General features: G+C 44.9%; 7 protein-coding genes and 1 long non-coding RNA gene across 13 annotated transcripts; 4 read left to right on the plus strand and 4 right to left on the minus strand.

Annotated features, from left to right (window-relative positions):
• Positions 1 to 5795: 5795 nt before the first annotated feature.
• Positions 5796 to 7939, minus strand: LOC127332115 (inactive beta-amylase 9-like). The gene is made up of 2 exons (XM_051358373.2): positions 6988 to 7939; positions 5796 to 6881 (listed from the first exon to the last, which is right to left on the minus strand). The coding sequence occupies exons 1-2, from the start codon at positions 7810 to 7812 to the stop codon at positions 6027 to 6029; spliced, it is 1680 nt and encodes a 559-aa protein (XP_051214333.1). The 5' UTR covers positions 7813 to 7939; the 3' UTR covers positions 5796 to 6026.
• Positions 7940 to 12617: 4678 nt separating this feature from the next.
• Positions 12618 to 14229, plus strand: LOC127332113 (divinyl chlorophyllide a 8-vinyl-reductase, chloroplastic). Its single transcript, XM_051358371.2, has one exon. It carries the CDS (start codon positions 12705 to 12707, stop codon positions 13920 to 13922), a length of 1218 nt encoding a protein of 405 aa, XP_051214331.1. The 5' UTR covers positions 12618 to 12704; the 3' UTR covers positions 13923 to 14229.
• A 2995-nt stretch (positions 14230 to 17224) lies between these two features.
• Positions 17225 to 19908, minus strand: LOC127332114 (zinc finger protein CONSTANS-LIKE 13). Its single transcript, XM_051358372.2, has 4 exons — positions 19242 to 19908; positions 18913 to 19137; positions 17714 to 18009; positions 17225 to 17603 (listed from the first exon to the last, which is right to left on the minus strand). The coding sequence occupies exons 1-4, from the start codon at positions 19770 to 19772 to the stop codon at positions 17510 to 17512; spliced, it is 1146 nt and encodes a 381-aa protein (XP_051214332.1). The 5' UTR covers positions 19773 to 19908; the 3' UTR covers positions 17225 to 17509.
• A 24381-nt stretch (positions 19909 to 44289) lies between these two features.
• LOC127332111 (uncharacterized) lies at positions 44290 to 60036 on the minus strand. Of its 6 annotated transcripts, none has more exons than XR_011743582.1 (6): positions 59433 to 60033; positions 59276 to 59342; positions 59108 to 59145; positions 58782 to 58893; positions 45131 to 45471; positions 44291 to 44883 (listed from the first exon to the last, which is right to left on the minus strand). It is a non-coding gene; the product is annotated as an uncharacterized lncRNA (long non-coding RNA). The 6 variants fall into 6 exon arrangements; XR_011743581.1 differs by having other exon boundaries at positions 58782 to 58897; XR_011743580.1 differs by having other exon boundaries at positions 44290 to 44883; positions 45131 to 45286; positions 58782 to 59145; positions 59433 to 60036.
• Positions 60037 to 72693: 12657 nt separating this feature from the next.
• LOC127332110 (probable nucleolar protein 5-1) lies at positions 72694 to 76766 on the plus strand. The gene is made up of 10 exons (XM_051358369.2): positions 72694 to 72841; positions 72936 to 73057; positions 73175 to 73216; positions 73821 to 74000; positions 74075 to 74239; positions 74606 to 74806; positions 74893 to 75192; positions 75515 to 75715; positions 75798 to 75929; positions 76224 to 76766. The coding sequence occupies exons 2-10, from the start codon at positions 72980 to 72982 to the stop codon at positions 76611 to 76613; spliced, it is 1689 nt and encodes a 562-aa protein (XP_051214329.1). The 5' UTR covers positions 72694 to 72841; positions 72936 to 72979; the 3' UTR covers positions 76614 to 76766.
• A 575-nt stretch (positions 76767 to 77341) lies between these two features.
• LOC127328440 (protein unc-13 homolog) lies at positions 77342 to 80202 on the plus strand. The gene is made up of 3 exons (XM_051355038.2): positions 77342 to 77884; positions 77958 to 78770; positions 78858 to 80202. Exons 1-3 carry the CDS (start codon positions 77468 to 77470, stop codon positions 80154 to 80156), a joined length of 2529 nt encoding a protein of 842 aa, XP_051210998.2. The 5' UTR covers positions 77342 to 77467; the 3' UTR covers positions 80157 to 80202.
• A 2378-nt stretch (positions 80203 to 82580) lies between these two features.
• Positions 82581 to 83208, plus strand: LOC139839029 (protein unc-13 homolog). The gene has a single exon (XM_071829076.1). The coding sequence runs from the start codon at positions 82693 to 82695 to the stop codon at positions 83152 to 83154; it is 462 nt and encodes a 153-aa protein (XP_071685177.1). The 5' UTR covers positions 82581 to 82692; the 3' UTR covers positions 83155 to 83208.
• Positions 83209 to 84223: 1015 nt separating this feature from the next.
• LOC127328439 (uncharacterized) lies at positions 84224 to 86024 on the minus strand. The gene is made up of 6 exons (XM_071829389.1): positions 85901 to 86024; positions 85637 to 85832; positions 85335 to 85538; positions 85072 to 85249; positions 84902 to 84996; positions 84224 to 84343 (listed from the first exon to the last, which is right to left on the minus strand). The coding sequence occupies exons 1-6, from the start codon at positions 86005 to 86007 to the stop codon at positions 84224 to 84226; spliced, it is 900 nt and encodes a 299-aa protein (XP_071685490.1). The 5' UTR covers positions 86008 to 86024.
• Between the last annotated feature and the right edge of the window lie 58155 nt (positions 86025 to 144179).

Consider the following 144179-nt stretch of genomic DNA (forward strand, 5'->3'; position numbering starts at 1 on the left):
TTGTCTTGACCAATAGAATCTTTGGTTTCCTCTACATTGTTATACACACAACAACTAGAGGAAATAGAATCATTTTTATCATGGCCACAAGACAATGCAAGCATATCATCATTAGATTTTTTCAAGCAACTTACACATGATATGCAAGGACTATCAACACAAGCATGTAGATGATTTAAGTTCTAGATGTGTTTATGTCCATAGATGAAGCATTGCAATGAGATAGAGATGATGAATCATCAATAGTAAGCTCAATATCAACATTGCAATTTTCATCACCACTCACCATATCATTACCTTGTGTCTTGCCACACTTTGGTGAAGTGGATGAAGATGAGAACTCATCACGGCCGGAAGTGGAAGCAATACAATCATCCTCAATAATATTGGACACATCATATTTGTCTTGAAGCTTTGTCCATAATTCATGAGCGCTCCCAAAAGGCATGATTGAAGAAGTAACTACATTGCTCACAACAATGGAAAACACATGAGAAGCAAGAGCATCGAGGCAAGAGTTTTTCTCCTCCTCAAGAGATAAATTTTGAGGATCCTTAGGAGAAGAAAAACCCATGTCAAGAATTCGCTCCATGTCCGGGGAAGTACCCCGCAAAATATTAAGCACATAAATTTTCCATAGATCATAATTTGGGCCATCAAATATAAACAAGTTATTGTGCACTAATCCCCTAACCGACATCTTTATTCTCAAGGCGGTGAAGCCTAAGAATGAGAGACCTTGCTCTGATACCAATTGAAAGGACACGGATGTCGCCTAGAGGGGGGGGGTGAATAGGCGATTTAAAACTTTTACGAGATGGGCTTAACAAATGCGGAATAAAACTAGCGTTTACTTTGTCAAGCCCAAAGCCTATATACTATTGTTCACCTATGTGCACCAACAACTTATTCTAAGCAATGGTTCACCTATGTGCACCAACAACTTATGCTAAGCAATACAAGCAAGTATGTGATAGCAAGATATATATAACTTCAAGCACGATGGCTATCACAAGGTAAAGTGCATAAGTAAAGAGCTCGGGTATAGAGATAACCGAGGCACGCGGGAGACGATGATTTATCCCGGAGTTCACACTCTTGCGAGTGCTAATCTCCGGTGGAGAGGTGCGGTTGCTTAGTGCTTCCGAACGCCACAAGAGGCTCACCTTGAGGTGTGGTTGCTCGATGCACACCAACGCCACAAAGGCCTCACCCCAAGATGTGGTACTCACACCACACACCGAACGGAACAAAGGCGCCTCACCTAAATCTCCGGTGACCCTCGCCACAAAGGCCTAGGTCACAGTTCCACTAAGGGATTTCCTTCGAGGCGGAAACCGGGCCTTACACAAAGATTGGGGCACACATCCACAACTTAATTGGAGGCTCCCAACAAATCGCCACAAAGGCGTAGAATACGTCTAGGGTTCCAAGAACCCAAGAGTAACAACCTTCTTGCTTTCACTACCATGAATCACCGTGGAGAACTCAAACCGATGCACCAAATGCAATGGCAAGAACACCACAAAGATGCTCAAGTCCTTCTCTCTCAAATTCCAACAAAGCTACAAAAGCTATTGGGGGAATAAGAGAGGAAGAACAAATAAGAGGAGGAACACCAAATTTCTCCAAGATCTAGATCTAGTGAATTCCTCTCACAAAGAGAGGGATTTGATTGGTAGAAATGTAGATCTAGATCTCCTCTTCCCTTTCCCTCAAAAAGATTCAAGAAGTATAGGAGGAGTAGAGGGATATGGTAAGCTCTCAAGGTCAACAATGGTGGAGAGCACAAAGGGGAAGAGGTAGCTGCCCAAGGAGGAAGAAGGGGGGCTTAAATACCCCCTCCCATCGAAATATGACCGTTTGGGTGTGCTCAGGCCGGATTTTCCGGGCCGGATATTTGCAAAATATCCGGGCCCCCAAAAAACGGCTAAGGACATGAGAAAACTGCTCGCAGTAAGGGGGCCGGATATTTGGCCGGATTTTCCCAAAAACCGGATTTTTCGGGGGGGGGGGGGGGTGGGGGCGGATTATCCGCTCCAAACTTGGGCCGGAATATCCGCCCCCTGAAAACTGGCAGAAACATCAAACTGAAACGGACATAACTTTAGCATCCGGACTCCGATTTTGATGATCTTGGGCTTGTTTTAAAGCTAGGAACAAGCTCTACAAGATCATGCAGGGAACCATCATAATCCAACAATGTAGGATAGAAACAAATGATGAAAGGTTTGACCTATCTAAAAAAGACATACCGGTAAAACCTCCAATCTTGAAAATGCAACAAGTTGCCCATGCAAAAACCATTTTCGATGAACTAGAGCTTGTCATGAGAATAAGCACAAGCTCTAAAACATAACATGGATAATATCCAAATAAAACCAAGAAAGATGATGAACCAAACTCGAAAACGCAACAAGTGATCTATGCGAAATCCGTTTTCGATGAACTAGAGCTTGTCATGAGAGTAAGCACAAGCTCTAAAACATCACATGGATAAGGTCCAAATAACAACCAAGAAAGAATGCAAGGATGCAAAGGTTTGAGCTCTCTCCGAACGATACGATCGAGTTACTCACTCGAGAGCCCTCTTGATAGTACGACAACTAAACTATAAACCGGTCTCCAACTACACTATGAGACCGGTGAGAAAGAAACCCTATCAAGAGCAAACCTTATACTTGCGCATTCCACTTGAGCTCGATGACGATGATCTTGACCTCAACAAGATGAAACGCCTTTCTTGCTTGTGCTTGCTTGACGAAGTCTTGTGGATTGCTCCCCCATAATCCACCATGGGAGAGCTTCTTCTTCGGTGCATCTTCACATAACCATGACCACCATGTGGATTGCTCCCCCATAATCCACCATGGGAGAGCTTCTTCTTCGGCGCATCTTCACATATCCATGATCACCATATGGATGGCAAGACTCAAGCAAAGGATCTCTTCGAGATGGCTCATCTTGAACTTGCACTTCATTTCTCCATGGCAAGCTTCAAGCTTATGAACTCTTCGAGTTGGCTCATCTTGAACTTGCACTTCATTTCTTCATTCTTCATCATGTTGATGTCTTGAAGTAACTTGAGGGCTCACTTCATCTTCATCTTCAAGACATACTTGACACTTGATATCCTTCATCAATTTCTTCTTATTGCAACCTAATACAAACATGTTGATGTCTTGAAGTAACTTGAGGGCTCACTTCATCTTCATCTTCAAGACATACTCGACACTTGATATCTTTCATCAAATTCTTCTTATTGCAACCTTGAAGCCAACATATGGTTCAACAATTGCCTATGGACAACTCCTACAAATATAACTCAATGCAAACATTAGTCCATAGGGATTGTCATTAATTACCAAAACCACACATGGGGGCTCCATGCACTTTCAACGTTAAGGACACGAGACAACGAACATGCTGCTACAACACAATTGCAAGGTACACGTGCTTGTTGAAAAATGAAGGGGAGCACACCCATCCTATGGTGAAGCAGATTGGTAGACATAGATACCACCACTCTCATAGGAAGGTTCCTGCAAACAATGCACAATCAAAACATTAGCTAATCAACTTTCACATGCAGCTAGACTGGAACTCATTAAATATGTTTTCTCTTCCATACCCGTTTATTACATGTTCAATATCCTGTTCACGAAAACATTTATTGCCAAACTCACTGCCATTATTAGGAACTTTTGGTGGACAGGCATTCGAGAAGAAACAAACTCAAGGAGTCTTTGCCTTAGAGCTTGGAAAGATATTTGTACTCCAAAAAATGAAGATGGCCTAGGCATTAGAAACTTGCAAGCCATAAACCAGGGTTTAATCCTTATGGTGGCCTGGAGGATTGCGGACCAACCGGACAATTTTCTTCATGCAATACTCAAATCAAAGTACTTTCCTGATGCTTCCATTTAGCGTCCAACTTTGAATGTTCCCAAATCAGCTTTCTGGGCTTCTATCATTAAAATCCTTCCTATCTTAAAGGCACATTCCTTTTACCAAATATCTTTGGGCCAACTCTCATTCTGGAGTACGCCATGGTGTGAAGGTTGGACACAAATCTACGACAACCTTATAATTCAACCTGGCAATTTTATTTACCCTGCCCAGGTGAAAGATCTATGGCTTCCTAATCAACAAGCTTGGGATTCGCAGTTAATTGATACTATTTTCCAGGAAGTGGCACCGCCATTAAAAGTACTCCTATTATTTGCTCTCGAGAAAAAGATTTCCTTTGCTGGCGACTAACTCCAACAGGTAAATGCCGTTCTAAAAGTGCATATAAAGCTTTGCCTTCAAAACTTGCAGGATCAGGGAGAACCAAAGCCGAGGAAGGTAAGTCTTCAAACTATCGAGCTTCTGAAACAGATTTGGAAGAACAAGAAAGTTACTCCTAGTCCTAGAGTGCAAACTTTTGGATGGAGGCTAATCAGGAAAGCTATGCCTACTGGAGCACGTGCAAGTAAGTGCAGTAAATTTCCAAGCTTTGTTATACATGTGGTTTACAAGAGGATGACATGCATCTTTTCTTCCGCTGTGCCTTTGCTAGAGCTGCCTGGTTCAGTGAACCTTGGCATATGAAAATTGATTACTTTCTAGCAAATACGGATAGCATAACTCAAATTCTGAGCCATATGCTAAATTCGAACCACCCTTATGCTTCTCTAGAAAATTTCCTCACTTTTATGTGGTGCTTATGGAAAACTCGAAATAATCATTTATTCAACAGGGAAGAATGCCAACCAATACAAATGCATCATATGACTGCGATAACTCGAAATTTGGAGATGTTTGATACTCTACAGGAATCGGAGAACAGAGCCAACGTCCGCATGCGTAACCAAGTACAGGAAGTTGATTGGCAACGTCAAATGCAGCTCCAAGATGATGAACAGGTACACAGAAGCAATCACAAGCAAGGAGAAACCATCAGGACTGATCTGGCAATCCATGGAAATAAAATCTTCACGGATGCCTCTTGGAGAACAAAAAAGGTGCTGGGTACCCAGGGCAGAATCTCAACAGGAATTGGTATCTATTGCCAGCTCAAACATCATTCTCTAACTCCACTGTGCTGATTCAAGCTTCCATAGCCAAAACACCGTCGCCATTACAAGCCGAGGCAACAGCTCTTCTTCTGGCCGCCAAAGTGGCGAAACAACTTCAAACTCAACATGTCACTTTCCTCACTGATAATTTGAGTTTAGCCAGAGCAGCTGCAACTAACCAGATTTCAGATGTTCAGGTCCCTTGGGAAATCAGAGAACACATTGCTCTTTATAAAATGGACTCCAGGGAGATCCAAGCAAGCATTTTTCATGTCAGCAGGTAGATCAATGGAGTAGCCCACAATTGTGCACAACAGGCAACTAGACAATCTCAGTCTTTGCCAATCTATAGTTACTCTAATTCAGCTCATGCTTTAGGAAATTGACCCATAGCTCTTGCTCTTCAAAATATGTCTTCACAGGGATATGTTTTCCATGCAGTGAACAGTTTATGAGCTGAATGAAATTGGCGTCTATGCCCACTTTGTTCAAAAAAAAAAAATCAAAACATTAGTACGGCTTAGATAATGGGTTGCCTCTAAATATGGATGATGGTGTCCATAGGTGCCTGGGTTATGTGAAGAAGGATGTTTCCAACATAAAAACTATGTTGGGAGAAGAAGTGTCAAGTGTGGCATTTTCCGATTGTACGATTATAATTCCGTCTCTTTGGAAGTAGCAAGCAAAGTCCAGTTGCAATGATGCAAATATCATTATCATGAACCATATATGAGATTATTAGGTGAAATATTTCACATTAATTCTTGAGGTTTCCATCAGATAGTACATACTTCCCGACGCAAGGCCAACAAATAATCATCACAATGATGAAATACACTTCGGAATACAATTCGATCAACTACTGACCCCACTAATATAGGGACCGTCGTTCTCAGCTGGAATTTACAGCTGAACCCTACTAAATGGACTATGTACATCAAGGAGACAAACGCAACAGCAAGCTTGTCAAGCTAGTTGCGCCTCTTTCTCGGCGCCATGTTCCACGCGGCCGGATAAAGGTGCCATTTGGCCGCCGTCGGCCGGCAGATCGTCCTCGTGCGACTCCTCAGGGAACTCCAGGTCTCGCGCGAACTGCACGAACATCGGCCAGTGGTCCGGCGAGAAGAACTCCGCGCCCATCCGCTGGTACGTGAAGTGGCACGGCCGGGTGCGGTCGGCGGTCAGCAGGCCGCCCCAGACACCGGCGGGGCCGGCGCCATCGGTGGCTACGACGAGCGACGCGTTCTCGTACGCGAGCCGAGCGCCGTGCTCCGTGCAGGCGTCCTTGATCTGGGCCAGGACCTCCTCTGCCTCTGACCCGGCGGCGGCGTCCATCATGCCGGACACGAGCACCGTGCAATCGTGCCGCGCGAACATCTCGGCCACCGGGCCGTACCCGCGGTGCAGCCCGGCGGTGGCTTCCGCGGGGCGCGACCGGCGACGCAGGAACGGCACCTTGGCGGACAGCTCGATCTGCTTGCCGAAGAACACCCTGGTGGCCGCGGCCAGGACGCGGTCACCGTGCGCCAGGAGCTCCCTGGCGTACCACGACAGGAAGAAGTTCCCGTACTCGGTCTGCCACGAGCCCCTGAAGAAGCCCGAGGACTCCGGCGGGTCGTCGTACCGCGGCGCGTCGTGTGGGCCCGCCAGGCCCCACAGCGGCCGGCCCGACGAGTCGGCGTGCTGCTTCAGCCGCGCTAGCGTGTGCTTGTCGTAGCACTGGAACTCGCCGTCGCCCGCGTAGCCGTCCGCGCGATCGCATCCCGGCGGGTACGACGGGTACCGGAGCTCGCCATCGGGACCCAGGCTGACGGTCACGTCCTGTTGAACAATAATCCAAGTAAAACAGTCAAGCAACAGTCACTTGTTGCGTGGGGCAAAGTTCGAAAATAATCAAACAAACAAACAACTTAATGTTCGGTCTTACCGTAACGGTAGAGCCCAAGAAATCCTGGAAGGCGTCGGCGAAGCTGCGGAAGAAGGCCTCGTATGCCTGGATCGGCGACTTCCCGGCGAGCACCGCTAGATCGTCGACGGCGAAAGAGAGACATTCCTTGCGGCGGTTGCCAGAGCGGTCGGTGAAGAGGATGTCGGGGTCAGCGGCGAGCGCGTCAGCGACCCAGCCGGGGAGAGCGGTGTCGGCTTCAGCGCCAGCGACCGTGTCGAGGAGCGTGGTGCAGTCGTCAGCGACCGACTCGGTGTTTGTGGAGCCAGCGTCAGCTACCGTGTCGGCGCCAGGGTCAGCGTCTTCATCGGGGAGCGTGGCGCCGCGACCGTGGGTGAGAAGCGAGACCCGGAGGCTGAGCCCGGCGTCGCGTACCATGCCGGTGACGGCGAGGTACCCGGTCCACTCGAACTGCTCCTCCGATCCGGGCTGCACGACGGCCCATGACACGGGCAGCTCGACGCCGTCGACGCCGAGCAGCTTGAGCGCGCGCAGCCCCGCCCTGATGGCCCGGGGCCGGCTCACCGCGGTCCCGTCGCAGGAGACCACGTCCGCGGGGAGGCCGACGAACAGCCTCATCGCCCGCGCGTCGTCGTCGTCGCCCGCGATCTCGGTCCTCTGCTCCTCGGCGACGAGCTGCGCCCTCGCGAGGCCCGGCCTGGCCCGGACGCCCCAGCTGGCGCCGCACCGCGCCGTGGCAGCAAGCCGAACGGCCTGCCACCGGTTCCCGGCTAGCGCCGCCTTCCCGACGCACCGCCGCCCAGCCGCAGCCGCCGCCGCCGTCTGCTGCATGAGCACGGCTTCCATCGTCGTTGCCGATCGGATCAAGCTTGATTGCGACGAGGCTTGCTGCTGCGTTGCTTTCGCTTCCGCGTCTGCGATTGCGTTTTGCTTGTGGCTGCTACTGCTTCGTGCTACGAGTAGTTGAGGTCTCCGTTCCGTTTTTCCCGCGTATTTATGCGCGGGATCGAGCGCAAGGAAACAAAACGGAGAGCGCCACGTGGCACATAACCGGCCACCACCAGTAACGCAAAAGTGGTCGGGCCTTATCGAGTCAATGACTGGTGGGTCTATCCGGATCAAGCGCATGTGGTTCCAGGATGATTGGGGGGCACGTAAGTCATTTCCGTGCTGCCAGTTGCGGGCGGGTGAACTCGTGGATAAGTTGGCACGTCGAAGGGGAGCCACGTACACGGTCGGTCGGACAGGCAGCTGACGCGTGGGGCTACGCTTGTCAGTGGGGCCTGAGAATCCAGGCGTGGCTGCGAAGGAGAAGAGCGTACGCACCGCACGACATGTTGGGGTGAGGATTTAAGTTGCCTGACGTGGCGGTCTCAGATATGGGGCTCGGATATGTGGGTGAACGACACCTACTCTATTTTTTTGGCATGAAGTTCACGGCGAGCGGCGACCACGAGCATTGCGTGGATATGAAATTTCTTTCCGGCGGTCTACGCACGCATGTGATATGATTGTGCGTTTGTCATTTCGTTTTCAAGCTTGTACTTTTGGTATTGGTTCAAAACTTCTTTTCTTCGTAGATGGACCAACTTATCCAGGGACGGCAACTAGTGGTTGACAGCTTCCAATTTTTGCTTGGCGCATGGTGTTATTTTTGAAGAATGGATTGTTGGTTTGTGTAACTTCAGACAAGGGCCGTGTGGGCAAACACTTTGTGTGGCTGGTGTGATAATGCAGTAAGTTTAATGTGATGCACTTATATCACAAGGAAATGTTAGGGCATGGCCAACGCCTAGCCCCAACATGTCGCCCGTCGGGCCAGCTAGGCTCGGATGTCAGAGCTCAGCTTCGCTAGTTGCTCCGAAGACTGTCAGAGTCGCTTGCAGAGGAGGCCGCCTCCTCCGGTGAGAAATAGAAAAGGCTGAGAAGAGAGAAGGGAGAAAACGAGAAAAAGAGAAGGGGATTGGATGTGCAAGACAACAGTGTACTCATCCGGTGAAGAAAGAGAACATGGGGACAGAAAATGTGGGTCCCAGTAAGTGGTGGTCTCCGTTGTGAGATTTTTGGTCCGATGGATGCTTCATCTCCTTCTTTTATCTGTTTGGACATGAGGCAGTATCAAGTAGTGGCCTCCATTGCTCATGCTCTTAAGGCACCCCCCCTACCGGAAATGTGAAGCTGGAAATAGTGTCTAAATCACCAAGAAAGGTGTAAATCTAGTATGAAAATGATTTTATGTTTTTTTACACATCCGACCAATTGAAACATCTCAAAGAAAAAGTTGCCGGTCAAAGTTTTGAATTTTTCCCTACTAGAACATATGCTTAATTATCATTTCTTTTCTGCACTTATAGTACTCCCTCTATCCGTGCATAAGTGTATGTTTTCCTTTTTTGGAAGTTAAATATTTTAAAATTTGAGCAAATTTTTACATAAAAATAGCAACACATGTGACTTCAATTACTATATTATTATGTCAATATGAATCTAGCAGTATTAATTTATTGTCATAAAATATTGCTACTTTAAAAAAAGTAAGTCAAAGTTAATAAAGTTTGACTTAAGACATATTATTAAGGTACACTTATTTAAAGACAGAGGGGGTACTCGATACAATGTGTGGAGCTATTAGATCGAAATTCTAAATAGTATATGCTATGGAAACGAGAGAAAAGGAAACAAAATGTTCTATGTATTGCATGTGCAACTGTTTTATTGAAATCCTAACTACTACTCCATATTCAATATCGGAAATTCGTATGTATCTATGCATAAAATGTGTCTACATACATTCAAATCAGCTACAACCATATCGAACGGATAGAGTTTATGATATGTAAGACAAGAAGAGAAAAATATTCTTAGGGCATGTACAATAGTGATATCTTAGATATGCCATCTAGGAAAAAATCTGAGGTCGATGAAAAAGAAAGTTGAAAAGGAAAGTTTACTTCCTCTTAATTAAGATATTACCTTCTAGCAACAATTTCTCCCATACATATTTTGATATGTGTAGGATTAAAACATAAACCAATTGTAAGCTATAATTTATTGTTGTATCTAGACAACATAATGGGATTAAGATAAATCGGTCTTATATCAACAATTGTATGTGCCATTAATTTGTCCCTAGAAAAGCGGACCAAAAGACGAGCACAAGCATGCTAGGGCTTATCGTGACTCCCACAAGCTAGCGGAAATGTTTTGTTCGTCAGTGCAAAGGATTTGTTAATTCTCCTAAGCATTACCAGACGGCCGTGCACATGGTTCCAAGATGGGGAAGACCAGAGAACAACGCCAATGCAACAGTTGGAACCCACGGGCCACAATGACGTAGAGACATTCCGCCCTTGGTATTGCCTGGGACACAGGAGAAACTAGGCCGACCCAAACCGACATGCGGTGGAGAAAGACTCTCAAAGCTAGGGTGCACTAAGCAAGAAGATAGTCTTCCAAAAAAAGTCCCTCCCGATAAGCAGCTCCACCAGCCTCTCAATGGGTACCCATGACCCGCGTACCCGCCGGGTAAAAACCCAATAAGAGTACGGGTATGGGATAAAATATTACCCATGGATTTGTAAATGGGAAAATATCATACCTATCGGGTAGAGCGGGTAAGGGTATGGGATAGTAGAACCCATACCCACATACCCATTTACCCATCCAAATTTAACTAGTGGGTCATTGTTATATTCTAAACTAATTAATTTCCACCTAATCACGCCTTCACGTTGCTAGGCTGAACCTCACGCTTTCCGGTCTAACAATTTCTGGTAGGCTAGTGAGGATCAGGCCCCTATTTAGGATTGCTTCACCTCATCTCATATTCTTTTGATAAATTTGATGTGTTGTAAACGCGGGTATTTTTAACCCGCGGGTACCCATTTACCCTGTCGGGTGACGGGGATGGGAAAAACTTGTACCCATTGACGCGTATGGGTACGGGTGACGGGTAAGATTTAACGCGACGGGTACGGGTATGGGATGGCTCTACCCGTACCCATACCCTGCGGGTGCCATCCCTACTCTAAACTAGCAATGTCATATTAAACTTAGTGACAAAGCTATTCTCGGGCTACCACTATGAATTATTGATGGCCCTTTGCTCAAAAAAATTATTGATGGCCCTTAAGGCTTCAAAAATTGTAGGCTACACGTGCTTTAGCTCAATTATATTCAACATTTTCTTTGCTGGATTATTTGTTTATCTCTATTTTTATGAGTTGCATGAATAACTACAGTACTTTGTTCATATTTTGTTCAACTTTGATGATATTTTGCATGGCAGAAAAACCCTATCCGAATGCTCAATTTGTTTTATTCAAAATGTGAGAGGTAACGGGGTATGGTTGAAAACATAAATAGTTTTCTTGTGAAAAAATAGCAGCCATATCAAAGAAAATCAACTTTGCAAGTGGAAGGATGAAAACTGTCCCTATTTTCTTGTCGGATTTGAACTTACTTTTTAGCATACATGGTGCTTTTGCTCCTTGGTACATATACCCTTTTTTTTATTTTAAATGCATTTTAAACATTTTCAAAGTTGTCAAAAAAATTCAAATGTGAATTGTTATGTGCCTAGTGTAAAAAAGACAAAATTCCATGCTAAAATAATTCTTTTTGCTAGGCATTTGTTTCTTTATTGTAAGAGCCAAACAAAATATCAATTTGTTTTGGGACTGTAAGCGAGAATATGGAATGTTGAGATATACTGCTTAATTTTTTCCAAATTTTATAATATTTTAATATTCGTTTTTGTAGTAAAGAGAGATGGAAAGTGAATTTCCGCTTTTTAGCTCAATTTTGATACATAGACTATTGTTGTCTGCGAGACATTGTAGGAAGCACCTGTCTTCGATCTCAGATGTTTTCTTTTTGCTTGGATCGGGCTATTGTTTTCTTTTCTGTATATCAAAAGATATGATTGTTCAAATACAGATCGGCACATCGCCTACAGTACGCAGATACTACTGAATTCAACATTCAGTTCTTTTTATAGGGATTTAACATTCAGTTCGCTCCGCCAGCCACTGCGATAAGCAGGTTGGGAGCAACGAGAGACGATTTGGCCTCAGATTAGCATTTTGGCACATTGATCGTAGCCGCCGGTAACCCAGGCAAAAATTACCCGGTACGCACAATAGTTACCGAGGCTCACACCAAACGCTGTCATCACCGGCCAATGGATCTCGGCTCTGCAACGCGAAAAGAGACCTCTCTCGAGAGGAAAGGGGGAAAATCACGAATTGTGCGAGGGAAACAATTACAAACCAGAATGAAACCCAATCCCCAATAGATGAACGAGGAGTGATAGACATGAAAGCGATCAAAACCGCAAGAAGAAATCATGGCGGGAGCACGCCAGGAAGAAGGGACATCGGGATCCAGATCCGAAGAAAGAAAATGGCGGCCATGTCTCTAGTGAGATTAGGGTTCCGATTGGGGATCTGTCGGTCAGGGCGTCCAGCTTTAAAGCATCTGAAAAGGCGGGGTGGGCCAGAAGGCGGTGAGCAACGAGGAACTTAGGCCCTTGGGCCGAGGAGAAATTGAGCCCGGTATCAAACGATCCCGAGTCCAATCAGTCCATCCATCGTCTCCTGCGTTTACCCGAAGAAATCACACGGCCGGATTGCCCTCCCCCCGCCACCACAAACGCTCGCCGGATTCTTCCCCACACTCGATACTCGACACTCGCCGCAGCCACGTCGCCCTCCGAGCCCGGCATTTCCTCGAGCACGATGGCGGCGCTGCTCCTCTCCTCCCGCCTCCCCACCGCCACGGCCCCCGCCTCCACCTCCGCTCCTCGCCCCTCTCCCCGCTTCATCTCATTCCCCGTCACTCCCGCCAAGTCTTGCCGCCGCCGGGGCCGTATCGTCGCCTCCTCCTCTGCCACTTCCCCGCCGGCGCCCTCCCCGGCCGCATCCCAGCCCTTCCGCTCCCTGCCCCCCTCCGAGACCACCGTCCTCGTCACCGGCGCCACGGGCTACATCGGCCGCTACGTCGTCCGCGAGCTGCTCCGCCGCGGCCACCGCGTGCTCGCCGTCGCGCGCCCCCGCAGCGGCATCCGCGGCAAGAACTCCCAGGATGACGTCATCGCCGACCTGGCCCCGGCCCGCGTCGTCTTCTCCGACGTCACCGACCCGGACGCCCTCCGCGCCGACCTCTCAAACCACGGCCCCGTCCACGCCGCGGTCTGCTGCCTCGCGAGCCGCGGCGGCGGGGTGCAGGACTCGTGGCGCGTCGACTACCGCGCCACGCTCCACACCCTGCAGGCCGCGCGGAGCCTCGGCGCGGCCCACTTCGTGCTCCTCTCCGCCGTCTGCGTCCAGAAGCCGCTGCTCGAGTTCCAGCGCGCCAAGCTCCGGTTCGAGGACGAGCTGGCCGCCGAGGCGGCCCGGGACGCGGCCTTCACCTACAGCGTCGTCCGCCCCACCGCCTTCTTCAAGAGCCTCGGCGGCCAGGTCGAGGTCGTCAAGAAGGGCAACCCCTACGTCATGTTCGGCGACGGCAAGCTCTGCGCCTGCAAGCCCATCAGCGAGGAGAACCTCGCGTCCTTCATCGCCGACTGCATCTTCGACCAGGACAAGGCCAACAAGGTGCTCCCGATCGGAGGGCCGGGGAAGGCGCTCACACCGCTGGAGCAGGGCGAGATGCTGTTCCGGCTGCTCGGGCGCGAGCCCAAGTTCATCAAGGTGCCGATTCAGATCATGGATGGTGTCATCTGGGTGCTGGATGGATTGGCCAAGGTGTTCCCTGGCCTGGAGGACGCCGCCGAGTTTGGAAAGATTGGGAGGTACTATGCGTCGGAGAGCATGCTGGTGCTAGACCCGGAGACTGGGGAGTACAGCGACGAGCTGACGCCGAGCTATGGCACGGACACGCTAGAGCAGTTCTTCGACAAGGTGATCAGGGAAGGAATGGCGGGGCAGGAGCTCGGCGAGCAGACCATCTTCTAGGCCCTTCGGGTTTCCAGAGCTTGTACATTCAGAGCCAACAATGTAGAGAGGTGAGGCTTTTGACATGCTGATGTTTCCAACACAACTATTAGCTCAATTGTACCATACAAGGCATTGTGTATTTTTGAAGGAGGAGAAATTTTGCTATACTTAGCCGTATATAGATCAAGATGGTTTACAATTTCACTACACAATTACTGGTATATAAACCAGAACGTGTTTTACAACCGTAGGTGCTGAATTTTATACAGACATCTATCCATGATGAAGTTAATAAACCCAACAGTGAGATAAATTTTGCTATAAACCACGTCAAATATAGCATAATGGTACTCTCAATTGCCTGTAAATAGCAGCACTCACCTCACAGAGTTTATATATGGAAGATTATATACAGGTACTGCACTAAAATAGATAGAAGATTATATACGGGTACTGCACTAAAAACAACTATCCTTTTATAAACTTATAAACCAGGAGCAGTGTTTTACAACTTTGGGTATTGAATATTATACAGCCGTTGATAGTTGCTCCAAGGAGTTGGCTGTATAATATTCAATACCTAAAGTTTCACTCAACTAAACCCACGAGAGTGATTTACTCAACTAAACCCAACAGCGAGACAAGTTTCACTAAAACCATGCCAAATAGCATAATGGTTGCCTGTAAATAGTAGTACTGACTTCACAGAGATCATAGATGTTAGACTATACAAGTACCGGGCTAGATACGGGTAGATACAACTATCCTGTTACATAATTCCTATTATAAACCAGGCAATGTTTTACAATTGTAGGTACTGAATATTATATAGCCATGTACAATTGCTCCAAGGATTTGGTAACCAAACACCACCCATGAGAATGATTTACTCAACTAAACCCAACGGTGAGACAAGTTTCGCTAAAACCACGCCAACTAGCATAATGGTTGGCTGTAAATAGTAGTACTGACTTCACAGAGTTCATAGATGTTAGACTGTACAAGTACTGGGCTAGATGCAACTATCCTGTTACATAATAGTAGTACTGACTTCACAGAGTTCATAATGAACTCGACAGTGAGATAAAATCCGCTATAAACCATGTCAAGTAGCATAATGGTACTCTCATTTGCCTGTAAATAGCAGCACTCACTTCACAGAGTTCATAGATAGAAGGTTATATACAGGTGCTGCACTAAAATAGATGGAAGATTATATACATGTACTGCACTGAAAGCAACTATCCTGTTACATAATTCCTGTTATAAACCAGGCAGTGTTTTACAACTTTAGGTATTGAATATATTGTACAGCCGTCTACAATTGCTCCAAGGATTTGGTAACCAAACACGACCCATGAGAATGATTACTCAAATAAACCAGACTGTATTTTACAATTGTAGGTACTGAATTTTATACACACATCTACTCATGAAGTTAATAAACCCAGCAGTGAGATAAAATTTGCAATAAACATGTCAAATACTATCTCACTATTGACATGGTTTATTGCATAATAGTACTCTCATTTGCCTGTAAATAGCAGCACTCACTTTACAGAGTTCATAGGTGGAATATTAGATACAGGTACTGCACTAAAATAGATGGAAGAGGATTATATACAAGTACTGCACTAAAATAGATGGAAGATTATATACAGGTACTGCACTAAAAACAACTATCCTGTTACATAACTTCAGGTATTGAATATTATACAGCCGTAGATAGTTGCTTCAAAGATTTGGTAACCAAACACGACCATTAAAATGATTACTCAAATAAACCCAACAGTGAGATAAAATTCGCTATAAACCATGTCAAATAGCATAATGGTACACCGATTTTCCTGTGAATAGTAGCACTCACTTCATAGAGTTCATAGATGGAAGATTATATACAAATGCTGCACTAAAGTCTAAAAACAACTATCCTGTTACATAATTGCTCTTATTTACCAGCTGGCGTACAACTTTAGGTATTGATTATTAAACAGCCATCGACAGTTGCTCCAAGAATTTGGTAACCAAACAGCATCCATGAGGATGATTTTACTGAACTAAATCCAACAGTGAGACGAGTTCCTCTAAAAACATGCCTCATAGCATAATGGTACTCTCATTTTGCCTGTAAATAGTAGCACTGATTCACAGAGTTCAGATGGAAGACTATATACAAGGGTTGGACTAAAAACAATTATCCTCAACATAGCTTAATCTTACAACATACATACATTATTAGGATTGTACATGAGTTTTAATCTGCCACACTGAAGGCAAACAAAATAGCAGCACTCACTTGCCTGTAAATAGCAGCACTCACTTCACAGAGTTCATAGATGGAAGATTATATACAGGTACTGCACTAAAATAGATGGAAGATTATATGCAGGTACTGCACCAAAAACAGCTATCATGTTACATAACTTCTGTTTAAATCAGACAGTGGTTTACAACTTTATGTACTGAATATTATACATTGAATATTATACAGCCATCGACAGTTGCTCCAAGGAGTTCTTTTTTAACCTGAACAGTGGGTTTCCCCACTGCATTTTTTTATTTTTTTATTTTAATAATTGCTCCAAGGAGTTGGTAACCAAGCACCACCCATGAGAGTGATTTGTAAGAGTAGGAATCAACGGGTAGATCTAATGCCGGGTACTACTGTCTCTCTAAACTAGAGTACTGATTCTATGCGAGCGACAGGGAGAACGAGAGAGACAGGGGCATATCTTCTCCCTTCGAGGAGGAGCCTGCAGACATCGACATGGTGGCGATGGCGGTGGCATGGGTGAGGTAGTGGCGGCAGTAGTGCCGGAGCTTCCCGTCACTGCTGCAAGCCCTAGATCGGTAGGGTACGTCCGTGGGGTGTACGGTGCGCGACGAACCTCATGTTGCATGCCGCCGACCCCCACCTCTTTATATAGCGCAGCGTGATAGGGGCCGCCAAACATAGTGGGTTGAGCATCCCGATCAGGGCATAGGTGAAAGGGGCCTGGTGGGTCCACTCGGGAGAGAGATCAATCTAAAATGATTTACTCAACTAAACCCAAAAGTGAGACAAGTTTCGCTAAAACCATGCCAAATAGCATAATGGTTGCCTGTAAGTAGTGACTTCACAGAGTTCATAGATGTTAGAGTATACAAGTACTGGGCTAGATACAACTATCCTTTTACATAATTCCTAGTATAAACCAGGCAATGTTTTACAATTGTAGGTACTGAATATTATATAGCCGTCTACGATTGCTCCAAGGATTTGGTAACCAAACACCACCCATGAGAATGATTTACTCAACTAAACCCAACAGCGAGACAAGTTTCGCTAAAACCATACCAAATAGCATAATGGTACTCTCATTTGCCTGTAAATAGTAGCACTGACTTCACAGAGTTCAGATGGAAGACTATATACAAGGTTTGGACTAGAAACAACTATCCTCAACATAGCGTAGCCTTATGCCAGCAACATACATACATTATTAGGATTGTACATGAGCTATGATCTGGCAAACTGAAGGCAAACAAAGTGTAATATCCGCACTCTGTCCTAATTAGTGTTCCTCCTCTTGGCCAAGATGCAAAATATACTACAAAAGCAAGGCTTAGATCTGATTTGCCTTTGCAAAACGCCCCTTGATTCTCAGCCTGCTGTCCGCACGAGCTTTGCGGGACTCGTATCGGACCTGCTTGTCGAATCTGCAAAATGCAACGCACTGTTATGCATAGAGTAAATTTTTTGTGTCCAGTCCGATATTTACCAAGAAAATTTCACAAAGAAGATTTGAAATGCCATAGCCAGATCTCACCTTCTTGTTCTTCTCTTTTCTTTATAGCGTGAAATGACAATGTCCCGTTCAGGGCCAGCAACAACATCAAATGTACCCCGTTTGGGGAAAGCTTGCACTGGCATGCCACTGCTAGGATTTGCCTGGTGGCTATCATCCATGACGCTACCATTGCTCATGCTGGGGCAAAGCTCCGACATCTGAACAAACGATGAGAGGCATGCTTCAGCTGAGCTGACTGGAGCCTGCTCGTGTTCATACTCGGTCTTGCAAGCATCATTTAGGGCATGGTAGTTGCCGTTGTTCCATCCACCATTCTGCCAGCAGGTAAACAAACATGTCAGTCGATACCTCTTAACATGATAGTCACTCACCAAGTAAGCAGATACTGTGTGCACAAGCAAGTAACAATCAAACCTAGTGCTGATTACTGTTAGAAGTCGTTTGGAAGCCAGGCTTTCATTTCGTTTGTAGCATTTTGAAATGAATACATGGTTGCCACAGGAATTGCAAATGACAGCAGAATTCAATATTGAATTTGTAAATGGCTTCCATAGAGAAACACAAATGACAGGTTTCAGCTCGGAATCGTGTTTACCCATGGCATCATTTTGCTGGATTTCCTAAATGAAATGACGGCCCAATTCTATGGCAACCAAACAGCCCACCTATGGAATTCCAAAATGAATTCCAGGATTCCAGGCCCAAATGATGGATACCAAATGACTTCTATACCAGAAACTTAGAGGCTCTCTCCTTGGCATGACCAATTTCAGCTACAACACGTCTCACAAAATACTAGTGTTTTCCTACAAAGGGATGGCAATATTATTACCCTCCTCGGCTCAGTAATTTAGCTACGAGTCAGCAGGGGCTAAACAAATCTTGTATTGTAATTTTGGAGATTCTAAAGAACAGTGATTTTTCTCTTTAAGCGGTAGACACATACACCTGAGAATATATGCCTCATGAAGATAGGTATGACTTGATGGAAAAGCTTGCTGCGAATATCTTAGCTGCATATGATGCAGAATATCTCTACCTGTATACTCTATGACGCTGGAATAGATTTGCCGTAGACACTACCAGTTGTCTAAGTACAAGTTTGAGTCAAACACCTGTGCCAATTTCTTTTGGCTGATGAGTTGTGGATACATCTTGTAGAAGTAATGAGCAGCATGGTGAAATTAGGCAGATAGAGTGAAGTATGTGGTTCAAACCTCATAGCCAGGGGTTGGCATGGTTGTGACCTCATGGTTGTTCTCCACAGCAAAATTGCCGTTTTCGTCGATGTACTGCGACGGCGTCCAGGAGGGCAGCTGATGGGGAGCTTGCTCTGCCTCCTCACGAGGTGCTATCTGCCCACCGCCGCCGTCGGCCTCGGCGAGCTCGCGTAGCTGTTTTATAACCTCTTCGTTGGCCTTTCCGTCCGGGGAGCTCTGGTTCTTCAGTTTGCAGCACGCAATCTCGGAGTTAGGTGTGAGACCAAAGCAAGAGTAGTACAAAATCAGAGTTAGGTGTGAGAACAAGAAAGGTAGGCAGCAGGTACCTTTGGGGAGGACGGCGTGACAAGGGGCTGGAAGCCATGGACGGAGGTGGTGGGCACGATGAGATCCTCCATGCTGAACACGTGCGGCTCGTCCCAGATGTCCCACCACCCCTCGTCCGCCCTGGCGGCCTTGGGCTTCTCGAAGTCCGGCACCCCGAGGAGCGCGGCGAGGTCGTGCGCCGTGGGGCGGCCCGTGTAGGGCTGCACCGTGCAGCGGTCGCTGCCGAGCGGCCCGCCGGCGTCCCGGGCCCTCCCGAAGTCGCAGTTGGAGCAGAGGAAGCCGGCGCTGGAGCGGAAGACGGCCCCGGCGGAGAGGCAGGCGGCGCAGAGCGGGGCGCGCGCGTGGCGGGAGCAGACGGCGTTGGCGGCGTGCACGAGGCGGTCGCAGGGCAGGCAGAGCCTGGCGCTGTCGGCGCGGCAGTACACCGCCGCCCGCGCCTCGCTGCAGTAGTCGCAGGCGACGCCGGCGGGGAGCTCCTCCTCCTTGTTCGTGGCCGGCGGGTGTCGGTCCTGCCGCTCCTCCTGGCCCATGTGAGCGATCGGGTTGGACTGGTAGCCGCTAGTGAGGAAATGGTTTGAGCTTGGTAGGTGGGTAGCTATACAAGAAGAGAAGAGGAGGCGGGCGGAGGAGTGGAAGGGATCAGGAGATAATGTGGAAAGAGGAGACGGGCATATACTGCGTAGATTGCTTGCGGAGAAAGAAGGTGGGAGAAGAGGCGCGACGAGACGAGAGGAGAGGAGTAAACCGCGAAAAGGATGGTTCGAAAGCGACGACGAGGAGATGAGCACTTGAGCAGTCCCGCCTCGTCACTCCCTCGTGTTGCTCAGTCTGATATTTCTGTCCCGCGTGCGTGAGTGTGTGCTGCGAGCCGGCGAGGGCGGCGACGTGGCTGGCTCCGGCGCTCGTGAGGCTGGCGGCGGGCCAGGTGTTGGAGCGGGGGTCTGGTCGCGTCGACGGGCAGGGACAAAAGCGGCTTCTCCGTGGCGACGGGAAAGGGAGGGAAGCAGAGCACGGGTGTGCTGAGGTAGGCTGAGCTGTCTCACGAGATCTGGAACGAGCCAGCCGACAGGAGATGCGGCCGTTGCCGGAAAGGGACCGCTTGGACGGGTCTGGACATGAGCATGACGCAACGGATGACGTATTCTTTTTCCCTGTGGAGTGTGGATCGGTTACCAAAGTGGATCGGACCGATCTGGCCCAGGTCAACAAACAAGGCCCTACCCCTGCCCACAACAAGTCCAGCGAACGACCAGTCGACGAGTACAAATTTTCCCCAGCTTATACTCGTCCTCCTCCTGTCCACAGTCTCTTTCCCGATAGGCCACCAGCACCTGTCTTACTCAGAAGCAACACGGATCATTAGCGATATTTTAAAAAATAATACGTTTTTTAGGAATTTTACAACTAATACGTGATTTCAAAATTTTACAAATATGTGACTCGGTCGGTCATGTAGCGGCCGATCAGCACACAGGTGGCCGATCGGGGCACTAGCCGATGCCAGCAATCAAGTGCCTTTTGCCGTGCGCACATGATGTGCTTTTTGCATTGGCTGCCAAGGCATATATCTGGTGAGCTGACCGGCCGTCGACCAACGAGTCCTATATTTAGAAAATTTCGAAATCGTGTATTATTTATAAAATTGATTCAAAAATTGTATTATTTTAAAAAAATCGCTCGGATCATTAACTATATATACAAAAAATATCAGTATCTATAATATATAATTAATATTATTAGAATCGCTATATATATATATATATTCGTACTATATGACTTGTATTATCAATGTTTAATTTTGTTTGTTATATATTGGGCAAAGTTTATAAATTTTTACTTCTGAGTACATCCAAAGCGCAGGGTAAATAAAAGACGGAGAAAGTATTAAATGAGATTTAAGTATTCATATGAATAGTTGAGATATTAGTACACCTTGGACCACTAGGTAGCTTCGAGATTTTTCTTTTTCAGCTAGCGATGTCGTACTCTCCTACGTCTCGCGCCTAGTGGCCTAGGGAGAGACCATGACATGCGACAAACGTTTGCTTCCTACTACCTCCGTTTTAAGAAATAAGGTGCACACGTATTCCAAGACGAATTTTGACCATAAAAATTAAGCAACAAAATCTTTATTATATTATATGTAATTAGCACTGTTAGATTCGTATTGAAAAACACTTTCTAATGATGCTAATTTCATACAAACATTTTTTATGTAATTAAAATAATTCTTGGCCAAACAAAAAACACGTGAAACGAGAACGTCTTATTCCTTAAAACAGAGGTAGTAGTATCTTGCAAGTGCACACGCACAATACTGGTGGTGTTGGTGTTTCAAACATGCCATGAACTAAGGCAGGTGGTGTTGGTGTTTCAGCCACACTCGTGTCTACGGCCACATTTGAATCGCCTTGGACAAAGTTTTCTGTGAAAACATTTCTAAAAGAAAAAGCTTAGTTTGGAGGAGAGATATATTTTTATGGAGTTTTCAGATAAGACTACTAAGAAAATAAAGTACTAAGCTAAGGAGTAAAGCTAGAGTCGGTACAATCTAGTTTAATTACAAGGGAGATCAGTTCGAAGTAACGGGTAAAAGTGTTTGATGTCGAAGGTAGTAGTGTGATGATGCATGTTCTTCATAGTAGGTGGGTCACCATTACCTTGACATGTTCCTCAATCCTCATATCGTGCGCTTGCTTGGATCTGCCGTTCTGCTTCTATTACCATTATCTTGAATAGTCGGCTATTTGTTCTTTTTTATCATACCAAGTAAAATAAAAGGCTCGCTTATCAGGAAAATGTTTGCAACCAGGTGAGAAACTCGTGAAAATACCTTTTAAATTACATCCTTTAATCTAAATTTACCGTGTGTACACAACCTTTTGTTGAATCATATGAATCCATTTCACTTCCCGAAAATCCTAGGACTCGTTCCTGCTTCCTTTGGTCTTTGGTATCTGGTATATGCTCTTTGGTAAGGGTTATACTGTCAATTTGGGTAGATATCCTTGGGGATAAAATCACTTCTTGAAGCGTGTGCACCGCAACGCATTGCTCGGCTTCTATGGTGGTTGTCTTGTTTTCAGGAACACATGGTCATTTAAGAGAAGAGCATATGCCACTATATTATGGTTAATACTTAATAGATGGTAATATATTCTAATAGAGTTTGTGCCACTTTTTACCTTCTAAGATCGACTTTGTACCACTTTTTACCCAATTCAACAAAAAATCCTCAAAACTACATTTAGCATACTCTTTTTTTTCTATTTTTTTACCCTTTTCTATATTTTGCCCCGTCCTGGCCAGTCGGTCCCACTCTCAGGCTGACGTGGCAACACCAGATTGGACACCGGTTCTCCTAGGCATGTCCTACTCACCTCCCATTACCAGACCCGCACGCCCTCTAGCATCTCACGAGAACGCGCGAGAGAAAGCCGAACAAAGGCTGGTGACAGGGGCGCTAGGTCACATCGTGGCTGCTAATCAGTGGCAATCGCCAGAGGAATACATGGTTCACTGGTAGGCTATTCTGTCCCAGGTCTTACCGCAATGATTTGGATGTGTTTACTCTCCCAATGCAGGGCTCTTTGCTTCGGTAATTCTGCCCCAACGAGCATGGCTTTAGATTGAATCTAGTGACGGTGATCAATGGTTAAAAGATTGTACCTTTTCCGGCGGCGTGTATTGCCATTAGGTTCTATTTTCATGTTTCTTAGATCGAGAGTAGCTCTGAATTGGCCACGCTGATGCAAGCTACAGAAAGCAAAAATAGTTCAGTTAACTCTGAACTGTTCTATCGATGGATTGCAGAGTAGTGTGCCAGAACTTCGGTCCATCGCTTGTGTCATTCTAGTCGCCTAATATAAGCCTATATTAATGACATGGAGTACAATGGATGCTTATACACGGGAGGAAGCAATGTAGAAGAATCAGTTTTGAACATCACTGTTTTGCTCAGTATACATAGTAATGGAACTTGTTTTCGGAGTGTTACTAGAGAAATCTCGAAACTCTATGTAATCATGCACTCTACTATATTCTCCTGTGAAGTTTGCACATAAATAAGTACTATCCTGTACTACTCACATTTAGAAACTCGATCCAATCTATTGGGTTACCCGTTTTGGCACTTTTCAACATACGCATAATTCAAATTTTGCAGTGCAGATAGAAGGTGGTATATCTACGATTCATGTTCATGTGAATTATGGTCAGTTGAGTCGCGTAGAAATTTGGTGAATGTACATACCTGCAGTAACACAGTTGGATCATAAACACGCAGACCATGTAAAAAAATATAGAAAATGGTAAAAAATGGAAGGAAATATGCTAAATGGGGTAGTTTTGAGGATTTTTTTGTTAAATTGGGTAAAAAGTGGCACATAATTAATCTTAGGGGGTAAAAAGTGGAATTCACTCTATTCTAATATCATAACCCTTAATCAATTCTAACTACCTTGGTTGCCTCATGTTAAAGCCTGGACGAGTTAGCATGTATTTCAACTCTTATGACCCATCTTCACAACCTTCATGACAATATTGGCAATATGTAGAACTAACCTTCACGGGAAGGCCACTTCAGCCTGTGGTCACTTCGTTGAAATCAAATGATAGTCTCATGACGAAGGTGTGAGTAAAAGCACGAGTTTCTTCTGTTTTTTTTTTTTAATAGGAGCCACGTCCAGCCTCTCCATCAATAGATGTGCATGGTTGCTCTTATTTCAATGTATGAGTATATCATTTAATTATTACAATCATGGATCGAATAAGGTTGCGACATATATCAACCATAGAAAAATAATGGACATCAGATCGCTAAACATTTGCAATCTTATTAATAAGCGGTCACCTAGTAGATTGAAAAAAACTAGTTTCTTCTCCCCCATTTAAGAAAAGGGTCAGTGCCCAAGCTTTTGTGTTGAAAAAGACCTCTCCAACATGATTTTGCATGCAAAGATATTCGACTTACAACACAACGTCTCAAGATTTACATTGAAATAATTTGAGATATTAAAATACAACCGAAGAAAAATGTACCTACATATGTCAATATGGAGGTTTCTTCCTACCCAATGTACTTGGTCACGGAGAGGCCTTGTATCCCCTCGTATTTTTATTTTTAGGAATCACCCATAACGGCTCCTTGACTGTGGCCCTCTCTCTCTCCTAGCTCTCAACCTCTATTTTTGTAGCATGAAGGTTTGCTCTCTTGCAATTTGTACAAGACATCGTTCGGTCTGTGTGGTATCTCGTGCCTGGCACCAAATGAAGTCTTGTAATAGCACCTCCACATACGATAAATACATCTAGCACTGCCCCTGATTAGCATATAAAATGGAAGGATAGGAGAACTGAATCGACTGTGTAAATACCATCAAACTGAATCTAACTAGCACTATCAAATTATCAATGCATTCAAATTTTTATGATTTTTTGAAACTTACATTTAATTTTTTGGAGGGTAGGGTAACTTTACATGATATGGAAAATGCTTTTAAAAAGTGACCCTTAACGAAATATGTCATGCATTCTTGGTTAGGTGGCGTTGACAAGTCTCTTCCTTCTCTTATTCATGTGAGAATTACAACATTGTTTTGGTTTATATTGCTTTGTCGCAACAATTTGTTTTTTGACAAGAAGAAAGTGATATGCTTGCACGGGCGTTGTTCTTATGTACCAAACGGGATGTGGTCATGGGATCTTAGAGCATCCCCACTCATTGGCGCTCCCCACGCCCAAATCCGGCGAAATTTTCGTCCGGATTGGATCAATTTTTGGCATGGGGGCAGTATATTTCCAGTCGTGTGCTCCCCAAGCGGCGTTTCTCGGGGAAAAAGAGGATGGCCCGGGGAGTCCGGACGAAAGAGGAGACACGTGGGCGTGGGCGGTTGGTTTTGCTCCATCCGGAGTCCCCGAGAGATCCCCGGGAAACCGAGGATGGCCCGGGGAGTCCGGACGAAATTAGGCCGTTTTCCGGACGAAAATGAGAACCTGGGGACGCGACTGGGTCGTTTTTCGCCGTCCGGATGTAAAAAACGGCTCGTGGGAGCTTCTCGGGGAGACGAGTGGAGATGCTCTTACAGCGTACAGAACACCAGGAGTAGATGGAATCTGGCGCCAAGATGCTAGAGTGACGTAGAATTTCTCCCAATTTAGACAGCGTGCATCATATAGGCTTCTTAGTGCATGATGTTGACATGTCACGTGGCCTATTTATTTTGTTCAGTAGGAGCTAGTTTATGTTCAGTCACACGTTTTCATTGAGCTTCTTTTCTTTGGACTATGAGCTTGTAATAAACTTAGGCTATATGTTTCTATCAACGGAGAGCCCAGAGGTAATGAAAACTTTCTTTTTCTAAAAATATAAGGTTTAACCTTTTTAGCTATTACACATCTAGTTCTTTTTTAAAGATAAGGGAAGCTTTCTGCATTGGCCTTAACTTACGGACAGAGATTTGGTGCACATGGACACTAGTGATCTCGTTTTTCAAAAAAAATAAAAAATCATATTTTTGAGTTTTAAAAAATTCTAGAAAAAAATCTACACATAGCCAATGATGTATCCCACAAACGTGTAAAAAATCAATTTCAAATACTTAATATTTTGAGCTACACAAAAATGACAAAATTATAGATCTGAGTAGTCATTTTCAAATCTCAAAAACATATCAGATTTTGTCATTTTTCTCTAGCTCAAAATAAAAAGAATTTCGGATTGGGATTTTGCATGATTGTGGTATGTATCAATGGCATTCTTCAGAATTATTTTCATGATTTTTATAACTTATAAAAATATTTTAAATGTTTTTTAACATAGCGAGAGCACTGGAGCTTGATACGTCCCAAACGTATCTATAATTTCTTAAGTTCCATGCTACTTTTATGATGATACTCACATGTTTTATACACATTATATGTCATTATTATGCATTTTCCGGCACTAACCTATTGACGAGATGCCGAAGAGTCAGTTGCTGTTTTCTGCTGTTTTTGGTTTCAGAAATCCTAGTAAGGAAATATTCTCGGAATTGGACGAAATCAACGCCCAAGGGCCTATTTTTCCACGAAGCTTCCGGAAGACCGAAGAGGATAAGAAGTGGGGCCACGAGGCGACGCCACACTAGGGCGGCGCGGCCCAAGCCCTGGCCGCGCGGCCCTAGCGTGTGGGTCCCTCGTGTGGCCCCCTGACCTGCCCTTCCGCCTACTTAAAGTCTTCGTCGCAAAACCCCCAGTACCGAGAGCCACGATACGGAAAACCTTCCAGAGACGCAGCCACCGCCAATCCCATCTCGGGGGATTCAGGAGATCGCCTCCGGCACCCTGCCGGAGAGGGGAATCATCTCCCAGAGGTCTCTTCATCGCCATGATTGCCTCCGGATCGATGTGTGAGTAGTTCACCCCTGGACCATGGGTCCATAGCAGTAGCTAGATGGTCGTCTTCTCCTCATTGTGCTATCATGTTCGTCTTGTGAGCTGCCTATCATGATCAAGATCGTTTATTTGTAATCCTACATGTTGTGTTTGTTGGGATCCGATGGATATTGAATACTATGTCAAGTTGATTATCAATCTATCATATATGAGTTGTTTATGTTCTTGCATGCTCTCCGTTGCTAGTAGAGGTTCTGGCCAAGTTGATACTTGTGACTCCAAGAGGGAGTATTTATGCTCGATAGTGGGTTCATGCCTCCATTAAATGCAGGACGATGTGAGAAAGTTCTAAGGTTGTGGATGTGTTGTTGCCACTAGGGATAAAACATCGATGCTTTGTCTAAGGATATTTGTGTTGATTACATTACGCACCATACTTAATGCAATTGTCTGTTGCTTGCAACTTAATACCGAAAGGGGTTCGGATGATAACCTGAAAGTGGACTTTTTAGGCATAGATGCATGCTGGATGGCGGTCTATGTACTTTGTCGTAATGCCCTGATTAAATCTCATAGTACTCATCATGATATATGTATGTGCATTGTTATGCCTTCTTTATTTGTCAATTGCCCAACTGTAATTCGTTCACCCAACATGCTATTTATCTTATGGGAGAGACACCACTAGTGAACTGTGGACCCCGGTCCTATTCTTTACATCTGAAATACAATTGTTGTGGGTATACTTTATGGGTATATCAACGGCATGGCCTAGATCCGGCAAGCCCGGGTGACCCATAGTTGGTGGTGAGGCATGCGGCCCATCGGGCGGCCCAGTTGCTGTAGATCATGAAGGATGAAGTCCAGCCCAGGAACGAGGAGCCGGATCCTAACCGACCTACGAAGGAGGCCGGATCCGTGAAGGCCCATGAAGTATCCGGATCCAGCGTGACCTAGAAGGAAGGCGGATCCTTGACGTACACGGCAATGCTTTGTACCGTAGTTAGGCAACTTGTATTCCGGCTAGGACTCTCCGTGTAAACCCTAGATCCGTGCGCCTTTATAAGCCGGATCCCGGGAGCCCTAGAGGCACAACCACAACTCATTGTAACAACGCGAAAGCGCCCAGATAATTCCAGACAAGCAGCAGTAGGCCCTGTCATCGTGCAGGTGTTCCGAAGCTGGGTAACTCGCGTACCACCGTCCCGAGAGCACTCCGCCCTATGGCCCCTACTTCTTCTCCCCCTCGTGAGGATCCCTCCTCCGGGGTACCGTCGATTAGGCAACGACAGTTGGCGCCCACCGTGGGGCTGTGGCGTGCGGAGGCCGGAGCAGGGAGGTTCCGCCATGGGAAGCTACGACGACACCATCGCTGTGGGACGCGTCCTTTACGCCGGGAATCTGCCGATCGTCCCTCCGGATGAGTGCTGGATTCCGGCTAGGACAAACCCCGTCAAGCTCTCCATCGTCCCAATTGGCGGCATACACATCTTCATCGGGGAAACCGTCGATTCCGACGGAAACCCACTGGTAAGTAACGCAGACGCGACCGCCGCAGAGCTGGACGCTGTCGCGAAGATCCGATCTGAGATGCAGGAGCTTCCCAAGGAAGACTCCGCCTTAGACCTGGAAATTTCAAAGCCCACCCAATCCGCCCCTGAGCAGGAAACAACGGTGGAAGATCAATGCAGATCCGCCTGGGTCTCCCAGGTGTTAGAGAAGCAGAGGTGCCACTTCGTACACTTCTTGGCCCATACCGCCGGAACCGCCCCTCAAGAAGACGGAGCTGGTCCTGAGCAGGTAGAAGCACCGGAATTCAACGCGGATCCGGATCAGGCTGAGCTTGTCGGAGAAAGCGAAACTCCGGTTGAAGAGTCGATTTTGGGCAATCTGAGCCCAATTTCGGGAGATACCCCCTCCATGGAGTCTGATGACTTCGTTCGCAAGATAAGGGAATACGGATACAGTGATCAGCCTGAAGTCGACTCCGCCCAGCCTAAGCAGGTTCTCGCAACGATAGCGGCGCGAGGGACAAGCTGGATCTGGAGAACCAACCAGCCAATCTGACCCTCAACCATCCCAACAAGGATCTCCAATGTCTCGGGTGCGACCCCACGGGGATCCTTCCTCGGAGGAAATCTGTCGGCGAGAAGAGATGGTCGCGCGAGCGATCCTTAACACACCTATAACCCCGGGCGACGCGCGGATCTGGAGGCCCTAGAGGCTACTAGAAAGGAAATGCTGGCCACAGCCAAGAAGCTCGCCGATACCGAAGCCGCGTTAAGGGAAGAGAGGGCGGAAGCTGCAGGATTGGCGGAAAACTTCGACGAGACGGGACCGCGAGATCGCTGCCACACTCGAGCAAGTCAAGAGCATGAGGGCTGAGTGGGAAGTAAAAGATGATCTATGCGCGAGGCGGAGGCCGATCGAATTGTTAGAGAAGCAATTCCGCCTCGCAGGATACCCTTCAACACGCCCGCGAGCACCAGCCCACTTGGAAACCCCAAAGGACAACATGCAAAAAGCTGCGGAATTCTTTGAAGAAGAAGGACGAAGAGGTTGATATCAACTATCTCCGCACACTTGTCGCTTCAGCAATGCAGCGGCAAAGCAAGGCGGATACTTCGCGCAGGTTGGAATCCAATCCGGATAAGCGTGTATCTACCGCGCGAAGGACGCCCGCGGCGATCGGCATCCCGACGATGAATCACACACCGGATCCTCGGAGCGCGAGAAGAAGGAAAGCCGGGGAACACCCAAATCCGATCCCCGTACCATCAAAGACGCCACCGTCGGATCCAAGAAAGGGAAAGGATGCAATGTACTACGGACGAGACAAATACCGCAACACCTCTCCTCCGCCCAACGGTTACCCGCGACCCCCTCGCCGCCGTAGTCCAGCCGGAAACACCAGGCCCCCAGGGCATGGTGGGATTGTTATCCGCGACAACGTGCTGCCAAGAAACAGAAATAGGGAGCGCTCGCCGGAACCTCGCCGGAACCAGAACAATGTTCATGAGCCCGAGCCCCGGAAGGAGTCGGAATGAGGACCGTGGTCCGAACCTCGCCGGAACCGCGATCCGGAACCTCGTCGGAGCCATGACCCGAGCCTCGCCGGAGCCGTGACCCGGAACCGCATCGGAACGACCGGGGCAGCCAACGCCGGGCGAAGGCAGCCACAGGAGCCGGAGCCAGCACCTGGAAGGCCGAGGAGAGTCAGAAGGCGGAAGCAAGAAATCGCACCGCCCACCTCGCAGGTCTCCCTCACCACCACCTAGCGGTGGAGGCGGAGGTGGAGGCGGAGGCAACGGTCGAAGATCTCGCTCTCGCTCAAAGTCTCCTCGCCACGGCTCACGCGACGCACGGGATCGCCTCAACGAATACGAGAACCGACTACATTGGTCCGAAGTGCTTTGGCGGGGATGATTCGAGAGGAACCAAAGCCAAGGATGAACCTCAAGCTACCCGGAAACCTGAAGCATTATGATGGCACCGAAAGGCCGGATACCTGGATTGAGGATTACTACAATGCTGTAACCTTCGCCGGAGGAACCCCTAACATCGCTGCCGCATGCTTGAGTTGTACCTTGTAGGTCCAGCCCGGATCTGGCTCGGCGACCTCGAGAAGAATTCCATCTTTTGCTGGTTCGACACTGAAGAACGCTTTCGAGAAACACTTCAGGGGCACCTACAAGAGACCTGCCACAACAAGCGACCTGCAGGCATGTATCCAGAAGAAGGGCGAAACATCGAGGAATTTCCTCACCCGATGGTTGGCATGCAGAAACGAGTGCGAGAACGTCGACAACCGCACAGCAATGCACGCCTTCATTGGGGGCTTGCAGCGAGGAGGATTGCTACGGCACAAGCTAACTTGCATGGTCAATGCAAATCAACTGACGTTGGACGACATGATCACCATCGCCAGCGATCACCTGCCGCCGATGACGACGCGGGCGGTGATCTCGCAGCCACGGCAATCCCCTTGCATCGGCAAAAGAAGAACCGTGACAACGGTAGCAACGGCAGCCATAAGCGCAAGAACCACGATGACCAGAAGAGTGGCGGATCCGAGATGATCGACATGGCGTTTCAACGCGGAGGTTCGGGAGGCGGCGGAGGACGCGGAGGCGGAGCCGGCGGGGGTCGGCGACATACCTCCGAGGGTCACGGTGGCGGATCCCGCGCCCGCAAACCTATGAGGAATACAGAGACATGCCCTGCTGGCCCATACGGATCCGGCTACCGGGGAAGTCCACTCACACCAACCGCAGCGCAAGTGGGTCAATGATCTAAAGAACGACCGGAGGCAGGATACAAGCGCGCCGGAAGCACCGCCCACGCGGCAAAGGTGGCAAGGGCAAGAACAAGGACAAAGAAGATGATAGTTCCGAGGCGATGGATGAGGATGATAACTCGCCGGATCCCAAGGCGGGATCCGCGAGGAAAATCCAACCCATTCGATAAAAGAGCGTGGGGGCTTACCACACTTTCCTCGGAACCCCAACAGTCCGCGCTACCAAGTCGGCTACCGGATCTGAATGCCACGGTTCCGGCTGTGCCGCAGTATGTCAGGTGGTCGGAAGTCCCGTGCACATTTGACAGGGAGGATCACCCTGCCGTTGTGCCAAAAGAATGCTACGCCTTGGTTGTAAGTCCCCGCATAGACGGGTATGACTTCTCCAAGTGCCTCATGGATGGTGGGGCCGGTCTGAACATCATGTACACGGAGACCCTAGAGCGGATGAACCTCACCAAGGAACAGCTCAAACACAGTAACAGTGAGTTTCATGGCGTGGTTCCGGGTAAGAAGGCGAATTCCCTCGACAGCATAACACTTCCCGTGGCTTTTGGCGATGTTCATAATTTCCGCCAAGAGAAGATCACGTTTGAAGTTGTGCCCTTCAAGAGCTCCTACCACGTCATCTTCGGCAGGCCCACCTACCACAAGTTCCACGCAAGAGCGTGCTACATCTACAACAAGCTCAAGATTCCGGGTCCTAAAGGTATGATTACCGTATCCTGAGACAAAAAAAAGTCTCATGAGTGCGAGTTAGGCGAAGCCGCCTTCGCGAGTCTGTGATATCCGGAGAAGAGGCTGAAAGGCTACGAGCCGCGGTGGATCCGGCTGAGATGCAGACCACCAAGAAGCGAGATCTTCGAGCAGTCAACCTCCTTCAAGGCCGCGATAGAAACCAACAAGCCCGACCTCATCCCAGGCGACTCTTCCAAGCAGGTTTCGGTCGGAGCCAACATGGACCCCAAATAGGAAGACGCTCGTCGAGTTCCTCGCGCTAACATGGATATCTTCGCATGGCAACCTTCTGACATGTCCGGAGTACCTAGGGAACTCGCCGAGCACTACCTCAACATAAATCCGGGGGCCAAACCGGTGAAGCAAGCTATGCGACGCTTTGGAGACAAGAAGCGCCGCGCCATAGGAATGGAACTAGCAAAGTTACTAGAAGCAGGTTTTGTAATAGAAGTTATCCACACCGATTGGGTCGCGAATCCCGTCCTTGTACCCAAAAAGACAACGAAATACTAAGAATGTGCATCGATTACTCGGCTTGAACAAGCATTGCCCGAAGGATCCGTTCCCCTTGCCGCGCATTGACCAAGTCATTGATTCGACGGCGGGGGCGGAACTTCTGTGTTTTCTTGATGCGTATTCCGGGTATCATCAGATCCGGATGAAGGAATCCGACCAAAAGGCGACTTCATTCATTACCCCGTTTGGCACTTACTGCTATGTTACCATGCCTTTCGGTTTGAAAAATGCAGGTGCCACCTACCAACGAACGATGCAGCGGTGCTGAAGGACCAAATCGGCCGGAACGTGCACGCTTACGTCGGCGACATCGCGGTCATGACCCGTAAAGGATCCGACTTGATCAGCGACCTCACGAGAAACCTTCGACAACCTCCGCAGGTACAAGATGATGTTGAATCCGCTGAAGTGCGTTTTTGGCGTGCCGGCGGAAAACTCCTTGGCTTCATAGTCTCTCACGAGGCATTGAGGTTAACCCGGAAAAGATCAAGGCAATCCTGTGCATCAAACGGCCAACTTGTCTCAAAGATGTGCAACGACTAACTGGTTGCGTCGCAGCAATCGATAGGTTTGTTAGCCGTCTTGGCGAGAAGGCGCTACCTACGTACAAGCTGTTGAAGAAAACGGACAAATTCGTGCGGGACGGCGCGGTGACGCAGCTCTTCGAGGGTTGAAGGAAATACTCACCTCCCCACCTATCTTGGCAGCTCCAGCGAGTCGAGCCAATGCTCCTTTATCTGGCAGCTACCAACAAAGTCATCGACCTCGTCATCGTGGTGGAGCGAAAGGAAGAAGGTCATGAATATGACGTCCAAAGACCTGTCTACTACATTAGCGAGGTCTTGACGGAGTCAAAACAAAGATACCCTCACTTTGAGAAGCTAGCCTATGGAGTGTTCCTGGGCAGCGGAAGGCGAGGCATTACTTCCAAGAGCATCCGATGTGATCGTGAGCAAGGCTCCGCTATCAACAATTCTCAACAACGGCGACGCAACGGGACGTACGGCTAAATGGGGCATTGAACTATCCGCCTTCGACATCGCTTACAAGCCCGGACTGCGGTTAAATCCCAAGTCTTGGCAGATTTCGTCGCAGATTGGACGAAGCTCAGGATGCAAGTCTGGAGCCGGAACCGAAAACATGGGTCATGCACTTGATGGATCCAAGCAGCATCAAGGCTCGGGAGCCGGAGTCACCCTGAAATCCCCTACCGGAGAAGAAGCTGCGATGCGTCTTTGCGAGATCCACTTCGAAGCTACAAATAACATGGCGGAATACGAGGCTCTACTACACGGCCTACGCATCGCTAAGGAAATTGGGATCAAGTACATCATATGCTGTGGAGATTCCGACCTGGTGGCACAACAAGTAGCCGGAACCTGGAACGCCAGAAACTCCGTCATGGCGGCCTACAGAGACGAAGTTGATGAGATCGCCAAGTGCTTCCTCGGATACGAAGTCAAGTACGTCGGAGAGACGATAATACAGCGCGGACATGCTATCCAAGCTCGGATCCGGCAGGAAGCAAATTCCGCCCGGTATTTTCTGGAGCATCTCCGGATACCCTCGATTAAGGCGCTAACCGGAAAATCCAGAGGTGGCAGTATCTCCGGCTAGGGAGGTGATGGCTATCATTCCGGCTTGGACACAGTCTTTCCTGGACTACCTCATCGATCAGAAGTTGCCAGAGGACGAGGTCCTCGCACGACAGATCGTCAGACGAGCGAGAACCTACACAATTGTTGATGGACAGCTCTACAAACGAAGTGCAGCGGGGGTGTTTCTCAAATGCGTCTCCAATCAAGATGGCATTGAAATCCTCAAAGAGATCCACGCAGGGGATTGCGGGCATCACGCCGCTCCCAGATCCCTCGTTGCCAAAGCTTTCCGGCTAGGATTCTACTGGCTCACAGCTAAAGAAGATGCTGATAAGCTGGTAAAAACCTGCCGAGGTTGTCAGTACTACGCTACTCAACCAAACGCTCCAGCCCAAGAGCTGAAGACCATACCTATCACCTGGCCATTTGCGGTGCGGGGGCTTGATATGGTTGGTAAGTTAAAAAGATCATCTCTGGCGGTTTTGAGTACCTCACTGGTGTTGTTGACAAGTTCAGCAAATGGATCGAGGCTAAGCCAGTGAGAAAAGCCGATGGTGCTACAGCACTAAAATTCGTCTGCAGCCTCGTGATGAGATTCGGCATCCCACACAGCATAATCACAGATAATGGCACAAACTTCGCCCAAGGAGAGTTGAGGGATTATTGTGACACAATGGGAATTGATTTGGACCTTGCATCTGTGGCTCATCCACAATCTAACGGTCAGGTTGAAAGGGCTAACGGTCTAATATTATCGGGAATTAAGCCGCGCCTTGAAGAACCACTGCGACGAGCATTGGAGCTTGGGCTGACGAGCTGGAAGCTGTTTTGTGGAGTTTACGAACTACCCCTAACAGATCGACAGGGTTCACCCCATTTTTCCTGGTATACGGATCCGAAGCCGTGCTTCCCTCCGACATCATCCACGATTCACCGCGAGTTTCCGCCTACAATGAAGAAACAGCTGACGAGGCCAGACAGCTATCTGTGGACCTGATCGAGGAAGCTCGGAACCTAGCTGACCAGTGCTCCGCCATCTACCAGCAGAAGCTCCGACGCTATCACAGTCGTCGAGTTCGGAATCGCTCCTTCATGGCAGGAGACCTGGTCCTCCGCCTTCGACAGGTGAAAGACCATAAGCTGCAATCTCCATGGGAAGGACCCTTCGTCGTTAGCAAAGTGCTCCATAACGGGTCATACTACCTTGTTGATTTCCGCGAGCTGAGGGATAGACCTGCTAACTGGCACCGGAAACGCAAGCGTGAGGATCCGGATGACATCTACGATGAAACAGATCGCCCTTGGAACATCGCACAGCTACGTCCTTTCTACACTTAGCATATTTTTTCCGAGTTATAAACTCTGTAATACTTATACATGATCAATGAAATAAAGCTTATGGCTCACTCTTTGAGTCTTTTACCTCCTTTACTTGTTCATTTTAGATCGTGTATGTTTTTCCGACTAAAACCGCAGAGCTGGATATTTCCGCCTAGGCGTGTATGAAAGTTATGATTTCCAAAACCGTCTTTTAAGACGTAAGCTTAAGTTTTCTGATTAAGTTGTTATCTGTTGCGAACTCGTGGATTCCTAGTAGCGATTTCCGGCACCTATGCCTGGGGGCTTGTTTCCGCGGTTATGGACGGACTGCCATTGGGCTTCGTCGCCGCCGGCGAGCATTTCCGGCTAAGGTTTTCCGGCTCGCGGAAGGTCAAGCGAGTAAGCCGGAAAACAATGAAGTCAGCACTTGCTTTCCGACATAAAACGAAACATGCAAATAATTCAAAAGGATAGCAGGATAAGTTTTCCGCCCATGCATAATTGTTTCGTCCCTAGATACTTAAGAATTTAAAGTTATATTACAAACCCTCGCTGGGGCCAAAATGATGCATTGTTTCTCCCGCAGGAATAAAAGTTTTCACTCCCCCTTGGCCGGAAAAGTCTTGCCCTCTGAGTCTTTCTTCTCGGGGTCTTCGGCCGGAGAAGACACGTCTTCATCACTTTCTTCTTCTTCAGAAGCAGCAGTGCTGGTCTTGGGTTCCTCTTGGGGAGCGTCCTTGGAGCTGGTCCAGGTGTATTGGGTCCCGGATTCCGCAGGTCGCGCCTTCGCGGCGAGCTTTTTCTGAAGTTCCTCTTCCAAGGGCTCGTCGGCGGGAAGAACGACCTTGTCGTAGAATTCATCATGCCGGATCCTGCGCGCGATTCGGGTGTCGTAGCCGCTCACTGCATCCAGCAGCGCGCTGACATCCGCATCCGGAGGAACGCCCGTGGTCACTTGATCAAGATCAAGACCCGGATTATGTGCTAAGCACATGGTCACGGCCCTTGCAGCGGCGCCTCGGGCTGATGATGCTTGCAGATCCGTCACCAGCTCGGCGAACATCCATTTTCCCAACAAGCTTGCGAACGTTGCATGTGCGACTCCTCTTGATGGATAAGTTATAGCATATCTTGCGGGAGGCGGAGATGAGATCTTTGCAATCATCGCCTGCAAGTTGAAGAAGGTCATCCCGGGGAACAAATTCGGCGCTGCTCCGGATATCCAAGCGGCTCTGCGTAAAGATAATCGGGATATAAGTATGCAGTTTGAGCGCAAAGTAAAAAGTCGGAGAAAACATTTGGGCAAGGTTTCAGATCGTACCCAAGATGTTCTCGTTGAGCATGTCCCGTGATGCTCCGCGGTCTCCATATATTTCCGGAGACCATTGAGCTCTTCTGCTGCCTCTTAATGGTTTCGTTGTCAGCATTTTTCTTCGACAACAGCTCGCCCTTTTCCCTGATATGTTCGGAGTTTTTCTCCGCCAGCTGCTTCTCGGCCTGCTCCCTCTTTAGTTCCGCCTCCTTTAATTTCGTTTCCAAATCTTGGTACGAGGAGCGCAGGTTCTCAAGTTCAGATGAGGCTGTAGCAAGGGAAGAGGATGCGCCTATAATAAACATAAGTTAACAACAAAGTTCTAAGTCGGAATATGACTAGTGACGAAGAAGGCGGAAACCAACCTTGGGCGTCCGCCGATTGCTTGGTCAGTTCCGCATTCTCATCCTTGAGTCCGGATATTTTCCGCCTTTGATTCGAGTAACGCAGCGCTGAAGCGCAATGTTCTTGTGCAGCTCATAGTGCAGCGCTTCTTTGTTCTGTAAAACATAGACGAGCAGGAGTAAAAATTCTGCCTGTAAAGTGGTTTTCTCCAAAGCATCATTGCCGGAACGTTTCCGCCATAATGCTTGGGGGCTACTGATCCAATTTAATAATCTCCCGGAAGTAATCTTTCTCTAAGCATCTAAGCGCTAACTACTTTTTGAGTTTCCGCCTACATGCTTGGGGGCTACTGGGGAGTACCTTTTGCTTGCAAATGAGCTGGTCGAAGAACTGGCCGACGTTCTTCTTGAAGTCTTGGATTTCCGATGTCCTGGAGTCAGGTTTCCCCCAGGCGTTGTTCAGCATGGCGTTGAGCAGGTCTTGTTCAAGTTCCCACTTCTCCGCCTCGGACAGCTTGTTGAAAAACTTGGTGGCATACGCCTTGGGGGTGGAAGTGGTGTCAGCTGGATCTCCAAAGTTCTTCGGAAAAACGACCATGTCGCCAGCGCCCTCTCCAGCCTTCTCGGAAGAAGTGACTTCAGCCTCTCCTTGGCCTTGTGCTTCCGCGTCTTCTTGGGCAGGGCCCTTGGCCTTAGGATCTTCTCCGCCCGCATGCTCGCTGCTAACCGGAATTATTTCCGGTGGAGTATTTGCGGCAGGAGGGGGAGATGGATCAGCCTGAGGGGGAGATGGTTGAGGAGTTGGGTGGGAGGCACTCGGCGGAACTGGAGTAGAAGGACCAACAGCCGGAGATTTTTTCATATATTTCGTGATGGGCTCCTGGCTGGTGGTCCGTGTGGCAGTGGTATTCGGATTCCTGCAAACAAGTGAAAGGGTTTAGACAAAAGATATTTTTGCCAAGATAAAGTTGCATCATGTTCGGAAACTTACGGGGCGCCGGGGATGATGGGGCGCGTGCGCTGGCCAGCCATTGAGAGCATCCTTAGGCGCGCACGCTCCGCTTTCCTTGAGTCTAGCGGAGGTGGTTTTGTCGTCTTGGGCTTCTTGGCGGAGGCCTCGCTGCTAGTTCCGGCTTCAGTGCCGGAAGCCTTGGCGCGGGGACGCTTTGTAGGTCGAGGGGCCGCCTTGCGGGGCGCCTGTTCCTCTTCCTCCTCGTCATCTTCCGGAGCCTCCTCCGCCGCGTCGCCACTGACGGGGACACGAAGAATGGTGCGGAAGTTTTCCTCCGCCAAAGTGTTGAGCTGGAAGGAAATGAACAAGAGTTAGAGATAACATCAAAAAGCTTGCGAAGTCTGAAGCAACGAAAAGAACAAAGCTTACCGGAGGACATTGGTCGTTCGTGTATATATCCTTGATCAGTTCCGGGACCTGTTGGCCCCTCGGAATCTTCACCAGCGTCTTGAACCTTCTCTTCAGAGAGTCAGCCGGAAGATCGTGGCGTGTAACCCGGAGAAGATCGTCCGCCCCGGTATAAGCGCACATCAGGCGCGCGTTGTAGCGTAGAGGCTGGATTCTCCGGGAGAACCAGCTAAGAGTGAGCTGGGCTCCGGTCAGTCCGTCGTGGACTAGCCAGGAGATTCTCCGCGCAGCCTTCTCCAGGATAGGGGTCTGGGCGAGCGAAGGGACGAAGCTCCAGCTTGCAAGCTCTTCCGGAGGTTCGTTGACAAACTGGGGCAGACCTTCATGAACATCCGGAACTGAAGCATTCTTCTCATAGAACCATCCGGCGTTCCAGTACCGGACGGATTCGTGTGAGTCGTGAGGAGGGTACATGCGGCTAGGGCGGAGCATAAATGTCATGCTTCCGCAGTTCACCATTGCTTTGTCCTTGGTTTCTTTCTTCACCCGGAAAAAGAACTGCCATAACTTGACGTCTGGCCGGATCCCAAGGTGTCCTTCGCAGAGAGTCACGAAGTTGGACAGGAGAAGGTAAGAGTTTGGGCAGATGTTGTGGGGCTGGAGCCCATATGTGTTGAGGACGGAGAGGAAAAATTCCGAACAGGGAAGTGAAAGTCCGCGTTCCACCCAAGCTTTGGTCATGACAATTTCTCCGGCTTCAGGCTTGGGGGCGTCGGAGTCGCGCGTGAAACTCCAATGTGTGGAGATCATGCCCTCGTTCTGGAGTTCTCTAAGCTCCACATCGGTAGTTGCGCAAGGCCACCACTGACCCCGCTCTCCTTCGCGGATCCGGGCTTTGGATGCCCTCTTGTTTTCCGCCTCCTGCACTTTTGCTGCCATCCGAGCTTGTCCCTCGAGTTCTTCTTGGAGCTCTTGAAGGGAAGGGATCCGGCCTGGAGCGGTGCTGGAAGATGCGGAAAAAGGTTGAGCTAGACTAATGTCGGAAACATATGGTGGCAGGAATGATATGGGATCCGGGCATATGGGTTCTATTTGATTGGGATCAGGGCTACTCGGAGAGCTACCAGTACAATGCGAAGAATCGAGTGGCATGCTTCCGGCTGCACCCATACAAAGTGTTTGAGTACCCGGATCACCTAAGTCTATCTTCTACACTAAGTCTAAGTCTATCTTCTACGAGGCCGGCGCACTTACCGCTAATGGCGCGGTGGCTCGACGGAGCTCCGGTGAAGATGGGGTCGCCGGACTTGAAGAAAACCGACCCGCGAGACCACGAATCGGCGGCGGAGGGAAATTCCCGTTCAACCGCAGGAATCTTGGCGCGAGCGGGGTCTTGGTTTGGCGGCGCGTGAAGCTCACCGTGGCGAAGATCGCCGGAGTCGAGATCCGTCGGGCGGCGCGGCGTGAGGAGGAAGACGAAGTGGTGAGGAGAGGTGAAAGAATGAATTTTTACCGGGCCGCGGGGTATTTATAGGCAGCGCGCGGAGATTCGGGATCCGGATCCGACGGTGGAAACGGAACGGTCGCACCGTTGGATGGATGACACGTGTTTTAGGTCAAGTGCGGTAAAATGACGTGGAGGTAACTTAACCGTGCACTCCCGAAATTTCCGGCTAAAGATTCGCATCTGCGAAAATTTAGCGCGGGAAATGAGGAAGTTGTGCGCGGGAAAAGTGGACTTTCCGTTGTTGTGCATGATCTGAGGATGAAGGATTTCCGGAGGAGTGAACCCGGAATCAAGTAAGAAGTTTTGAAGCTCTTCAAGATTCTCTTCATTTCCGAGCTGTATGGAGTCGGAGGAATGATGAATCTCGGAGAACTTCGGGGGCTACTGTTGTGGGTATACTTTATGGGTATATCAACGGCATGGCCTAGATCCGGCAAGCCCGGGTGGCCCATAGTTGGTGGTGAGGCATGCGGCCCATCGGGCGGCCCAGTTGCTGTAGATCATGAAGGATGAAGTCCAGCCCAGGAACGAGGAGCCGGATCCTAACCGACCTACGAAGGAGGCCGGATCCGTGAAGGCCCATGAAGTATCCGGATCCAGCGTGACCTAGAAGGAAGGCGGATCCTTGATGTACACGGCAATGCTTTGTACCGTAGTTAGGCAACTTGTATTCCGGCTAGGACTCTCCGTGTAAACCCTAGATCCGTGCGCCTTTATAAGCCGGATCCCGGGAGCCCTAGAGGCACAACCACAACTCATTGTAACAACGCGAAAGCGCCCAGATAATTCCAGACAAGCAGCAGTAGGCCCTGTCATCGTGCAGGTGTTCCGAAGCTGGGTAACTCGCGTACCACCGTCCCGAGAGCACTCCGCCCTATGGCCCCTACTTCTTCTCCCCCTCGTGAGGATCCCTCCTCCGGGGTACCGTCGATTAGGCAACGACAACAATCTACTGCAATTGTTCTTTACTGTTCTTCGCAAACAATCATCTTCCACACAATACGGTTAATCCTTTGTTCACAGCAAGCCGGTGAGATTGACAACCTCACTGTTACGTTGGGGCAAAGTACTTTGGTTGTGTTGTGCAGGTTCCACGTTGGGGCCGGAATCCCTAGTGTTGCGCCGCACTACACTTCGCCGCCATCAACCTTCAACGTGCTTCTTGGCTCCTACTGGTTCGATAAACCTTGGTTTCTTTCTGAGGGAAAACTTACTGCTGTGCACATCACACCTTCCTCTTGGGGTTCCCAACGGACGTGTGTCTCACGCGCATCAAGACTGTTTTCTGGCGCCGTTGCCGGGGAGATCAAGACACGCTGCAAGGGGAGTCTCCACTTCCAATCTCTTTACTTTGTTTTTGTCTTGCTTTACTTTACTTTATTTACTACTTTGTTTGCTGCACTAAAACAAAACACAAAAAAATTAGTTGCTAGTTTTACTTTATTTACTGTCTTGTTCTCCATATCAAAAACACAAAAAAATTAGTTACTTGCATTTACTTTATTTACCTTTGTTTATTTCATCATGTTTCCTCCTAAGTACACTCTAAAAGACATACCGGTAGGCCGAGGGTCTATAATTGGAAGAGATAATATAGAAGATTTCTTCACTCATGTTAGTATAGCTGAAGATTTTGAAGATAGACACTTGGTAGAACTTGCTCCTACTTATGAAATTACTGCTGCCTCTTTAGTACACATGTTGGAAACTAAATTTGTTAATCTCAATCCTATAATTCAGCATATGTTTCTTACACTCTCTGATATGGAGGAAGGAGAAAATAAAGATTTTGTCTTAGAAACCCTTCTTAAAGAATTTGGTGGTGTAGCAAGAGAGGCTAGAAAAGTCTTTATTAAATATAAGATGCTTGGTTCTTACACCAACTTTGCTAGTACCCTTGAAAAGATGGACATTGATAGAATAAAGTACACCAATAATGTTAATGATGGAGGGGAAGTTAAAGTACCGATACCTAGCAAGCTCCTAGGAATGCATGAAGCTCTAGAAAATAACTATGGTTGGCTTGTTCCTGAAAATTTGTTTGATGAGAATAGCAAGCCTAAGAATAATGAAAAAGGAGCCTCTGAAACTTACATAGATAAGATAACATGTATAGTTGAGGAAACTCCCAACACCCCTGGTAATAATGTCGATGCTTCATCTCTTGATAATACTTGATTCACACTTTCTGCGCCTAGCTGAAAGGCGTTAAAGAAAAGCGCTTATGGGAGACAACCCATTATTTTACTACAGTATTTTGTTTTATATTTGAGTCTTGGAAGTTGTTACTACTGTAGCAACCTCTTCTTATCTTTATTTTATTGCATTGTTGTGCCAAGTAAAGTCTTTGATAGTAAAGTCAATACTAGATTTGGATTACTGCGCAGAAACAGATTTCTTGCTGTCACGAATCTGGGCAGAATTCTCTGTAGGTAACTCAGATAAATCTGTAAATTTACGTGCGTGATCCTCAGATATGTACGCAACTTTCATTCAATTTGAGAATTTTCATCTGAGCAAGTCTAGTGCCCCTGGAAAATTCGTCTTTACGGACTATTCTGTTTTGACAGATTCTGCCTTTTATTTCGCATTGCCTGTTTTGCTATGTTTGATGGATTTATTTGTTCCATTAACTTTCAGTAGCTTCGTGCAATGTCCAGAAGTGTTAAGAATGATTATATCACCTCTGAATGTATGAATTTTCAATTATGCACTAACCCTCTAATGAGTTTGTTTCGAGTTTGGTGTGGAGGAAGTTTTCAAGGGTCAAGAGAGGAGGATGATATACTATGATCAAGAAGAGTGAAAAGTCTAAGCTTGGGGATGCCCCCGTGGTTCATCCCTGCATATTTCAAGAAGACTCAAGCATCTAAGCTTGGGGATGCCCAAGGCATCCCCTTCTTCATCGACAACATTATCAGGTTCCTCTAGTGAAACTATATTTTTATTCAGTCACATCTTATGTGCTTTGCTTGGAGCGTCTGTTTGCTTTAGTTTTTGTTTTTGTTTGAATAAAATCGGATACTAGCATTCTTTATATTGGAGATATTACGCTCCGCTGTTTCGTATGAACACATGTGTTCTTAGCTTTATCTTTAATGTTCATTGCGAAGGTTGAACTACCTCGTTCATTGATATATGGTTGGAAACGGAAAATGCCGCATGTGGTAAATGGTATAATGTCTTGAATAATGTGATACTTGGCAATTGTTGTGCTCATATAGATCATGTTTAAGCTCTTGCATCATGTACCTTGCACCTATTAATGAATTGAGTAACAGTAAAATGGAACCAGCAGGCCCTCCTCACAGCGATTTGACATCCGTAGCCGTCCGATCGAAGAATCTAATGGTCCAAATCTAATTACCGTTCCGAACGGGCGTTATCTGCGCATTAACTGCATACGTCGCGAAAAGAAACGCCCTTCTCATTCTAGGGCTGCTACTCCCTCGGTTGAGTAAGCCCGCAGGACATTACCTGGGCCCCGAAACAGTAAATTGGGCCTGTATTTTTGCTTGGGCTTACTCGACTCAGCCAGCGTCGCCGATTCGATTGACAGAAAAGAAAATATGGAATTAGGGATTTAGGGTCGGGAGGAGAAGGGGCAGGGAGCCAGGGAGGCGATGCGGCGAGCGGCATGGGAGTGGCATGGCGCAGCCATTCCCTCGCCTATGGGCTTCAAGGTGGAGTGGTGTCCCTGTCGTCCTAAAGCAACCTCTGCCCTCCTCCTTCTGAGACGGGGCAGCGGCGAGGAGCTCCACTCTCAAACTGGTGGCGGCCGGCGCTACATCATCAAGGCCTTGACCTGCCTGTTTGTCATATTTGCAGTTCTCCGGTGTGCCGTCATCTCCCTCAGCCACTCGGGCAGGAAGGTACGTGCAGAAGTCGTAGCGACTATGGACGGATTGGACGCCCATCCATCTCCCGTCCCCTCCCCCTTCAGCCACCACAACGATATTGTTGCGGCAAGGCCGCACATCCTCAGCGATTGGGTAGTCCGCGAGTACCATTGTCCTGTTGCCTCCATCAGCGCATTTAGCTCATGTGGCGTGTTGCGTGGAAGGCCTTAGGGCCCCTACCAGATTCAGTGGTTCTCCCCATGGTTTCTTCATATATGTGGCTGATTGGTTTATGAATTCTGGCAGATGAAGGGTAAGATGGAGGAGTTCCGCGCACGCAGTTCGGTCGGGAGACGCTGGAAGACATTCAGGTTGGTTGGTACTCTTGTTCATGTCCAGCGTTGCACTACATCGGCCTTCTGTTTGGTGACTGGTGAGGTAGGCAGCAAGGAGTACACACTCGGCACGCCATACTTTGAAGTTTAGGTATGCCAGCTTTGCTTGGTTAGGGTGGGGAATGCACAAGGTTGTTCTGGGTGACAGAGCTCAATGTTTATTCGGACAATGGTTTAGTTGTATTTTTGTTACTAGTACAAATGCCCGTGCGTTGCCACGGGTACTAAATTTCATTTCTCAATGCACATATATAATTCACAACTTTCTATAAAAATTAAAAAAACAAACACTCACTCTAAAATTTGCATTATCCATGTTTAGAAACATGATATTAGGGTAGTCGTACACTTGTACATAAGGGCATAGCTTTAGGAAACGGGATCTCAATTGAGGAACAATAATTCTTATATATGTACAAGAATATTATGTTGATTCCTTCGCTGAAACAAACACAGATGGTCAAGACACGATTAGCTGGTCGGCAGGTCAATTAAGGGAAGGAAACAAAGTAAAACATTGAAAAATGAGGAAGATAATAAATGATGCAACATGTCCTTGACACTGCAGCGGGATCCATAATCTCAAACTTGGCGGCAATAATGACGATCTTCCTGTCGGCAAGGCAGCAGAACCAGCAGAGGTCCAAGTTTGCACGGCAGAACCGGCAAAGGTCCAAGTTTTGCATGGGCCTTCTCCCTGTAGCAGCATAGCCATGGCCTCGCTGAAGGCCAAGGTATGACGGCGAGGCTATCCTCTTCCACCTAACCCTTCAACACCTCAATGATGTCCCGTGGTGACTACTTTGTCATGCTCGAACTGAAGCACATCAGCATGAACACACATGCAAACTGGTTCTTTCAACATAATCTTTTTTGGCAACGGTTTTTCTTACAAGTGCGGATGACGGGTCGCACAAATGGTGAATCTCCCTCTTCATAGTATTAGAGATTGTCATATGTACTATCGATGGCGCCACTATAATAATATGAAAAGTATAATACCGTGTGATATCTCGTAAAAAATATGACTGTACCTGAAAACTAATAACCAAGGAGTAAATATTTATATTAAATGACCACATGATCGGAGCAAAGTAAAAAAGATTTGTCCACTATACATGACAACATAAAAATATCCGATTTTCTATTCATTATTCGTGTTTAGTCTAGAATAAATTTTGCTTGTTCCAAGAAGTTGAATACTACTACGAGCATGGTGTAGTTGAAACAAATTAAAACGTAGTGAGCACACAATAAAAAAAAATTACAGAAAATCATCACTACGTACCTGAAGCTCATGTAACTTATTCACATCATTCGAGAAAAAACTACTGCATCCTCTTGAAGCATATTCTCCCGACTCAAATATTCCAAAATATCCAGAATGACAAGACTTGAATAAGCAGAACAATCATACATTTGTTCTTTCCACATATCCCAAATACTTGCAAAGAAGATTAATATGATCAAGTAAAACCTTGCAAATTAATTCTCTGCCACATTCAATTTTATACAATACTGACATCAGCGCTCATAAATCCCAGTTGAATCCTTCTTTTGCATAGTCCTAACTGTATTTCTTATACAATATTGTCAAGGTTGCATCTTTGTACATCTTTACACTGTCATCTAGGAATCAGCAATAAGTTAATACATGAGAGATGATATTCCAGTAGTAACATATATCAACACATTATGAACTTGATTTTTTGCTGCTCCGTTAAAACAACACAATCTGACATATGAGAGATACCAGTGTAATAAGTTAATAAACATCAGAAACAATAAACCCCTTGTATGCTTTAAAGGTGGCTTTCCTAGACCCAGATAAAATCTTGTCATTGTTCGCATAATAGCTCTTCAAATCTCACGAAGCAATGCAGAAGATGACTGAAAGGACACGGATGTCGCCTAGAGGGGGGGGGGGGTGAATAGGCGATTTAAAACTTTTACGAGATGGGCTTAACAAATGCGGAATAAAACTAGCGTTTACTTTGTCAAGCCCAAAGCCTATAAACTATGGTTCACCTATGTGCACCAACAACTTATTCTAAGCAATGGTTCACCTATGTGCACTAACAACTTATGCTAAGCAAGACAAGCAACTTATGTGATAGCAAGATATATATATAACTTCAAGCACGATGGCTATCACAAAGTAAAGTGCATAAGTAAAGAGCTCGGGTATAGGAATAACCGAAATGACGCGGAGACAACGATGTAGCCCGAAGTTCACACTCTTGCGAGTGCTACTCTCCGTTGGAGCGGTGTGGAGGACAAGTCACTCCAAATGCACGAGGGCCACCGTATTCTCCTCGAGAATTCCCACCAAAAGGGATGTCCTCGATTCACTATGGGACCTTAGGAAGGTCACCGAACCCGCACAAAGCTTGGGGCTATCTCCACAACTTAATTGGAGGCTCCCAATAAATTGCCACAAAGGCCTTGCCCTTGAAGATTCTCCACAACTTAATTGGAGTCCCCAAGAACACCACTAAGATGCCACAAAGGCCTTGCCCTTGAAGATTCTCCACAACTTAATTGGAGTCCCCAAGAACACCACTAAGATGCCACAAAGGCCTTGCCCTTGAAGATTCTCCACAACTTAATTGGAGTCCCCAAGAACACCACTAAGATGCCACAAAGGCCTAGAATCCGTCTAGGGTTCCAAGAACCCAAGAGTAACAACCTTCTTGCTTTCACCTCCACGAATCACCGTGGAGAACTCAAACCGATGCACCAAATGCAATGGCAAGAACACCGCAAAGATGCTCAAGTCCTTCTCTCTCAAATTCCAACAAAGCTACAAAAGCTATTGGGGGAATAAGAGAGGAAGAACAAATAAGAGGAGGAACACCAAATTTCTCCAAGATCTAGATCTAGTGGATTCCCCTCACAAAGAGAGGGATTTGATTGGTAGGAATGTAGATCTAGATCTCCTCTTCCTTTTCCCTCAAATAGATTCAAGAAGCATAGGTGGAGTAGAGGGAAAGAGAAGCTCTCAAGGTCAACAATGGTGGAGAGCACTTGGGGGAAGAGTTAGCTGCCCAAGGAGGAAGAAGGGGGGCTTAAATACCCCCTCCCATCGAAATATGACCGTTTGGGTGTGCTCAGGCCGGATTTTCCGGGCCGGATATTTGCAAAATATCCGGGCCCCAAAAAACGGCTAAGGACATGAGAAAACTGCTCTCAGGATGGGGGCCGGACATTTGGCCGGATATTTGCCCGGATTTGTCCAAAAACCAGATTTTTCCGGGGGGCCGGATTATCCGCCCCAAACTTGGGCCGGAATATCCGCCCCCCCTGAAAACTGCAGAAACACCAAAACGAGAATGATCATAACTTGAGCATCCGGACTCCGATTTTGATGATCTTGGGCTTGTTTCAAAGCTAGTAACAAGCTCTACAAGATCATGCAGGGAACCATCATAGTCCAGCAAGGTAGGATAGAAATAAATGACGAAAGGTTTGACCTATCTAAAAAAGACATACCGGTAAAACCTCCAACCTTGAAAATGCAACAAGTAGCCCGTGCAAAAACCATTCATGATGAACTAGAGCTTATCATGAGAATAAGCACAAGCTCTAAAACATCACATGGATAAGATCCAAATAACAACCAAGAAAGATGATGCAAGGATGCAAAGGTTTGAGCTCTCTCCGAACGATACGATCGAGTTACTCACTCGAGAGCCCTCTTGATAGTACGGCAACTAAACTATAAACCGGTCTCCAACTACACTATGAGATCGGTGAGAAAGAAACCCTATCAAGAGCAAACCTTATACTTGCGCATTCCACTTGAACTCGATGATGACGATCTTGACCTCAACAAGATGGAACGCCTTTCTTGATTGTGCTTGCTTGACGAAGTCTTGTGGATTGCTCCCCCATAATCCATCATGGGAGAGCTTCTTCTTTGGCGCATCTTCACATATCCATGATCACCATATGGATGGCAAGAGTCAAGCAAAGGATCTCTTCGAGATGGCTCATCTTGAACTTGCACTTTATTTCTTCATGGCAAGCTTCAAGCATATGATCTCTTCGAGTTGGCTCATCTTGAACTTGCACTTCATTTCTTCATGTTGATGTCTTGAAGTAACTTGAGGGCTCACTTCATCTTCATCTTCAAGACATACTTGACACTTGATATCCTTCATCAATTTCTTCTTATTGCAACCTTGAAGCCAACATATGGTTCAAGCATTGCCTATGAACAACACCTACAAATATAACTCAATGCAAACATTAGTCCATAGGGATTGTCATTAATTACCAAAACCACACATGGGGGCTTCATGCACTTTCAATCTCCCCCATTTTGGTAATTGATGACAATCTCTTTGAGAGGGTTTATATAAGGAATTTAAGTAACAAACAAGTCGAATATATAGAGCGAACTCCCCCATAATATATGCATGTGTGAATGATCTTGACTTTCATTGCATATATTGGCATTCAAAGCCTAGTGGGGTTTCCTCTAAATATTCAACTATGCAAAGCAACAAGATGCAATGCAATAAAGGCACATGCTTAAGAACAAAGCAAAGACATAACCAAATTCCCTTAAACCCTCCAAACTTCTCCCCCATTGACACCAATTGCCGAAATGGGTGAAAAATTTAGAAGGCCAATATAGTGAGAGTTCCTCCATAGCGTGTGCATTTCTCATAATTTGAGTGGAATCAAATGCACATATCCAATAACGAATATTCGGAAGGAATCACACCATAGATAGGATCAAAGATTGCAAAAAGATAACAAAGTCAAGAAGCTTCAACAAATGAAGCAAGCAACCAAATGAACCACCAAAAAGATACCAAAAGAAAGATAGATATTATGATAAGATCAAGAAGATTGCTCTAAATAATATGAGGAAGCTCCCCAAGGTTTGTGCACAAAACTAGACAATTTGCATTGGAGTATAAAGTGCACAAACATGGAATCATCACTCCCATAATATCATTCAAAAACAAAATGTACCAAGTGAATCAAACTCTAATGATCACCAAAAGATAGTGCTCTAAATTAAATGAGGAAGCTCCCCAAGGTACATGCATAAATTAAAATGTTGTATTTGAATACAATATGCATAACATGGAATCCTCACTCCCTCATTACCATTTAAAACACAAACATTTGCAATAGATCATAGATAGAGAAATAAGCTTAACACTTGCAACAAACAAATAGTTGAGCAACAAGTAAGAGGCAGCATAATAAAAAAGGCTCAACCAAGAGGATATGTGAAAGGCATGATAAAGCATATTATAAGACTATTACAAGGATGAGAAAAAAAGCATCATCATAGTCTTCAATGAATTATATTGCTTAGCATGACCAATCAACACGCAATAAATAAATAAGATATCAAAAGGAGATGTATCATCTCTTATGTGTATAAGTTTCTCTAAGTGGGCAATATCACAAAGATATTTATCCACAAAGAAACATGCACACACAAAATAGATATGCAACAAATATAGCATGATATCCAAGACGAAGTCATGCAATATACCAATAAGAATTTTTGCTTATTAGCATGGCCAAAGGCTCAATTTTATCTTATTGTACATTCATGAACTTCAACCACAAACATCTAAAATACATCACAAATATCAACAAGGGAAAGAAGATAGTTGGGATGCATTGAGAAAGTCAACAAGTATCACAAACGAGGATACTAAAAGAAATAACTCAATTTGCACTTTCATCGATATTGCACATGTAAGAGGCTTGAGGAATTGATATGCAATGAAATTGCTAGATAGGCATAGATGGGATGGGTGAATCATGATCATGATTTTATATACTTCCCAACATATGTGCTCATCTCAAACTACTCACATTCGCAATAAAGAGGTTTCGTTAAGATTTTAGCAAGAAGCACAACATTTGCAAATCAAGAGATTCATGTCAAGATGCAACCATAAGGTTGGATACAAGAAAAGTATGCATGAGAAGATACTTGTTACCAAGATAGCATTGGTGTGGATGTAGTAGATATGTGTTCGTTGACCATCCTAGCTTGCCTCAAGTTACCATTGAGTCACCACTTCTTTCCAAGAGTGAGACAAGCATCCAATGCATATCCATTGTACCTAACACAAAGGTAAGTACAAATTGGTCCCCAAACTAATTGGGTCCGAAGTAGTTAGACACACTACAACATATAGGACAAACTCCACAATTCTATGTGCATATAGGTATGAAATTGAATTTCATGCACATCTTAGCCAAATTAGGATTTGATGGAGTTTACCCTATATATTGGATCAATGAAAGTGACACATGCCATAAGATATACATATATTAAATATGCATGCACAATACTTTCAAGGACCAAAGGAAGATACAATTTGGACAAAACACCAAATAAATCAAGAGACAATGGTTGCCCAAATTATATCAAAGAATCAAATCAACACAAGATTGACTCCAAAGACTTATCTCATTATAAGAAGCTAATTAAGCCTAAGCACAAAGGAATGAGATAACCAACTCCCAAGAGAGCAAGGTTCCAACAAATAAACCAAACCCTCGATACTTTTTATGATGGCACAAAGTACCAAAAAGAAAATTTTATGTCTCCCAAAACCAAATTTTTGATAATGATCAAGAGATGTTAAGCATTCTAATAAATATAGAAGAGCTCCCCCAAGATTGGTGCATTATCTAGGATTTTTCATATGAATACAAAATGCACAAAACTAGGATCATCACGCTACCTATATCTTCTAAAAATGCTAGAAAGTTTGAATAGACAATTTAGATCCATAAGATGCAAGGAAGACACATGGGAGTCAAAGCACAACAAATTCATGGCAATAAATAAGGAAATTTAAAGACAAGAGCCAATGTAAATATGATCAATAAAAATCTACCTCATAATAGATTGCCAATTGTCCTAGGACAAGAGGTATTAGGAAATATTTCCCGGCGGTAGTTTGTAAGTATACGAAAGATCATATTTACAACAAATAAAGCATATGGTAAAAGATAAGAGTTAACCATCATGCAAAGATAGTTTCTTGATAGCTTCATTTAGTCATACCAACATGCAAGGCAATTAATAGTATTCATACCAACATGCAAAGCAATTAATAGTATTCATACCAACATGCAAAGCAATTAATAGTATGACTTGAAGCACATGGTTTTCCAAAAATGTATTGAGGGACACGTTGTGAAAAACCATGCCATGAAAAACTTTCACAAATAAGATCCACAAAGATATTAGCAATGAAGCCATTTAAACAAATTGGAGCTTGTTTGAGCAAACATGCCACATAGGAGAGAGATAATTTACGGTATCAATTCTATGTGACACAACCTCAAATGTTCACATTTTCTAGGCTTGTAATATGCACAAAGCTTATTACTCCCCCATAATGTGATAAGGAATTTATTTTCACAAGAGGCAAATAAGATCCAAGTAGAGATATTAATGGACATTAGAATTTGAATTTCTCATGAAGATGACATACCACATAGCGACTAGATAATCTCGCAATATCAATTCTAAGTGATATTCCTCATGTACACACATTGTTTAGGATCATGAAATTCCCAAAGGAATATCACTCCCCCAAAATGGGATTGTCCATTAATCTCTCATAAGAGCCATATAAGATACAACAAGATGCAAAGAGGCTCCAACACAAACACAAATACATGGTGTGCAACCCAACATGCATAGACTTGATTTCTCAAGCAAAACTATTAGGAAGCACAACATATACAAACACATGTTAGGAACAAAACTAACACATGCAAAGGGGCGAGTAACTTTCAATATAAATGAGTTGAGAACATGTTACCGCAAGGAGGAACATTGGATATATGATAGTAGCAAGATAATCAAAAGACTTGGCTTGATATAATATAAATGATGAAGATCCCTTAATTCTTCATGATGTAGCCAAGTCTCCAATGCCCTCTAACAAGCACCTATTGATCAAGTTTTGGATTGTTGGTCCCCAACTAAGTTGGGTCCTAAGAGGTTAGTCACAATAGGCTTGGCAACCCAAATGGTTCTTTTCTTGACACCACTTTGAGCACCAACATATTTGGCAAACACATTGCCACCCTCATCCTTACGAAGAGAATAAACATCATCAATGGAGATAGAGTTGGATGAGGTACCAATAGTGCAAAAGGAGGAGATGTGGCCCTTCTCGCGGCATATGTAGCAAGTTCTTTTCTTCTCCTTCTTCTCACTAGATTTCTCCACAATGGGAGCATTGGCTTGATTCTTCTTGGGAAGTGACATTTCTTCAACTTGAGGTTGAATATGAGTTTGAGCTTGAGGCCGCTTCCCTTTTTGCTTCTTCTTCAAAGGGCAAGATCTAACATGGTGCCCTTCAATTTTGCACTTGAAGCAAACAATCTTGGTCGGGTCTTTGACTTGTACTTTGCCCTTGTTGTTGTTGGACTTGTTCTTTTTGTTGGATTTGAATCCAAGTCCACTCTTGTCATTGGGGGATTGTTGCACACTTAACATCGTGTCAAGTTTGCATTTCCCTTCATGACTCTTTACCAAGTCGGTCTTCAAAGAAGTGACTTGGGCCTTGAGCTCTTTGATTTCCTCTACATGGTTAGTAACAACACAAGTACTAGAGGAAGTAGAACCTTCATGGTTAGAGCAACAAGGCAAGGAAGATAATTCATCACAAGATTTAGAAATACTATGAGTGGATGAATTACAAGGACTAGCACATGGCAATATAGCATTTTGAGTAGTAGTGCTAGTATCCACATGAGGCTCACAAGGTGTTGCCTTAGATATGATAGCCTCATGAGCTAACTTTAGCCTATCATGAGAGGCTAGAAGATCCTCATGGGAGCTAGAAAGCTTTCCATGATTTTCTTCCAATTTCCCATAATTGCAAGTTAGCAAATCAAGTTGAGCCCTTAGCTCAACATTCTCCTTCAAGATAGATGCTTCACAAGAAGTAGAGTTAGTAGCACAAGCATCATCACAAGACATATCAAGAAGAGAGGGTAACATAGCATGCTCTTTTAAATATGAAGCTTGTAGTTGCTCATATGACTTGGTGAGGATAGAGTGTTCGCTCTCCAAGGCCTTGTGGGCCTTGTCTAGATCATCTAGATCCTTAACAAGTTTATCATGACCAACACCAACACCAATTTTGAACTTTTCATTTTTAAGCAATTTTAATTTAGCTTTAGCATGGTCTCTTTCTTTAGTGAGTTTAGCAAATATTTCATTTTGAGACACCTCAAGGGTTTGAAGTTGCTCCTCAAGAGAGGCTACGGTCTCTTGTTCTTCTTCAAGATCATCCTTTAGGGATGCTACATCATTGGCATACTCTCGTTCAAGAGCACCCTTTTTATCAATGGTGTTCTCATGCATCCAAATAAGTTTTTGGCTCTCAATAGCGGTAGTCAAGATTTCAAAGAAGTGAGAGCTAGCAATTTTATCTTTGTAAAGAACCTTGAATACACTCTCACCCTTATCGCGTAGAGAGACAACCCAATCATCTTCTTCATATTCATCCTCATCCTTATCCCCACGAGAAATATTAGGTTCCATGGTAGGAGGTACCGTGGAACTCTTGGCCATAAGGCATATATGAGAACCGTGAGATAAAGATGAGGATTTACTTGAGGCTCCTTTCAGGATCTTGTCTTGACCAATAGAATCTTTGGTTTCCTCTACATTGTTAGCCACACAACAACTAGAGGAAATAGGAGTGTTCTTATCATGGCCACAAGACAAATCAAGCATATCATCATGAGAATTATTCAAGCAACTTACACATGATATGCAAGGACTATCAACACAAGCATGTAAATCATTTCTAGTGCTAGATGTGTTTAAGTCCAAAGATGAAGCATTGCAATGAGATAGAGATGAAGAATCATCAATAGTAAGCTCAATATCAATATTGCAATTTTCATCACCACTCACCATATCATTACCTTGTGTCTTACCACACTTTGGTGAAGTGGATGAAGATGAGAACTCATCACGGCCGGAAGTGGAAGCAATACAATCATCCTCAATAATATTGGACACATCATATTTGTCTTGAAGCTTTGTCCATAATTCATGAGCACTCCCAAAAGGCATGATTGAAGAAGTAACTACATTGCTCACAACAATGGAAAACACATGAGAAGCAAGAGCATCGAGACAAGAGTTTTTCTTCTCCTCATAAGATAAATTTTGGGGATCCTTAGGAGAAGAAAAACCCATGTCAAGAAATCGCTCCATGTTCGAGGAAATACCCCGCAAAATATTAAGCACATAAATTTTCCATAGATCATAATTTGTGCCATCAAATATAAACAAGTTATTGTGATCTAATCCCCTAACCGACATCTTTACTCTCAAGGCGGTGAAGCCTAAGAATGAGAGACCTTGCTCTGATACCAATTGAAAGGACACGGATGTCGCCTAGAGGGGGGGGGGGGGTGAATAGGCGGTTTAAAACTTTTACGAGATGGGCTTAACAAATGCGGAATAAAACTAGCGTTTACTTTGTCAAGCCCAAAGCCTATAAACTATGGTTCACCTATGTGCACCAACAACTTATTCTAAGCAATGGTTCACCTATGTGCACTAACAACTTATGCTAAGCAAGACAAGCAACTTATGTGATAGCAAGATATATATATAACTTCAAGCACGATGGCTATCACAAAGTAAAGTGCATAAGTAAAGAGCTCGGGTATAGGAATAACCGAAGTGACGCGGAGACAACGATGTAGCCCGAAGTTCACACTCTTGCGAGTGCTACTCTCCGTTGGAGCGGTGTGGAGGACAAGTCACTCCAAATGCACGAGGGCCACCGTATTCTCCTCGAGAATTCCCACCAAAAGGGATGTCCTCGATCCACTATGGGACCTTAGGAAGGTCACCGAACCCGCACAAAGCTTGGGGCTATCTCCACAACTTAATTGGAGGCTCCCAATAAATTGCCACAAAGGCCTTGCCCTTGAAGATTCTCCACAACTTAATTGGAGTCCCCAAGAACACCACTAAGATGCCACAAAGGCCTTGCCCTTGAAGATTCTCCACAACTTAATTGGAGTCCCCAAGAACACCACTAAGATGCCACAAAGGCCTTGCCCTTGAAGATTCTCCACAACTTAATTGGAGTCCCCAAGAACACCACTAAGATGCCACAAAGGCCTAGAATCCGTCTAGGGTTCCAAGAACCCAAGAGTAACAACCTTCTTGCTTTCACCTCCACGAATCACCGTGGAGAACTCAAACCGATGCACCAAATGCAATGGCAACAACACCGCAAAGATGCTCAAGTCCTTCTCTCTCAAATTCCAACAAAGCTACAAAAGCTATTGGGGGAATAAGAGAGGAAGAACAAATAAGAGGAGGAACACCAAATTTCTCCAAGATCTAGATCTAGTGGATTCCCCTCACAAAGAGAGGGATTTGATTGGTAGGAATGTAGATCTAGATCTCCTCTTCCTTTTCCCTCAAATAGATTCAAGAAGCATAGGTGGAGTAGAGGGAAAGAGAAGCTCTCAAGGTCAACAATGGTGGAGAGCACTTGGGGGAAGAGTTAGCTGCCCAAGGAGGAAGAAGGGGGGCTTAAATACCCCTCCCATCGAAATATGACCGTTTGGGTGTGCTCAGGCCGGATTTTCCGGGCCGGATATTTGCAAAATATCCGGGCCCCAAAAAACGGCTAAGGACATGAGAAAACTGCTCTCAGGATGGGGGCCGGACATTTGGCCGGATATTTGCCCGGATTTGTCCAAAAACCGGATTTTTCCGGGGGGCCGGATTATCCGCCCCAAACTTGGGCCGGAATATCCGCCCCCCCTGAAAACTGCAGAAACACCAAAACGAGAATGATCATAACTTGAGCATCCGGACTCCGATTTTGATGATCTTGGGCTTGTTTCAAAGCTAGTAACAAGCTCTACAAGATCATGCAGGGAACCATCATAGTCCAGCAAGGTAGGATAGAAATAAATGACGAAAGGTTTGACCTATCTAAAAAAGACATACCGGTAAAACCTCCAACCTTGAAAATGCAACAAGTAGCCCGTGCAAAAACCATTCATGATGAACTAGAGCTTGTCATGAGAATAAGCACAAGCTCTAAAACATCACATGGATAAGATCCAAATAACAACCAAGAAAGATGATGCAAGGATGCAAAGGTTTGAGCTCTCTCCGAACGATACGATCGAGTTACTCACTCGAGAGCCCTCTTGATAGTACGGCAACTAAACTATAAACCGGTCTCCAACTACACTATGAGATCGGTGAGAAAGAAACCCTATCAAGAGCAAACCTTATACTTGCGCATTCCACTTGAACTCGATGATGACGATCTTGACCTCAACAAGATGGAACGCCTTTCTTGATTGTGCTTGCTTGACGAAGTCTTGTGGATTGCTCCCCCATAATCCATCATGGGAGAGCTTCTTCTTTGGCGCATCTTCACATATCCATGATCACCATATGGATGGCAAGAGTCAAGCAAAGGATCTCTTCGAGATGGCTCATCTTGAACTTGCACTTTATTTCTTCATGGCAAGCTTCAAGCATATGATCTCTTCGAGTTGGCTCATCTTGAACTTGCACTTCATTTCTTCATGTTGATGTCTTGAAGTAACTTGAGGGCTCACTTCATCTTCATCTTCAAGACATACTTGACACTTGATATCCTTCATCAATTTCTTCTTATTGCAACCTTGAAGCCAACATATGGTTCAAGCATTGCCTATGAACAACACCTACAAATATAACTCAATGCAAACATTAGTCCATAGGGATTGTCATTAATTACCAAAACCACACATGGGGGCTCCATGCACTTTCAATGACGATATCTCCCTTTGTAAAATCCACCACCAGGTATATGGAACAAAATTAAGTTACTAACAAGTCCATAATTAAGTCACTAACAAGCTCTAGAAAGATCTTTATCTTATTGTACAGTGTATGAATCTTATGAATCTGAAGGGCAGCGTTGAGACAAAACCTTAGAACTTCTTGCTCAACCTTTTTAAGATATGATTTATTTTTGCACAAGAGATGTCCTGTTCCTGTGGCCTGTGGCATGTGGCCGGATGCTTTTGATTCAGAATCATTCACCTCAAGCCACACAATGTGTTGCTTGCTCTTCATCAAGTGCTCCGATGACAAGGTCACATCCAGAATAAAATTGGATTTGAGTTTTTTACACTTCAACATTTTATTGTTGCTATTTTCTTCTTAGTGTGCACATATTTTTTATGTCATTTTAATACTACCAGTCAAAGATAAATACATGAGAAAGACATATTGGTACAGGCCCTGCCTACGTAAATGATCAACCAAATTAAGAGAGGGAACTCAAATGTTAAAGCTAATGCACATATTCCGAGATATTCTTATGCATTTGAATCAGGAAAGATGCTCCTAACAAATGTGATAAGTGATGCGATTATAAGCTGAGATTCCAAAAGTAGCATTGGCTCCCTAGACCTGATTTCTAGAATCTATACCTAGTAATAAAGGAGTAATGTTTCTGCCAAAATTTTCGTCCAACAATTTTTTAGACCATTTTGCCCTCCCACCAAAATACATAATACAGACAAAAGCCACTATACTGGTTCAGTTTATACTCTTTCTAGCGCTCGTCGGTCCAAGCAGCAGGGAAAGCAGTCGCGGCGCGTCGCCCGCGTGGGAAGGCGAGCCTCGCCGCTCAGAAGGGGTGGGGCAGACATGGCCGTCGCCCTGATAGGAGGAGGGGCGTCTGGTGTGCAATTGGACAGAGGGGGCGGTGTCGGGGTTGGGTAAAGAGGAGCTCGACGCGGTGACAAAAGAGAGGAGAAGGGGAAAAGCATGAACAACCGCAGAGGACACGACGGTGGCGAGCTCGATTAGGATGAACGGCAACCAAAATACGAGTACCAGATGGTGCTAGATGCACAACAATTAACAAAGGCTGCTCTGTCTCCTTCACCACTGCATGCACTGCACGCATGCCAGCACCTTAGGCATGATTAAAGATTCTGCGAGGCACAGTGGAAAGCAAATAAGGGCATGCGTGATGTGGTTACCTTGAGTTAAGCTCGCGGACAGGCAAACTGTCGGTGCACGAAGAGTATCCCATTTGACGAGAGAAGGAAGAGGTAGAGACAATGTTCAAACCGCTCGAGCTAACCGCCGCCCCCATACCTCCTGTGAACAAGAGTCGTACCAGCAAGAAGACGACCATAATATTATGTGTACTAACGTTCAATTGTTTTAAATTTGTATCTTACTAATAAAAATTAAGGATGGAGCCCACCATTATTACAAGTTAGTGCAGTGAAGGGTTTGCAATCTGATTTTATTATGCATAATTATTTTTATCATGAATAAGAGAAAATGTGACCACCATCGACAATGGTAACAAATAGAAGAGGCATGACTGCATGAGTGTTTGAGTATTTGTCTTTCCCAGTGCAATGCATGAGCACTTCTGCTAGTATACTATAACTCGAGTATCTAACTTCCAATCTAATATTGCTTAAAATACAATATCCTTTCCCTTAAGTTTGGTGTACCATTCTGACTAAACAAGATGCACCATAGACTAAATTGAAGCATGAGATAAACTCTACTGAACAATACAATGTTTGACACACAGATTTTAATAGAAAAAGGGAACATCAATAATTTGTGCTAGTCATATGCTTACCCACCAGAAAACATCTATCTGGTACATACGCTACTATCTTGAGTTCTAAACAATTATACCAATAACCCTCATTGGGAAAATAGTAAATCTAACCAGAAAGCAGCATGTAATCAGCCTTTCAAATAAAATAAAATTCTATCCATTTCATCATAAAATATATAAATCCATTTATCATACCAAAATGTTAGACGTTGGTTGAGACTGGTAAACTTACACATACAACAAAATTATAGAATGCTTAATAAATATCCAAAATGAACATACCAGGTGAGTGCAATGAGTACAACTCCATGAGAAACGACCCTGCCAGTTTATCTAGCCCTGGCATTAAATCCAGCACTCCTTTACTTGAGAAGATGGAGCACACGCAAACCTTCTTCCTGTCGTACAACAAGATGTGCATGAAAATGCAAAGAATCAAAAATAGGCTAGAACAACACTGAAATTATGTCTTGTAAACACAATAATGCCATCCTAACAGCCATATGCATCACTACGTATTAATGAAATATGCTTTCTGCGAGCATGTGTATCAAAGGTAAATTTTCAAAGTCAGCCTTGGAGGCTGAAGGGCATCAATTAGTCTGAACCTTTCTTATCCCCTGATGGCTTTTCTTGAAGATTCCTCCTAGAAACAGGAAAATAGGACCTCTGTCAACAAAGGGCTTAACCCGGGAGAAGCAAAAGCAAATTCCAGAAACAAAATCTAAAGTTAATAAAAAAAGGAGAAGCCTTCTATCAACCATCATCGGCTTAACTTGTGACGTATATGTAGAATTTCTGTCCACCTGTATAGATCGTGTGCCTCTTCCCCTCTCGTCCTAACTGGCATCAAATCAAAGAAAAGGAATATTACCTCTGCACTATGGAGATGGAGCTGAGTCGATGAGCTGCAGGTTAGCACCAGTGGCTCACCTGATGATGTAGGCCAGAGCCGCTGATTGGTTTGTTGCCTTGACGGATGCTTGAAGGCTGGTAGGAGGCTGAATCGCGGGCTGTAGGCTGCAGGGGTCATCGACCGGCGGTGGACGGGTCGTCTTTTCGTTGGATTTTGAGGAGTGGAACGGCGATCAAAGCATTCCCCATCTCGTTGAGAAGAAAAACCGGCCAGTCGATTAGCTGCACCAAGATCGACAACCTTGATGAGTGTCCCGTAGGAGAGCTTCCTAACCTTTTGTCAAGCCGGCGATCTGGTCATCCGTTCGCCGGGCGCCGCATCCCTCTCGCCTTCGGTGCGGGTGCACGCGCTGCGTTGGAGAGGAGCGCGCCGGTGCAGCCACGTGCTTGGTGCAGCGCGCCAGAGGGACTCCTCTACGCCGACCGGATCGAAGATGCGGACGCAGATGGGCGGGGCGGACGCCAGATCAACGGGTTGAAGATCGAATAGATGAATTTTGGGGAGATCGAGCAGGGGTAGGTGGATTCGGCGGCGGCGGGGATGAAGCCTGAATCGATGCATTTGGGGGAGGTCGAGCAGTGGAGCGGGTGGATTCGATCTGCAGGTTTCATTGGGCCTGGCCCATGTGGACGACGGACGGGAAGCGCGACGACGAAAGGAACAACCAAGCAATTGAAGTATTGTGGATGGCAGAATAAGGAACCACTTTAGTCTTTTTAAGTAGTAGAGACTTTTTTTGAAAAAAAAATCTGTTTGGTTACAAGTTTCTTAAAAGGATAATTTAGCATTTCAATTCAGGTAATCTGTTAATAGACATTTGCGCCAGTTTATGTGATCATTTTGGAATGAATTTATGAAACTCTGATGCTTATAACCTTTTCACTGTAACGATTAAGGTTTGTAGTAGTTTCTGCTTGACTCTCCATTAGTTAAAGATTGTGGTTATAGTCTATGTAATGTAGGGTGCCAATTGAGGAAGACATGAAGATCATGAATGTTGCAGCTTTCACTATTGAATGCAACGATAATTCTTGTGGACCATATGGGAGGATCACAAACATCAGTTTGAGAGAATATCGAAGGTGCAGCATGTGGTTCTGTTTTTAGTACTTGCATCTACCATCAGGTACAATTTATCAATATATAATAGTTTTTATTTTTTGCATTTCCTCATAGAATATTAAGTCTCTTACATTTGTACCATCAACTACCCAGTTATTGCAGGTTTTGATACCATAATTCTGTGCTCATATGAGCCCGCTAACATTGTTGATATTCGTAATTTGTTCCTAGAATTTAAAACAGAAGGGCTTGACTTTTCAGAGAAGAAAAGTTGGTGCGTCTATTTTTTCCTAGAATATTTCTCTATGTAGCATGCATGTTCTGAAATAAGTAGAACATCCCGAGTTTGTGTGGATATTTAAAATGATCACTGATGATAAGTATAACAATATTAAATTCTCAATTCCAAGGATGAGCTTTGGCATGGAAGAGTGTAAACTTTAGTTTTTGTACTGTTGTTTGTTAGCATCCACTTTAATCATTTTGAAAATAATCTAAAAACCATTTCTCAAATGATAATTCTTAATCCTGATTTCAAAAGCAAGTAAAAGTAACTTATGGGAACACCACATTTACAGTTTTAATTTTGCTAGCACTGGAATGACCATAATACGTAGATTTTCTATTTAACTCAATAAACCATTGTATTTGAAAAACATTAATATGTCATGGCTTAGAAAAGAATATTTGGCCGTGGGCTAACAATTTTCTTCATGCTGCCTAGAGGGCGCAGAGTTTTGATACCAAGGTCTGGTCTATGTTAGTATTGCATGCCTCTGCTTGCTTCTGAATAATGTTATTGTCTGTTGGCATGCATCACATGTCAAGCCAGTGGTTATTTTTTGGCATTTTTTCTTAAGATTGTTTCTCTTTACAAGAATAAGTGAAATACTGAAATTACTACACTACATGTATACACACGTGGCTCTGTTAGGATGCTAATGTATGTTTACTTTAGTATTGCATGTGTCCGCTTGTGTCGTCTGGGCTCTATTGGCAAGTTGCAACTCAATGAACTGCAACTTGGGCCCAGCTGAGCTGGCGCGAGGTTATATTGTTGTCTACAAATTTTCTTAGAGTTGAGAAGTTGTTATAAAAGTTTTTTTCACTGCCACAGACCATTGATTAATTTTGTATGAGGTTATTCCAAATCACCAAGAACAAGCTGCTCTAAGTCTGTCTTATTTGTTGTGTTCTATGTATGGGGCTACAATCTTTTTAGGGATGACATTAAATATATCCTAAAATATCTTCCAATTTTTAAAATATTGATAAACATATATCATATGTATTACCTCTTGTTAATTTATGCATTACTATCCATGCATGTCAGATTCCATTAGAGAAAGGGTAAATCATGCAAAGTGAAGAACCGATACAGTTGTTTTACAGCAAATAGAAGTGTAGTTAGTTTTTCTAGAATCTAATTTACATCGCACAATAGGTTTCCCATGCAACTGAACCTCTGTCAATTTAAAGGCAAAGTTCTACCTTGGAAAGATATACTCTGTGGTGACAAAATGCGTGCAAGGATTAATAGCTTGGACTATATACATTTATTTAGATCTTATAGCATAAGTAGTTTATGGCTCTATTATTTGTTGTGCTATGTGTATTATGCTATCATCTATGATAGTTTAAGGATAAACTGCTAAGCATCAACTTTAACTTCTATTCTTCATATGAAATCCATGGATTGATTGTGGCAAGGGGTGAACAGCGAACAATGGGTATTTTGCTGCTAGTGATGCAAGAGCAGGTCTGAATCTTATGTACTTGTTGATAATCTTTTTTGCATACTTCCACCCCTATATAGTTTTGCCCTTTTCTTTTGTAATGTTCCATGCTACTAAAGCTTAAAGTTTGGTCTACTGTAAATAGCAATATCTGTAATGAAGAAATAACAGTGCTACAATCAGTTCTTATGGGTTCATTGCAAATACGTACATGCTCATATTTTCTAGATGATGGTTTGTGTCCTGTTTTGGGCATTTGTATTTTCAGTGTTGCAGTACACATCGACATGCAGTAGTGCTAACTGCTAAGCAGTGCTTGAACTATTCAGTTAGATACTTACATTTGATCGTCTTAATTATATTTGACCTGCTAGAAATATTATTCCATTGCTTATTGTTTCTATCTTGTACAACTATGCCAATACCATACATAAATCTTAACAATCGTCTTAGGAAAAATATTACCTATCTATGTATACTTATATAATCTAACTGATGAAGGAAAGCTACTACCTCCATTCCGGTTTATAGGGTATTACACACTTCAAGAAAAAAAAACTTGAATTGTCAATTTGGTCAATAGAATTTAAGATATACGCCACAAACATTATACCATTGCATTCATATTCAAAAGAAATTTCCAATGATATAATTATTGTGATATATATCTTATATTTATTTGACAAAATTAGTAGTCAATTTTTTTTGAACAGCGTAAGACCGGTATGGAGAGAGTACTCAAGAACATGGGTTCAGCTGAGTAGATATAAATGTTCTCAGTTTATTGGTGCCTCTCCTTCAGGAGTTTATGATATAAATGGCTACTGTTTCGTCCTCCTTTGGTACGGAGGGTCGTGTTTCAGCAGCCTAGGGCTTGACATGGATCAGTTCATCTTGGTATCCTTTCCTGATGGACAATAGCTCATCTTATTTCCGATTCTCGAGTTATTAAATGCTTGGACTGAATCATCTTTCAGGAAGCGTGTATGCTCACGAAAGAAAAACCCTCTCGTGAGGGTATTCAATATGGGTTGGTGACTGATGGATTTGTCGGATCTTTTCTTCATCAAATGCTGACTTGCTAAACTTTAGAATTCGATGGTTTAGTCTGTATGAATTTGAAGGCTTAGCCAATTATATGGATGTAAGATTTTAACTGAGTGTACAACGTGACCTTACAGTTGAACAGTTGAATTATGTGCAAGAATAGATGCTAGCCTTCAAAGGATAGAATATTCTGATATTTTCTCTATGCATTTTTTCTTGCATCTTCTAATGCTGTGATATATAAAAATAATGTATAAATAAGAAAACATCTATGCGAGTTCATTAGTTCTGACTTGGTGTGAAATGTGCCACAAATCAAGTTTTACCATATGTTTCTATTGTTCAGGTTATGTTAGATGTTTCTATAGTTATTATTTTCTTAAATATGGACGGGCGCAGCAACGCGCGGTAAAATGGAACCACTAGGACCCTTTCACAGCGATTTGACGTTTTGGGCCGTCCGATCTTGTGCACGAACGGTCTGGATCATCCTAATCTTTCCACAACATTGCTCAGAACTCGTTAGGTGCTTACCACACGTAAAAAAGGCTGACCCAACGTGAACGGGCTGCTACTCCACAGGCCGACCTGTGCCTCCTGTCGTTGATCGGGCCGCCGTGGGCTTTCCGCGCGTCCTGTCTTTGATCGGGCCGACGTGGGCAAGCTGTGCTGTCCTGATGTCCTCCTCGTTTTGCAGCGGCGGCGCAGTACCGACGTAAATGCGGGGCGAGACCGGGGACGCCTCATCTTCCTCCGCGTCGCAGGACAAGCCTCATCATCTTCTGCGAATCTGCGATGTCGACTAGGCAGTGTCGGCGGCCACACCTCCGGCAACCAGCCTTCGTTCCCGCCTTCAGCCCAATGATATTTCCACCCCGACACAAGATGAGAAGGCGGTGGGCGTCCCATTTGGATCGCAGGTGAATGGCGGGGGTCAAGCCGATTCAGCGTCCTCGGCCCTGCGACTGCACCGGCCACCGGACTCTGGTGCGTTCCACTCTTCAGGAATCAGGACGGCACCATTCGTATTTCATACGCACAGGGATTTTATTTCGTTTGTTTCTGATGGTATGTTTTGATTGAAGTTTCTTCTTGCTTCTAGATCGAGCCTGGAAGAGAGGATGCAAGACCTGACGGGCGTGAGGATAAGATCTTTTCGTCTCTAGAGTTAATTATGTGTACCCTAATGTCAGGTTGATAAATGTTGTGTCCACCTCCATGTCCCTACTAAAGGTGTTTGTGTGACTATTTCTGTGGCAGTCACTATATTGTAACTTAAACTTTCAGATGATGACATTGATTCTGCAACAAATCTAATAGCCTAAATCCAATGCATGATTATGTGATCTGTGTGAAACATAGAGCTGATGCTTCATTCTAAGTAGCAAAGGGCGCTCTCCTGTATATTCCATCTAGAATTAACCCCCAACGAAGGTAACTGTATTGTTCGTGACTTTGCACCCTGCCATCTTGCTTGTTAGAATTTCTCTTATCCCTACTGTTTAGTGATAAGACAAGTTGATTTATCCAGTTAAGAGTATAATTAATCTTTATGCAGCGTGTTTAATATTCTGCAGCGCACAAACTGCTTGTATATTTTGGAATGTCATTATTGTGGGGGAAATGGTTAAAAGCTCAAGCCCTTAGCTAGCAATGAGGGTCTTGTGGATACCTGCATTACTTCAGATAGTGATCATTTCCTCTTCCAAACTAAGATTGTCAGATCAAATTGTTAGGTTGGCAGTTTATTATCATTCGGATACCACAGTTAATGATTTCCTTTAGTTCCTCTGTAGCATGGTGTGATTATCAGAAAACAGTCCTCGGGAACCATTTGAGTGCTAGAGATATTAACCGACCAATGGATTGAAAAAAAAAAATCAAACACTAGCCATGGCAATATTTGTTGGCAGCCACCATTATCTCCATGGGTACCTGGATCTGGTGTTGTGACTACAATTTGGTTTGTGCAGCTTATTGAACATGGTATTTTAGATAGGTATGTTTCATTCTTTATAAGATTTTTGTAAAATTTTGTACTAACAGAATGTGGTTCTCCAAATTGCATATATAAACCTAATCTTATTTTACTTCTACAGATTACATGAAATTTGTACCTATCCATTCCTACAAGGGCTTGATAGCTCATGCTGATGATCTACCATCACCAACCACGAAGAGCCCACCGGTTGTGAGTTCCTTCAATGGTTCACATCGTCGACATTCCAGCAGCAAGAATAATCATAGCAAGACTAGGTGCAATTATTTAGTGTCATTATAAAATTACGTGAAAACCCTCATGGCTTCATATGTAAATTGCCGCTGTGACAAGCTAATTGCATTTCATCTTTAATTAAAGCTTAACTTTCGAACACTAAGCCGAAAAAAACTTGCCTACTATTTTCAGCATGTATTCCACAGATTTTGTGTATGCATTCAAAAATAAATGATCTAGAGTAAACAACTAGCTAGCTTAATCCTACTAAGTTTTTTATGCCAGTACCTTTTGCTACTGTATATGTACAATTTGTGCTCATAGTGCTAAAAATTTCAATGCCTAAGACAGTAAAATTAACTGGGCATCCTCAAATATTTTCAGCAGCACAATTAATATCTTGAATTGATAATGTTTATATAACACGGAAGGCACTAATAAGCGGCTTTTTCACCTTGAATCATAATGTCTATTTCATTGATTAAATGGTGTCCTTTTCAGCTGTTATTTGTGAAAAGATCAGTTTCTTTTTGTTGCATTCTCCAAACGTTTATCCTACCTCTTATTTGTTGTAATTTCCTTGAAAGCCTGATGAGTTGTATATGTTATTAATTTTTTTAAAAAATAATAATGATGTGAAGAATATTTTAGTAAGTTCTTAATAAAAAAATCCAGTACATAAAATCTCCACAATCCATGTGTGAGTTCCGCTATTTAGGCTTTACTGTGGAGGAAAGAGAACTATTCACTTTTTAGGATCTAATAACCCCAGATTGAGATATACACAAATGAATCTCTGCGATCTAAGAGATGCTTCGTGGGACAAATCATATTCCTGTCATGACGTAGAGACCTTTTGCAGCTGCGTGACCCCCCGTTTATTTGGTGGAATCCCAGTTCGCTTCCCCCGTTCTGCTGTAGGCAATGTTGATGGCGTTTGGTTCTTCCCTCCTCCTGTGCTACTGCAGCCAACTGTGGCGATGGCATTGGTTTGGATTTTTGTGTTGGAATCAATGTTTTTAACATAATTTGAATGAATATTTTTTATAAGTTCATAATACTATAATCCAATATCTATAGAATGGCCACACCTGGCGTGTGAGTTCCACTATTCAGGTTATAACTTCGCCTGCTGTTTTTGTTATCTTCTAACTACTTGGTTCCTATGGAAATCTAATTAGGAAATAATGTGTGAGAAGTTCTGAAGGAATAGTTTCAAGGAGCTGCATTAAGAGTGTGTGCTGCAAATCTTTTTTTTTACCCTATATTCTGTGATCTCATCAGCGGCTGATAGAAATAGATTAAGTGCAGACAATTGCGTTCAGATGCACATAAGCCTCATTTTCATCTTAGCTTTTTTAAATGCTTGCCTTAAGATGAGTAGGGATAAAATTGTATTAAGCTTATCTTTCTAGGTATTACTTACTGAAGTAGTACGGAAGTATTTCAACGGTTCACTCGGGGTGCAGGACTGCGAATGTCACCGTTCTCCTGCTATTACTGCACCTTCAATGTGTATAGCGAAACACCATTTTAGTATGTGTCCCTGATGTGTTGCGCAGTAGCCTTTACAAAGTGTAGCCTAGGTTACACTATTTACAAGCTTAGTCAGTTGTATTTCACCATTAGTAGGTTCAATTAATCTTGATAAAGTGCTATGGTTTAATGTTAAACGTAATTCTTTCACTTGCACAATATGATCAGTCAGGATTCTGCTGGTGTAAGTAGGACAAGATTTCAAGGCTTTTCCCTATTACTTTTCGCATGGTACATAGGATGCATCTTTCAGTCCATTAATTTTTTTTAATACTACTTCTGTTACTTGTAGGTATGCCGAGGGGTTTCACTGAAGAGTGATTCCCCTGCTAACTGAAAAAAATATTATTGTATGATCCACTACTTGGTTACTTATACAAATAAAAGCTGCATCATTCTACTCTCCGTACGTGTTGTTTGTAGGTTCAGGAGACAAAAAAACTGAATATTCAAGGTCTTCATTAATTACTTACTCATATAATAGTCATAGTACAATTGTTATTTGTAATTCATTGAGACAATAAGTTTGTGATTTGTTGATATAATTTTATCAAATTAGAGTGTATATATACAAAATGTTCAATCACTGCTAATGTACCATTTTAAGTTGGGCAACAAGAAGTCTTATGCATAGTTATATTTTATGAGTTGATATCATTGTTCATATTTTCTGAAAATATACTATTGTTTTTCACTGAGATGGACGGGCGCAGCAACGCGCGCTACAATGGTCTAGTAACTACATAGAGCTTGTTAAAATTTGGTTTGCATGATTGGTCTCTCTAAGTCTAGATATTTTCTGGTTGAGGTGTTTGAGCAACAAGGAGACGATGTAAAGTCTTATAATGCTTACAATATGTTTATATGTGAGTCTTGCTGCACCATTTCATACTTGAGTTTGCTTCAAACAACCTTGCTAGCCTAGCCTTGTATTGAGAGGGATTCTTCTCGTGCATCCAAATCCTTGAGCCAAATACTATGCCATTTGTGTCCACCATACCTACCTACCACATGGTATTTCTCCGCCATTCCAAAGTACATTACTTGAGTGCTACCTTTAAATTTCTATTTTTTGCCTTTACAATATATAGCTCATGGGACAAACAGCCTTAAAAACTATTGTGGTGACGCCATCAACTATTACACTTTTGTTGAATATCATGTGAGTTGCTATGCATGTTCGTCTTGTCTGAAGTAAGGGCGATTTATCATGATTAAATGGTTTGAGTATGCATATTGTTAGAGAAGAACATTGGGCCGCTAACTAAAGCCATGAATCATGGTGGAAGTTTCAGTTTGGACATAAAACCTCAATCTCTTATGAGAATATTACCTGTTGTTGAATGCTTAAGCATTAAAAGAGGAGTCCATTATCTGTTGTCTATGTTGTCCCGGTATGGGTGTCTAAGTTGAGAATGATCAAAAGCGAGAAATCCAATGCGAACCTTCTCCTTAGACCCTTGTACAAAGTGTGCATAGAGGTACCCCTTTGTGACACTTGGTTGAAACATATGTTATGCAATGATAATCCGTGTTAATCCAAGCTAATTAGGACAAGGTGCGAGCACTATTGGTATACTATGCATGAGGCTTGCAACTTATAAGATGTCTTATACATAACACATATGCTTTATTACTACCGTTGACAAAATTGTTTCTTGTTTTCAAAATGAAAAGCTCTAGCACAAAAATAGTAATCCATGCTTCCCTCTGCGAAGGGCCATTCTTCTACTTTATTGTTGAGTCAGTTTACGTATTCTTTCTATCTTAGAAGCAAACACTTGTGTAAACTGTGTGCATTGATTCTTACATGTTTACCTATTGCACTTGTTATATTACTTTGTGTTGACAATTATCCATGAGATAAATATGTTGAAGTTGAAAGCAACCGCTGAAACTTATATCTTCCTTTGTGTTGCTTCAATGCCTTTAATTTGAATTTTTTGCTTATGAGTTAACTCTTATGCAAGACTTATTGATGCTTGTCTTGAAAGTACTGTTCATGAAAAGTCTTTGCTATATGATTCATTTGTTTACTCATTATCTTCATCATTGCATCGAATCGCTGCATTCATCTCATGTGCTTTACAATAGTATTGATCAAGATTATGATAGCATGTCACTTCAGAAATTATCTTTGTTATCGTTTACCTACTCGAGGGCGAGTAGGAACTAAGCTTGGGGATGCTTGATACGTCCCAAACGTATCTATAATTTCTTATGTTCCATGCTACTTTTATGATGATACTCACATGTTTTATACACATTATATGTCATTATTATGCATTTTTCGGCACTAACCTATTGACGAGATGCCGAAGAGCCAGTTGATGTTTTCTGTTGTTTTTGGTTTCAGAAATCCTAGTAAGGAAATATTCTCGGAATTGGACGAAATCAACGCCCAGGGGCCTATTTTTCCACGAAGCTTCCAGAAGACCGAAGAGGATAAGAAGTGGGGCCACGAGGCGACGCCACACTAGGGCGGCGCGGCCCAAGCCCTGGCCGCGCGGCCCTAGCGTGTGGGTCCCTCGTGTGGCCCCCTGACCTGCCCTTCCGCCTACTTAAAGTCTTCGTCGCGAAACCCCCAGTACCGAGAGCCACGATACGGAAAACCTTCCAGAGACGCAGCCGCCGCCAATCCCATCTCGGGGGATTCAGGAGATCGCCTCCGGCACCCTGCCGGAGAGGGGAATCATCTCCCGGAGGTCTCTTCATCGCCATGATCGCCGCCGGATCGATGTGTGAGTAGTTCACCCCTGGACCATGGGTCCATAGCAGTAGATAGATGGTCGTCTTCTCCTCATTGTGCTATCATGTTCGATCTTGTGAGCTGCCTATCATGATCAAGATCGTTTATTTGTAATCCTACATGTTGTGTTTGTTGGGATCCGATGGATATTGAATACTATGTCAAGTTGATTATCAATCTATCATATATGAGTTGTTTATGTTCTTGCATGCTCTCCGTTGCTAGTAGAGACTCTGGCCAAGTTGATACTTGTGACTCCAAGAAGGTGTATTTATGCTCGATAGTGGGTTCATGCCTCCATTAAATCTGGGACAGTGACAGAAAGTTCTAAGGTTGTGGATGTGCTGTTGCCACTAGGGATAAAACATCGATGCTTTGTCTAAGGATATTTGTGTTGATTACATTACGCACCATACTTAATACAATTGTCTGTTGCTTGCAACTTAATACCGGAAGGGGTTCGGATGATAACCTGAAAGTGGACTTTTTAGGCATAGATGCATGCTGGATGGCGGTCTATGTACTTTGTCGTAATGCCCTGATTAAATCTCATAGTACTCATCATGATATATGTATGTGCATTGTTATGTCTTCTTTATTTGTCAATTGCCCAACTGTAATTCGTTCACCCAACATGCTATTTATCTTATGGGAGAGACACCACTAGTGAACTGTGGACCCCGGTCCTATTTTTTACATCTGAAATACAATCTACTGCAATTGTTCTTTACTGTTCTTCGCAAACAATCATCTTCCACACAATACGGTTAATCCTTTGTTCACAGCAAGCCGGTGAGATTGACAACCTCACTGTTACGTTGGGGCAAAGTACTTTGGTTGTGTTGTGCAGATTCCACGTTGGCGCCGGAATCCCTGGTGTTGTGCCGCACTACACTTCGCCGCCATCAACCTTCAACGTGCTTCTTGGCTCCTACTGGTTCGATAAACCTTGGTTTCTTTCAGAGAGAAAACTTACCGCTGTGCACATCACACCTTCCTCTTGGGGTTCCCAACGGACGTGTGTCTCACGCGCATCAGAGCTCGGGAGCTAAAAGCACTTTTCGTTAACTTAATACATTTTTTGTTACAAAATCATGGCCTAACCAAATAGGAAGAGGCCAACATATAGATCAACATAAAGTATATGGCATGCTAAAAGACATAAATCTATGAAATATGAATGCTATCGCTACTTAATGTGGACATAGAGTCAAATTCACTCGAGCTTCTTGACACACTCGAGCTTCTTGGCGCAATGCTCCATTGGCTCTCTGCATTGCAACTTATGTAACAAGCCAATAACTGCAACAAACCAATACATGAAAGTAAACCCTCATATAAGAATGGACTGATGGTATCTATAGTTAGATTTTTTCAGCAAGTGGATAATATTAAAAGCCAATTACATACGAGCTATTTAATACAAGATATGAGCAAGTCGAAAAACATGCGTGATATGACCGAGAATCTCCTTAGCTCTTGATCGATGGTATCTATGGTTAGATTTTTTCGATTGTTGATTCAAGATGCTCGCTTGTGCCTTCGTTTCTTTTTCTTTGTTGGATCAGCCTGTTTGGATATAGTTTTTAGGCTTTTATTTTTTGTTGGCTCTTGGAGTAATGGGCTCTATTTTTTTTGGAGGAGATGTTTCGAATAATGTGCTCGATTTTCGTTATTTTTGTTTTTCTACATTTTCAGCTTGTTTTCTTTTTTGTGTACAATTGCTTACATTTGCGCAATTATACATACATGCGTGATAAAAATATATATATGTCAATTACTTGCAGATACGTAACTACGCATATTGATTGGGAAACCGTGCCTTTTTTATGTGTGTTTGCATGTATATATGCATGTAATTGAATGTATCTTCACATGTGTGTAGTTGCAAGTTTATGCACCAAAAATATCTATAATATATTAAACATATATATATATATATATGCAATTGCACATAAGTGTGTAATTGTATATAAGTATACAATTGCACATGAATATATAATTGCAAATGTATGTGTAATTTTAGATTTCATACGTAATCAATTTGTATGGTAATTTGTAAGGTAATTTGTAAGTGTGCTTGTAGTTATTTGTTTTTAGCTAGTTACTAGGCCTTTAATAAACACTGTAAAAAGGCCAGAAGAGAATAACGCTTGTTGGTTTATGGTCCACCGTGACGACTACATCGACCGAGAAATAACAAAATCTCGGTTAATCGAGCTTTAGACGCTTCCTAAACTTTAACCTTTAATTTCGTTAACAAAAAATATAATATATATCTATAAAATCTATACCATTAGATTCATATTTAGAAAAGGTATCCAATGATATAATTTTTATGACATATAGTTATATTTTATTGACCAAAATGATGATCAAAATATTTTTCTTAAAATAATCAAAATATTCCCAATACTATAATTTTTTTGACATAGAATTTATATTTTATTAACCAAAACGATGATCAAAATAACTACTGCACGTCAAACTGATCGGAATATTTTGCTTTGTAGAGAATCAACTTGTGGTTGGATGGTTAGGAGGGCAGTGACACCCCCAGCCCACCAGAGTTTAAAACCTCATGTTTGACACTTTGATGTCTCATAAAAAGACGGAATATTTTTCAGTGGGAGACGATGTTCCCGTAGACAACGAGGCGCATGTGGTGACTTTGTCAATCTCAAGACTCATCGGATGAAGTTTCTTTGACGTAGTCTAGATGCTTATAAGAGCAGGGTGTACGTGCGTGGAATGAGTGTATGTGAGTATCTGTGAGCGTGTACGTTTGTGTTTCGTAAAAAAAAAAAGGTATATTTTGCTTTGTACCTGTTCCGGGTGTTTATCAAGACAACGCAACACATCACAGCCCCGACCTAAACCCCAAGAGGATCAATCCAACGGCAGCCAACGCCCACACCTCCCAACCAACGGCGAGACTGGCCTTCAACCACCTCCCCACCGTCCTGTATAAATCTCTCTCAAAACCTAAAGAGGGCTAAAACCCTTGCGGCGGCGCCTCTCTTTTCCCCACCCCACTCGCCGCAGCCGAAATCCCTGCCCCCCTCGCTCAATCGGCGCAAGGTTCGTGGGATTTTGTGTGTTTCAGCAGCTCGGATTCGTTCTACACACGAGCTCGTTGGTTTGACTCGGTTCTTTTGCTGCGCCTGCGATCCAGGTGAAATCGGAGCTCTCGTTTGCTGAGTCGAGGCGTGGTGGGAGATGTTGGTGCTGTTCGAGACGCCCGCCGGGTTCGCCCTTTTCAAGGTCCTGAACGAGGGCAAGCTCAGCAAGGTCGAGGTGAGTTGTCGCCGCCGCCCCAGCTCTTCGTTTGGTGTAGATTACTCGCGGTTCAATTTTTCTCTGAATGTTCTTTTTTGGGGCTAATGGAGCTGTGTGTTCGTTTTTTGTTTGTAGGATCTATGGCAGGAGTTCACGACGCCGGACTTGGCGAGAAAGGTTTGTGCTTTGTTCTTTTCTTCCGACGGCAAAATAACTTCTCTTTCCCGTACAATTAGTCGGTCCGTGATGTACACATTATAATCGAGTTAGTCGAAAAAAATTATTGCTATGAGTAAGCAAGAATCCATGATGTGCTTCCTAGCTATCCTCGTAACTTAGTTATCTGATACAAGTTAGTGCTCAATGGATGCTTGTATGTCCAGTTCAGCAGGCTGATAGATGATATCAGCTGTCAGCCACTCAGCCTAATGGGTTAACTTAGTTACCAGTAGAATACTGGACTTTCCACCTACTTAAAAAAGTGAACAGCGACATTCATAATTCCACTATTCTCCGTGAGTCCAATAGTCCAAAATAAGTCCAAAATAAGGAGAGTTTGCATGGTTCAGTTAAACCTTCTGATTTCTCTATATTTCTGATGTTGTAATGCCTAGACACCGACTGCTGCCTCCTGGTAATATCCATTGTAATTTAAGTTAGTGATATGAACTTCTTGGCTAGCACTTTGAGATAATTCAGTATATGCGTCCTATTTTGTATATTTTGTATACTTAATTTCTCTTACTGGCTCAATGTTACTTACCAGATATATTTATTTTAGGTGGTTGAGCTGAAGGCTTTCAACAAGTTCGAGAACACATCTGATGCCCTTTCCGCTGCAACCCTCATTCTTGATAGCAAGCCTAGCAAGGGTTTGCGCAAGTTCTTGCAGAAGCATTGTGATGGTGAAACGTTGGCGGTTGCTGATTCTAAACTTGGAAATGTTATAAAAGAAAAACTGGTCAGTTAGGTTCCTTAGTTACTTCGTTTCTGTTGTATTACCAATTCCACTTACAATTTTGTGTGCTTTCACAGAAAATTGACTGTGTTCACAACAGTGCTGTGATGGAGCTGATGAGAGGGCTGAGAAATCAGCTTAGTGAGCTTATATCTGGTTTGGGCACACAAGACCTTGGTCCAATGAGCCTGGGATTGTCCCACAGCTTGTCTAGATATAAGCTAAAGTTCAGTCCGGAAAAGGTGAGTCAATACTGGCGCTTATCTTTCTTCCGCTGGTCATGTTACTTTGTGCTTCATTTCCGGTTTGGTGGCTCCTGTATCTCGTGAGTTGTCATTATCTTTCATTTTGTATATATGCATGGTCAAGCCTTTGTTAGTATTCTGTGTTGGACTGTTTGCTATTTATTGAAGTTTCTTTTGCAACATTTTGTATATTGCTGTCATGTCCTATGGTAAGCCACTACTATCCTCCTTGTCATTTTCTTGGTGGCCTTTTTGTACTGATATTTATTGAATTACAGTCGTGATATTCATTGAAGCTAACATCTTGTCACCTGTTCCACATGAACATATGAGGTAATGCTATTTTTTCTTCTGATGCTACAGGTTGATACCATGATCATTCAAGCCATTGGCTTATTGGATGATCTGGACAAGGAGCTTAACACATACGCAATGAGGGTTCGTGAATGGTATGGTTGGCACTTCCCAGAGCTCACTAAAATAGTGGCAGATAATATACAGTATGCAAAAGTTGTGAAGTTGATGGGAAATAGGACGAACGCGGTCAATCTTGATTTCTCAGAGGTAGATTGTGGACAAGTCTAAATATGAGTGCCATTCCTAATTCCTATGCAGGAAATTTGCTTATTAAGAACTTCTGTTTTCTTCAGATACTGACAGATGACGATGTGGAAGCACAGTTAAAGGAGGCTGCAGTAATATCCATGGGAACAGAAGTTAATGATCTTGACTTGTCAAACATTAGGGAACTTTGTGATCAAGTCTTGTCTCTTTCTGAGTACAGAGCTCAGCTGTATGATTATCTGAAAAGTAGGATGAACACAATCGCGCCAAATTTGACTGCTCTTGTGGGTGAACTAGTTGGTGCTAGGCTTATTTCACATGGTGGCAGTCTGCTAAATTTGGCTAAGCAGCCTGGCAGCACAATTCAGATACTCGGTGCAGAGAAGGTGAGTTCACTATATGTAAAATTATGTATATATTCCATCTATTCTGTAAACTTGATTCTGGGTTTGAATTGTTTATCGACGGATGGATTTTTCATATAAAAACAGGGAAGAGGCATGATAGGGTTAGGCAAGTCGATGTTCTTATTATCTTCTTTGATATTTGTATCCTTCAATAGTGTCAGACAAATGCAACAAATGCACACATGTCTTTTGTACAATCAATCTTGTAATGCATGGGCTCATGGCTGCAAATGACTTATGTTGTAACATCTCTTTGAATTTGCCTTTAGCGAAATAAACTGAACTCTATATTTCTCTCCAGGCTTTGTTCAGAGCTCTGAAGACAAAACATGCTACACCTAAGTATGGTCTCATCTACCATGCATCCTTGATTGGTCAGGCAGCTCCAAAGCACAAGGGAAAGATTTCTCGATCTCTTGCTTCAAAAGCAGCTCTTGCCATCCGGTATGATGCCCTTGGTGATGGTGAAGATAACTCCATTGGTCTTGAGAGTCGACTTAAGGTATTGATATTGTCAAAACACCATTTATGTACAGTATAAAAATTTATGAGGATTGTCTTTGACATGAAGAACATTTGAACAGCTTGAAACACGTCTTCGGGTTCTTGAGGGTAAAGAACTAGGGAGATCTGCTGGTTCCACAAAGGGAAAGCCCAAGATAGAAGTGTACGAGAAAGACCGGAAGAACGGTGCTGGGTTAATTACACCGGCTAAGGTAAGCAGCATCATGGTTTTGTCTTATTATTCCAAAGATGCTTCCCAACAATTGGTAACAAGGGCAAATAATGTGGACTTTTTCTCTTATCCTGGCAAGAACTTAAGAATAACATTTGTTAGAATTGTGGAGCCATGTTAGGGTACTAGACTTCTGGATATTCTTTGTTGGGCAAGGGAAAGAGTACCCTCGATATTTTGCTTTCAGCATACTTATCCCCTCTTATAGTCGTGAAAAATAATTGTCATTCATGGTATTCATCTTGGTTTAATGTTTTAAACTTTCATTTATCAGACGTACAACCCTTCGGCTGATCTGGTTCTTGCACAACCGACTGAAGAAACAACTAAGAAGCCCGAGACAGCTTCAAAGAAGAGGAAACATGAGGATGTGGAGACTGCACCATCAGTCGAGACTACCGGGGATGCAGTTCAAGAGGATGGGAAGAAGAAGAAGAAAAAGAAGTCCAAGGACAGCGAGGAGATTCCTGCAGCGGATGCCAGTGGTGACAAGAAGAAGAAAAAGAAGTCGAAGGAGATTGAGGAGCCTGGTGCGGCCACTGCTGAAGGAGAAAAGAAGAAAAAAAAGAAGAAAAGCGACGCACAAGATGAGGAGGTTGTTGCAATGGAAACTGAGTCTGGTAAAAAAGATAAGAAGAAAAAAAAGAAGCAGGCTGATCAATGAGCTTTTGGGTTCAAGACTTTGTGTTATGTAAAATGGGATTTTAGCGGCTACTTGATGTTAGTAAGCCTTAGTATAGGAACCTTGCAGGGTTCAGTTTACTCATGCAGCTGTATTGAACAACTCACGATATTTGAAAGACAGGTGACATTGAAATTTTGTTGTTCAAAATACCCTGTGTGCTCATTGCATGTGAAATATTTTTTGTCAGGTATGAAGATTGCCCTATCCAATGGCTTGTTCTCCCCCGCTTTTGTTTTAAACTTCTTGCAGTGTGTACTGCAAGACCGGCCGAAGGGGTTGAGGAAGCCAAAACCTTTGTTTGGAAGTGCCGCTGCCTTATCCCTATCTGTATGTGCATGCTCACTTCTCTCTGTTCTTCTGAAATGAAATGGAACTACTACAAAACTGCTGCTGCCTTATCAGTTCTGGTGGTCAGTGTAACTTTATCTTGTGAGTTTAATCTATTAATTTAATTGCATCAGTAGCTTGAACTTGCTTCAGCCGTACTACCTGTTTTTACATGCAAGTGCTGCTGCTTATATATCTGCGTGTGCATGCTGGAACATGTGCTCACCTCTTCTCTTTATTCTTTCTTGTGAAATGAAATGGAACAAGTACTACAATTTCATCCATCATTAGCTCCTAGCCTAGCTATCTATATATTGGCTATATATAGCACAAGGTTCTTGTTTCTAGCTTGTTTTAGGCAGTCAATGGAAAGGTAGCTGCTCTGCATTGCATATTTGCATGGACAATGGTGGTCGCACTGCTGCTGTGGTTGGGAGCGCCCGCGCATTGCATCCTGCATGCAATGCGCGCGTGCCTTCCAACGGCCTTGAATCGGTCGGTTATCCATGGGCCGCCGCCGCCTCTCCTTGCCGGAGACGGCGGCTGGCGGTGCCATTCCGGACCCATTTCCTCCTGATCTACAGTGGCCCTTTGGTCGCCTCGAATTTCTTACTCGTGACGAGGTCCGCAGCTCCGCCTACGAGATTTTCTTCATCGCCTGCCGCTCCACCTCTGCCGGGGGACGCCTCGCATTCGCCACTGGGGATAACCATGAGGGAGCCAAGACGGTGGCGGGGGCAAAGAACATGGTGGTGGTGAGCCGCCTGAAGCAGTCGCTTGGCCTGCGCTCCAGGAAGACGAGGTCCATGGTGGGAGCCAAGCCAATGACGTCGGCGGAGATCATGCGGCGGCAGATGGGGGCCGCCGAGCAGACGGACGGCCGTCTCCGCAAGACACTCGCCCGCTGCCTCGTCGGCCCCCAGGTATCTCCATGCATTTCGTCATTCTCTGAAAATAAATATTTTATTCATTCGCAGACTAATTTGTTGGTTGTAGATGCCCAAGAAGGTGGAATCACTTGTGCTTCCCATGGAGCTCCTTCGACGCATCAAGACCTCCGAGTTTGCTGACGCAGACGAGTACCGCTTGTGGCAGCTCCGCCAGCTCAAGCTTCTGGAGGCAGGCCTCGTCTCACACCCGTTTGCGCCGGTCGACCGCAGCCCTGCGGCGTCCTCTCTCAGCGAGATGGCCAGGTCCACCGAGCTGCAGATCGATGTGCGCGCCCTCTCTGCCACCGTCATGGCTCTGGCCTGGCGCTCCGTCGAGGTTTGTCATTGGGCCGACGGCTACCCCCTAAATGTGCACCTCTACCTGTCCCTCCTCCGTGCCATCTTCGACCTCAGGGACCAGACGGTTGTGCTGGACGAAGTTGACGAGCTGCTGGAGCTGATCAAGAAGACGTGGAACGTGCTGGGGCTCAACAGGATGATCCACAATGTTTGCTTCACCTGGGTCCTCTTCGAGAGGTACGTCACTACTGGAGAGATCGAACAGGACCTGCTGTCGGCTACCTTGGTGATGCTCCGGCATGTCTCTGAAGACGCTATGAAAGCAGAGAGGGAGCTAGGATATAGCAGAGCCTTGTCTGCCATAGCCTCGATGTACGCGTGGGCAGAAAACAAACTGATGGATTATCACGGGGGGTTTGACAAGAACGCGACGAAGAATGTTGTGACACTCGCGGTCTTGGCAGCAGAGATGCTGAGCCAACACGTTCCAGCTGCTGCCGCTGCTGCAGGATCATCTTTTGCTGCTGCTGATCTAATTGAGCGATGTATCGAATCATCGGCAAGGCGCGCTTTCACCAAGGTGAGTTTCTTTGCAATGAACTCCCATTGATTAATGTAGTGTGGAAGGAATCAACTAATTAAGATGCGTGATTGGAAATTGATGCAGTTGGACGAGAGTGGCGATGCTGGGGGTAACAGCATGATGGTGGAAGTGGAGGATGATCCTAGCGAGACCCTGATGTATGTGGCTGCACAGACCAAGGAGATGGCGAGGGTGGAGAAAGACGTCTACGCACCCATACTTGGACAGTGGCATCCTTGCCCGGCCACCATTGCCGCCATCACTCTCCACGCCTGCTTCGATACTTATTTCAAGCGGTATGTGTCCAAGATGGCCGGCTGCCTCAGCAGTGAGTCTATGCGTGCCCTGCAGACGGTCTCCGAGCTAGACAAGTACTTGGTTCAGATGGCACATGATGATGATGGCCATGGCGGCAAGCAGCTGATCCCTTACGATGTCAACTCCATTGTTATTGGCCTCGTCACCGAGTGGATGGATGATCGGCTACGGATTGGGGCAGAGTGTGTTAGGAGAGCAAGAGACTCGGAGGCTTGGAATCCTGGTTCCAAGAACGAGCCTTACGCGCAGTCTGCTGTGGATCTGATGAAACTAGCCAAGGGGACGGTGGATGGGCTCATTGAGATTCATCAACGATGGCCAATGTCGGAGCCGCTTCAGCATCTCGCCGACGGCATCGATCGGCTTGTGCACCAGTACGCGTCGTTCCTCGCTACCTCGTGCGGTGCAGGGACCAAGGAGGGTTACATGCCCTCGTTGCCGCCCTTGACACGGTGCAGCCAGGACAAGAGGCTCCTGCACCAGCTGCTGCTCAACCTCAACTGTGGTGTCGGTGGCAGCAATGGCGAAGCTGCTGCTGCTGCTGTTACCACGCCGGCGAGGGCCATGACACGGGTGCGTCCGACCACAAGCGGCGCCACGCAGCGCCTCTACGTCCGTCTCAACACCCTCCACTACATGCTCGGTGTCCTGCACTCCATCGACAGGTCCCTCGCCCAACATGGGAAGCAGAGGCACATCATCGGCCACCGCCGTGTTCGGAGCTCCTCCTTTGATCGCGCCTACCCTGCAGTCGAGTCCGCTGTTGTCCACGTGACGGAGCTCTATAAACATAAGGCTCGAGCAGAGCCCGGTTTTAAATTAATAAAGCCCCAACGGCAGCATTCATACATCATCCATACACGAACCAGACGCGACACGACAAGATGGAGGGATGCTCCACACAACCACCAGCACAGGTTACAAGACCTGGACCGCACAAGATACAAGGTAAGCGACCAAGATCACCAGATGGAGAGGCGACGCCCCAACGCCAAAGCCTGCCACCTAGATACACCAGACGCCACCAGACTCCACTTGGCCCCAGAGGGGAGCACAATGAACTAGACACTATCTCTGATAGAAGCATGAAGAGCTCGGATCCTGCCAATCATCAGCTCCACCGCATGCCGGTCTCCTCTCCTAGCCAGAAGCTTCCACGCCTGCAGGTAAACAATCATTTTGTACAAGCCGTTAGCCGGGTCAGTAGGGAAACTACCCTCAATGGTGAATTTGTTTCTAACGTTCCAAAGAGACCAAAGAAGGGCAACACACGCCAACCAAAGAACTCTCCGAGTCTGGCCGACATGGACGCGCTTGTACCGAAAAATGTCGGCAAAGCACGAGGGGTTCCAAGAGCAACCAAGAAGGTCCCTAACCGCACTCCACATGAAGCGCGCCAGAGGACATCTAAAGAAGATGTGGTTGTTATCCTCCACCTCCAAGCAAAGGGCGCAGGTACCATTGGATGGACCCCTACGTTTCCGGATATTGTCGTTGGAGGGGAGTCGATGTTTCGCTAATTGCCAAAGAAAGATGCGGACTTTGAGTGGCACCTTGATCTCCCACACTATCCCATAGTGTTTGTGGGGAATGCCTTGGCATAAGCTCTTATACAACGAACGCACGGAGAACTTCCCATTTGGCTCCAAGGACCACGAAATCCGATCCTGGGGTTCCGACAGGTGAATGGTTTCCACCAGCCGGGCGACGTTGGCCAGCTCCACTCGCTCCCCCAAGCCCAGCTCACGGCGGAACGTGAGCCTGCACTGGTTTCCCAGGAAGAGCGTGGCCACCGAGGCAAGGGGTTCCGACACAATGGCAAAGAGACCCGGGAACTGGTCCTTGAGGGGGCCCTTCTCATGCCACCAGTCCACCCAGAATCTAGTGGCGCGTCCATTGCGGATAGCATGCCTGGCCCCCATGCCAAAGACGTGCTTGATCTTTTGGATATCATTCCAAAATTGAGATCCAGGCCGATGATTATCTACAAGGAGGTCCCTCTCCCCTAGATACTTAGCCCTAAGGATCTCCGCCCAGAGGCCTTGCTCCCCAAACAGACAAATTCTCCAAATCCATTTGGCCAAGAGGCAAATGTTCATAATTCTCGTATCCACAATACCTAGCCCCCCCAGGCATTTAGGCTTGCACAACGCCGACCATCTGACCCAATGGTATTTACGTTTAGCCCCATTCGCTTCCCAGTAGAAACGGGACCTGGCCTTGTCAAACAGGCCGTGGACTCCCTCCCCCAAGAGGCAAACCGCCATAGCGTGCAGAGGCAAGCTAGATAAGCAGGCGTTAATAAGCGTCAGCCTCGCCGCTGAGGACATCAGCTTTCCCATCCAGGGATCTGCACGCTTGGCCACTTTGTTAGTCAGCGGACCCCAATCCGAGGCTAGAAGGGCCCGGTCACTCACCGGTAGACCTAGGTAAGTGAAAGGGAAGGTGCCTCTTTTGCAGTTAAGCATATTGGCAATCCTTGTCCCCTCGGTCTCATCCCCGCCTACAACCATGACCTCACTCTTGTGGAAGTTAATCCTGAGGCCCGACATATTCTCGAAGCAGAGAAGAATGTATTTGAGGTTGGCGATGGCCAGGTCATCCGGCTGAAGCATGATGATGGTGTCATCCGCATACTGCAAGTGAGACACCCCCCAGGTATCAGATGTGGGATCAGCCCAGCAATGTGGCCCGCCTCTCTGGCCCTGTCCAGAATGGAAGCCAGGGCTTCCACCACAAAGTCAAAGAGGAGGGGGGACAGAGGGTCCCCCTGACGCACCCCGCGCCCATTACGGAAGAAGTTCCCTACTTCCCCATTGACAGAGATCGCTGTCTGGCCCCCCGAGACCAGCCCAATCGCTCTGTGCACCCACCCGGGCTCAAAGCCTTTGCGGAGAAGCACCTCCCGCAAAAAGGCCCAACTCACCCTATCGTAAGCCTTTTCAAAGTCCAGTTTTAAGAAAACTCCCCGGAGTTTCTTGGACTTGGTCTCATGAATGATCTCCTGCAGAGCCAGGATCCCTTCATGGATATGGCGACCCCGAATAAAGGCCGATTGGGTCGGGCTAATCATCCTATGCGCAATTGGAGATAACCTAACCGCGTATGCTTTGGCCACAAACTTGAAAATAACGTTGATAAGCGCTATCGGCCTGAACTGTCTAATATCGTTCGCCCCAGGAACCTTGGGAATGAGAGATAAGACCCCCATATTGAGTCTGGCAATGTCCACCCTCCCCAGGGCAAAACCGTTGGCGATTGCCAAGATAAGCGGTTTAGCCAGTTGCCAGAACTCCTTGAAGAAGAACACAGGGAAGCCGTTCGGCCCCGGAGCGGTATCCGTCTTCATGCTAGCCAAGACCGTGTCCATCTCCTCCCCGGAGAAGGTGAGCATCAAGCTGTCATTATCGCCCTCCGACACCCGCCGAATGGAGTGCCAGATGGAGGGGGAAAGAGTCAGGAAGCTCGGCGCCGCCTGCGCCCCCACGTGACGGAGCTCTCAGCCTACCGCCTTGTCTTCCTCGACTCCGCTCACTACTTCCACCAGGCGCTCTACCAAGGAGGCGTCTCCGGGGCTCGCATTCGGCCTGCGCTGCGTATCATGAAGCAGAATCTTGCGTTCCTCGACAGCGTCGTCTGTGACCGGGCGCAGCCGCTGGCGGTGCGTGAGGTGATGAAGGCCTCCGTAGAGTCCTTCCTGATGGCGCTCCTTGCCGGCGGCGGCGGGCGGGCGTTCAGTCGAGAGGACTACGGCGCGGTGGCTGAGGACCTCGCAAGCTTGAAGCGTCTCGTCTGCAGCTGCGGGGAGGGGTTGGTGACGGAGGAGGTGGTGGAGACGGAGTTTGCCGCCGCAGAGGGGGTTGTGGATCTCATGGGTTTGCCCACGGAGAAACTCATCGATGAGTTTCGGCGTTCTTCTTCTAGTTGCACGACGATGCCGCCCATGACGAGACGGTGGTGCCGGTCCGACGCCAACACTTTGCTCCGCGTGCTGTGCCACCGAGACGACGATGCAGCCAGCAGATTTTTGAAGAAGACATTTGATCTGCCGAAGAGAAGGTAGGCTTTAGGTGGAGGCCGGCCATATATCTTTATCCAGGGGAAAGCAATATCAAAGCAGGCGCATTGCATTGGCATGCTGAATTTTTGTGTGTAAAACACCTCCCACCACTACGGGGGAGACGCCGTGGGCCGACGGCCCCGCACCGTCGGCACAGGTAAGTCCACCGTCGGCACCGTCTCTGCCGACGGTGACCGTCGGCGTACCGGCGTCGGCACAGATGGCGTCGGGGTTCGCGCGGGCACCGTCGGCGTAGCATGACACCGTCGGCACAGGCGTACGCCGACGGCTGAACGGTGGCCGTCGGCCTGCCCATCGTCGGCACACCCATCTCGCCGTCACGCCGGCTGCCGTCAACGATGCCCACTCGTGCAGCGGTTTCACCGTCGCACGCTTCATCTTTTTTTTTTCCAGAACCGGCGGGAAAACGTTTTGATTTGAACTGGGAAAAACGCGGGCTGGGCAGCAGCTGTGCCGACGGTGTCACCGTCGGCACAGACCCTGCCATTTGGCACAGCTATGACACCGTCGCTTACAGTGCTGCCCGCTTTTTTTAATTTGCCTGATTTTGCTCCATTTGCACAGCAATTGCATATAAAATAGCAAAGATTACATACTTAATTGCACACATATAGCTCACATCACAGATATAGCACAAATATGGCACCAAATCCCAAATTTAGTACAAATATAGCACACAAGCAATACGGTACATATGGTCATCCTACTTAGATCATGCTACACATATAGCATGTGTCATGTAGCTCGTACAATGTAGAAACTATGGGGGTGCACCACCCGAGTGACGATCTAGCTACTGACGATCTAGCTCCGTGTGGGTGAAGTGAGGCCGCTGTATCTCGACGGTGCTCGGGGAGGTAGAACCACGACGAGAGCCACCGGAACCGAGAAAAATGCCGAGGTTCGGCGAAGCACCAGGAGAATGGCGACCGGGGTGCATCGGCGTACCACAAGGAGTGTCGTTCCCGGATTCTCCCAATCCCTACATGTTGGAGGGAGTTAGCAACTTAGCCATGTCACACCAAGTTAGCAACTTAGCCAAGTTAGCAACTTACTGGGTCAACCGACGCTGACGCTTGTACATGATATAGAACTCCTCCTTGGACGGGAACACCGGCGTCGGCCCCGGATGAGGTGGCTCGGGAGTGGGTCCTCTCGCACTCCAGTCATCCTGAACCGAGTGAAACTCTGCAAGAAACGGGAGAGATAGCTCAGATTCAAACATGGGGACTTATGATGTATTGCAACCATAGAGATTGAAACTTACCGCCATCTGGTTGCTCGTCCACTGGACATAGGCATCTTTCACAAGGTCATGCTCCTTAATCTTCTCGAGATACTCCTCGTAAGCTACCGCATAGGCCTCCTCGAGCTGAGTCTACAATTTCAGAAATAATGCGTCTCATCAACATAGCCATTCGGGAACAAGAGTCAAAACAGAGGATGAAAGTGTGGATGACTTACATCAACCTCTACCCGAGAACGGCATGTAGTCCGCGAGGAGGTAGCGTAGGCTGCCGGAGGGGAGGGTAGCCTTGATCTGCATGAAGTTCCTCTGAGGCTTGAAACCCCCAGCAAGGCAGGCAGGACATCCATGCGGCTGGCCGGACCCGCCAGCATCATCGCCACCTCGTCGACCGGCTCGGTCATAGGGTCCTCCACCTCTGGATGGAGCTTGGCGTACTCCTCGCGGTATCTTTCCTTGTTCTCTTTGGCCTTGCCGTAGTACATCTCGGCGCGGGCCGAGGCTCGTTCGGACGGGCGTCACCGGCTTCATGTGCGTCCACGCTTCCATCTCACCAAGTTCCCTCCCGAGCTTCTTCCCTGCATCACAAAACAAATGTTATGCATATCATCGAAAAATCAAAAAAATGCAGCTTGTTCCATTTTTATATGTACCGAACGCTCCCGATAGCGATCGGTGCTGCTGCTCCCCGCAAAGTGTGTGTTCCCTGATTCCCACGGTTGGCCTTGTTCGGTCGCTCACGGCCTTGAAATCGGGGTTTTCGCCGACCCAATTCTTGACCAACTCCATGAAGGCGGCCCTCTTATTATTATCAGCCCAATGTGGTACAACCTGCAAAATCAAAACTCATTTGAAGAACAAACAATATAGTTGCAAGTTAGCCGCGGTACATAGAATCGCATTGACAATTACTTACCGACATGAAGTCATCTATCGTCATAGCCGGGGCGAGTCCCTGCACAATCTCAGGCTTTGTGTACCTTACGCCCTGCTCAGCATAGAAGTGGCCGATGCACGTGATCCTCTGGTTGTACCACTGCTGCCGTGTCAACTTCCGACACATGTTACGGAGCACCACGTCCGCCCTCTCCTTATGCTCAGTCGCCACCCTATAATTGCGCTGCAATCAAGCATAACAGAAAGTGTGAGAGGCATGAGTTATCACGGTGGGGTTATCAACTACATATGAACGAAACCCAAAGAGTATGCATTACGTACCCAAAACTTCTTGATCACGGCGTCGGCGGCGGAAGTAAAGCCAGGGTAAGGCGCTATCTCAAAGTCTTCCCAAGTGTAGGCTAGCTTGGACTCGCCCCCAAGGACCGGAGTGTACATCCCCGGCCAGTACTTCCTAATAGCAGCTCCAATCAGACTCCCTGGCACGCGGACATTCTTCCCCGTGTATGTGAAATTCCTGCACAATTATCAAACATTAGAAAATGCTAAGTGTCATAACGAAAATGAAATCACCTTACTACTTACTCTATCTTTCCTGGGACAAGGAGCCACTTCTCATCCTCCGTAGCAGGTTCCTTACTCTCATCGGGAACCTGCGCTTCCCCACGAATCCGCAACTTCTTCGGAGCCATCTCCGTCGAAGCCTCCTCGTCCCTAGACTCCTCCTCCTCCTCCGGTTCACCTCCGAGGGAGTTCCCCCCTATACATGCAGAATCTGCCTAAGTGTAGGAACCCCATGTCCGGGAAGCCGGGCACACCCGGAGGGGGTAGCATTGGATATAGAACCATCTCAAATCACTTTTGTGCATGCCATGTGGACACACACAACTTTTGGGGCCATTCCCTAGGTCCGATGCTCGATTTCTGACGAAACCCTAGTTCTGTTGACCGCGCCGTCTACCCCTTTGACTGCATCCCATCGGGGTTCCCCCGGTGGGCGTATGCCTACGTTTGAGCTTGGTTAGGTCATAGGTACATGTGGAAACAAGGATCATACCCTATGATCCCAAGGTTCTCTCCGGTTCACCTCCGAGGGAGTTCCCCCCTATACATGCAGAATCTGCCTAAGTGTAGGAACCCCATGTCCGGGAAGCCGGGCACACCCGGAGGGGGTAGCATTGGATATAGAACCATCTCAAATCACTTTTGTGCATGCCATGTGGACACACACAACTTTTGGGGCCATTCCCTAGGTCCGATGCTCGATTTCTGACGAAACCCTAGTTCTGTTGACCGCGCCGTCTACCCCTTTGACTGCATCCCATCGGGGTTCGATCCCCCGGTGGGCGTATGCCTACGTTTGAGCTTGGTTAGGTCATAGGTACATGTGGAAACAAGGATCATCCCATATGATCCCAAGGTTCTCTCCGGTTCACCTCCGAGGGAGTTCCCCTATACATGCGGAGATCTGCCTAAGTGTAGGAACCCCATGTCCGGGAAGCCGGGCACACCCGGAGGGGGTAGCATTGGATATAGAACCATCTCAAATCACTTTTGTGCATGCCATGTGGACACACACAACTTTTGGGGCCATTCCCTAGGTCCGATGCTCGATTTCTGACGAAACCCTAGTTACGGTTGACCGCGCCGTCTACCCCTTTGATCGCATCCCATCGGGGTTCCCCGGTGGGCGTATGCCTACGTTTGAGCTTGGTTAGGTCATAGGTACATGTGGAAACAAGGATCATACCCTATGATCCCAAGGTTCTCTCCGGTTCACCTCCGAGGGAGTTCCCCCCTATACATGCGAGCAAATGTGCCTAAGTGTAGGAACCCCATGTCCGGAAGCCGGCACACCCGGAGGGGGTAGCATTGGATATAGAACCATCTCAAATCACTTTTGTGCATGCCATGTGGACACACACAACTTTTGGGGCCATTCCCTAGGTCCGATGCTCGATTTCTGACGAAACCCTAGTTCTGTTGACCGCGCCGTCTACCCCTTTGACTGCATCCCATCGGGGTTCGATCCCCCGGTGGGCGTATGCCTACGTTTGAGCTTGGTTAGGTCATAGGTACATGTGGAAACAAGGATCATCCCATATGATCCCAAGGTTCTCTCCGGTTCACCTCCGAGGGAGTTCCCCCCTATACATGCAGAATCCGCTAAGTGTAGGAACCCCATGTCCGAAGCCGGGCACACCCGGAGGGGGTAGCATTGGATATAGAACCATCTCAAATCACTTTTGTGCATGCCATGTGGACACACACAACTTTTGGGGCCATTCCCTAGGTCCGATGCTCGATTTGGACGAAACCCTAGTTCTGTTGGACCGCGCCGTCTACCCCTTTGATCGCATCCCATCGGGGTTCCCCCGGTGGGCGTATGCCTACGTTTGAGCTTGGTTAGGTCATAGGTACATGTGGAAACAAGGATCATACCCTATGATCCCAAGGTTCTCTCCGGTTCACCTCCGAGGGAGTTCCCCCCTATACATGCAGAATCTGCCTAAGTGTAGGAACCCCATGTCCGGGAAGCCGGGCACACCCGGAGGGGGTAGCATTGGATATAGAACCATCTCAAATCACTTTTGTGCATGCCATGTGGACACACACAACTTTTGGGGCCATTCCCTAGGTCCGATGCTCGATTTCTGACGAAACCCTAGTTCTGTTGACCGCGCTGTCTACCCCTTTGATCGCATCCCATCGGGTTCCCCGGTGGGCGTATGCCTACGTTTGAGCTTGGTTAGGTCATAGGTACATGTGGAAACAAGGATCATCCCATATGATCCCAAGGTTCTCTCAGGTTCACCTCAGGGAGTTCCCCCTATACATGCAGAATCGCCTAAGTGTAGGAACCCCATGTCCGGGAAGCCGGGCACACCCGGAGGGTAGCATTGGATATAGAACCATCTCAAATCACTTTTGTGCATGCCATGTGGACACACACAACTTTTGGGGCCATTCCCTAGGTCCGATGCTTGATTTCTGACGAAACCCTAGTTCTGTTGACCGCGCCGTCTACCCCTTTGACTGCATCCCATCGGGGTTCCCCCGGTGGGCGTATGCCTACGTTTGAGCTTGGTTAGGTCATAGGTACATGTGGAAACAAGGGTCATACCCTATGATCCCAAGGTTCTCTCCGGTTCACCTCCGAGGGAGTTCCCCCCTATACATGCGAGAATGCCTAAGTGTAGGAACCCCATGTCCGGAAGCGGGCACACCGGAGGGGGTAGCATTGGATATAGAACCATCTCAAATCACTTTTGTGCATGCCATGTGGACACACACAACTTTTGGGGCCATTCCCTAGGTCCGATGCTCGATTTCCGACGAAACCCTAGTTCTCCGTTTGGACCGCGCTAGTCTACCCCTTTGACTGCATCCCATCGGGGTTCCCCCGGTGGGCGTATGCCTACGTTTGAGCTTGCTTAGGTCATAGGTACATGTGGAAACAAGTATCATCCCATATGATCCCAAGGTTCTCTACGGTTCACCTCCGAGGGAGTTCCCCCCTATACATGCAGAATCTCTCCTGCCCTTTTTTTCCCGCCCACCCTTTTCCCGCTGCTTCTCTCTCCCGCCCTTTTTGCCCGCCCACCCTTTCCCGCTCCTTCTCTCCCGCCCTTTTTTCCCGCCCACCCTTTCCCGCTGCTTCTCTCCCGCCCTTTTTTCCCGCCCACCCTTTCCCGCCCATTCTCTCCCGTCATCTTTTCCCGCCGTTTCAGCCCCTCGTCGGCCTATATATAGCCATGGCTTCTCCACTAACAGCACCAGCAACATTTCTCCCTTCATCACTTCTCTCATCCAATAGAACCACAAAATCCTCTGAGCTGAGCTGCCGCTGAGATGGCTCCTCGTCGCCGTAGCAACACGGGCTTCATCGGCGTTCGCTGCGGCTCGCGGGACATTTCGCGGCTGAAATCACCGCCAGTGGTACGCGTGTGTGGCTCGGCACCTTCTACACGAAGGAGGCTGCTGCCCGCGCATACGACGTTGCGGCTTGGAGGTTTGGCCGGCCGCGCCACGAAATGAACTTCCCGGAGGTCAGGTCTCTGACGGAAGCTCAGAGTCTCTCTACTGAGCCACTACTTCGCTCAGAGGAGAATGATGAACGGTGGTTGTGGAACCTCACAACCACCGCTTCAGAGGACACCCCCAGCGAGGATGAAGATTTCGACTTCTCTGATTAATATGTGTGTGTCGAGTCCGTGTGTCTAGCGGGTCATGTGTCGACCCAGTGTTCTTTAAATGCTTTGGTTTGTGTGTGGGTCTAGTTCTTTAAGTGTTTTGGTTCATGTGTGTGGGTGTAGTTTCTTTAAGTGTTTTGCTTCCTCTGTGTGGGTGTAGTTCTTTAACTGTTTCAGTTCGTGTGTGGGTCTAGTTCTGTAAGCGCTTTGGTATGTGTGTGAGTCTAGTTATTTAAGTATTTTGTATCGTGTGTGGGTCTTAAGTATTTTGTATCGTGTGTGGGCCATTCACCCCCTCCGAGGTTCGATTTCTGGCGAAGGGGTTCTATACCGCCCTTATACATATATATAGGTTTCCCGCAAAGGGGTTCGCCAAAACAGCAGTGAGAAATAAATAAAAAAAAAAATGATTGGGATTAAAAATTATCTCTTTGGTGCAAAAAAAATGGAAAAACAAAAAAATGTGCATAATTGGCTGTGCCGACGGCCTTTTTTGTGCCGTGGGTGACCGTCGGCACAGCATAAGGGGGAGTCCCTGTGCCGACGGCCGCCGTTGCGCCTTGGGCTACCGTCGGCACACTGTAGACGGCGCCGTGACAGCCTACCGGCTGGGCCCGCCTGTCTGCGCGTGTACCGACGGCCGTGGCTGTGCCGACGGTGACCTTCGGGCGCCAAATTTCTGTGCCGACGGTCCGGTTTGCGCCGACGGTGACCGTCGGTGTAGACAGCTGTGTGCCGACGGTGACCGTGCGCCGACGGTCAGCTCCGTCGCCGGTCGACGAGGGCCTCTGTGCCGACGGCCCCGACATTTGGCCGTCGGCACATGGGCTGGCCGTCGGCACATTAAGTTTCTCCCGTAGTGCACGTCTGGTCTTGATTGATTCGTTCTCACTAGAATAGCGTCATTCAACCTGAGTTGTAACCTATGTTCCAACCCACCATTAGCATGGATCATAAAACAAATTTAACGGTTTGAAGGAAAAAAAAATCATTTGCAACCTCACTTGCAACTGAAAAATATCTGGTAGGAACCCACTTGCAACTGAAAATATTTCAGTTTTAACTCAACTTTTAACTCAAATGCACGAATCACGATGCAATTCTAACATTGCAGAAATCTAATGAGCACGAGTTTCATTCTCAATCTACTAAGAACTAGAAATTCCGTTGATTTAAGGCATTTTAGGTGAGCTCGTTACTTAGCTCTCGAACGTCACGGAATTCAGTCTGGATTGAGCTGGGCGTTGAGTGTTTCTATTGCAAGAGGGATGGCCACTGGAAGCGTAATTGTCCTAAGTACCTGGAGGACAAGAAGGCTGGAAAGATTCCCGTAAAGGACAAACATATATCCGATATACATTGTTATTGACTTTTTTCATCACAAGGGCCAAGAGTATACTTGGGTATTTGATACCGAATCTGTTGCTCACATTTGTAACTCTTCATAGGGGTTATGGAATAAGTGGCGCTTGGCGAAGAATGAAGTGTTGATGCGCGCCGGCAACAATCACAAGGTGGACATGAAGGTCGTTCGGTAGGCTACACCTTAGTCTTCCTTCATGATTAATATTAGCATTGAATAAAGTATTTTTGTACCCACTTTGAGTATGAACATCATTAGTCAATCTTGCCTGTTGCAAGCTGGATATCCGTTCAAGTATGAGACAAATGGATGTTCCATATATTTGAATGATATGTTTTATGTTCCACTAGTGGAAAACAGGCCTAATGTCGCGGGTCGTATGACCCTTTTGTCGCGGGCGGCCAGCCGCGACAAGAGAGGCGCGACAAAAGGTCCCCCTTTTGTCGACATAAGGTCCACCACGTGGCAGCCGCGGGGCGCGCAGGATACAGGCCCTTTTATCGCGGGCGGTATTACCACCCGCGACAAAAGGCCCTCTACGTGGCGGGCGCACAACGCTGCTGCTTTAGGGTTTGAGAGGTGCAGCACCCCCCCCCCCCCCGGCCACCGACCGCCTGTTATTTCATTTTTTTCATTCGAAAATAAAAGTTGGATATATTTGTACGCTACTAGAAGTGGTACACGTTCATTCATTATATATATATATATAGATCGATCAAACAAATATTGGAAGCAAAAGTCGATTCCCCTTACATGTAGATTCCCCTTACATATATATATACATTTAGCTCACGATCGACAAGCGGTACCAACGACCGTCTATTTGGAGGTAGAGCATCTATTTGGACTAAACAAGCCTTTGTTGTTTAGTACTTCTCTAACCAAAAGTCCCGCCAGTTCCTCCGCAATTCCTAGTAGGTGTTCCTTTGGTTGGAGTCTGTCCTGCATGTAGTCGACCTATATACGAAAATGAGATGAGTATGACTATATCAATCTTGATAACGAAATATTGACGATAATAAATAAAGTTGTGAGTGTTATTGCTTACGTTGAATTTATTTTGTTCTGCTTCTCAGTGGTTAACATGCGAATGGACTCGCAAACGTAGTATCCACATAGATTCGTCCCTTGTGGCTGCTGAGGGCACGGTACAGGAGTAAATGTTAGCTTCTCTGCCCAGGTACCATCCTGACGATGTCTCTTGAAAGCGATCCAAGCCCTGCCAGGCAAAAGAATGATTGAATGAGTGGATAATTAATTGATATCTCACGAAAGATATAGCGCGGCGATGAAGGAAATTACACTTGGAGCAACTTCTGCAAGTCGCTGAACCCGTCCACGCCTCTACTCAGTGGGTCTCTTACTTCAACTATTCCCATATCAGGTTGAATGTCTAGTAGAATCCAGTGGAAGCTGCACATGTTATGTATATACGTCAGGAATTACACTTAACATCGAGTAAGAAAAATTGGATGTGCATAAAAGATCATTAAGACTCTCACTCGTAGTTGTAAGGAAACAATATTGAATCACAGAAATATTGCTCCCCCAAAAACCTTAGTAGGTTTCCCCCCGTATCTTCGCGGTTATGCTTTACCGTTTGAACATGTATTTTATCTGGGTCAATAAACCCAATATTGATAATATTATTACTTTTGCATTCACTGATCTTCAGTCTGCATAATAGAGAACACATAAGATATAATGAGTATATGCAATGAGAACGAACATGAACTGAATGAAAATGAACTTATATGTAGTTAACAACTTACAAGCAATAGCAACTCATGAGAGATTTGTCGAGGGCTTCTAAATTGAATAACTGCCAGAGTTCATTCATCTCAATATGGATCTCCTCCTTTCGGTAGTAATATTCCCATGGTATAGTCGCCACGATGTACATTATGTTCTCCTTGCATGCATCAAGGTACCACTGATGCAAATTCCGCATATGTGTTGGCAGTTTATGCAGCTGCTCTGTGCTGACCAAGTCGGCCCCGTAGACAAATTTAGGAGCTATATCAGCAGTGGGTAGTGCAACATCTGCTGCATACATCAATTCCTCCACGGTAACATCACAGGCAGCCACTAGCTTTGCAGCTTCTTCCATATCAAAACCACCCTGTTCCTGGTACAGCTTGGGAACATTAAACACTTTGAGTGCTGGAATCGATTGTTTGGGCTGATCTCTGAGGAGGGGAACTTCCTTTCTCTTTTTGCCTTTTGTCGTTTGCTTGGCCTTGAGGGGTGCAGTTGTTGAACTTGACTTCTTCTCGGCTGCACTTCTAGCTGATGATTTGCTCGTGGTAGCAATATCCTTCTTCTTAGCCTTGTCATCCTTGTTCTTCTTAGCCTTTTCATTCTCCCTGTTGTCATCAATTACCCTCGCAAGGTGGCGTGTATAGTCATCCTTCTTCTCGTGTAAGTCATATTGCGATGGTGTGTTCAGAAAAGAAGTAGCATATGCTATTTGCTTCTCGGTGTATGGCTCTGGCGCTGGAGGTTTTGGCTTATGGAAATGATCATAGTTGTGTTTCGCAACAGCGGCCGCATTTTCCTCGACAGTAAGATCCCAAGGACGGGGGGGGGGGGGGAGGAACCTTTGGTACTTTTGGGAGGGGCGACATCTTGCGGATAGGACTCTTGAAACGCTTCCGTTTGGGTGCATTCCGAGTCTTAGTGGGCGGAGGCGGCGGCGCTGGAGATGGAGATGGACTACAGATGTCGTGGTCGACGTCGTACCCATGGGGTGATGGTGGCGACATGTGATCAGTAGGAGGAGGTGATGGTGGCCTGCGATCATCTGGAGGAGGTGATGGTGACCTGCTCGGACGACTGGTACTAGGGGCTACCCAGCCTGGCAGCCTGATGTTCTTCTTTTCCCAGAGAATGATTTCTCCCAGCACCTCTCCGAGTGTAAGCCCCCCATCACCTCCAGGGATTTCGAGCTCCAATGTCTCCCACGATGGTACAACTGAATCCACCCCGACACGAGCATAGCCAGCTGGAATCTCATTGCCATGCCATGTTGCCGGCTCTCCTTCAGGTCCAAATGCGGGTAAGACATAGCCGACCGCCACCTTAACAGACATGTTCCTGAACACCACATGGAGATCACAAGGTGTTTGCTCCTTGATTCCATCCATGGGGTCGCCAGGACCGCCATCTATCATCCGTGTAGGAGGGGCCTCCGAGTCGGCCACGCTGCTGTCTCGTCGCTGAGATATGCCAGCGATATTATCTGGCTGGCGCTGTCCTTTTAGTTCATTTATCTCCCGCTGCTGCTGCTGAATCTCCCGCTGCTGCTGGTCAAGTTGGCGTTGGAACTCGGCCATCCGGTCATTCTGCACCTCCAGCTCGCGTTGTTTAGCTCTCGCTCGGCTTCTATAAGTCTCCGCGTCGGCCGGAAACCCAAGCGACCACGGAACACTAGGGCCGAAGCCTCTTGTTCGTCCTCCCTTCTCAGGATTACCGAGGACAAGCGTCAGCAAGTCTTTCTCTCTATCGGGAGCAAACTTTAGTTTTCCCGCCTTTATATCTGTCGTCACGGTAATCCATTTTTCCCTGGGTACCCTAACCATGCTGTCACTTTCAACAATGTTCCCTGTCTTCATGTCATACTCACAGCCATGCGCGAGGAACCAATTTCGAGCCCTAATGTCCCATCCTTCTCGCGTGGGTTCTGGAGTGATCCCATTCTGCTCCATCTCAGCCTCTTGTGCATCCCACTTAGGCATGGCTACTTCGTAGCCCCCTCGCCCCGTATGATGGTGATATTTCTTTTCGCTTGCATTCTTCTTGTTTTTCTTGGACAGGTTCACAGCCTCCTCTGATTCTTTGTACTTCACAAATTCTTCCTAATTATGCTCCTGCTTCGCTAGGTAGTTTTCGAATACTGGAGGCTTCTTCTCGGCCTTATAAGCTTTCCATAACCGGTTCTTATATGCTCGGAAAAGTTCCCCCATCTTCTTAAGAGCCCATTTCTTCACTAGCGCCCTCTGCTTGGCATTCTCAGAGTCCGATCCCAAATTTGGCAAAGTGAAATGTGACATGAGGTCGTCAAAAAGTGTGTTCTTGTACCTATCGGCAACCTGATCTTCGGACACATTCTTGGTCTTGTTCCATTCTCTAACAGTGATCGGGATATGATCTCTAACCACAACTCCGCACTGATTCTTAAATGTCACTCTGACACTCGCGGGTGCCACAGGTTGGCCTTCAAGTGATATAGCTTCAATGTTGAAGTGGTCTTTTTTGCCCAGTCTCTTTGCCGGGCCTCGTTTCTCCAACTTATCTTCGGAGGCCTAAGAGAATAAAAATCAGTTAATTTATATACATATGTACATATAGAATTCCATTAATGCCTCAACTGATCGTATACCTCGTCATTACCGGAGCCGTCGGCTTCTCCATCACCGGAGCCGTCGGCTTCTCCATCACCGGAGCCGCCGGCTTCTCCATGATCACCGGAGCCGTCGGCTTCTCCATCACCGGAGCCGCCGGCTTCTCCATCACCATCGCGGATTATGTTCTCGAAAATGTCTTCCTGTTCCAAGTCCCGTTCGAATCGATCCATTGTTTCTGCAAAAAATTAAATCGATAAGTACATGTTCTAACCCTAACCCTAATCAAACACTAAGCAAACCCTAACCCTAGCTAACCAAACACTAACCTAACCCTAACACTAATCGGCGTCGGTTGTTCGCGAGAGGGAGAGGGCCGGTGTCGGTGGTTTTCGCGAGAGGGAGAGAGAGGTGTTTGCGAGAGGGAGAGGGCTGGTGTCGGCGTCGGTTGTTCGTGACAGGGAGAGAAGATGGGTGTCGGCGAGTGTTGTTCGCGAGAGGGAGAGGGGTGTCGGCGAGTGTTTGCGTCGGTTGTTCGCGAGAGGGAGAGGGGTGTCGGCGAGTGTTCGCGAGATGGAGAGGGGTGTCGGCGAGTGTTGTTCGCGAGAGGGAGAGGGGTGTCGGCGAGTGTTTGCGTCGGTTGTTCGCGAGAGGGAGAGGGGTGTCGGCTAGTGTTCGCGAGATGGAGAGGGGTGTCGGCGAGTGTTGTTCGCGAGAGGGAGAGCGGTGTCGGCGAGTGTTGTTCGCGAGAGTGTTTGCGTCGGTTGTTTACAAGCTAACTAATATAAAATTTAAATTAATACAAAATTTAATCTAACTAACTACAAGATTTGAATTAATACAAAATTTAAACTAAGTAACTACAAAATTTAAACTAAGTGTTTGCGTCGGTTGTTTACAAGCTAACTAATATAAAATTTAAATTAATACAAAATTTAATCTAACTAACTACAAGATTTGAATTAATACAAAATTTAAACTAAGTAACTACGAAATTTGAATTAACTATCTACAAAAATTTAAACTAACTAACTAATACTAAATTTAATCTAAATACTAATACTAATACTAACTAACTAATACTCATTAAAACTAAATACTAATACTAACTAAACTAAACTAACTAACTTAATTAAAAAACTTAATGAAAAAACTTAACGAAAAAAAAGGCCGGGGCATGGCCGGCCGGCACCGGCGGCCGCGCGGGGCGGCGGAGGGTGGCGGCTACCTGCAGATCGAGGGTGGCGTAGACGGGGCGGCGGCGGCCGGGGGTGCCCCAGAGGAGGCGGCGGCCGGAGGTGGCGGCGGCCGGAGGTGGCGCGCAGAGGGCGCGGTCGGCGCGCGCAGAGGTGGCGCAGAGTGGCGGAGGCGGCGCAGAGGGCGGGGCGGCGAAGAGGCGGCTCAGAAGTGGCGGGGGCGGCTGCCGGAGGCGAGGAAGATGGCCGGCGGCGGCGGTGAAATTGGGCAGCCTGGCGGCGCAAATTTTGCTAAGGATGGCCTCCGGGTGTCGCGGGTGGGGGCTCCGCCCGCGGAGGTAGGTATTTATACCTTACCCCTTTTGTCGCGGGTGGTGGCACGACCCGTGATAAAGGCCCCCCTTTATCGCGGGTCGTGCCACCACCCGCGATAAAAGGGGGTCCTTTTATCGCGGGCCGTGGCTCGACCCGCGACAAAAGGGGGTAGGAGCTGATCCGTGGCACAGCCCATCCAACGGCTCTGGCCGTTTGAATCCAACGGCCTAGAGCCGTTGGGTGGGCTGTGCCACGGATCAGTTCATCTCACCCTCTTCACCCCTTTTCTTTTTTCTATTTTAAATTAATAAAACTATTATTTCAATAACTTTTGAATGGTAACTCAAATACAAATGTTTTATATATGAATATTGATCAGAAAAAGCTAATGAACATGAATATGACATCCATATACCTTTTCCATGTGCCTCTGTGCACCGCCGCCGTGCCACACGTGTCGCGTCCCCATGCCACGTGTCGCGTCCCGTCGACGCCGTCGTGCGACGTGTCGCCACCGCTTCCACGTGCCTCGCCCCGCCGACGCCGGCGTGCGACGTGTAGCCACCGCTTACACGTGCCATGCCCCGTGTGTGCTATATAGAGCGACGAGTGCGAGCGCAACCACACGTCGCCACCGCCTCCGCTCATTCATCTCCGGGATGCCTCCATGTCGTCGAGGGGCGTCCGGTTTCCGTGGCGTTCGAGTGCGTCCGAGCGGTAGGTTCACCGCCGAGATACGCGCCGGTGGCTTCCGCCTCACCCTCGGCACGTACAACACGCCGGAGCTGGCGGCGCGCGCTTACGACGCGGCGGCGTGGCGCTTTCGGTGGCCAGGGCACGACATGAACTTCCCGGATGTTGAATCGCTAGAGGAGGCGGAGTTCCTCGCGCCACCGCCGTGCCTTGTCGACGATGAGGACCATCGCCGGCACCGCCAGGTGCAGCGCAGGATCGCCATCGCCGAGCGCGACGAGCAGTTGATGCGCCAGTGGAGGGCGCAGTTCCCCAACGATGTCGACAACACCGACGCGTTCTTTGCTAACCTTAGGGCACAACGCAGGTCCAACAGGCGCCACCGTCGGGCCGTCGCCGCCTTCGAGCTCGAGAACCCGAATACAACTTGGACCGAAAACGACCCTCGGTGGGATGACATTTGGACGGAGACAACCTCCGACGACGAGTAGAGACTAGATTAGTAATTTATCTATTTTATTGCAATTTCAATAAAGTCGTTGTCGGTTCTATTAGTTTAAATTTAGTTTATAAAGTCGTTGTTGGTTGTTTTTGTTCAATAAAGTGGTTGACACGAAATTTATTACGATTGAACTGAAATTAAAGTACAGAGCTCAACTGAAAAATAAGATACATGGCCAGATTCGAATGTTGGAGCCATTCAATCATAGTCGTGCCTAGCCCTATAATAGTCGCCACTGTAGTCATCATAGTCGCCGACGTCATCGTCGCTAGCATCGGGGTCGCGGTTGTCGAACCTCGGCGGATGACCACGCGTGGGCTGGGATTGAGGGTAGCGCAGGCGGGGGCCACGATAGGCCATGATGCTCTGGAGAGTCCGGCCGCGCCACCACATCCGACGGCCGGCCTCGTTGAAGTTCGAAGGAGGCGGGCCGTCCTCCTCGTACCTGGCAACCGCCCTCTCACGCCGATTGATGACGAAGCTGTCCCAAGTCGGGCTGTAGTCGGGATGCCACTGGGGATTCCACCGCTGCTCAGGCGTGAGCTCGAAATAGTAGTGGTTCGTGATGGCCATCTCGCGTGGCACACCTACAGGGATAGGAGGGACCGGTACGCCTCCGACGCTCAGCAACCAGCCGGTCGGGACGCGGTAGCCGGGCGGGCAGGGGTAGTTCGAGGCGCAAAGCGCCTCCGCCTCCCGGGGTGTTAGACATACGATGGAAGCCATGGGAGAGAGTGATGAGGTTTGCAGATACACTACAAGAAAAGTTGCCATGGCCGACGAAGTTGAAGTCGCGCCGTGGTTGCTGGTGTACCATGGCCGACGATTTTGGGTCCCTCCGTGGTGCATGTCAAAACTTTTTTTTTTCTCGTTTTTGAGGCCACCTAGCCCGACGAAAGCGGCCAAAATGTCGCGTATGGTGGCCCGGGACGTGGTGCATCTCGAAATCTCGGGTTCGCCGGCCGAGTCAACGCAAATCCGCACCGCCGAGGGATGTAGGGCCCAGATGGCAGCCTCTCTGGCATTGTTTTTTTTCTCGATCGCGCCATCTCGTTCAACGTTCTCCGATCGAGCCGTTTACGATGCAGGATCATGGGTCCCGCATGTCATCCTCTATGAACCAAAATTCTTTCTATTCTTGGATTTTTTTGACCCCCTGATTTCTGGCTACTTCCTTTTTCTTTTGATCCCTTGCCGCCTTGGAAACGTTGAGACCGCTGCTGCTAAATGGGACCCGCATGTCATCCTCTATGTGCAATCAACTTTCTTTTCTTGGAGTTTTTTTTGGCACCTCATATGGTCACTTGCCTTTTTTTTCGATCCCCTGCCGCCTCTCAAACGGTGATACCGCTGCTGCTAAATGGGACCCGCATGTCATCCTCTATGTACTATAAAACTTTCTTTTCTTGGATTTTTTTGGCACCTCATATTTGGTCACTTGCCTTTTTCTTTGGATCCCCTGCCGCCTGTCAAACAGAGATACCGCTGCCGCTAACGGGACCCGCATGTCATCCTCTATGTACTATAAAACTTTCTTTTCTTGAATTATTTTTGGCACCTCATATTTGGTCACTTACCTTTTTCTTTCGATCCGCCGCCTCTCAAACGGTGATACCGCTAATGCTTAACCTGGGACCCGCATGTCATCCTCTATGTACTATAAAACTTTCTTTTCTTGAATTATTTTTGGCACCTCATATTTGGTCACTTACCTTTTTCTTTCGATCCCCTGCCGCCTCTCAAACGGTGATACCGCTGCTGCTAAATGGGACCCGCATGTCATCCTCTATGTACTATAAAACTTTCTTTTCTTGGATTATTTTCGGCACCTCATATTCGTTCACTTGCCTTTTTCTTTCGATCCCCTGCCGCCTCTCAAACAGTGAGACCGCTGCAGCTAAATGGGACCCGCATGTCATCCTCTACGAACAATAAAAGTTTCCTTTCTTGGAGTTATTTTTTACCCCTAATTTCTGGCTATTTGCCTTTTTCTTTTGATCTCCTGCCCCTTTGAAACGATGAGGACGCTGTTGGCAGGTCGGTCCCACATGTCATCCTCTATGAACAATAAAAGTTTTCTTTGATGGATTTATTTTGAACCCCTAATTAATTTCTGGATATTTCCCCTGCCGCCTTGGAATCGTTGAGGATGCTGCCTCATGGGTCCCGCATGTCATCCTCTCAGAACGGTAAATGTTTATTTTCTTGGATTTTGTTGACCAAACGATTTTTGGCTTATTTTTTCTTTCGATCACGTGCAGCCTTTAAAACGTTGAGGATGCTGCTGGCTCACGGGTCCCACATGTCAACCTCTATGAACAATAAACGCCCGAGGATGTTTGCCTCATGGGTCCCGCATGTCATCCTCTCGTAACGATAATGTTTCTTTTCTTGGATTTTTTACCAACAGATTTATGGTTTATTTTTTCTTTCCATCCCCTGCCGCCTTTAAAACGTTGACGACGTTGTTGGCTCATGGGTCCCCGATGTCAGCCTCCTCGTACAAGAAACATATGATATCTTGATTATTTTGCAGACAATAAACAATGTATTGCGCTCTGAGCTATTTCAAACGGATAATTAAATCTTTATTTTTACATAAACAAACTTATATGTTGAATCTCCTTGTTTTTTTGTCTTTGCGAAGCATAGGACTTTCCCCTGTTTTTTAGAAAATTCGGAACTTTCCTGTTTTGGAGTGGGCTGAAATTGTACGAGTCAAAAGGCCAAGCGGGATAGTTCGAAGACCCAGATGTCCGGATGCAGCCCAATTGAAATCTTTCTTCTTGGATTTTTTTCACCCCCTGATTTACGGCTACTTCATTTTCTTTTGGTTACGTGCCGCCTTGGAAACGTTGAGACCGTCTTTGCAAAATGGGACCCGCATGTCATCCTCTACGTACAATAAAATTTCTTTTCTTGGATTATTTTTGGCTCCTGATATTTGGTCACTTGCCTTTTTCTTTCGATCCCGTGCAGCCTCTCAAACGGTGATACCGCTGCTGCTAAATGGGACCCGCATGTCATCCTCTATGTACAATCAATATTAATTTCTTGAATTATTTTTGGCTCCTGATATTTGGTCACTTGCCTTTTTCTTTCGATCTCATGCCACGTTTGAAACGTTGAGGAACCCTGCTGGCTCATGGGACCCGCATGTCATCCTCTATGTACTATAAAAGTTCATTTTCTTTGTTTTTTTTCACCCTACGATTTTTGGCTATTTCCTTTTTCTTTTGATCCTCGCCGCCTTGGAAACGTTGAGTAAGTCGCTAGCTCATGGGACCCGCATGTCATCCTCTATGTCCATCAACTTTATTTTCTTGGATTTTTTTTGACCCCCTAATTTCTGGCTACTTTCTTTTTCTTTTGATCTCAAGCCGCATTTGAAACGTTGGGACCGCTGCCGCAAAATGGGACCCGCACGTCATCCTCTATGTAAATAAAGTTTCTTTTCTTGGATTATCTTGGGCTCCTGATATTTTGTCACTTGCCTTTTTCTTTCGATCTCATGCCGCCTTTGAAACGTTAAGTAAGCTTTGTCTCATGGGTCCCGCATGTCATCCTCTACGAACAATAAAAGTTTCCTTTCTTGGAGTTATTTTTTACCCCTAATTTACGGCTATTTGCCTTTTTCTTTTGATCTCACCGCCCCTTTGAAACGATGAGGACGTGTTGGCAGGTCGGTCCCACATGTCATCCTCTATGAACAATAAAACTTTCCTTTGATGGATTTATTTTGAACCCCTAATTAATTTCTCGGCTATTTTCTTTTTTTTCTTTGATCCCTGCCGCCTTGGAAACGTTGAGGATGTCGCCTCATCGGTCCCGCATGTCATCCTCTCGTAACGATAAATGTTTTCTTTTCTTGGATTTTTTTACCAACTGATATTTGGTTTATTTTTATTTTCGATCCCCTGCCGCCTTTGAAACGTTGACGACGCTGTTGGCTCATGGGTCCCTGATGTCAGCCTCCCCGTACAAGAAACATGTGATATCTTGATTATTTTGCAGACAATAAACAGTGTATTTCGCTCTGAGCTATTGCAAACGGATAAATTAAATCTTTATTTTTACAACTTATATCTTGAATCTCCTTGTTTTTTGTTTTGGCGAAGCATAGGACTTTCCTGTTTTTTTTGAGAAAAATCCGAACTTTCATGTTACGGAGTGGGCTGAAATTGTACGAGTCAAAAGGCCCGAAGGATAGTTCGAAGGCCCAGATGTCCAGATGCAGCCCAATTGAAATCTTTCTTTTCTTGGATTGTTTTCACCCCCTGATTTTTGGCTACTTCATTTTTCTTTTGGTCCTGTGCCGCCTTGGAAACGTTGAGACCGCTGCTGCAAAATGGGACCCGCATGTCATCCTCTATGTACAATAAAGTTTCTTTTCTTGGATTATTTTTGGCTCCTGATATTTGGTCACTTGCCTTTTTCTTTCGATCTCATGCCACGTTTGAAACGTTGAGGAATCTACTGACTCATGGGACCCGCATGTCATCCTCTATGTACAATAAAAGTTTGATTTCTTGGATTTTTTTCACCCTCTGATTTTTGGCTATTTCCTTTTTCTTTTGATCCCCTGCCGCCTTTGAAACGTTTAGTAAGCTGCTGGCTCATAGGTCCCACATGTCAGCCTGTATGAACGATAAAGCTTTCCTTTCTTGGAGTTTTTTTTTGACCCCCTAATTTCTGGCTACTTTCATTTTCTTTTGATCTCAAGCCGCATTTGAAACGTTGGGACCACTGCCGCAAAATGGGACCCGCATGTCATCCTCTATGTACAATAAAGTTTCTTTTCTTGGATTATTTTTGGCTCCTGATATTTGGTCACTTGCCTTTTTCTTTCGATCTCATGCCACGTTTGAAACGTTGAGGAATCTGCTGACTCATGGGACCCGCATGTCATCCTCTATGTACAATAAAAGTTTGATTTCTTGGATTTTTTTCACCCTCTGATTTTTGGCTATTTCCTTTTTCTTTTGATCCCCTGCCGTCTTTGAAACGTTTAGTAAGCTGCTGGCTCATAGGTCCCACATGTCGGCAGTATGAACGATAAAGCTTTCCTTTCTTGGAGTTTTTTTGACCCCCTAATTTCTGGCTACTTTCATTTTCTTTTGATCTCAAGCCGCATTTGAAACGTTGGGACCACTGCCGCACAATGGGACCCGCATGTCATCCTCTATGTACAATCAAGTTTCTTTTCTTGGATTATTTTTGGCTCCTGATATTTGGTCACTTGCCTTTTTCTTTCGATCTCATGCCACGTTTGAAACGTTGAGGAACGTCATCCTCTATGTACAATCAAGTTTCTTTTCTTGGATTATTTTTGGCTCCTGATATTTGGTCACTTGCCTTTTTCTTTCGATCTCATGCCACGTTTGAAACGTTGAGGAACCTGCTGGCTCATGGGACCCGCATGTCATCCTCTATGTACTACAAAAGTTTATTTTCTAGGGGTTTTTTTTTCACTCTCTGATTTTTGGCTATTTCCTTTTTCTTTTGATCCCCTGCCGCCTTGGAAACGTTGAGTAAGCTGCTAACTCGTGGGACCCGCATGTCATCCTCTATGTACAATCAACTTTCTTTTCTTGGAGTTTTTTTTTACCCCCTAATTTCTGGCTACTTTCTTTTTCTTTTGATCTCAAGCCGCATTTGAAACGTTGGGACAGCATGTCATCCTCTATGTACAATAAAAGTTTCTTTTCTTGGATTATTTTTCACCCTCTGATTTTTGGTCACTTGCCTTTTTCTTTCGATCTCATGCCGCCCTTAAAAACGTTGAGGAAGCTGCTGGCCCATGGGACCCGCATGTCATCCTCTATGTACTACAAAAGTTTTTTTTCTTGGATTTTTTTCACCCTCTGATCTTTGGCTATTTCCATTTTCTTTTGATCCCCTGCCGCCTTGGAAACATTGAGTAAGCTGCTGACTGATGGGACCCGCATGTCATCCTCTATGTACAATCAAGTCTCTTTTCTTGGATTTTTTTTACCCTGTTATTTCTGGTCACTTGCCTTTTTCTTTCGATCTCATGCAGCCTCTCGAAACGTTGAGGAAGTCGCTGGCTCATGGGACCCACATGTCATCCTCTATACTATAATATTTTTTTTTATTGGATTTTTTTTCACCCTCTTATTTTTGGCTATTTCCTTTTTCTTTTGATCCCCTGCCGCCTTGGAAACGTTGATTAAGCTGCTGACACAAGGGCCCCGCATGTCATCCTCTATGTACAATCAACTTGCAAGATCTTGGAGCGAAAGAGCTTGTATAAGTGGGACCCATATGTCATCCTCTATGTACAATAAAAGTTTCTTTTCTTGGATTATTTTTTGCTCTGATATTTGGTCAGTTTCCTTTTTCTTTTGATCTCATGCCGCCTGCGAAACGTTGAGTAAGGTGCTGGCTCATGGGACCCTCATGTCATCCTCTATGTACAATAAAGTTTCTTTTCTTAGATTTTTTTACCCCCTGATTTTTGCTAACTTGCCTTTTTCTTTTCGATCATATGCCGCCTTTGAAATTGAGGTCGCCGCTGGCTCATGGGTCCCACATGTCAGCCTCTATGAACAACAAACCTTTCCTTTGTTGGATTTATTTTTTACACCTAATTTACGGCTATTTGACTTTTTTTCTTTTGATCCTCGCGGCCTTTGACCCACATGTCATCCTCTATGTACAATAAAAATTACTTTTCTTGGATTATTATTTTTGGCTCCTGATATTTGGTCACTTTCCTTTTTCTTTCGATCTCATGCCACCTTTGATACGTTGAGCAACCTGCTGGCTCATGGGACCCGCATGTCATCCTCTATGTACTATAAAGTTTCTTTTCTTGGATTATTTTCACCCTCTCGATTTTCTTTTGATCCCTGCTGCCTTGGAAACGTTGAGTAAGCTGCTGACTCATGGGACCCGCATGTCATCCTCTATGTACAATCAACTTTCTTTTTTTTGGAGTTTATTTTTGACCCCCTAATTTCTGCCTACTTCCTTTTTCTTTTGGTCCTATGCCGCCTTCGCAACGTCGAGACCGCTGCTGCATGATGGGACCCGCATGTCATCCTCTATGCACAATAAAAGTTTCTTTCGTGGATTATTTTTGGCTCCCGATATTTGTCACTTGCCTTTTTCTTTCGATCTCATGCCAACTTTGAAACGTTGAGAACGTCGCTGCAAAATGGGACCCGCATGTCATCCTCTATGTACAATAAACGTTTTTTCTTGGATTATTTTTGGGACCTGATATTTGTCACTTGCCTTTTTCTTTCGGTATCATGCCGCTTTCGAAACGTTGAGGAAGGCTGCTGGCTCGTGGGTCCCGCAAGTCATCCTCTATGTAGAATAAAAGTTTCCTTTCTTGGAATTATTTTTACCCCCGATTTCTCGGCTACTTCTTTTTTCTTTTGATCCCGTGCCGCCTTGGAAACGTTGAGACCGCTGCTGCAAAATGGGACCCGCATGTCATCCTCTATGTACAATAAAGTTTCTTTTCTTGGATTATTTTTGGCTCCTGATATTTGGTCACTTCCTTTTTATTTTGATCCCGTGCCCCTTGGAAACGTTAAGACCACTGCTGAAAAATGGGACCCGCATGTCATCCTCTATGTACACTCAAGTTTCTTTTCTTGAATTATTTTTGGCTCCTGATGTTTTGGCACTTGCATTTTTCTTTCGATCTCATGCCGCCTTTGAAACGTTGAGACCGCTGCCGCAAAATGGGACTCACATGTCATCCTCTATGTACAATAAAAGTTTCTTTTCTTGGATTATTTTTTGCTACGATATTTGGTCACTTTCCTTTTTCTTTCGATCTCATGCCGCCTCTGAAACGTTGAGTAAGTAGCTGCCTCATGGGACCCGCATTTCATCCTCTATGTACAATAAAGTTTCTTTTCTTGGATTTTTTTACCCCCGATTTTTGGTCACTTGCCTTTTTCTTTCGATCTCATGCCACCTTTGAAACGTTGAGTAAACTGCTGGCTCATGGGACCCGCATGTCATCCTCTATGTACTATAAAACTTTCTTTTCTTGGATTTTTTGGCACCTCGTATTTGGTCACTTGCCTTTTTCTTTCGATCCCGTGCAGCCTCTCAAACGGTGATACCGTCGCTGCTAAATGGGACCCGCATGTCATCCTCTATGTACACTCAAGTTTCTTTTCTTGAATTATTTTTGGTTCCTGATATTTGATCACTTTAAAAACAACTTGTACGTAGAATGTCCCTGTTTTTTGTGGTGAATCATAGTATCCGTGTTGTATTAGAAAAGGGGCCGAAAGTGTTTGAGTTGCCCGTTTGTAGTTATTGGGCATTATAGTCCTAGTAAGTAGGCCCACATCAATTACCATGTACTCCCTCCGGTCTCTTTTAATTGACTCGGATTTAGTACAACTTTGTACTAAATTTGAGTCAATTAAAAAGGACCGAGAGGGAGTAGACGGCAACCCAAAAGGGGAAATTTTGGCCCAAGCGGGGAAGTTGTACTTTTTTCTATTGGTAAGGTTAGCCTCACACACAAAAAATGTCTGGTTACATGGGGCAAGTCTTTGGAAGCCCGATCGTATCGAAGGTTGCACATTTGCGCCTAATATGCTTGTCACAGGAGGTTTGCTATTTGTTGGAAAACTATGGAAGGGGAGTTTGTTGGTGCATGCATACGTTTGCGAGGAACCAAATGCAGCATTTTGACTTCACCGTATAACCGAACAAAGCATGTGTTCTTCACAATACAGCCAACACAAGCATTAACTAATGTAACTAGAGACATTGAGTACAGATTGAGCCTTCATGTTTAACATAACATTGTGTGTGAAGGAGCCACGCACATAGTATATAAGAGTACCATCATGTTGACCACAAATGCATCATCGAAGAGAGTGGTAAATATACTTATTGACCACCTCTCTACAAAAAAGTGGTAATTAGAACCGAACATGCACCACCTTATTTGAGCTGTGATCCATATTGTTCCTCCAAAGTGGTGCATGATTGCCTTTACACTTGATGACCTTCTCGCAGTTTTCGTGATCAAATACGAGCACCTTCAAGGATCTGGTGTCAATCCTCTTGAATACTGTGAAGTATCCTATCTTCAAGTCATGTGCTTTGACAAACGCTGACCAGCGTGCGTCCATAACAATCTTGCCATCTTCCTCCTTCAGGCCGACCTCCCAGATGCAATTGGTGGAGATCTTCAGCTTGATGGTCTCTGGCCACAAACCTTCAAACCAGGGCTTAAAAGCACTGGGGATGAGCCCATCCAGTAACTTGCAGAAGCTGCTGTGGCGGGTCTGCTCACCGGCGTTTGGTGGCTCGATCATCGTGGCAGCTCCCTTTTTTCGAAGATGAGCTCTCTACAAGCTTGATCTTGTTGCCTGAACAATGCAACAACAAAAATGGACCCAAATGGTATACTTATGAAGCCCACAATCTGAACATTATGCCTCTGGATCTAGTTTGGCTATTTCGTAGGAACGGAATATCAGCTTCAACTCATAAACTGGGAAAAAACTAAGCAACAGGAATAGAACTATAGATAGCATGGCATGGTGGATGCATAGCCCGTGTTTGCAAATAGTTTGTGGGTAGCCCACACTTGCAAGTTCATATCAACATATATTTTCCCCGAAAATTATTGTATTGCAATTTCGACGATTCGCACTTGATCATACTTTTCATCGGCTGCCCAGTTTGGCTGACCGGTTTGTTTATTCGCTAGTGTCCTCCTTCCTATTCCTAGACACCCAAGTCCATCATCATGGGCACTGACAAGGTGTAATATAAGATATATGCCACAAAAATAATACGTAGGATTGATAATGAAAATAAGTTTCCAATGGTCCGTGTCCAACAAGGGACGAGTAGTTTCTCTCCACTTCATCCTGACGTGTGTGGTGAGCAAGCACTCCCCTCAGTCTCTGAGGACTTTAATTTGACAAGGGCTGCTGGAAGTCATCAGCAAGACTGGGTGATGCATGTCTCCTTCAACAAACACAGCAGTACATGTCTGAAGCAAGTACATCAACACAAGTACACCACCATAATAATACTACATGAACACAAGTGATGCCGTCGGTTGGGGAGGCCTAAATAAAACTTAAACTTAATCCTAATCTAATGGACGTCGGTTGGGGCGCGCGACGGGTCTGCCTCGTCCTCGTTCTTCGCCTATGCCGCCTACGTCCGTGCCCGCTTCTGGTCCCATGCTTCGTGATAGGGGCGGCCCCAGGGGTATTCTTGCGTATGCAGCTGAATACCCGAGATTTTGACAAAACCTTAGAATTTCCTCATAAATCAGGGAAAAATTTGGCAAATACATGAGGATTTTGGCAAAATGAATACACAGGTTGAAAATGAATACCCAGCACTTCAACACCGGCGCAGCCATCGTTCGCGCTCAGTGCGGTCGAGCATGGCGGACGCCGTCAAAAGACCTTGCCGGCGGCGCTGTCCCAGCGGTTCAGTCCTTAGCCGAGAAATCTCCTTCCGAAGAAGAGTATCGCTTCTTTGGCGGGCGAACGCCTCATAATGGCGATGAGCCCCGTCCTCAGAACTTCCGTTGGGAAGCCTCCAAGATCCGGAGGTCGTGCTCGCTGTACTCCTCCTTCAACCGTGGGTCCTCGTCGTTATCGGAGCTGTACTCCGCGTCGGACTGCGGCTCCGGCTCCGGCTCCGGCTCCGGCTGCGATGGTGGTGGAGGCTGCGCGCGGACTTTGAGGCCAAGCCTACAGAACCTCGTTTTCCGATGGCGCGGCATTTTTGAGGTGGAGAGGAGAGAATGGAGCGTAAGCGGTGGTGGAAATGAGAGGATAGCACCGCGGGGGTGGACGGCGTAGTAGGTACTTTATGCTGGTGGTAGGCAACTACCCTCATTTACGGCGGGGTAGGCGACTGGACGCCTCGTGTTCGGCCGCTGCCCTCGTGGCCGCCTAGGTTTAGGCGCGGGAGACCATTAAACGCCGGGGACTACCAACCTTCCCGCGTCGCCTTTGATGCGAACAGTCGCGTCCTCCCGCTGACAAGGCGGCCCCACACGCGAAAACCGTCGTGCCGCGAGGCGCCGACGCGCCCGATTCGCGCCCTTCGCCGGTGTGAGCCCAAAAAATGCAACTACTACTACTGTACTAGCGTATAGGGTGAGCAGGCCCTCCCATCAGTATCAGAGGAATTTGACAAGGGCTACAGGACGACTAGTTACATCACCAAAAAAGGTGATGCATGTCTCCTTCACATGGTCTTCTTATGTCATATAGTAAGGCACTAGCAATGATCGGCGCGGCGTGTCTAACTAATATACTCCCTCTATCTCAGAGCTTAAGGCGTAAAAATAAATTCGATTTTTGATCAAAGCATAAGGCGTAGGGCGAACTCTATCCTATTTCTACCGAAGATGCCCCTCTCACCGTTTCTCGTTTGCTAAAAACAGGAGACGATTGACCCAGCTATGGCATGCACACGGTATTCACGCTGAATTAATCGCTCCTCCAGTCAATCTCCTCTAAAACCGGTGCCTCATTGGTTGTATACGGTGCATGCATGAGATGGTAGTTAACGAGGAGTCTGATGCGGCTACTTTAGGGAAGAGAGAGAAATACGGAGTAAAAGGAGTGAGTTATTAGAGATTTATGAGGGGCAAGTATGGAAGCTAATTTCCACGCCAACCCTACTTAATCCTACTGTAGCGCCAATTTATTTACACCTTAAGCTGTGAGATGGAGTAAATGTTTAGCAGTTGTAAATATTTATGGGCTTTTCATCAGCAATGATGATGGCACAACATGAAGTGAAGTTTAGCAGTTGTAGCATGATTTTTTTTTGAATAAATGATGCTCAAACTCACCGATTCTCAAACTGCCCTTACAACGTTAAGGGAGCAGTTGTAGCAGGGTTCACCCCAATGGTGCATCTTACCTTCATCCTTGCTGATCCGGTCGTAGAGCTCCCTGGAACATGCGGCAAGTCGGACGGTGTAGGTAACGTCCAGATGCGCAGCGATGAGGTCGATGTTGTCGCCGGTGAGAGCCTCCAAGTGGCCGTCCCCGCCCCGGCAAAGCCTAGAATATTCCATCACTTGAAGATGGATTTAGGTGGATGGCGGATGCAACTGCGCTTGGGGTTTTCGGAGGAGAGGGCGAGCGCTATGGAAGGAACGATGCGGCGTGGTGGGGATCGAGATCCTGCGCGTGCGCGTGATTCTGGGAGGGTGAAGAAAAGATGATAGACATGCAAGGGGCAAAACCTAGGCAAGACTCTAGGCTCGCTGCTGCGACTGGGCGCCGATTTGACAGTTGGTAGATGGTAGACTAGCACGCCACCCATCTATAAATTTGCGACGACGTTTGGTGCAGTGATGTCTCGTCACATCAGCTTGAGCAGAGAGGGTTTTTTTTTACAGTTTCCATTACGATATATTTTTCGCCGATAATCGTAGTACTCTATGCCAGAGACACGTACCTTAACACGTGGGCAGCATGCAACCGCGCGAGCACCAAAATGAAATGAGAGATGTTTTAGAGCAGAACTTCATTTTCAATGCCTTTCCTAGCTTGGTTTGGAAACCGGACGGAGCTTCAGTGACTTGATGCTTCCAAGTCTCATTGTGACTAGGTGCCACCATCTACCCTCATTCGAGATCCAACGTTCCAAACTATCTGTTATTTCGAAGCTAAAAAAGAAAAAACTATTCAGAAAATTTTGAAAAAAATCCATTAATATGTAGATGCCTTGTTTTAAAATCTATGAATATTTCATCCCATTCGGATGACTAGCTTGTGATTAAATAGCTTCTTACGTATTCGAGCACTAGTTTAAACTAAATATATATTTTCTCACAAACCTATGATTCAAATCGAATGAAACTCCACCAAAATATAAATCGAAATATGCATGATTTACTGCAATGTGAGCGGATAATTCAATCCCACGAAAAGACAATATGCTCCAAGACCAGTAATCTCTTCCCTAGCTTATATGAACATAACTGACAGTGTCCTTAGAGAACATCTTGCAGCCTCAGTAAAGCCTCAGGTATGAACAAGAAGCATATTGCCATCTACAGATCACGCTAAGAACCACAACCCAGGATCATCCTCATAGCCTATATCATCAAGGTTTCCCTCCAAAATGCTTATGTTTTTGGAAAGTTTTCTTGATGATAGGGAAGATTCTGAAGGGCTTAGATTCGCTACAATAGCAACAAATGGAAAATTTTCACCGCTAAAAAGAGTATCCCGCCATTTTAATATACACTTACTAGTAGTTGATCAATTGTGCATTGCAAAACACAAAGTTCAGATCAAATGTGCAACATACCAACGAGAAAGTTAACTAGCAGTTTTACGAGCACATGGCGATATTAAGGTGATGAAGCGGTTAACTAGCGTAACAAGATCTCCTACTCAGGGACGCTCTTGGTGGACGCCGAGATATAGGTCGCTAGCTGTGCACGGAGATCCTCCTTCTCCTTGATAATCGCCTTAAGGACGGCGGTTTGTCCGCGCATTAGCACCCTCGAGATCTGCCTCTTGAGCTTTAATTTCAACTTCTGTTCCATGAGATACTTGATGAGGTTGCTTCCAGTATCCATCCATGTGACGCTCTTGTTGTTCGGTTCCCACCCGCAGGCGTTCGTTGCTTAAGCATGTCGACGCATTGCGCAAGATGAAAGGAGATCTCCTTCTCAGACGCCAAAACTCTGTGAAGACGATCACACTCCAGGGTGAGGGAGTGTTCATTCTCCAGCTGGCTGCCTATGTGGGCCTTGTTCTCCTCCTTTTGCTACAACAATCATTGTATGAAAAAAAAAGAAATCAACCCATTCATATATGAGTATTAATTACCCGCAAACAATAGGACTACTAATTTCTAGCATGGATATTGATAAAGGAATGGACAACACTCGGACGCTCCACAAATACCACAGGGTTCATCAACACATAATAATCGGAAAGCAGTGATTACATAAACTATAAAAACAAGTGGACAGAGGCATACAGCCTACCCGGCTTGGCCGGTAAACGGGGCCGAACTTAGCTTCGGACGGCCGGACTTGGGGCGCCACCGTCGTTGTGGTTACCGGGGAGACATTTGAACCGCCGGCCCCTGTGAGATGTAAATAAATGTAAAAACGGTTAGAAAATAAGAATCAACCGAAGGACACCCCGCTAGAAACTTACCGGACGAACCCTCGCCCTTGATGGTGGTGTTTGCATCATCATCATTCATCAATGTGACGCTCTGGTTATGCAGTTCCACACAAACGCGGTTCTGCTCATTAAGCCTGTCGAGCTCGGCAGTAAAGGTATTGATGCCTTGCTGAAGATTATGGCAGATCTTGTTCTCGGACGCCAAATCTACGTGAACAGGCTCAAACTCGGGGGTGAGGGAGAGTTCATTCCCAGTGGCTGCCTATATGGGCCATGTTCACCTCCATTTGCTGGCACGATCATTGTATGGAACAAAAAAGAATCCAACCTATTCATATATGAGTAATTACACGCAAAAAAATAGGAGTACTACTAATTTCTAGCATGCATCTTGATACGAGAATGGACATCACTTGGACGCTCCACAAATATCACAAAGTTGTTCATCAACACATAATTAAAAGGAAAGCCGTGATTACATAAACTACTCCATCCTATCCCTTTTAGTAGTAGTAGTAAAACGGATTTAGTAAAGTTATATTCTCCCTATGATCCCTTTTAGTTGACTCGGATTTAGTACAAAGTTGTACTAAATTTGAGTCAAATAAAATGGATCGGAGGGAGTACTAAATCTGAGTCTATTAAAATGGATTGGAGGGAGTATAAAAAAAAAGTGGATAGAGGTATACAGCCTACCTGGCTTGGCCGTGAAACGGGGCCGAACTCAGCTTCCGACGACCGGACTTGGGGCGCCACCGTCGTGGGGGTTACCGGGTAGACGTTTGAACCGCCAGCCCTGTGAGATGTAAATAAATGGAAAAAACAGTTATTAGAAAATAAGAATGAACTGGAGGACACGCCACTAGAAACCTACCCGGACGAACCCTCGCCCACTGGCTCGCTCTCCATCGAATAGAGGATAGACTGCTCTGCGAGAATGCTCGAGGCGATCATAAGTGGCCATACAACGACGCGCTAGCTGGCTAGATGAGGTTTTCTCGGCGGTCATAGTCCTCATCGTCTTCCCTCGGATATCCTGCCGCCGGGCCGCCCGGCTCCATGGAGCCATGGCTTGCGAGGTACGTAGTACTTTACTACTCGAGTAGTTAGGGTGGAGGGCTGGTGAAGGCTAGTTACTAGCTACCAAAGAACGAGAAAAAGAGAAGAAGGGCGGAGGGCTGGTCAAGGCTAAAATCTTACATACACCCAGAAAAGACCATCGTGCCCACGCGGGGCTTCTGAGCAATTATAGGGACGTGTGTTCTCAAATGGGCAAGATAGGGTACCTTCCCGAGGAAGCATCTAGCACCCAAGCCGATGGACTGCGCGTTGAACAATGGTTACAGTATGTGTAAAAAGAAAAGATAACAAGGGAAATGCCTGGCAGGGTCCAGAGGTGCATTTAATCGGACATGGGATTCCATAGTATTTTACACCATAGAGTATGTGAACATAAACACAGAATACAATCAAGCGCTTAGTGTTTACATAAAGGGCCCTAACTGAAGATAGGAAATGCAAGCAAGTCCCTCTCCGCCAAATAAGATCATATATCGTCGTTAGGGCCGCCCTGGTGAATCCTACGAATGAAAAAGCCCATAGTTGGCAACCTAAACCCGCCGCTCCGAATAGGAACTTCCGTCCGACGAGAACTTTACGACAACAAAAATTAATTAATTCGCATCTGCATAAACCGCAATTTCAATTAGATAAACACGAAGATTAAGATAGGCGCATGTATCACCTGTCGATGCGAACCCAGATAGTCAGCTCCGTGCACGGTTGATACCATTGCAACGACCGCTCTAGTTCCGACCATTTGGCGGCGCCCGGCGTGGTCGTGCTGTTCGCCAGAATAGTGGCCGTATAGTTGGGGAGCATTAAACCAATCTCAGAGCGATTAAGTAATGGCTTGCCGTGCGACGACATACTCACCTTGTACTCCGGCCACACGCACGCCGCCGACCTAACGCACTCAACGGATAGGCTGGCCAGCACGCATCCATTTTTCGGCTGGACTTGCGTATATGTGTGCCAGACAAACACGGTACCATCGTTCCCGTAGAAGATGACCGGACGTCTTGGCTCTGGCGGTGCAAGCACCGTGATGAACGCCATCGCGGTGCCGTACGGGATCATGTCCACACAAATCGAATGGATTTCTCTGAGGTGGGCGATGAGCGCTGCTGGCGAGGCAGAGAAGTCGCAGCCGGCCTCTGTGCAGTCGCACGGGCCGTGCGGGCACGCGAGCTCGTGGTCGTGGAGCTCGTTGTAGGCGACCACGCTCCCGCACCCGTCGTGGGGGCACTCCATCCTCTTTAATCTGCTTTGAAGAGGATATTGATGGGGAGGGGAGGGGAGGGGCGAGTGGAGAAGAAGGATGGTGGTGGCTTTATTAATTCGGGCCTCACCGTCCCACCAGCTTGGCTAAGGGCCCTTTTGTTGTGGCTTTTTTGGCTTTTTGGCTTTGGCAAAAGCTAGGTGCTTTTTTGGCTTTTGGATTTTGGAAGCCAAAAAAATAGGATCTTTGTTTTTGGCTTCCAAAATCCAAAATCCAAAAAAGCACCTATTTAGGTGCTTTTTTGGGTGCTTTTTTTGGCTTTTGCCAAAGCCAAAAAGCCAAAAAAAAAACCACAACAAAAGGGCCCTAAAAAAGGTGACGCTGAAAGTTTCACTGTCTATGTTTTCACACGCATTACACCTTATATGATGGCCAAAAATGGGATATGAAGATTTTCTCGAAATATCAAAAAGAATAGATTGATGTTTGACATATGTGTGATGTTACTCAAAATTGAACTACATGTTACGAATGGACGGTCGGCAATTTTGAGGGAAGAAAATGAATTTTAAAATATTGAAATACTTTGAGTGTCTCTGTGTGAAGCCTTGCACTAAGATCATAGAAATTTCCATTACCCTTGTACGGATGGTGGGTCCTAAAAGTTGAAGTAATTTGAGTGCAACAAAAAGAACTTCAATGAAATTAAAAATGTGGACTAGCTTGTGTCGTCATATGAGATATAGATGGTATAAAAATAACAAACTACAATCCTAAGAGTGATTTATATAAATCAAGTTTGATTTCTTGCTTTCATGTATGAGTTAATTTATTAACATGGCTTTCTACCCCACCCCCCTCCCCCCCCACACACACACTCTCTCTCTCTCTCAAATGGGGGTGAGAGGAGAAGAAGGATGTTCGTAACTCATGCCTCACCATCCTACCAGACTTTGGTCGATGCCCAAGACATTCATGACCTAAAAAGGTGGCGTTGACTATTTCATAGTCTACATTTTCACAAGCATTATACAATGTATATTGGCCAAAATGTGATGTGTAGATTTTCTCGAATTGTACCTTATTTGGATTCATGTTTGATGTATGAGCGGTTTTACTCAAAATTCAACTACATGTTCAAATTGCCAGGTCAGAAAATTTGAATGAAGAAAATATAGTTTAAATATTGAAATAAGTGAGCATATGTGTGCGCGTGTGTGTGTGTGTGTGTGTGTGTGTGTGTGTGTGTGTGTGTGTGTGTGTGTGTCTTTTGTGCACTACGATACGTAAAATTGGCACTACCATTTTACGAATGTGGTGGGTCCTAGAATATTGAAGCAAATTCAAAAAAAAATGTGCTAGCTTGAGTCATCGTATGAGATAAAATTGCTATACAAATAACAAACTTACAACCTTAAGGTAATTTAAGAAAGATTTATTTTCTTGCTTACACATGTGTGGTCATGTTGATTGCATTGTATATTAGTATGAACTTACTAATAATTATCCCAAATATTGGCAGCAATGTGCATCTTACCGTTCACATATATTTTATTCAACTTCATTTCACACAAAAATACATTCTACTTTATTAGTGTAAAATAAGAGCTTTATGTGAGCTTTATTGTGAAGTGGCTGCCTGAGAGAAGGGCCAAATTTTCAAGGTAACAATTTCGAAACATGGCATACTTCATAAGATGACCATTTAGGTGATATATATGTTGATTATTTCTCGAGTTTGTAATATATGTGGACTTATGTTGGGTTTTAACCAATTTTAGTCAATTTAAAATTGCATGTTCTTTAAAGTTCGGCACGAGTTTTGGTAGAAAATATGCAGATTTTACCATGGTAAGGTGTTATGCTTCATGCATGAAAAAAATACAAAGAAAAGATGAACAATTTGTACGAATGGTGAAGCCGGTGAATTTGAAGCAAATTGAATGCAACCAAAGGAAATTCATTAAAACCAAAAAAAAGATGAAGAGTTCACGAGGAAATGGTATGGCGATTTGAAAAGAAAATGAATCACTACATATGTGAATCTGGTCATAGTAAACGAAAATGCCAAGTAGAGTTTCCAATTTTGTTCATAAAAATAGATCAAATTTGAACTAGATTTGTGATGTAGATTGGTCATAGAAATCGCTATAAGCCATCGCAATGTACGGAAGTGAATAATTCTAGGCATCCATATTTTAATTACTTCATGTAATGTAATTGAACAAGCTAGATTGGGTATTGCCCCATGAAATTGTACCACACATGCCAACAATAGTAAACCTGATTGCTTACAAGTACGCCAACATTATGTGGCTTGATTAAATGTGCATTAAACTTAAAATGCCTATTTATTTATTTTGTTTTAGTAGTCGTATGACAGTGAAGGATCCAGAGTTGCATTAATCAGCGAATTGGGTTACATATTACATAGACTAATTCATGGTAAACATAAAATACATCCAATCCCTCAACATTTTTAGATAAAGGTCTAAGTAGTCCTTCCCCACCGAAGTAGATGACCACCTCCAACACTACGGCCGTCCTGACAAGAACCATCAGCAAAACGTCTCTTTTAGTCCTTGTACTGAGTACTTTGAAGCAGGAAGCCCCAGACACACCATTCCTTTTACGGTGATGAAGCAATATAAACATCAAAAGAAGAGGCAGAACAAGATCTCCTACTCAGGGACACTTGGTGGACGCCGAGATATAGGTCGCTAGCTGTGCACGGAGATCCTCTTCTCCTTGCTAATCGCCCTGTCACAAGAAAAACAAATTAATTCAGCATTACTTAAATCCGCATTAGCATCGTCCCAATAAGATTGAGGGTAGTGTTATGTTCACTCACTCCTTATCGATGCGCAAATAGATAGTCAGCTGCTTCGATGATTCATTGCCGCATAGGTACCGCGGCGGCACCGAGAGGAAGGAAGTGACATCTCCCAAAGAAACTGTGCCCGGAGTCGGGCTGCTCATCGGCTCTAATACCGCCTTCACCACGTCAAACAAGTGTTCCCCGGTAAGCTTACGCGGCCCCGGCATCGGCGGGCCGTTCGCCCACATTGTCACCCTATACCGGGGCAAGTTGCACGCCGCCGGCCTGACGCACACGAAGGATACCGCGGTGTCCATGCCGCAAGGGTGGATGTGCAAGGCGAACACTGCGCCATCCGTCCCGTAGCCGATGAGCTGTCGTTTTGGCGAGCCCGGTGCCGGCACCTTCAGATGAACAAATCCGAAGTCCTCGTCGTACGGGAACCTATCCACAGCGGTCAAGTGGGCTTCTCTGAGGTGTAGGATGAACGGTACCTTCGAATCGGCGAATTCGCAGCCGGGGTGCGTGCAGAAGCAATAGCCGTGCGGGCACACCATCATGTGCTTGTCTTCCTCGTTGTAAGGGATCTCCCTCCCGCACCAGTCGTTGATACGCTGGATCGTCGGCTTCAGAGGCTGCTTCTTCGGCACAGGCAACTCCACAGTCTAAGGTCTGATGAGGGATCGGAAAGGGGCGCGGGGGGTTGTGGCGGCGGCGGCGCGAGCGAGGGGGGAGCAGTGAGAAGCTGAGAACTGAGAAGGGAGATTGATGTTTATGGAGATTGATGTTTCTTTATACGAGTAATAATATAGAGGGCTCTTCTTTTAACGGGAGCCTCTAGACTCGGTGGACACATGACTGTGCTCACTGAAGTGTGGGACCTCACGCATGGGAACCACACGTAAGTGACAGACCAGTTGGTGTACTCGGGTGATTATTATAATGTATTAGTACTCCATAGTTTCCTATAGATCCAAGGGTAGGAAAGCCAAGTTATCTCATTTACAAGACATTATTTTTTCCATGAAGCTAAGTTAACTCATCAATCAATTGGTATATTTTGGTTATATTCAAACTTTTACTTGAAACTAGTTGGTCATGCCATTCTACTACTCGCCTAAAACTTTTACTGGGGGGGTGGGGGTGGGGGTGATGCTACCCTGAATTTGTGGGACCCAAAAAAACTCGGAAATACGAGCTAGCGATGCATCAAAAAGAAACACATTCATCCCCTCCCCGGTGATTTGACCTAGATTTGAAATCAAGGCACACGTGATTCAAAAAAGGCAATCTAAAAACATGGAGTATTCATCATTTTGTAGTACATATATCTAGGGAAAATACCAAACATGCCATACCAGTGTTTTAGAGAAGAACCCTCAAGTAGATTGGCACCATGTTGGAGTCCGTCCAGCTAAATTTCCTCCCACATGCATGTGAGCTTGGTACCACTACACAAGAACCATGCCAAACTTTTGAATCATGGCCCAATTTTATGTATATATTTGCAACTTTTCATCATGCACGCATGAATACTTTGCAAAATATGTGCATTTTGGGTTGTCGCCCATAAATGTGTTTTTGCTTGTCTGCCACCAATCAAGTTTTCATTCGCGGGGAAACATGCATGACAGGATGACCATTTCCAAGGTTTCATGAATTATCTCAATGTGCATCCATATATAAACAATTTCTTGGGCTAAATCCGATAAAATGCAAATTTGACACAGTGTGTAGATGAAGTACAGATCAAACAAATAATTTAAAAAATACATGGGTGTGTGGCCTGAATGTGTGGATCGAGCCAAGTACATTTTATATAATAATGGCCAAACACATGCACCGCACCCTCCTACTAGAACAAATTAAAACAAGCAGGGTGAGAGCATCGTGAGATTGCTCGACCTAGCTAAATTTTAAAACAAGCCGAATTAATAAGTTATTGTGGGGATTGATAGAAAAGATCGAAACAAAGCATGCATAGTCATATCATTTGTGGTTTACATAATACCTCTATGAACAGTACCAAATAAACATGGCATATATACACTTCTATGTTTAGACAAGAACCCTGCATATTTTTTTGCACCATGTGTTTGAGGCCTCGCTTCCCCAGAAGTGTGTGTGAGAGCATTTTGCATGCTACGAGAAAACAATGCCAAACATTTGAATCGCATGACTCATTTTTTGGTAGTGATATATAGGTTTATGGTTTATATATATACAAGGTTTAGTGTTAGGGTCTAGGGGTTTAATATAATTAGGGTTTAGGGTTTATAGAGATTCACATCATCTGTTTCATTTCACATTTGTGATGTACAATACTACATACCTAAGTAAAATCGATCCTTCTTAGTCACTCCAAAATGGAGCTCGTGGCCGGGAGGTTTTTGGAATTTCCATGTTTGAAACCCAATACCACTTCTCTTCATGCTTGACTTCATAATTAAGACAGAGTTTAGGGTTAGGGGTAGATACATGATTTTTCTGGTTTGAATATGTCTAGATCGAGCTTTGTACGTTTATTATCAACTTTTGAATGCTTACTGTATAACATAAGAAGACAATGTGCTTTATTTTTTCATTTTTCATTTTTTTGAATTTTTATGCCCATATGAATTTTGGTCAAATCCTAGGTTAATTTGACCAAGAGTTAACCAAGTTTAAAAACATGAATATGAAAAATTAAGCTTGTATCCTTCTTAATCACTCCAAAATGAAGCTCTTGTGAGGTTTTTAAAATTTCTATGTTTGAAACCAAAAACCACTTCTCTTCATGCATGCTTGACTTCATAAGATAGAGTTTAGGGTTAATTAGGGGTAGATGCATGATTTTTCTGGTTCGAATATGTCTAGATCTTGTTTATCAACTTGAATGCTTACTATAGGACATAAGATCGAAGACTATGTGCTTTGATTTTTTATGCCCATTTGAATCTTGGTTAAATCCTAGGTTTGACCAAGAGTTAAACAAGTTTAAAACATGAATATGAAAAGGTAAGCCCGTATCCTTCTTAATCACTTCAAAATGAAGCTCTTGGTATTTTTAAAATTACTATGTTTGAACCCAAAAACCACTTCTCTTCATGCTTGACTTCATAAGAGAGAGTTTAGGGTTAGGGGTAGATACATGATTTTCCTTGTTTGAATATGTCTAGATCGTGTTTATCAACTTGAATGCTTACTCTGTGACATAAGAAGACTATGTGATTTGCTTTTTTATTTTTTTATTCGTTTTTTTGTTTCAAACATGTAAATTTCAAAAACCCTCCCAAGAGCTACATTTTGGGGTGACTAAGAAGGATAGATGGGGAGTGATGTTTTGGCACATGGGAGCATATGCTCCCTTTATTTTGAAATACATGTTAGACACATTTTAAAATGTCAAAAAAAATTGAAACAAAAATTTCGCACGTACATCTTCATGTGCTACGCGCTCACAAAGTCGTTTCATGAAAAACCGACATCTCATGTGGCGTGTGTAAAAAAGACAAAATTCAGTGCTGAAACAAAGACTTGTCACAAGATAAATTTTCTCTTTTTCGCTTAGACTACAAAAAATATCATTTTTTCGTGAAACTTGACGACTACACATATATTATGGAGATGTACATGCAAATTTTTTTGTCAAATTTTTTTAACACTTGGAAATATATTTTTATGGTAGAGGGATCATACGCACCCGGGAGCCAAATTGAGTTTCTGGGATAGATGCTTATTTTTTTCATATTCATGATTTAAACTTATTTAAACCATGGTCAAACCTAGGATTTGACCAAGATTCAAATGGGCATCAAAATTGAAAAAAAAAATCAGCAAAAAGAAAAACCAAAGCAAATAGTTTTCTTATGTTATATAGTAAGCATTAAAGTTGATAAACAAGGTCTAGACATATTCAAACCAGACAAATCATGTATCTATACCCCCTAACCCCTAAACTGCGTCTTATGAAGTCAAGCATGAAGAGAAGTGGTTTTGGGTTTCAAACATGGAAATTTCAAAAACCTCCCAAAAGCCCCTTTTCAAATATTTCAAACTTATTCAAATTTGGTTCAAATTTGAAAGACATACAAGTTATAGCACACATATTGCATACATTTTCACACAAACTGCACTAGATGCTAACCCTATAATTTGAGGCCATTTGGATGAGGTCGAAAAAATTCTTGGATTAGAATCGTATTGTTCGAACCCCGTAGTTGGATTTTTTTTGAACCCTTGATCTGTAGAACTGGGCAAAACCCGAGTTTAACCTATTTAATTATAGATTCGTATATCGATTTTTCTACTACCTTTTTATTATTACTATGCAGCACATGGGTGTTTGCCCGTCGAGTGAAACTCGGAGGAAGAGGGATCACTCGGAAGGAGAGAAGAAGGGAGAGCATTATGGTGTCTCCCCTTTTTCGGGTGATGATGTTGACTTTTGTGCAGGGTTTGTCAGTGAGCAGGAGGTGCGAGCGAGCGAGCGAGTCGAGCGAGGCCGAGAATGAGGGAGATTTGTTTTTTTTGTGAGAGGGACAACCGAAGGATCCAGAAGGACCCACAGACTTCCAATACGCATCCTGATGCGTCTTCTCTTGACAAAGAAGATGGCTGGGAGTTTGCGTACCTATTGCACGTGACTTGTGCTCACTGAAGTGTGGGACCTCAAGCGTGGGCACCACACGTAAGTGACAGACCTGTTGGTGTAAAAACTCGATTGATTATTATAGTGCATTAGAACAAAGTTTCCTATGGATTCAAGGGTAGGAAATCCAAGTTAGCTCATTTACGTGTTAAACTTGTCTAAATCTTGGTGAAACCTAGGATTTGACCAAGATTCAAATGGGCAGAAAAATAAAAACACAGAAAAATGAAAAACCAAATCACATAGTCTTCTTATGTCGTATAGTAAGCATTAAAGTTGATAAACAAGGTCTAGACATATCAAACCATACAAATCATGTATCTACCCCCTAACCCCTAAACTCCGTCTTATGAAGTCAAGCATGAAGATAAGTGGCTTTGGGTTTCAAACACGGAAATTTCAAAATCCTCCCAAAAGCCCCTTTTCAAATATTTCAAATTTGGTTCAAATTTGAAAGACATACAAGTTATAGCACACATAGTGCATACATTTTCACACAAACTGCACTACATGCTAACCCTATAGCTTGAGGCCATTTTGATGAGGTCGAAAAAATTCTTGGATTAGAATCGTGTTGTTCGAACCCCGTAGTTGGATTTTTTTGAACCCTTGATCTGTAGAACTGGGCAAAACCCGAGTTTAGAGTGACTAAGAAGGATACATGCTTCCCTTTTCATTTTCATGTTTTAAACTTGTTTAAATTATCTTGATCAAACCTAGGATTAGACAAGATTCAAATGGGCATCAAAATTGAAAAAAAATCAGCAAAAAGAAAAACCAAAGCAAATAGTTTTCTTATGTCATATAGTAAGCATTAAAGTTGATAAACAAGGTCTAGACATATTCAAACCAGACAAATCATGTAGCTATACCCCCTAACCCCTAAACTCTGTCTTATGAAGTCAAGCATGTGAAGAGAAGTGGTTTTGGGTTTCAAACATGGAAATTTCAAAAACCTCCCAAAAGCTTCATTTTAGAGTGACTAAGAAGGATCCATGCTTCCCTTTTCATTTTCATGTTTTAAACTTGTTTAAATTATCTTGGTCGTCAAACCTAGGATTTGACAAGATTCAAATGGGCATCAAAATTGAAAAAATCAGAAAAAAGAAAAAACCAAAAAAGCAAATAGTTTTCTTATGTCATATAGTAAGCATTGAAGTTGATAAACAAGGTCCATACATATTCAAACCACACAAATCATGTATCTATACCCCCTAACCCCTAAATTAATTAACTATGTCTTAATTATGAAGTCAAGCATGTGAAGAGAAGTGGTTTTGGGTTTCAAACATGGAAATTTCAAAAACCTCCCAAAAGCTTCATTTTAGAGTGACTAAGAAGGATCCATGCTTACATTTGCATTTTCATATTTTAAACTTGTTTAAATCATTATCAAACCTAGGATTTGACCAAGATACAAATGGGTGGGCACAAAATTCAAAAAAATCAGAAAAATGAAAAACAAAAGCACATAGTCTTCTTATATATGTCATATCGTAAGCATTCAAGTTGATAAACGAGGTCTAGGTATATCCAAACCCAGACAAATCATGTATCTACCCCCTGTCGATCTTATGAAGTCTAGCATGAAGAGATCGAAGTCGTTTTGGGTTTCAAACATGGAAATTTCAAGAACATCCCAAAAGCTTCATTTTAGAGTGACTAAGAAGGATCCATGCTTTCCTTTTCATTTTCATGTTTTAAACTTGTTTAAATTATCTTGGTCGTCAAACCTAGGATTTGACAAGATTCAAATGGGCATCAAAATTGAAAAAAAAACAGAAAAAATAAAAACCAAAGCAAATAGTTTTCGTATGTCATATATAGTAAGCATTGAAGTTGATAAACAAGGTCCATACATATTCAAACCACACAAATCATGTATCTATACCCCCTAACCCCTAAATTAATTAACTATGTCTTATGAAGTCAAGCATGTGAAGAGAAGTGGTTTTGGGTTTCAAACATGGAAATTTCAAAAACCTCCCAAAAGCTTCATTTTAGAGTGACTAAGAAGGATCCATGCTTACATTTGCATTTTCATATTTTAAACTTGTTTAAATCATTATCAAACCTAGGATTTGACCAAGATACAAATGGGTGGGCACAAAATTCAAAAAAATCAGAAAAATGAAAAACAAAAGCACATAGTCTTCTTATATATGTCATATCGTAAGCATTCGAGTTGATAAACGAGGTCTAGGTATATCCAAACCAGACAAATCATGTATCTAGCCCCCGTCGATCTTATGAAGTCTAGCATGAAGAGAAGTCGTTTTGGGTTTCAAACATGGAAATTTCAAGAACATCCCAAAAGCTTCATTTTAGAGTGACTAAGAAGGATACATGCTTAACTTTTAATTTCCATGTTTTAAACTTGTTTAAATCTTGGTTGAACCTAGCTAGGATTTGACCAAGATTCAAATATATGGGCATAAAATTCAAAAAAAAAAAAAAACAGAAAAATGAAAAACCAAAGCACATAGTCTTCTTATGTCTATAGTTAGCATTAAATTTGATAAACAGGTCTAGACATATTCAAACTAGAAAATCATGTATATATCTACACCCCTAACCCTAAACTCTGTCTTATGATGTCAAGCATGCATGAAGAGAAGTGATTTTTTTTGTTTCAAACATGGAAATTTCAAAAACCCTCCCAAGAGCTACATTTCGGGGTGACTAAGAAGGATAGATGCTTATTTTTTCATATCCATGATTTAAACTTGTTTAAACCATGGTCAAACCTAGGATTTTACCAAGATTCAAATGGGCATAATTTTTTTAAAAAAATCAGAAAATGAAAAACCAAGGCACATAGTCTTCTTATGTCATATAGTAAGCATTCAATTAAGTTGATAAACAAGGTCTAGACATATATTCAAACCAGGAAAATCATGTATCTACCCCCGAACCCTAGCTAAACTCTGTCTTATGAAGTCAAGCATGCATGAAGAGAAGTGGTTTTGGTTTCAAACGTTTAAGCCAAAAGCCCCTTTTCAAATATTTCAAACTTAATCAAATTTGGTTCAAATTTGAAAGACATACAATTTATAGCACACATAGTGCATACATTTTCACACATACTGCACTAGATACTAACCCTATAGTTTGAGGCCATTTGGATGAGGTCGAAAAAATTCTTGGATTAGAATCGTGTTGTTCGAACCCCGTAGTTGGATTTTTTTTGAACCCTTGATCTGTAGAACTGGGCAAAACCCGAGTTTAACCTATTTAATTATAGATTCGTATATCGATTTTTCTACTACCTTTTTATTATTACTATGCAGCACATGGGTGTTTGCCCGTCGAGTGAAACTCGGAGGAAGAGGGATCACTCGGAAGGAGAGAAGAAGGGAGAGCATTATGGTGTCTCCCCTTTTTCGGGTGATGATGTTGACTTTTGTGCAGGGTTTGTCAGTGAGCAGGAGGTGCGAGCGAGCGAGCGAGTCGAGCGAGGCCGAGAATGAGGGAGATTTGTTTTTTTTGTGAGAGGGACAACCGAAGGATCCAGAAGGACCCACAGACTTCCAATACGCATCCTGATGCGTCTTCTCTTGACAAAGAAGATGGCTGGGAGTTTGCGTACCTATTGCACGTGACTTGTGCTCACTGAAGTGTGGGACCTCAAGCGTGGGCACCACACGTAAGTGATAGACCTGTTGGTGTAAAAACTCGATTCATTATTATAGTGCATTAGAACAAAGTTTCCTATGGATTCAAGGGTAGGAAATCCAAGTTAACTCATTTACGTGTTAAACTTGTCTAAATCTTGGTGAAACCTAGGATTTGACCAAGATTCAACTGGGCAGAAAAATAAAAACACAGAAAAATGAAAAACCAAATCACATAGTCTTCTTATGTCATATAGTAAGCATTAAAGTTGATAAACAAGGTCTAGACATATCAAACCATACAGATCATGTATCTACCCCCTAACCCCTAAACTCCGTCTTATGAAGTCAAGCATGAAGAGAATTGGTTTTGGGTTTCAAACATGAAAATTTCAAAATCCTCCCAAAAGCCCCTTTTCAAATATTTCAAATTTGGTTCAAATTTGAAAGACATACAAGTTATAGCACACATAGTGCATACATTTTCACACAAACTGCACTAGATGCTAACCCTATAATTTGAGGCCATTTGGATGAGGTCGAAAAAATTCTTGGATTAGAATTGTGTTGTTCGAACCCCGTAGTTGGATTTTTTTTGAACCCTTGATCTGTAGAACTGGGCAAAACCCGAGTTTAGAGTGACTAAGAAGGATACATGCTTCCCTTTTCATTTTCATGTTTTAAACTTGTTTAAATTATCTTGATCAAACCTAGGATTAGACAAGATTCAAATGGGCATCAAAATTGAAAAAAAATCAGCAAAAAGAAAAACCAAAGCAAATAGTTTTCTTATGTCATATAGTAAGCATTAAAGTTGATAAACAAGGTCTAGACATATTCAAACCAGACAAATCATGTAGCTATACCCCCTAACCCCTAAACTCTGTCTTATGAAGTCAAGCATGTGAAGAGAAGTGGTTTTGGGTTTCAAACATGGAAATTTCAAAAACCTCCCAAAAGCTTCATTTTAGAGTGACTAAGAAGGATCCATGCTTCCCTTTTCATTTTCATGTTTTAAACTTGTTTAAATTATCTTGGTCGTCAAACCTAGGATTTGACAAGATTCAAATGGGCATCAAAATTGAAAAAAAAATCAGAAAAAAGAAAAAACCAAAAAAGCAAATAGTTTTCTTATGTCATATAGTAAGCATTGAAGTTGATAAACAAGGTCCATACATATTCAAACCACACAAATCATGTATCTATACCCCCTAACCCCTAAATTAATTAACTATGTCTTAATTATGAAGTCAAGCATGTGAAAAGAAGTGGTTTTGGGTTTCAAACATGGAAATTTCAAAAACCTCCCAAAAGCTTCATTTTAGAGTGACTAAGAAGGATCCATGCTTACATTTGCATTTTCATATTTTAAACTTGTTTAAATCATTATCAAACCTAGGATTTGACCAAGATACAAATGGGTGGGCACAAAATTCAAAAAAATCAGAAAAATGAAAAATAAAAGCACATAGTCTTCTTATATATGTCATATCGTAAGCATTCAAGTTGATAAACGAGGTCTAGGTATATCCAAACCCAGACAAATCATGTATCTACCCCCTGTCGATCTTATGAAGTCTAGCATGAAGAGATCGAAGTCGTTTTGGGTTTCAAACATGGAAATTTCAAGAACATCCCAAAAGCTTCATTTTAGAGTGACTAAGAAGGATCCATGCTTCCCTTTTCATTTTCATGTTTTAAACTTGTTTAAATTATCTTGGTCGTCAAACCTAGGATTTGACAAGATTCAAATGGGCATCAAAATTGAAAAAAAAATCAGAAAAAAGAAAAAACCAAAAAAGCAAATAGTTTTCTTATGTCTTATAGTAAGCATTGAAGTTGATAAACAAGGTCCATACATATTCAAACCACACAAATCATGTATCTATACCCCCTAACCCCTAAATTAATGAACTATGTCTTATGAAGTCAAGCATGTGAAGAGAAGTGGTTTTGGGTTTCAAACATGGAAATTTCAAAAACCTCCCAAAAGCTTCATTTTAGAGTGACTAAGAAGGGTCCATGCTTACATTTGCATTTTCATATTTTAAACTTGTTTAAATCATTATCAAACCTAGGATTTGACCAAGATTCAAATATATGGGCATAAAATTCAAAAAAAAACAGAAAAATGAAAAACCAAAGCACATAGTCTTCTTATGTCTATAGTTAGCATTAAAGTTGATAAACATGTCTAGACATATTCAAACTAGAAAATCATGTATATATCTACACCCCTAACCCTAAACTCTGTCTTATGAAGTCAAGCATGCATGAAGAGAAGTGGGTTTTTTGTTTCAAACATGGAAATTTCAAAAACCCTCCAAAGAGCTACATTTTGGGGTGACTAAGAAGGATAGATGCTTATTTTTTCATATTCGTGATTTAAACTTGTTTAAACCATGGTCAAACCTAGGATTTGACCAAGATTCAAATGGGCATCAAAATTGAAAAAAAAATCAGCAAAAAGAAAAACCAAAGCAAATAGTTTTCTTATGTCATATCGTAAGCATTCGAGTTGATAAACGAGGTCTAGGTATATCCAAACCAGACAAATCATGTATCTACCCCCTGTCGATCTTATGAAGTCTAGCATGAAGAGATCGAAGTCGTTTTGGGTTTCAAACATGGAAATTTCAAGAACTTCCCAAAAGCTTCATTTTAGAGTGACTAAGAAGGATACAGGCTTACCTTTTAATTTTCATGTTTTAAACTTGTTTAAATCTTGGTTAAACCTAGGATTTGACCAAGATTCAAATATATGGGCATAAAATTAAAAAAAAACAGAAAAATGAAAACCAAAGCACATGGTCTTCTTATGTCTATAGTTAGCATTAAGTTGATAAACAGGGTCTAGACATATTCAAACTAGAAAATCATGTATATATCTACACCCCTAACCCTAAACTCTGTCTTATAAAGTCAAGCATGCATGAAGAGAAGTGATTTTTTTTGTTTCAAACATGGAAATTTCAAAAACCCTCCCAAGAGCTACATTTCGGGGTGACTAAGAAGGATAGATGCTTATTTTTTCATATCCATGATTTAAACTTGTTTAAACCATGGTCAAACCTAGGATTTTACCAAGATTCAAATGGGCATAATTTTTTTAAAAAAATCAGAAAATGAAAAACCAAGGCACATAGTCTTCTTATGTCATATAGTAAGCATTCAATTAAGTTGATAAACAAGGTCAAGACATATATTCAAACTAGGAAAATCATGTATCTACCCCCGAACCCTAGCTAAACTTTGTCTTATGAAGTCAAGCATGCATGAAGAGAAGTGGTTTTGGTTTCAAACGTTTAAGCCAAAAGCCCCTTTTCAAATATTTCAAACTTATTCAAATTTGGTTCAAATTTGAAAGACATACAATTTATAGCACACATAGTGCATACATTTTCACACATACTGCACTAGATACTAACCCTATAGTTTGAGGCCATTTGGTTGAGGTCGAAAAAAATTCTTGGATTAGAATCGTGTTGTTCGAACCCCGTAATTGGATTTTTTTTGAACCCTTGATCTGTAGAACTGGGCAAAACCCGAGTTTAACCTATTTAATTATAGATTCGTATATCGATTTTTCTACTACCTTTTTATTATTACTATGCAGCACATGGGTGTTTGCCCGTCGAGTGAAACTCGGAGGAAGAGGGATCACTCGGAAGGAGAGAAGAAGGGAGAGCATTATGGTGTCTCCCCTTTTTCGGGTTATGATGTTGACTTTTGTGCAGGGTTTGTCAGTGAGCAGGAGGTGCGAGCGAGCGAGCGAGCGAGTCGAGCGAGGCCGAGAATGAGGGAGATTTGTTTTTTTGTGAGAGGGACAACCGAAGGATCCAGAAGGACCCACAGACTTCCAATACGCATCCTGATGCGTCTTCTCTTGACAAAGAAGATGGCTGGGAGTTTGCGTACCTATTGCACGTGACTTGTGCTCACTGAAGTGTGGGACCTCAAGCGTGGGCACCACACGTAAGTGACAGACCTGTTGGTGTAAAAACTCGATTGATTATTATAGTGCATTAGAACAAAGTTTCCTATGGATTCAAGGGTAGGAAATCCAAGTTAGCTCATTTACGTGTTAAACTTGTCTAAATCTTGGTGAAACCTAGGATTTGACCAAGATTCAAATGGGCAGAAAAATAAAAACAAATAGAAATGAAAAACCAAATCACATAGTCTTCTTATGTCGTATAGTAAGCATTAAAGTTGATAAACAAGGTCTAGACATATCAAACCATACAAATCATGTATCTACCCCCTAACCCCTAAACTCCGTCTTATGAAGTCAAGCATGAAGATAAGTGGCTTTGGGTTTCAAACATGGAAATTTCAAAATCCTCCCAAAAGCCCCTTTTCAAATATTTCAAATTTGGTTCAAATTTGAAAGACATACAAGTTATAGCACACATAGTGCATACATTTTCACACAAACTGCACTACATGCTAACCCTATAGCTTGAGGCCATTTTGATGAGGTCGAAAAAATTCTTGGATTAGAATCGTGTTGTTCGAACCCCGTAGTTGGATTTTTTTGAACCCTTGATCTCGTAGAACTGGGCAAAACCCGAGTTTAGAGTGACTAAGAAGGATACATGCTTCCCTTTTCATTTTCATGTTTTAAACTTGTTTAAATTATCTTGATCAAACCTAGGATTAGACAAGATTCAAATGGGCATCAAAATTGAAAAAAAATCAGCAAAAAGAAAAACCAAAGCAAATAGTTTTCTTATGTCATATAGTAAGCATTAAAGTTGATAAACAAGGTCTAGACATATTCAAACCAGACAAATCATGTAGCTATACCCCCTAACCCCTAAACTCTGTCTTATGAACTCAAGCATGTGAAGAGAAGTGGTTTTGGGTTTCAAACATGGAAATTTCAAAAACCTCCCAAAAGCTTCATTTTAGAGTGACTAAGAAGGATCCATGCTTCCCTTTTCATTTTCATGTTTTAAACTTGTTTAAATTATCTTGGTCGTCAAACCTAGGATTTGACAAGATTCAAATGGGCATCAAAATTGAAAAAAAAAATCAGAAAAAAGAAAAAACCAAAAAGCAAATAGTTTTCTTATGTCTTATAGTAAGCATTGAAGTTGATAAACAAGGTCCATACATATTCAAACCACACAAATCATGTATCTATACCCCTAACCCCTAAATTAATTAACTATGTCTTAATTATGAAGTCAAGCATGTGAAGAGAAGTGGTTTTGGGTTTCAAACATGGAAATTTCAAAAACCTCCCAAAAGCTTCATTTTAGAGTGACTAAGAAGGATCCATGCTTACATTTGCATTTTCATATTTTAAACTTGTTTAAATCATTATCAAACCTAGGATTTGACCAAGATACAAATGGGTGGGCACAAAATTCAAAAAAATCAGAAAAATGAAAAACAAAAGCACATAGTCTTCTTATATATGTCATATCGTAAGCATTCAAGTTGATAAACGAGGTCTAGGTATATCCAAACCCAGACAAATCATGTATCTACCCCCTGTCGATCTTATGAAGTCTAGCATGAAGAGATCGAAGTCGTTTTGGGTTTCAAACATGGAAATTTCAAGAACATCCCAAAAGCTTCATTTTAGAGTGACTAAGAAGGATCCATGCTTCCCTTTTCATTTTTATGTTTTAAACTTGTTTAAATTATCTTGGTCGTCAAACCTAGGATTTGACAAGATTCAAATGGGCATCAAAATTGAAAAAAAAAACAGAAAAAATAAAAACCAAAGCAAATAGTTTTCGTATGTCATATAGTAAGCATTGAAGTTGATAAACAAGGTCCATGCATACATATTCAAACCACACAAATCATGTATCTATACCCCCTAACCCCTAAATTAATGAACTATGTCTTATGAAGTCAAGCATGTGAAGAGAAGTGGTTTTGGGTTTCAAACATGGAAATTTCAAAAACCTCCCAAAAGCTTCATTTTAGAGTGACTAAGAAGGATCCATGCTTACATTTGCATTTTCATATTTTAAACTTGTTTAAATCATTATCAAACCTAGGATTTGACCAAGATTCAAATATATGGGCATAAAATTCAAAAAAAAAAGAAAAATGAAAAACCAAAGCACATAGTCTTCTTATGTCTATAGTTAGCATTAAAGTTGATAAACATGTCTAGACATATTCAAACTAGAAAATCATGTATATATCTACACCCCTAACCCTAAACTCTGTCTTATGAAGTCAAGCATGCATGAAGAGAAGTGGTTTTTTTGTTTCAAACATGGAAATTTCAAAAACCCTCCAAAGAGCTACATTTTGGGGTGACTAAGAAGGATAGATGCTTATTTTTTCATATTCATGATTTAAACTTGTTTAAACCATGGTCAAACCTAGGATTTGACCAAGATTCAAATGGGTATCAAAATTGAAAAAAAAATCAGCAAAAAGAAAAACCAAAGCAAATAGTTTTCTTATGTCATATCGTAAGCATTCGAGTTGATAAACGAGGTCTAGGTATATCCAAACCAGAAAAATCATGTATCTACCCCCTGTCGATCTTATGAAGTCTAGCATGAAGAGATCGAAGTCGTTTTGGGTTTCAAACATGGAAATTTCAAGAACATCCCAAAAGCTTCATTTTAGAGTGACTAAGAAGGATACAGGCTTACCTTTTAATTTTCATGTTTTAAACTTGTTTAAATCTTGGTTAAACCTAGGATTTGACCAAGATTCAAATATATGGGCATAAAATTAAAAAAAAAACAGAAAAATGAAAACCAAAGCACATGGTCTTCTTATGTCTATAGTTAGCATTAAGTTGATAAACAGGGTCTAGACATATTCAAACTAGAAAATCATGTATATATCTACACCCCTAACCCTAAACTCTGCCTTATGAAGTCAAGCATGCATGAAGAGAAGTGATTTTTTTTGTTTCAAACATGGAAATTTCAAAAACCCTCCCAAGAGCTACATTTCAGGGTGACTAAGAAGGATAGATGCTTATTTTTTCATATCCATGATTTAAACTTGTTTAAACCATGGTCAAACCTAGGATTTTACCAAGATTCAAATGGGCATAATTTTTTTAAAAAAATCAGAAAATGAAAAACCAAGGCACATAGTCTTCTTATGTCATATAGTAAGCATTCAATTAAGTTGATAAACAAGGTCTAGACATATATTCAAACCAGGAAAATCATGTATCTACCCGAACCCTAGCTAAACTCTGTCTTATGAAGTCAAGCATGCATGAAGAGAAGTGGTTTTGGTTTCAAACGTTTAAGCCAAAAGCCCCTTTTCAAATATTTCAAACTTATTCAAATTTGGTTCAAATTTGAAAGACATACAATTTATAGCACACATAGTGCATACATTTTCACACATACTGCACTAGATACTAACCTATAGTTTGAGGCCATTTGGATGAGGTCGAAAAAATTCTTGGATTAGAATCGTGTTGTTCGAACCCCGTAGTTGGATTTTTTTTGAACCCTTGATCTGTAGAACTGGGCAAAACCCGAGTTTAACCTATTTAATTATAGATTCGTATATCGATTTTTCTACTACCTTTTTATTATTACTATGCAGCACATGGGTGTTTGCCCGTCGAGTGAAACTCGGAGGAAGAGGGATCACTCGGAAGGAGAGAAGAAGGGAGAGCATTATGGTGTCTCCCCTTTTTCGGGTGATGATGTTGACTTTTGTGCAGGGTTTGTCAGTGAGCAGGAGGTGCGAGCGAGCGAGCGAGTCGAGCGAGGCCGAGAATGAGGGAGATTTGTTTTTTTGTGAGAGGGACAACCGAAGGATCCAGAAGGACCCACAGGACTTCCAATACGCATCCGATGCGTCTTCTCTTGACAAAGAAGATGGCTGGGAGTTTGCGTACCTATTGCACGTGACTTGTGCTCACTGAAGTGTGGGACCTCAAGCGTGGGCACCACACGTAAGTGACAGACCTGTTGGTGTAAAAACTCGATTGATTATTATAGTGCATTAGAACAAAGTTTCCTATGGATTCAAGGGTAGGAAATCCAAGTTAGCTCATTTACGTGTTAAACTTGTCTAAATCTTGGTGAAACCTAGGATTTGACCAAGATTCAAATGGGCAGAAAAATAAAAACACAGAAAAATGAAAAACCAAATCACATAGTCTTCTTATGTCGTATAGTAAGCATTAAAGTTGATAAACAAGGTCTAGACATATCAAACCATACAAATCATGTATCTACCCCCTAACCCCTAAACTCCGTCTTATGAAGTCAAGCATGAAGATAAGTGGCTTTGGGTTTCAAACATGGAAATTTCAAAATCCTCCCAAAAGCCCCTTTTCAAATATTTCAAATTTGGTTCAAATTTGAAAGACATACAAGTTATAGCACACATAGTGCATACATTTTCACACAAACTGCACTACATGCTAACCCTATAGCTTGAGGCCATTTTGATGAGGTCGAAAAAATTCTTGGATTAGAATCGTGTTGTTCGAACCCCGTAGTTGGATTTTTTTGAACCCTTGATCTGTAGAACTGGGCAAAACCCGAGTTTAGAGTGACTAAGAAGGATACATGCTTCCCTTTTCATTTTCATGTTTTAAACTTGTTTAAATTATCTTGATCAAACCTAGGATTAGACAAGATTCAAATGGGCATCAAAATTGAAAAAAAATCAGCAAAAAGAAAAACCAAAGCAAATAGTTTTCTTATGTCATATAGTAAGCATTAAAGTTGATAAACAAGGTCTAGACATATTCAAACCAGACAAATCATGTAGCTATACCCCCTAACCCCTAAACTCTGTCTTATGAAGTCAAGCATGTGAAGAGAAGTGGTTTTGGGTTTCAAACATGGAAATTTCAAAAACCTCCCAAAAGCTTCATTTTAGAGTGACTAAGAAGGATCCATGCTTCCCTTTTCATTTTCATGTTTTAAACTTGTTTAAATTATCTTGGTCGTCAAACCTAGGATTTGACAAGATTCAAATGGGCATCAAAATTGAAAAAAAAATCAGAAAAAAGAAAAAACCAAAAAGCAAATAGTTTTCTTATGTCATATAGTAAGCATTGAAGTTGATAAACAAGGTCCATACATATTCAAACCACACAAATCATGTATCTATACCCCCTAACCCCTAAATTAATTAACTATGTCTTAATTATGAAGTCAATCATGTGAAGAGAAGTGGTTTTGGGTTTCAAACATGGAAATTTCAAAAACCTCCCAAAAGCTTCATTTTAGAGTGTCTAAGAAGGATCCATGCTTACATTTGCATTTTCATATTTTAAACATGTTTAAATCATTATCAAACCTAGGATTTCACCAAGATACAAATGAGTGGGCACAAAATTCAAAAAAATCAGAAAAATGAAAAACAAAAGCACATAGTCTTCTTATATATGTCATATCGTAAGCATTCAAGTTGATAAACGAGGTCTAGGTATATCCAAACCTAGGATTTGACCAAGATTCAAATATATGGGCATAAAATTAAAAAAACAGAAAAATGAAAACCAAAGCACATGGTCTTCTTATGTCTATAGTTAGCATTAAAGTTGATAAACAGGGTCTAGACATATTCAAACTAGAAAATCATGTATATATCTACACCCCTAACCCTAAACTCTGTCTTATGAAGTCAAGCATGCATGAAGAGAAGTGATTTTTTTTGTTTCAAACATGGAAATTTCAAAAACCCTCCCAAGAGCTACATTTCGGGGTGACTAAGAAGGATAGATGCTTATTTTTTCATATCCATGATTTAAACCTGTTTAAACCATGGTCAAACCTAGGATTTTACCAAGATTCAAATGGGCATAATTTTTTAAAAAAATCAGAAAATGAAAAACCAAGGCACATAGCTAGTCTTCTTATGTCATATAGTAAGCATTCAATTAAGTTGATAAACAAGGTCTAGACATATATTCAAACCAGGAAAATCATGTATCTACCCCCGAACCCTAGCTAAACTCTGTCTTATGAAGTCAAGCATGCATGAAGAGAAGTGGTTTTAGTTTCAAACGTTTAAGCCAAAAGCCCCTTTTCAAATATTTCAAACTTATTCAAATTTGGTTCAAATTTGAAAGACATACAATTTATAGCACACATTGCATACATTTTCACACATACTGCACTAGATACTAACCCTATAGTTTGAGGCCATTTGGATGAGGTCGAAAAAAATTCTTGGATTAGAATCGTGTTGTTCGAACCCCGTAGTTGGATTTTTTTGAACCCTTGATTTGTAGAACTGGGCAAAACCCTAGTTTAACATATTTAATTATGGATTCGTATATCAATTTTCTACTACCTGTTTATTATTACTATGCAGCACATGGGTGTTTGCCCGTCGAGTGAAACTCGGAGGAAGAGGGATCACTCGGAAGGAGAGAAGAAGGGAGAGCATTATGGTGTCTCCACTTTTTCGGGTAATGATGATGACTTTTGTGCAGGGTTTGTCAGTGAGCAGGAGGTGCGAGCGAGCGAGTCGAGCGAGGTCGAGAATGAGAGAGATTTGTTTTTTTTTTGTGAGAGGGACAACCGAAGGATCCAGAAGGACCCACATACTTCCAATACGCATGCTGATGCGTCTACTATTGACAAAGAAGATGGCTGGGAGTTTGCTTACCTATTGCACGTGACTTGTAATCACTGAAGTGTGGGACCTCAAGCGTGGGCACCACACGTAAGTGACAGACCTGTTGGTGTAAAAACTCGATTGATTATTATAGTGCATACAGAAATATGAAAAACAAAATCACATAGTCTTCTTATGTCATATAGTAAGCATTAAAATTGATAAACAAGGTCTAGACATATCAAACCATACAAATCATGTATCTACCCCCTAACCCCTAAACTCTGTCTTATGAAGTCAAGCATGAAGAGAAGTGGTTTTGGGTTTCAAACATGGAAATTTCAAAAACCTCCCAAAAACTTCATTTTAGAGTGACTAAGAAGGATACATGCTTCCCTTTTCATTTTCATGTTTTAAACTTGTTTAAATTATCTTGGTCAAACCTAGGATTTGACAAGATTCAAAGATACATGCTTCCCTTTTCATTTGACATGAATCCTTGTGGCACGACCATGTTGGGGTCACTCGTGGCTGTCTACCCAGCCGAGCATGCGGGCTCTATTTCCTTGTACGAATCCTCGTTTTAAACCAAGAAGAAGTGAACAAACTCTCTCCCCCCCCGCCACGGACACACACACACACTCTCTCTCTCTCTCTCTCTCTCTCTCTCTCTCTCTCTCTCTCTCTCTAACCGGCTTTAGATATCGCATCATTTGTCTGTCAGACTCCATTGATTTGCCCCAAGTTCAACAAGGTCGCCCCCTTTTCCTCTGAGAGTCCATTGATTTTTATTTGCTGGTGTCACTTGTGCTAAACTGTCATTCCTTGTACTCCCTCCGATTCATATTATTTGATGGTAATATAGATGCATCTACACACATTATAGTTGTAGATACATCCATTTTACCATCAATTAATATTGATCGGAGTTGCAGCGTGGTATGAGGCCTGCCGCCTGCCACCGTCGGCGAGGTTCCAAGTAAACAGCGCCAGAAGAAGAGTAGCGCGGCTCCGGATTCAACCAACTAGCGGCGATGGACGGCACTATGGAAATAAACGCTACGAATTTGGAGGCCATCGCGTACAACATCGCTGGAACGGCGCAGGTCATGTGCTCCCACGACGGCTGCGGGGTCATCGTCAGCTACCACGAGTCCCTAAGCCACCAGATCGCGTGCCCGCACGGCCGGTGCAACTGCACGGAGCAGGGCTGCGACTTCGCCGCCCCACCGTCAGCGCTCCTCGTTCACCTCGCAGAGGCCCACTCGATTCAGGTGCACAGGTTAGAGTATGGCAAGTCCATAGAGTTCCGGGTGACCATGACGCACCCGTGCTCGCCGTGCAGGCTGCTCGTCGTCGAAGGGGATGACGGCTCCGTGTTCGTCCTGTACATCGACGCGCTCGGCCCGGCCATTGTCTTGTCTTTGGTATGCGTCAGTTCGGCCACATCCGTGTGGCCGCTCTACAGGGTGAAGATCTGGGCGCACGGCCCGCCGCCGTCCTCGAAATCGGACTGCAGGCGGGATGTCGTGAAGATGTTTGCCGATGCTTCTGGCAGCGCGTCGCCGGGCGCTGTCGTGTTTGAGGAGCTCACGTCATTCCTCGTTGTGCCGGGGCCATACCTCGTTGGTGCTGGATCGTCCAAGGAGCTGCGTTTCTACATTCGCATATGCAAGCAGATGTAGCTACTGCTACTTTGCGTAGTTGAAAAAACTATCAATTTGTCATGAGGAATGATAAATTTCGCTGAAAAGTACTTGATTGTTCCTACGGCTGCTATTTTTTTATGGATTCCTCGTTTCATATTTGTGCTGAACTGTTTGTAGTAGTACTTATACTTAATAATAATGCAGCGTGGAAGTGAATACTCCTTTTTTTGTGAATCGGAAGTGAATACTCCAACTATATGTAATTGTAACCCCTCCATCTGATTTATATAAAACTATGTGCACTTCCAGATCATTTCTCCTGTTTTTTAGATGTCCTTTCACTTACTATAAAAAACAAAGAAGCACTGCTGCTTTGATTCAAAGGAATGTGGAGAGTGTAGAAATAGGAAAGGTGTAGGATTGAAATTTCCCATAGGAATCAAATCCAACATAATTCCTATGTCAATCCTATGAATCAAAGAAGCCCTAAGTGGTTACCGGTGCTTAATGCACAGTTCCAAAAAGTTCATCCCGCAGTCCAAATAACTAATAATCAGATGATGTCAATTTTTGTGTATGTAGTTGTTCCTATTACCATCACAAATATAGTCTCAAATAGTATGATGGTGGAGATACACATTTTTTAACTACCATGATTTTCGGTAAATGCTTAGTCAATTTTGACATAATTTGACTTTCTAAAAATAATACTCCGTATAAGCCTTAAGCTTTGAGATGGAGGTACTATATTGGGTTTTCCTCGTCTTAAGCAAAATCCCTTCCCATCCCCTTAAATAGAGTACTCCAGCCTCGAGGCTAGGAGATAAGAGAGGCCATCGATAGGCCATACTCCTCGCGCGCTCGCAATGTTGGAAACTGTCACCGTTACCCTGAAGATGGACTCCACCGTGCTTCACTGCATTTTCTGCTCCCAGCCCCTCCAGCCCCCCGTCTTCAAGGTCGATCCCTTTCCCTCCCACACTCCATTGATGTTTCTTTTGTGGGTTCACTACTGCAAAAATGGGAATCCACGAACTTTGATTTGTGCAGTGCAAGGGTAATCATTTGGCCTGCGGCCGCTGCCTCAGCGAGCTTCCCGGGAACCGGTGCCATAGGTGCGTGGAACCCCGCGGTGGATTCGAGCAGGACCCGGCAATGGACGCCGTCGTATCAGCGGCGACGGTTGAGTGAACCCACAGCAGCTGCGGGAGCTTGGTGGCCTACCACCAGGTCCACGACCACAAGATTGCATGCCCGCACGCCCCTTGCGCTTGCACGGAGCCCGGCTGCGACTTCGCCGCCCCGCCAACAGCGCTCGTCGCCCACTTCGCAGCGGCCCACTCGATCCAATTGCACAAGCTCCCGCCGTACAACACGACCAAAGTGTTCCAGGTGCCGGTGCTGGTGCCGGTGCCGGGTTCGCCGTGCCTGCGGATCATCGCCGAAGGGGAGGACGGCGCCGTGTTCGTCCTAATCATCGGCGTGCTCGGTTCGACTTCGACCACCATCGTGTCTACCGTGTGCGTTAGGGCGGCCGCGTGCGTGTGGCCTCTGTACACGGCAAAGATGTGGGCAAATGGGCCGGCGTCGTGCTCGTTGGCGCACGCGAGGAGCAGGGCGGACACCGTGAGTGTGTCTTTGGAGGCGTCGAGCTGCGCCTTGCCGGGCGACGTCGCGTTTGATGAACTCACGTCGTTCCTCTCGGTGCCGCCGCTGTACCTGGTGCTTGGTGGACCTTCCAAGCTGCTGCGTTTCTACATTCGCATCGAGAAGGAGAACAATTAATCCTCAAAATAAGTACTCCTACTCCATATGATGATACTGTTGATCGCCAAAACCCACCGGCGGGCAGCGGCCTGTCAACACGGTAGAGCCGGGAAGAGCCTAGAGCTGCGGCTGGCTGAGACCCCTCCGAGCGACGGCCCGCAATGCTCTTCTGGTCACACGCGGCGATGCGAAGTGCAAGGGCGTGCCACCTGACCTATACCTGGTCAGGAAGGTGATGGGGATGCCTCGCTTAGTTCCTGCATGGCATACACGTAAACATTAAATACGAGCCTCGATCGGCTCTCAGGTTATCCTGTGAATCGGCTCAAAGAGCCGATCCACCCATGATCCGTACGGGGTGCACGAATACTTGGTGATCCTGCTTGATCAAGATAAAGCTAATGAGATCTACGACGATTTAGGGTTTTCACCGCATAATCGGATCATCCTACTCCAGGTTGGGCCTCGCGGCCACGCACGGTGCTCATAAGCCGATCCTAAACAAGGCCAAAGAACCAACAATGATGTTGATCCGCGGAACATCCTGTTTAGGACTTGCGAACGCCACCCTACGTGCCACTGGATCCTCCCCCTCTTTGTAAGGCCTAACTATTGCAGATATTAAACTAATCCTTGCATAACAAGGAGCAATCGTAACGGATCAGATCTACTAAATAAAGAACAAGCAGGGTGCCGCCCCCACACCTGAGATAGGCGTGAGGGCGGCTAGACATGCAAGGGTTGCACTACGTAAGCATGTTATACGAAGAACTATGCTAACCCTAACACATCTATGATAACTACGTTGCCCGCCATCAAAGACGCTTCAGTACGGGCAACGCATGAACAACGTGGAGCTTGTGCTGCCTAGATCGCAAGATGCGATCTAGGCAGCATGTCGCTTACCTGATTGAAACCCTCGAGACGAAGGAGTTGGCGATGCGCCGAGATTGGTTTGTTTTTGGGGTGAACGTTGTGTTGTTGTTTATTTCATAAACCCTAGATACATATTTATAGTCCAGCGGACTTTCTAACGTGGGAATATCCCACCGTGCACGATACAAACTCTAACTTTTGATCTAAGATATAATCTACTATAATTAAAGATACACGGGCAAACTAGCCCAAATTCTCCGTGCAAGGCCGCTTCAAAGATCTTCCACGTGTAATCTTCCAAGCCCATCTCTCTTACGGCCCACCTCTGGATTCGACCAAAATCTGGTGATAACACATGCCCCCCTGGTTTTGGAAATAATTTTTCCAAAATCATTATATTTTCCTCTCGAAGGGTCATGTCGTGGCAGAACAGAGCCATTTGCAGCCTCCGTCATCATTATGCCCTGTCCTTTCAGCTTCTCTGCAAAATTTGACAGCTCTGACATTACCCCTTCGGAAACTGTGATGGCAGTAATTCCCACCAGGTTTCTCATTATTTAACCGTGCCGACTGAATAGTCATCTTTATCCCCTTCCTCTGTTCCAGCCATCGGCACTCCAAAAAAAACCCTTCTGCGCACCATGTCCTCTTCTTCCTCTGCCTCGTCGGGACTTTCCTTCGAGTCCTCTTCTCCCGAGCCGATGCCAGCACTGAGCCCACAAGAAGTCCATGCGGCCAACATCCGCCGCGCCATTGAGGCCGGGGAGGAGTCAGACCATGACTTCTCCATCTGGTCCGAGGACGACCAATCCTCGACGGACGGGGAGAGCGACCTCCGCTTCCTCGCCAACGGGGAATCGGAAGAGGAGAGCGATGACGATCGCTTCTCCTGGGATGACTTTACCTCCTCCGAGGTGAAGGAAGAGGAAGAGGAAGAGGAGGACGACGACGACAGCCTCTCCGACGAGCCGCCGGCCAAGCGCCATTGCCCCTGGCCAGGGAATCTCAGTGATTATGATAGCGACGACGACGACGACGACGTGGAGGACGAGGACAACGAAGGTCCTGCCGGCGGCCGCTACAGCAGCGACGACGAGCTCGCCGGGAGCAGCGCCGACAGCGCTGACGATGGCGACGACGAGGGCAGTGACGGCCCGTAGAATAGGTCCTCTAGAATAGGATCAGCAACAGTAGACGGGGCAATGTATCCCCTTAGTACTCCCTTTTGAGAGCAATCAGCTCTTCTATGTAAGAAATCTGGTTTATCAATGAAGAACTTTTCCCCAATTTGAGTTTGCCGATTTCTTCGGAGTTTAATCGAGCCGATTCCCTCTTCCGCTGACCCTGCCGATCGTCACTTAGCCAATGCCCAACGAGCCGATAACAACGCACCAGTATCTCAATGCCCCACCCCTTTGAGCTCTGGCGGACAACTATGCAAATCGTCGTTCTCACGAGAGCCCCAGAATTGCTGCCGAAAACGACTTGATCCTGAAGTCGATACCACTGGGTTTTCAGCCTGATGAAATCTCAATCGGCTTCTTAAGAACGGCAAACTCTGCGCCATCAGTTGCCCCCCGAGCCTTTATCAAGGCGAGCATATCAGTGGACTGACCAAATGTGTCGCCATCGGTTTCCAAGTCATGATGCGGAACCAACCGATTTCAGCAAAATCGGCTCTCCAGAGCAGAGAACCTTCAGGGTGAGCTACCCCCCGAGCCTTAATTAAGGCAAGAACACCGGCAAGGATGCACAGGTCGCTGACCATCTTTCTTCTACTGAACGTCGACGTTGATGCAAACCTTGAGTACATAGTCAGTAGGTCGTGATCTTGCGTAACTGTACTAAAGTCGATGGCTGCGCATCGGCTTTGCTTCTTGCGAAATTTTTTTTTTGTTTGGCCGATTTTTCCTTAACCGGCCCCCAATGTTCCACTGCACGCATGTCTGCACATGTTTATCTGCATATGTTCATCTGACTATATGCCCCCCGAGCCGAATCTGCTGAATGACTGCAGATATCGGCTTTCTTGGTTAGTCAGGGCACTGTACTTGCACGTCGGCTTCGCAAAGACTTATGCTGACTTTCATCTGCCGACGTGGCCACTGCCCAGTAGATCGTTGCTGACCACAAACAGAATATGTGCAGAAGATAATTTTGGCCGATTGCTGGAATCGGCCTCCACCTTGCTCGTTCGATGAAGGTTTTGTAATGTCCCTCCATAAACTTTTGGGGCCGATCACAAGGATCAGCCTCGCACGGTTTGCTCATTGGTTTAATCTTGCTACTCGGTTAGGCTGGATAAAACCAACCCAACCTCTGACTTGACGCGCCTGCTGTCGTCCACCTTAAGTGCATCGTATAATCGTGGAACACTAAGCTCCGTCGGCAAGACAAGCACCATGTTTGTGCCAGCCGATGTTTCATCATCGGCTTTCTTTTGCTTGGGACGCCACTCCATTCTTCGTGGACGACCCTCTTCATCCAGGGCTCGCTGAACCTTTGCGGCCAGATCAGGCTGTGCCTTCCTTAGCGTATGCAGGTATAACCTTTCGGCTTCCTCCAGGCCGCGCAACCGCTGAACCCTGCGTTTTTGTGAACGGCTGAGTCCGTCAGGGCACCACCTTGGACGGTGGCACCTGTCTTCTTCTTCTTCTAGTCCTTCGTCTTCGGAATCCTCAAGATCTGCCCAACGAAGTGACTCAGCACGTTTGCTTGGTGGTGGGAGAGGCCCTAAGCACTCAAACACAGACACGTTGGCTGCCTCCTTCTTCTTCTTGTTGCATTCTGGGCAATTGCCGATTGTGGGCAATCGGCTCATTCCTGAATCCCAGCAGTTGTACGAAGAAAGGGCGGTCCCGGTGTCCGGCGTTGTCATCTTGCTCCCTTGATGTGTCCGTGGCACGGCGCTCGTGCTCCTCCTCATCGCGATCCTGCCGACGATGTCTTCTGGCTTCTCTAGCCAGACGATCTCCTTCATCATCATAGTTGGACCGTCGGCGTTGGTCATACTGTCTCACATATTTGTTGAGGAGGTGATCAGAGAGAGGTCGTTGATATCTTATGTTCTTCACTTCGCCCTCTGTGACGTAGCGCTTGCCATCATGATGGAGCCGATCGCGTGGAGCGGCCTCCTCTGTGTCCTTGCTATGAGAGCAGCTGCCCTCATCTCCATCTTTGCCAGAGTGGTTCCCTGTGTCCTACCATGTTGATGCTGAACGTGGGACCTGGCTGGCAACCCTCGTGGTAGATGACTTCTACCATGTTAACGGCGGGGAAGGGCTGGGTGTCTACCTTCATGGCGTCGGTTGAAAATTAAACGCCCCTTCTCTATCGCCGCTTGGATGTGCCGACGCCACACCTGCGGTCGTTGGTGGCATGGGACAGCGAGTGGGGGAACTTGCCGTATGGCTTTCCGGTTAGCGCTGGCGCCGTAGGGAACTTGAGACCTTCAGGAATCGTCAACCTGTTTCTCCTTGAGCAGGAGGTCGAAGATTTGTTCAGTCTTGGTCACGTCAAAATCAAATCCCACGGGCGGCCCTGGTGGCTTTACCCATTTGCGGGACACGGGGTTCCTCCCCGAGTCCATTCAGCCATGCTACTTCTTGGTCTCCCGCAGTGCACTTCACCTTCCTCTGTATCGACCATGACTATCGCACGCTTGAACTTGTCTTGGTACAGTCCGGTGGCGCTGTTCATATGCCGATAGTTTACGAACCATGTGCGCCAGCGAGGGATAATCTGCTTGGGAGGCCATGTCCTTGAGCTGTGTTGCAAGGCCAGCTACGCCAACTCGACTGCTTCCTTTTCAGTTATACGAACCGAATAACATCGGTTCCTAAGATTCCTGAAGCGCTGGATGTACTCTGTCACCGTTTCTCCGCGCTTCTGACGTAGTTGTGCTAGATCGGCAATGCTAGACTCGGAAGCTTCTGAATGAT

The sequence above is a fragment of the Lolium perenne genome, chromosome 4 (assembly GCF_019359855.2).
Source record: "Lolium perenne isolate Kyuss_39 chromosome 4, Kyuss_2.0, whole genome shotgun sequence".
Classification (NCBI taxonomy): Eukaryota; Viridiplantae; Streptophyta; class Magnoliopsida; order Poales; family Poaceae; genus Lolium; species Lolium perenne.

Bases quoted from the DNA above. Each gene is read 5' to 3' on its own strand.
- LOC127332113 (XM_051358371.2), top strand. From the start codon at position 12,705: ATGGCGGCGCTGCTCCTCTCCTCCCGCCTCCCCACCGCCACGGCCCCC.
- LOC139839029 (XM_071829076.1), top strand. From the start codon at position 82,693: ATGAAGCAGAATCTTGCGTTCCTCGACAGCGTCGTCTGTGACCGGGCG.
- LOC127332115 (XM_051358373.2), bottom strand. From the start codon at position 7,812: ATGGAAGCCGTGCTCATGCAGCAGACGGCGGCGGCGGCTGCGGCTGGG. The intron at 6,882-6,987 runs GTAAGACCGAAC...ATTGTTCAACAG, and splicing joins TCTTGGGCTCTACCGTTACG to GACGTGACCGTCAGCCTGGG.
- LOC127332110 (XM_051358369.2), top strand. From the start codon at position 72,980: ATGTTGGTGCTGTTCGAGACGCCCGCCGGGTTCGCCCTTTTCAAGGTC. The intron at 73,217-73,820 runs GTTTGTGCTTTG...TATTTATTTTAG, and splicing joins CGCCGGACTTGGCGAGAAAG to GTGGTTGAGCTGAAGGCTTT. The intron at 74,240-74,605 runs GTGAGTCAATAC...CTGATGCTACAG, and splicing joins TAAAGTTCAGTCCGGAAAAG to GTTGATACCATGATCATTCA.
- LOC127328440 (XM_051355038.2), top strand. From the start codon at position 77,468: ATGGGCCGCCGCCGCCTCTCCTTGCCGGAGACGGCGGCTGGCGGTGCC. The intron at 77,885-77,957 runs GTATCTCCATGC...TGTTGGTTGTAG, and splicing joins GCTGCCTCGTCGGCCCCCAG to ATGCCCAAGAAGGTGGAATC. The intron at 78,771-78,857 runs GTGAGTTTCTTT...AAATTGATGCAG, and splicing joins CAAGGCGCGCTTTCACCAAG to TTGGACGAGAGTGGCGATGC.
- LOC127328439 (XM_071829389.1), bottom strand. From the start codon at position 86,007: ATGGCTCCGAAGAAGTTGCGGATTCGTGGGGAAGCGCAGGTTCCCGAT. The intron at 85,250-85,334 runs GTAAGTAATTGT...TTGATTTTGCAG, and splicing joins CGATAGATGACTTCATGTCG to GTTGTACCACATTGGGCTGA. The intron at 84,997-85,071 runs GTACATATAAAA...TTTGTGATGCAG, and splicing joins ATCGCTATCGGGAGCGTTCG to GGAAGAAGCTCGGGAGGGAA.
- LOC127332114 (XM_051358372.2), bottom strand. From the start codon at position 19,772: ATGGGCCAGGAGGAGCGGCAGGACCGACACCCGCCGGCCACGAACAAG. The intron at 18,010-18,912 runs GTTTGAACCACA...ACCTGCTGGCAG, and splicing joins TGCCAACCCCTGGCTATGAG to AATGGTGGATGGAACAACGG. The intron at 17,604-17,713 runs GTGAGATCTGGC...TGCATTTTGCAG, and splicing joins GAAAAGAGAAGAACAAGAAG to ATTCGACAAGCAGGTCCGAT.